At 45.9% G+C, this 144,179-nt stretch overlaps 1 long non-coding RNA gene across 1 annotated transcript; it reads right to left on the bottom strand.

Annotated features, from left to right (window-relative positions):
• Positions 1-1,001: 1,001 nt before the first annotated feature.
• Positions 1,002-79,025, bottom strand: LOC143963295 (uncharacterized). The gene is made up of 3 exons (XR_013270933.1): positions 78,853-79,025; positions 21,513-21,568; positions 1,002-1,871 (listed from the first exon to the last, which is right to left on the bottom strand). It is a non-coding gene; the product is annotated as an uncharacterized LOC143963295 (long non-coding RNA).
• Between the last annotated feature and the right edge of the window lie 65,154 nt (positions 79,026-144,179).

Here is a 144,179-nt window from a genome sequence, read left to right on the forward strand (position 1 = left end):
TTGTCCTTTTGGAATATTTCGTAACCACTGGGGGTGGTGACCACTAGACATGAGTAGATAACTATTTCGATCAGTATTTTTAAAAAATACCTTAGTTTCCAATTTATCCCCTTTTCTGTAAACCGTTACGTCTAAGAAATTTCCTCATTATTCCATTCAAAGGATAGACTGATGTTACGATCATTATTATTCAGTTTGTTGATGAACAGATTTAATTGTTCTACGTTTCCATCCCAAATAAGAAACAAGTCATCAATAAATCGTTTGTAAAAAATCAATTCAGATGGAGGATCACTAAAAATCACTTTGTCCTCCCATGTTGACATTACCCATTTTGACTCCCAAAAAAAAAAAAATGTTATATTAAGTAAAAAATAAAAAACCCACAAAAAAATTGAATGACATTTTAAAAAAACGCACGTTTGTATGTGTACACAGTAATAAAAAACAACAACAATGTGTGTGGCTTCTTCTTTCAATACTCAATACCAGTTTTGTAATTAATTTTGTGTTTTCAGTGACAAAGGGTCTTATTTACTAAAAGGTAATCCACTTGGCACTACAAGTGCACTAGGGAACTGTCAGGGCTGGCTTAGCCCTTCCTCCTCTGGGCTGGCCGGTCAGCTGTCGGCTAATTGCCAGCTCTCTTCTCTCTCTTCAGTTACCAGCTGTTCCCGATGATGCTCGTCTGGTCTGCCTATATAAAGTCTTCCAGCTCATTTTTCCTTTGCCTTCATGTTTGGTCACATCACTAGGAACCATCTCCTGCTGTTGTTTCAAGACTGGATTGCTAACATCCCTCCTGGCTTCCATCCTGCTTGCAGTTGCTCTCCGTGGATCCCTGACGTCTGGACTGGCTGATTAACTGATCTGGTTTATGAACTTTGGTCTGGCTGACTACCCAATCTGGCTACTGGACTCTGGCTTGCTTGACTACACTTTTTCCTATTTATCTTTTATTTTTATTAATAAACAAGTGTGATTAGATTGTACTTCTGTCTCTGTCTGTTTCATGGTTCCTGACAGGAACCTAGGAGACAGCCAAAAAGAAAAGCAAACAAGAAAAACTCGAGATTTTATCATAAAAAATGATTTTTTTATTAATGGAAATGTTAAATATGTTCTGGCATTGCAGTGGCCCCCCTACCATTATTATAATTGACATATCTGTCCTGCACTTGACGGGCAGTTTGGGGGGCCAAGCCAGTACAGCAAGTATCCAGGCCTTTGAGTACAGATTCTGCAAGTCCAGCCTCGGGCCCAACTGAAATAAGATATGTTTGAGAATGTTTGTGTAAAAAAAATCTGGAGTGTGCAATAGCATAGGATTATGTGATTGATTTTATAGTCCGCCATATTGATGGCTGAGAGAAACAAACGGAACCGGCTGGCCATTATGTCAAAGGTATTCTCCACAACTCTTCTCGCTCTGGCCAGCCAGTAGTTAAAAACCCTCCTCTTCGGGATGAGGGTCCTTTGAGGGAAGGGCTTCATCAGGTGCTCACCCAGAGCGAAGGCTTCATCTGCAATGAAAACAAAGGGGAGTCCCTCAACGTTCTCGGCATCAATATGGCAATCCTAGGCCACCAGTCTGGAGATGCTGGCAGAACTCCGTCTGGGTGAAGACTCCTCCATCCAATATCCGGCCGTTCTTCCCCACATCCATGTACATAAACTCAGATTGTGCTGACACCACTGCCATCAACACTACACTATGGAACCCCTTGTAATTGAAATAGTAAGACCCTGAATGGAGTGGTGGCACAATGCGAACATGCTTCCCGTCGATCGCCCCCTCCACAGTTGGGAAAGTCCCAACAGTCAGCGAACTGGGAGGCCACAGTCTGCCATTCCTGTGCCATGGAAGGAAACTGTGGAGTCAAACAAGAAAAAAATTTTTTATAAGTACTTTTAAACCAAGAAGATTACACCAAAACATTTTTGCACAACAGCAATATAACATTTTTAGAAGTAGTATTTAAAATATATATATAAGGCCCACTTATCAGATTCCGCACCCCCTCTGATGGCCCATTGAAAAAAATTATATGGGGGGGTGGGGGAGGGTTCTAAATGATTTTAAGACCACACATTACACTTGGAGACATTTGGGGGGGGGGGGGGTTGAAAAAAAGAAAAAAAATAATTTTTGAAAAAAAATGTTTTGAACACTTTTCACAGTTACTCCAGCCACTCCAACCACACAACAGTTACTCAAGCCACTCCTCCCAGTTACTCCGCCCACTCCAGTAGGTGGAGGCAAGAACACTTCACACAATTTTCCCAGAAATTGTAGCTTTTCTAGTTTCCCTTTCTTATGACAAAATTCAGAGCAAAGCATTGTGGGATGTGTAATTCAGAATGCTGTTTCAATGGCAGCAGGACTATTCTGAACTATAATTAACAGAATGCTGAGTGGACAGAACAGACTGCTGGGAAAGGTTATAAAAAGGACTGGCATGGCCTAGATCGGCATCTTGGGACGCCGTTTGACTCTGCCAGCAGGAGGTCTGTGTGACAGGGAGCTGCTGTTGATTTGGTCTGGAAGACCTTCGAGAGCAGTTGGCCAAATTGAAGAGGTCAGGGGTCATTCATGAGTCCAGAAGCCCCTATGCTTCCCCTATTGTGGTGGTGCAGAAGAAGAATGAGTCATTATGCATGTGTATTGACTACCGGACTTTGAATCACTGTACTATTCCTGATCAGTACACAACCCCTCACATTGAAGCTAAATGGTTCAGTGTATTCGACTTGAAGAGTGGGTACTACCAGATACCCATGCATCCGGAAGACAGAGAAAAAAAATGCATTTATCTGCCCTTTGGGGTTTTACGAGTTCAGTCGAATGCGTCAGGGATTGTCAGGGGCCCCGGCAACCTTCCAGCAATTGATGGAAAGAACGGTAAGATAGATGAACCTAAGAGAAGTATTAGTTTATTTGGATGACATTATTGTGTTTGGTAGAACATTAGAAGAACATGAAGCTCGGTTAGAGAATGTTTTTTTCTTGGCTCCATGAAGAAGGATTGAAACTGTCATTGAAGAAGAGTCAGTTTTACAGAACCTCTGTTACATATTTGGGTCATGTTGTCTCTGCAGGAGGGGTTGCCACGGACCCAAAGAAGTTGGTGGCTGTTACTACATGGCCTAGGCCAAGGACTGTGACTGAATTAAGATCCTTCCTTGGATTCTGCTCTTATTATCGCAGGTTTGTAGCAAATTTCACCAGGATTGGTCAGCCTCTTAATGAACTGTTACGGGGAAAGGAGAGAATTAATTCAAAGCAAAGAAGTCTGGTTGTAGTAAGAAGGGAGAATCAGTAAAAGATCAATGGAGTCATCAGTGTGAAAAGGCATTTTGGCATTTAAAGAAGAGTCTCACTAAAGTCTCGGTCTTGGCTTATGCTGACTCTGGCAAGCCTTATGAACTTCATGTGGACACCAGTAGAGATGGCTTTGGAGGAGTTCTCTATCAAGAACAAGACGGTGTTCTCAGACCAGTGGCCTATGTGAGTCGTGGCCTTACTCCATCAGAAAGAAACTACCCATCCACAAGCTAGAGTTCCTGGCTCTAAAATAGGAAGTAGAAGACAAACTGAATGATACTTGTATGGAGCCGAGTAGTAAAGACGGATAATAATACTTTGACCTACCTTCTGACTTCAGCCAAATTGGATGCGACAGGACACAGATGGCTGGATTCCAATTCAGCCTAAAGTACCGATCTGGGGGAAGGAAAGCGAGATGCAGATGCCTTATCTGGAAGGCCTCATAGAAGGGAGGAAGAGTCAGGGGATTGGGCCTATGTGATTACAGAAGGTGTGCAGGCCTTGTACCAAAGGCATGGCTCAGAAGATGAAGGGAGGTGTTGCAGCGAAATGTATTGGAGTTCACCCCTCTGGGATAACCAGACGCTACTGTGAGCTGACGCAAGTCTGAGGTGAGGGCCTTCCTCAGTTATCCAAAAGAGATCAAAGAAGGGATCAGGAACAAGCAGGATCCCATGCACAACCTGTGCCCCATGCCCTGATGTGCCATGTGCCCTGATGTGGCCCGTGCCCTGATGTGCCCCGATCGATGTGCCCTGATGTGCCCCGATATGCTATGTGCTCTGATATGCCCCTATGTGCCCTGATTTGCTATGTGCTCCATGCCCTGATGTTCCCCGTGCCCCAATGTGCCCTGATGTGCCATGTGCCCTGATGTGCCCCGATGTGCCCTGATGTCCCCCAATGTGCCCTGATGTGCCCCGATGTGCTATGTGCCCCGTGCCCTGATGTGCCCCTATGTGCCCTGATGTGCTATGTGCCCCGATGTGCCCCATGCCCTGATGTGCCTTTTGCCCCAATGTGCTGTGCCCCGATGTCCTGTGCCCTGTGCCCCGATGTGATGTGCCCTGTGCCCCGATGTGCTGTGTCCTGATGTCTTGTGCCATGATGTCCTGTGCCCCGGTGTGCAGTGTCTCAATGTCGTGTGCCCTGATTTACTGTGACCTGTACCTTGATGCGCTGCGCCCTGATGTACTGTCACCTGTGCCCTGATGTCCTGTGTCCTGATGTGCTATACCCTGATGTGCTGTGCCCTGTACCAGCGAACCACAAGCTGGCTGACCGATGACGACCGCAACCTTATGTTATTTGTACCAGGCTACCAGTCTACCAAATCAGACCTGAAGGAAAACAAGGGCCTTTGAAGATCTGGCATCAAAACCATCTGCTTCCATTGTCTGATGCGGTCGCGGTGCCTCAAGTACCCTTTTCACCTTCTCCAAATCTAACTCCACCCAGGACTCGTTCACATCGATGAACTTCAACTACCACTGTATTACCAGAGGAAGAAGAAGATAATTAGGGGGAAGAATATGTACCACGACAAGTTCATACTCCCACTGTATTACCAGAGGAAGATAAAGATGTGGAAATAGTGCCTTTCTGGATGTGGCTTACAGAAACTGAACCTGATGCAGGAACTATGAATGTGAAAGGAGGAGGAGTGCCGACTAAAGTGCCAACTAAATTACAGACTAAAGTGGCAATTAAAGTGCCACATAAAGTGACCGAAACAATATGAAGATCACTCAGTTCAGAACTGGAAATCCTACCATCATTCAGGGAAGCTGATAGGATCAAGGTTGAGAGTACAAGTCCAACCTCTGAGAAAGAAACGAGAGACTTAATCAATTTTGCTGTTGAATCTTTGCTTTTGCCTGAATCAGATTGTCCTGCAGAGGCTGAAGTTCCCTGTATGGGTGTGAAAAATGCAGAATGCCAGATACCCATCTCTATACTCCTTGAAGAGACTGATCTTTCCTCCCCACTGTCACGTTCTGAATCTGTAGCTATAGATCTCCCTATGGCAGGCATGTCCAAAGTCCGGCCCGCGGGCCAATTGCAGCCCGTGGCCCGGTTTTGAACGGCCCGCCTGGCTATCAGGGCTGTCAGATGAGCGATCCCCTGCCGAGCTGTACATCGGCACTGTGAGAAGCTCCTCAGCCCCAAAAGTGAAAGTAAAATGCAGAGGAGTGTGCCGTGCTCTCTGCTTCCCCCTACAGTGCAGTACCCAGCTGAATGCGGAAGCTGGAAAGGTACAGTACTGTGCTAGAAGCTAGATTAGTTTTAAAAGTGCTTTATTCATGTGTGTGGGCATGTGTCTGTATGCATGTACAGTGTGTCTGTGTGTCTGTGTGTGTGGGCATGTGTCTGTATGCGTGTGTCTGTGCGTGTCTGTGTGCATATGTTACTTTTAATCCGGACCCCCCCCCCCCCCATTCCTGTACCATCAGAACTGCTTTTGTAGGGCTTGTGTGTGATAGCAGCCAGGACTGCTGCTCCTCTGCAAAGCAATCCATGCACAGATCGCTTTTCAGAGGCATTTGAAAGGTGGTAAAGAGGCATCATGTTGCCTCTTCACCACCTGTTTTAAGCTCATAAATGCAGCATCACTATACCACAACTGTGCAATCCACACAGTTGCGTGGTAGTTGCAGTGCAGGCCCACCCTGGGTATACCTCCAGCTGCAGCCATATCATGTGTACACCCCCAGCTGCTCCCTCTGCAGCTAAAGGGGGAGAAGTTGGGGGTGGTAAAAACAGCTTAACCATGTGATTTTACTGACCCTCCAACTTGACATGTGAACAAGCCCTTGGTTTACATCTGTGTGGCTGCATGCTGCGTGTAGGGAAGCCCATTTATTCCAATGGGCTTCCCTACCCACAAAAATGCAGGGAAAGAAATCACCAATCTTTTTTTTTTTTTTTACTGAACTGCATCAAAAGCACCCCACGTTTTCCAATGTGTGGGGTACCATTAATGGTACCCCTAAAGAGCAGAGGCAAGAGAATTCTTGCTGGGCAGTGTATTAGTGCTTGAACGAACATGCAGACAGAATTTTAATGGTTCAATGGTCGGCCCTCGTGCATGTTCACTCCATCAAATCTGGCCCTCTTTGAAAAAAGTTTTGACAACCCTGCCCTATGGAGCCATGCAGTCCTGATCATGTCAGGAGCCCAAGAGAGAATCCTATACAATCCGCTGAGAAGTAATATTCCCCGGTTCAGTTGAAACTAAATATACATCCTCCAAAGAGACTCACTTATGACACTTTAGGAGAGAACTCTGAGGAACTGATTCATACTATTCAAAGGCAATTTCCCATGCCTAATCCCTCTACCGTCAATTGGGTAGTGGGTGACTCTGCTCTGACCTCTGACACCAATGGGTGGGACGCAGCAATTGCCCTGGCCTGTTCAAAAACTGATTTTGAATTGAAAAAAAAAGAAAAAAAATGTTGCGCTAAAGTGCTATTGTGCATATATCATCTTTTGAAAACCAACATTAAAGCTAAAACTTAAAATTTAAAATACAAAGATTCATCAAATACATCAATATAATTGCTCATAAAAATGTAAATAGAAAGAGTGGTAAGTATAGCTTATGGGTATAGACTATAAGATGGTGAATTGTCTAACCATAGATTTACTATAAATAATCCTATTACGGATGTGAAGTGAAGTGCCAAAGGATCAATAATCGTGAATGGTCCTATTAATGAAAAAGTGAACAAGTGCTTGTAAAAAGCAATTGAAACAATGCACACGTGTATGCAAAATAAAAAGTCCTTATAAAAAGTGAAGTCCTTAAAACAGTGAAAGAAAATTCTTGTGATCAGCCAGCGATACTGGAAAGTGCATTCAGTGAAATGGTGATATTCTGTTGGCATCAACGCCTATAGGAGTGAGGCTTACCGGAACTCACAGACTTGGGAAGGCGTACGCCTCGCAAGTGGTGATAGGCTTAATGGTAAAAGGTTGGCGATTCTCTATTCCACGGACTGTCTCCAAAGCTTCACTCGAAATGGCGTTACCACATATATAGAGGTTGGGCAGCGGATAAGGAATGGGCGTCAATACTCCACGTGTTCGAGCACATTCATATATGACAAACCGTGGCAGAAAAAAGGAACTTGCATAGTGTATTACCGTTAAAAAGACACTGGATTAAGAACACTCACATTTAAGAAGAAAGGTTCAGGCTTGTACCAAGGTATATAGTAGCGTAGTGCTGTTGCTGTGGTCCCCCCTGTATATAAATGGTTTCAGCAAAACCCAGAGGTGTGTCAATATCTGTTGAGTTTAGATTGTGGTTGATGTTATTATAAATTTGTTAGTAATCTTTTCTTCTCACAAAGTTCATTACGTTTAATGTCTCCAAATACCCTTGGTATTTGGGACCAAAGAATTCAAGTGGGGGTAGAATGTAGCCAGGAGGTGGCTATTATGTCAGAGACATTTTCGCTGTGTTTTTAATGTGGGGTTAGTGTTTGCTCGACTCTATATGTTATTTCCTTTTCTTATGACAAAATTCAGTACAAAGCAATTTGGGATGTGTAGTTCAAAATGCTGAAGTTTCAATGACAGCAGGACTGATCTTAACTACAGTTAACAGAATGCTGAGTGGACAGATAAGACTGCTGGGAAAGGATATAAAAAAGGCTGGCATGGCCTAGATCAGCCTCCTGGGACACTGTTTGACTCTGCCAGCAGGAGGTCTGTGTGACAGTTAGCTGCTGTTGATTTGCGGCCTACACAGCAGGGAACCGTTCAGCTATACCCAGAGGGATCTCTGCGGACAACATCGCTTCTTCCTTGCAGTGGACCGGAGGGTATTCCAGGTCATTCAGAGATGCCTGCACTTCAGATCCAAGTGGGCCGCAGCGTGGCGCGGCAGGCGCCATTTCCCAGCTCTTATGGGGGTACTGGTACATATATAATAATATATAAGAGTGCATCTGGTAGAGTCAGGCCCCTTTCACACAGGGTGTGCTCCATTGGAGTCCACTTGCTCAGGGGGCAATCTGTCCGCTTAGTAGGGGATAGCTGTTCCATTTCCACTTCACTTAGGCAGAGCGAACGGTGGTTCAGTTATCCTGACTGGATGTCATATGACGTCTTTTACAATAACTGCCGGCGTGTGCCCGTTGGGGTGTGCTGCTCAGCGATCGATGGTGCGGCGTGTCAGTCTGACACACCGATACACCGATCTTGGTAAAGAGCCTCTGACAAAGGCTCTTTACCACGTGATCAGGCATGTAAACAGGAAGAGCCATTTATCGGTTTTCCTCACTCGTGTCTAACAGACGTAAGTAGAGGAGAGCCGATCGGTGGCTCTCCTGACAGGGGCATCTTTGCTGATTGTTTATCAGCGCAGCCCCCCCCCCGTGGATGCCCACCCAGGACCACCAGGGATGGCCAACACACAGGATCACCAAGTATGCCACCCTAGACCAAAGATATTCCAATCAATGCCCAGGCAGCTGCCAATCAATGCTCAGGCAGCTGCCAATCAATGCTCAGGCAGCTGCCAATCAGTGCCCATTAAAAATGCCTGAAGGTGCCATCAGTGATGCCAATCAGTGCCAGACATCAGTGCCCAGCAGTGCCCCCTATCAGTGCCCAGCACAGCCGCCTATCAGTGCCACCCATAAGTACCTATCAGTGCAGCCTATCAGTGCCCACCAGTGTCACCCATGAGTGCCCATCAGTGCTGCATATCAGTGCCACCCATCAGTGCTGCCTATCAATGCCCATTGTCAGTGCCACCTTATCAGTGCCATCTCATTGTTGCCACCTCATCGGTGCCGCCTTATCAGTGCAGCTTATCAGTGCCCATCAGTGAAGGAGAAAACATACTTTTTTACAAAATGTTATAACAGAAACGAAGAAAAACTTTTTTTTTTCAAAATTTTCGGTCTTTTTTTATTTGTTTAGCAAAGGAGGTGATCAAATACCACCAAAAGAAAGCTCTATTTGTGGGAACAAAATGATAAAAATTTGTTTGGGTACAGTGTAGCACAGTGGTTCTCAACCGGGGTTCCGTGGATCCCTAGGGTTCTGCGGGAGGTCCCCAGGGGTTCCGCAGTGATCTGACTGTCAGTCGTAGGCAGCTGACATGAGGATCGCAGACACAGGCAGGGAAGCGGCTGGCACCCTATTGGCTGTAGCGCGCTGTTCCCCGCAGGCCCCTCCTCCCCTCCTGTCCTTCCCGAGTGCTTGTAAGTGACATCATCTGGGGTGTACAGGATAGGAGGAGGAGGAGGAGGAGGAGGGGCCGAGGGGGAACAGCACGCCACTGGAGAACATATGAAACAAGCTCTGAAGCCAGTAGACAAAAGCAAGTACTGAAGTGTGCCCAGTTGTGTCCCCGCACAATGTGCCCAACAGTCTGTCCCCTACCCCATGTAATGTCCTGTCGTGTGCTCTGCCCCATGTCATGTCCCCTGTCCCATGTCATGTCCCCTGTCCCATGTCATGTCCCATGTCATGTCCCATGTCATGTCCCATGTAATGTCCCATGTAATGTGCCCCGTCATGTGCTCTGCCCCATGTAATGTGCACTGTCCCATGTAATGTGCCCTGTCATGTGCTCTGCCCCATGTAATGTCCCCTGCCCCATGTCATGTGCCCTGTCATGTACCCTGTCCCATGTAATGCCCTGCCCCATGTAATGTCCCATATAATGTCCCCTGCCCCATGTAATGTCCCCTGTCCTATCCCCTGTCCCATGTAATGTGCCCTATCCCATGTAATGTGCCCTGCCCCATATAATGTGCACTGTCATGTGCTCTGCCCCATGTAATGTCCACTGTCATATCACCTGTCCCATGTCACGCCCCCTGTCATGTGCCCTGCCCCATGTAATGTCCCCTGTCCCATGTCACGCCCCCTGTCATTTGCCCTGCCCCATGTAATGTCCCCTGTCCCATGTAATGTCCCTTGTCATGTGCCCTGCACCAAGTAATGTCCCCTGTCATGTGCCCTTCCCCATGTAATGTCCCCTGTCGTTTGCTCTGCCCCATGCAATGTCCCCTGTCGTTTGCTCTGCCCCATGTAATGTCCCTTGTCGTTTGCTCTGCCCCATGTAATGTCCCCTGCCCCATGTAATGTCCCCTGCCCCATGTAATGTGCACTGTCATGTGCTCTGCCCCATGTAATGTCCACTGACATTTCCCTGTCCCATGTCATGTCCCCTGTCATGTGTCCTTTCCCATGTAATGTCCCTTGTCATGTGCCCTGTCCCAAGTAATATCCCCTGTCATGTGCCCTGCCCCATGTAATGTGCCCTGCCCCATGTAATGTGCCCTGCCCCATGTAATGTGCCCTGTCCTGTCCCCTGTCCCATGTAATGTGCCCCATGTAATGTGCCCCGTCCCATGTAATGTACCCTGTCATGTGCTCTGCCCCATGTAATATCCACTGTCATGCCCCCATCCCATGTCATGTCCCATGTAATGTCCCCTGGCATGTGCCCTGTCCCATGTAATGTCCCCTGTCCTATGTAATGTCCCTTGTCATGTGCCCTGCCCCATGTAATGTGCTTTGCCCTATGTAATGTCCCCTGTCATGTGCTCTGCCCCATGTAATGTCCTCTGCCCCATGTAATGTGCCCTGTCATGTGTTCTGCCCCATGTAATGTGCCCTGTCATGTGTTCTGCCCCATGTAATGTCCCCTGTCATGTGTTCTGCCCCATGTAATGTCCCCTGTCATGTGTTCTTCCCCATGTAATGTCCCCTGTCATGTGCTCTGCTCCATGTAATGTCCCCTGCCATGTGCTCTGCTCCATGTAATGTCCCCTGTCCCATCTAATGTAATGTCTCCTGTCATGTCCCCTGTCCCATGTAATGTCCTCTGTCCCATGCTCTGCCCCATGTAATGTCCTCTGAATGGATGAGCTCTGCAGGAAAAGAGAGCACAAGTTTCACATGAAATAGGTACATTTTAATATTTATTCTTTTATTTAATGCTTTTTGTACAAATAATTTTGTTATCAACAGCTCGCTGATCATACCAATGTTCCGTGAGCTGTAGATGTGAACATTTCAGGGGTTCCTCGAGATATCAAACTTATTGCCAGGGGTTCCTCCAAGGTAAAAAGGTTAAAGTGGTTGTAAACCCTTACAAACCACTTTGATCTACAGGTAAGCCTAGATTAAGGCTTACCTGTAGGTCCAAGAAATATCTCCTAAACCTATACGGTTTAGGAGATATTTGCCCGAAGACAGGCACCGCTGTCTACGGCGCATGCGCCGTAGACAGCGGCGCGCAGGCGCACTGAGCGTGGCATCGTCGATGACGAAGATGCCGCGCATCTCGGCTCCCGTGCACATGCGTGGGAGTGACGTCATCACGGCTTCGCCGAATGACAGCGGCGGAGCTGCGAGACCCCACCGAGAAGATGGATGCACCGGACTACAGGGGACAGCGGTGACTTCGCTGGCTCCTGTGTCAGGTAAGTGACACATAATGGGCTACTATGCGATGCATAGTAGTCCATTATGCTTTGCCTTTGCAGGGAATAAAAGAGAAAGTAAACTCATCAGGGTTTACTTCCTCTTTAAGAAACACTGGTGTAGTATGACCACGCAATTGCCATTTAAAAAGTGACAGCGCAGAAAGCTGAAAATTGGCTTGGGCAGGAAGGGTGGTAGGTGCCTGGTATTGAAGTGGTTAAAAACCGACAGGCAAACCCGATCGGTCCACCCGTATTTTTTAGTGTTTGCATGTAAACATGTTTCTTGTTTTGTTTGTTCATTCTCGCAGTGTCACATTACAAAATTACACAACATTTTAACTACCAATTGCTGGGAGGCCGCCCCTGGATGTCCTCCTGTTTACAACAAAAACACAGGAAATTTCCCCAGGGTTTTTTTTTTAGCAGCAAAGTGGACAATTGAATAAGATGGTGAAAGTGAAATGGATCAAGGTGCCAAACATGAGTGATATGACACTGAATGCTGTCTGCATAAAGTGAGAGAGTAGAATTATGATTATATTACTAAAAAATAATATTGTGTGGGTTAAGTAGTAATGTTAGTAAATGAATGGGTGTTTTGCATAAGTACAAGGATTACCCAGTCATAATCATTCCAAAAGCTGCACTTACCAAGCACTCCATCAGTCTTGTATTGGTGTATGACAGCACTACCATGGAACACCTCAGGATCTCCTGGGAGCTGTGGAATTTTAAAGTATCTGCATGATTTGTCCATTGTCTGCAGGTGTAGGACCCCACCCAATCCACCCTCCCACAGGTCTACAACGCCAAAAGGGCGTCGTCTGCATGGTCCCCTCGGCGTTCCGGAAGGCATAAGCCCTGGCCTAAGCCATCGCCTCCGACGCAAAGGTGCGACATCACTGACAGTCCGGTGGCGATCACGGAATGCCGCCGGCACGGAGAAAGCCCCCCACAGTGGCCCAAAAAGGACTCAACTCTAGGGAAACAAACATTGGGGAGAATCGCAGATAACATCTGCGTCTCCCCACCGTGCCGGGAAGCGGGGCGGAAAAGAGGCACCCCCCAGTGATGCGGGGCTGAACCGAGCAGTTTGCACCAAGGGGATGGAAAAAAAGATAGAACACTGCAAGCACCAGCTTTGGGGGCTCCCTTATTGTGTTATTTTTCCTTTTTACATATACCAATTGGGTGACTAAACATCCGCTTCTTTCCCCTTTTAACACATGTGAGCCCCAATACGAGCCAAGACATACTGCCAAATTTTGGAGAAATCTAAATGCAGGTATTTTCCCTTCAGCCACCCTCGAGGTGACAAAGGGACGCATACAAAGCGTAATAGCCTATAATGAAAGGCACCTGCATTTGAGCTCAGACAAGTGGAATCAAAATCAAAATCAAAAATATACCTATATTAACATATGATTATCTGTAAATCATTTTATTTGTACTACTTTGCATGCATTGCAGTGTTCTATCTTTTTTTCCATCCCCTTGGTGCAAACCGCTCTGTTCAGCCCCGCGTCACTGGGGGGGTGCCTCTTTTCCGCCCTGCTTCCCGGCACGGTGGGGAGACGCAGATGTTATCTGCGATTCTCCCCAATGTTTGTTTCCCTACAGTTGAGTCCTTTTTGGGCCACTGTGGGGGGCTTTCTCCGTGCCGGCGGCATTCCGTGATCGCCACCGGACTGTCAGTGACGTCGCGCCTTTGCGTCGGAGGCGATGGCTTAGGCCAGGGCTTATGCCTTCCGGAACGCCGAGGGGACCATGCGGACGACGCCCTTTTGGCATTGTAGACCTGTGCGAGGGTGGATTGGGTGGGGTCCTACACCTGCAGACAATGGACAAATCATGCAGATACTTTAAAATTCCACAGCTCCCAGGAGATCCTGAGGTGTTCCCTGGTAGTGCTGTCATACACCAATACAAGACTGATGGAGTGCTTGGTAAGTGCAGCTTTTGGAATGATTATGACTGGGTAATCCTTGTACTTATGGGACACCCATTCATTTACTAACATTACTACTTAACCCACACAATATTATTTTTTAGTAATATAATCATAATTCTACTCTCTCACTTTATGCAGACAGCATTCAGTGTCATATCACTCATGTTTGGCACCTTGATCCATTTCACTTTCACCATCTTATTCAATTGTCCACTTTTTTTTTTTTCCCCCTCTCACACACACATACACGCATTCATTATTCTTTTCACACTTCCAATTTTGTTGTTTCAGTTTCTTTTTCAGTAGTTTGGTTTTGTTTTCACTTTCACACCCCTCTTCCCCCGTCATCAGTGTACCTCACATCATGCATTTTCACTTCACCCATCACATCTCCACACCCTATCCCTCACCCACTTTTTCTCACTGTCAGCTAATCCCTCTTATAATTAATATAACTAATGAAAAAACTACGCTATGCTATATATAACTAGTTTAATTCTTTTACAATATGAATTCATTAATTACCAAGTAATAAGCCTATAACTGCCAAGCACTTCTATATACTCCCTTTAATATTTAATATTATTTAATGATGATTTACAAAACGTTTTTTGCATGTCCATCTGCAGGTGTTTTACCCCCCCCATCCTCCTCTCTGGGTCCCAAAACGTGGCCCCCTGTAAGCTCAGTGGACTATGCACCCACCCAGAGGGCACGGGGGGAACATATGGCGGCGAAGGGATCACTGGATGGCTATAATCCTGCAATGCCGGTTCATGCGACACGTCCTCATACACCCATTGAATATAAATCCCCCCTGAAGAGACCAGAAATCGCAAGGGTTGAAATGCATCGGGATTTTTCATGTGGATACATATGTTACGAATACAATTGGCAAACCATGCTTGTACATAGAGTTTTTTGCTATGAGTGATGTTCCATGTCTGTATTTGTCGTACTACCTATATGGATGATGTATTATTGTTCATTTGGAATTACTATTGTCTGTCAAATAAATTATTTTTTTACATCAACTATTTTCACACCAACTCTCTGCTGCTAAAAAACCCCTGGGGAAATTTCCTGTGTTTTTTGTTGTATGTTTATGGGATATGCAGCTTTGGGGGCTCCCTTTATTGTGTTATTTTTCCTTTTTACGTCCTCCTGTTTACTTCCACGTTGCGCGCTCCCGCGAGCGCGCATCGGGGAAGTTCTGTGCTGGCCGTGTCCCCTGGACGCAGCCAGTCACAGATCGCTGTAAACGGCCAATCACAACGGCCGTTTAGCGTGCGATCGGCGTGCCCAATGAGAGATGATCTCATATGTAAACATATGAGATCATCTCTCATCACCGGCTTTCCCTCCTCACACAGACCGCGTGTGAGGAGGGAGAGATGAACGGCTGCAGCGGCCGTTAGTAGGTAAAAAAAAAAAAAAACATAAAATAAAGGTCCCACAATGTTACTGCCACGTGTCATGTGCCATCTGTTATCAGTGTCATCAATGCCACATATCAGTGTCATCTGTCATCCGTGTCACATGTCAGTACCACGTATTAGTGGCATCTGACATCAGTGTCACGTGTCATAAATGCCACACATCAGTGCCGTCTGTAATCAGTGCCACGTATCATTGTCCTGGTGCTCCAGGGCCTTCAAAAATGTAATAGTTGGTCAACAAGTTAGATGTGTAATTTATGCTGCTAGAACACCTGATGGCACTCCCTGCATGTTGGGCCTCTGAGTGGCTAGGCTGTGGAAAAGTCTCACACATGTGGTATCGTAATACTCAGGAGGAGTAGCAGAATTTGTTTTTGGGCATCATCTGTGGTATACACATGGCACGTGAGAGAAATAACCTATTACAATGACAATTTTGTGAAAACAAAAATCTTAATTTTGCAAAGAATTGTGGGAAAAAAATGACAACATCAAAAAGCTCATTATTCCTCTTACTAAATACCTTGGAATGTCTAATTTCAAAAAATGGGTAATTTGGGGGGGTATTCGTACTTTCCTGGCTTGTTCGGGTCGCAAGAAATGAGATAGGCCACCAGTACATCAGGTGTGATCAATTTTGTATGATTTGCACCACAGCTTGTGGACTCTCTAACTTTCACAAAAAACAAATAATATCCACTAATTTGGGTTATTTTTACCAAAGATATGTAGCAGTATAAATTGTGGCCAAAATTTATGAAGACAAATTAATAATTTGCTAAATTTTATCACAGAAACAAAGAAATGTGTTATTTTTTTCAAAATTCTCTGTCTTTTTTTTCATTTATAGAGCAAAAAATAAAAAACCCAGAGGTGATCAAATCCTACCAAAAGAAAGCTCTATCTGTATGAAAAAAAGGACAAAAAAATAATTTGGGTACAGTGTTACATGACTGAGTAATTGTCATTCAAAGTGTGAGAACACCGAAAGCTGAAAATTGGTCTGGTCACGAGGGGAGTTTAAGTGCTCAGTTGTCGAGTGGTTAATAAAGGTCTTTAGTTCATTTGTAAATAACTTTGCTGTGCTCCATACCAGAAATTTCTTTTTTTAGAGTTCTTATAAACAATACAAATTGCAGTTTGTATACATATCATAAAGTTAGATTGTATCTAAACCCAAACATTGATACAAAGTATGTTGCTCACTTGTTCCTGTATTTTTTATTTTTTTTCCCCCCCTTCTTTCAGTGAAATCATGCCTGACAATCCTTCCAGCAGGGGATGTCCACAAGCACCTCTTGTTCTGGGGTGACAATACTAAATGAGCAAAGTATCAGATTCTCTTTAAGGGCTCATTTACACTGATGACTTGGAGTGGTAAAAAAAATAGTTTTACCACCCTTCAACTGTCTAGTCATGTTAGCATAACCCCCCCTCCCCCCCCCAGGCCTGGAAGTCACTGCTCTACTGCCCTCTAAAAAGCAATCCACCTTGGATCATTTTTCAGAAGGGCAGCACAGAGTGGTGATCATGTAAGCGATCCCTTAAAGTGTTTGTTCCCTGGCAGTGATCTCCAGATTAGGGGTCACCCTATGACTATTCAGTAGGTACCAGAACTCGGACACCCTCCTGCTCTTTGAATTACAGGAGCAACACTTGATTGTGAGACAGTGAGAAACTGTGTCATCCTGTTATATCACCTGAACGTGGCTGTGTGTCACTTGGAGCAAAGACTTGTTCATGAAGCAAATCAAAGGCTGGAGTTATCTCAGACATATAATGAATCCCCATTGGACAATTTCCCCTCTAGGAAGCTCCATACATAATGGTGTTAAAAAGAAGTTCAGGAGATTTATGCATTTTTTTTTTCTGCAAGAAAGCTCCAATCAGAAATGCAAACCGGAAGGCAAAACACAAAACTCCTTTAGTAGCAGCAATTTTTAAGCCAGTGTGCATGGAGCGTGTCTGTTCTGGGGACAACCCAAAATTTGCTAGTTTCTTTCAATTTCCATGGTTACAGTAAAGATGATAAATAGAGAAGGCGAATCTCCCTATTGGGGACACAGACAGCAATAAAAGCCTGACAGGTGTGCTAATCCCTCTCCACTAGGGTGACCACATTTCCAAACTGCCATTCAGGGACAATTTTTCTAAGGACGGGGGGGTTGTGTTGAATGTAGTTTCGGGGTTGGCGGGATTTCCGCGGCGAGTGATCTGTTGGGTGAATGGCTGGTTTTAGCACTTATATCATCCCAATACCATGCCTGAAATGTATTTCTATTATTACATTGTAATAATAGACCCCCCTCCCTTTGTAGAGACCCCATTTCCTCAGTATAGACCCCCCCCTCTACTTACTATAGACCCCCTCCCTCAGTCCGGCCCCCTCTCTAAGCCCCCTCCCTCAGTACGGACCCCCTCCAATAACTATAGGCCCCCTCCCTCAGTACAGACCCCCCTCTCCACTAAGTATATACCCCCTCAGTAAAGACCTTCCTCCACCAAGTATAGACTCCCCTCCCTCAGTACAGACCCCCCCCCCCCCACTAAATACAGACCCCCTTCTCCCTCAGTATAGAACCCCCTGACTAAGTATAGACCCCCCTCCCTCAGTATAGACCCCCTTCAGTACTGACCCCCCTCTCTCATTATAGACCCCCCTAAGTACAGAACCCCCCACAGTACAGACCCCCCTTCCACTTGTGCTAGTGGAGAGGTGGGTGTCAGAAATGTGCTGGGAGGGTACTTCTTACCCTTTTCCTGATCACTATCCCTGTCCATCTACATACACATAATATAAGCTTAGAACAGACATCAGATCAGCAACAGGAATGCACAGTGGTGTCCCTCTCTCCTCTCCGTGTAATTGTAACTAGCCGAGGAGGGGGAGGCGGTATCAGTCTGAGACAGGGAGACATCCAGGGGCAGAGCTGCGGAGATGGTAACCCTGACGGACTGCAGTGCTGGTGACTGAGCGTATTTGAGGCTGCCCCCGCTGACAGCTTCGTCCGGCATGGTGGAGAGCGTTAGGTGCGGAGGAGGAGAAAATTAACTTCTCCTCCGCTTTGCATGCTGGGCAGAGTGGGTCTCGCCTATGAGGTCACTGGTTGCTAGCCGCTAGGCGGCTATAGCAACCAGTGACCAGAGTCTCGGGTGGCGCTGGAGGGAGAGCAAGCTCTATCGTGGGGTTTGCTCGCTCTGTCAATTCCATTCCAGGACACTGTATTGTCTCAGAATGAAGTTGCCTGGGCCCCGGGACAGACCAGCCAATTGCGGAAATGTCCCGGGCAATCCGGGACACATGGGCACCCTATTCCAGCCGTGCCCACATCATTTATACATCCCCAGCTGCTGCCTTTGCAGCTAAAGAGGGAGTAGTTGGAGTGGTAAAATCAGCTCAACTGCGTGTTTTTACTGCCTCCAACCTCACATGTGAACAAGCCCTTGGTTCACAACTTTGTGGCTGGACTTAGCACATGTAGGGCAGTCCATGCATTTCAATATAAATCCACACCAGTGAATTCAAAAATATTAAAAATGATAGACCCAGTCCAGTGAACATGAATTACTAAATGTTACTACACTGTGCAAGCCCTGCCCCGAGCATACAGAAAATAGAGAAAATTAATTAACACAAATTATTATATAGTGCATATCACCAGATGAATAGTGATAACAAATATATACGATCTGTTGAAAAAAATATCCGGTGACTAAATATTATTCAACACTAAAAAGTAAATAAACAAGTAACGAGAATCAAATGAATTGTTTCAAGTTCTATCAAACAATGTCCACTTCCTAAAAAAATTGTTACCAACACCACTGTGAAAAGCTCCTGAGAATATAATGTATCCCAGTAAAATCATAGTCCATACGTTGAATCTTCAGATCATAATCCAAATAATGGAATAGTGAAAAAAACGTTTAACCAGTGTCTCTTGAATAAACAGCAGATTACATCTACACTCCTCCACCACACCGCTCTAGATGTGACTCCTCTCCCCTTATGTGAATACACTCACCCGCTGTATATGCCTCACACTTTCGTGTTTGGCTGGATGTGCTTTTTCCCTTTACAGGGTTTAAATGGGGTATCCAGGTTTCCACTCCAGAATGCAGGGCTAGTACCATGGCTGTTCTCATAGATGCCACGGATGTTTCCATAGGTGTCACGGCTGTTCCCATAGATACTCTCATGCAACAAAGAAAAGATTTGCTTCCATAGCGTGATACAGTATAAAACTTTTTAATCACACATAAAAATCTCTCACATTGCACTCACATCAAAGGATGAATAAACACGCCAAATATAAAAATTCACAGCACTCTTGAGTAACCCATACTGAAGCATAGGTGGTCACGGCGGACCCAGGATATGCGGGAATAATGGATAGTCTCTCACCGCTCCTTAACTGTACCGCCGCTTTACAGGGATCAATGTAAGATGTTCAGCATCCTATATGTATCTCTCTCATTCGCCTAGTAGCCAAAATCCGACATGTTTCATCATAAAATTGACTTAATCATGGTCCATGATTAAGTCAATTTTATGATGAAACATGTCGGATTTTGGCTACTAGGCGAATGAGAGAGATACATATAGGATGCTGAACATCTTACATTGATCCCTGTAAAGCGGCGGTACAGTTAAGGAGCGGTGAGAGACTATCCATTATTCCCGCATATCCTGGGTCCGCCGTGACCACCTATGCTTCAGTATGGGTTACTCAAGAGTGCTGTGAATTTTTATATTTGGCGTGTTTATCCATCCTTTGATGTGAGTGCAATGTGAGAGATTTTTATGTGTGATTAAAAAGTTTTATACTGTATCACACTATGGAAGCAAATCTTTTCTTTGTTGCATGAGAGTATCTATGGGAACAGCCGTGACACCTATGGAAACATCCGTGGCGTCTATGAGAACAGCCATGGTACTAGCCCTGCATTCTGGAGTGGAAACCTGGATACCCCATTTAAACCCTGTAAAGGGAAAAAGCACATCCAGCCAAACACGAAAGTGTGAGGCATATACAGCGGGTGAGTGTATTCACATAAGGGGAGAGGAGTCACATCTAGAGCGGTGTGGTGGAGGAGTGTAGATGTAATCTGCTGTTTATTCAAGAGACACTGGTTAAACGTTTTTTTCACTATTCCATTATTTGGATTATGATCTGAAGATTCAACGTATGGACTATGATTTTACTGGGATACATTATATTCTCAGGAGCTTTTCACAGTGGTGTTGGTAACAATGTTTTTAGGAAGTGGACATTGTTTGATAGAACTTGAAACAATTCATTTGATTCTCGTTACTTGTTTATTTACTTTTTAGTGTTGAATAATATTTAGTCACCGGATATTTTTTTCAACAGATCGTATATATTTGTTATCACTATTCATCTGGTGATATGCACTATATAATAATTTGTGTTAATTAATTTTCTCTATTTTCTGTATGCTCGGGGCAGGGCTTGCACAGTGTAGTAACATTTAGTAATTCATGTTCACTGGACTGGGTCTATCATTTTTAATATTTTTGAATTCACTGGTGTGGATTTATATTCAGCGCTGCTTTTTCTATTGTTTAGATAAGGAATATTGTACACATTTTGTTTTTTTAAAGTGGCGGCTTAGTTTAGAGTGTTTTGTTTAGCGCAGTGGTGATACACAATAGATGGAGGGAAAGAGTAAGTGTGTCCTTGTTTTACATGCATTTCAATAGGTTGCCCTATCTGCAGAAATGCAGGGAAAGAAGCTCCTAACCCATTGTTTCTCAATTGCGCTGCACCAAGAACACCCCGTGTTTGCCAATGTGTAATGGTGCCCTATTAAAAATTAATGGCAACCTTAAGCACTTCAGCCCCGGGGAAAGTTTCACCCCCCCCCCATGACCAGGCCATTTTTTTTGCGATACAGCACTGCATTGCTTTAACTGACAATTGCGCGGTCGTACAAAGCTGTATCCAAATAAAAATAAAAAATTGATGTTGTTTCTTTCCCACAAATAGAGCATTCTTTTGGTGGCATTTGATCACCTCTGCAGTGTTTCTTTTTTTGTGCTGGAGGCACACATGTGCGCCCCCCCCCCCCCCCCAGACCCCGAGGTGGAAGCAAAATACAAGTACTTTGTTTCACGCAGTCGAGCTGCCCTGCCGCAGTAAATGTGCGGTGGGGCATCCAGAAGCAGTTAGAGAGCAGAGCATTTGTTTGTGGGGTGTCTTGAGGCTGAAAATACTTTTTAAGCGTGCCCCTGTTTTAAAACACTGGTCTAAAGAACTTCTAAACCCGATTCTCCATTTAATATTATTGAAAATAACGGTGTCACCTCTCACCTCTTCAGACTTGTCCTCATTCTCCTGGAATCCCACTGGCGCCTCCCACTGAGTCTCTAGGATACAAAGAAAAAAAAGAAAAACAGCTTTGGGGTGAAGGGGGCAGATGGGGGGGTGGGGGGAGATGTAAACCTAAATTACATTTTAAGTGTGGTGTATCAAATAATTATGTAATACAGTGCGACGCCAGAAAAAAAACATATTACGCCACCCAAAGCGTAAATTCTGTATATATCTGATATGAATGTCCACATTAATTACATCTGCAATACTGTCCCTACTGTTACTAAAAGGCTACCAGTCTCGGTTTTTGTTTTTTCATTTTAAATAGCTTAAACCTTGTCAGTTTGTTTCCCCCATCTGTGTCCCATTGAGGACACTTCTCTTCACTTCCTGTTCCATATCCAAAACAAGAAGTGAGAGAAAACCTCTCCAAAGTGAGGAAATCCCTGGGTGTTACCAGAACTCGTGTCCCCATTGGAAGATTTCCCCTCCATTCCTGTTCTGGTCACAACCCAACATTTGGGATTTTCTTTCACTTTCACTGTCGAAATGAATAGTAAAAAGGACAAATAGAGAGAGGGAATCTACCCAACGGGGGCGCAGATAGTAAAAAAACTGACAGAGGGTCTAATTTCTCTCCACACTATCCAAAACTAAACGGTTTGCCCTTAGCTGTACTTTAACTGCTTGCCGCCCCCCTGCTGTCATATGATGGCCAGGCGGCGCGGCTCTCGTTCTGGGAGGGCGCCATATGACGGCCTCCCATTTAAACAGGGAATGCGTGCGCATCCCTGTTCCTTCGGTGGCAGCCTGTCACAGAGACACCACTCGCCACCGAGGGGGGTGAACAGCCATTTGGCATGGCTGTTTACTACATGATCGGCCACGATGAAGTCACGGGCGATCACAGATGGTACCACCCCACTTTTTTTTTTCACATGCGTGCGATCGGAAGCGCATTGCCCATGCACGTCGATGGCGGCATGTTCCCGGGAACACTGCTGGTAAACAGCCATTGGCCAGCGGCAGTTTACCACGTGATCGGCTGTGATCCTTTCACAGCCGATCACTAAATGTAAACAAACCGCGGTAACGAGATGTTACCGGGTTCTCCTCCTCACACACTGATCGTGTGTGAGAAGGAGATTGCAGTAACATCTCGTTACCGCCTACAGTGTACACAAATCACACTGCCCCCCCTATAAAGAGTACCTGTCACAACCCATCAAAGTACATGTCACAGTTCATCTGAGTACCTGTCACAGTCCATCAGAGTACCCGAGTACCTATCACAATCCATCAGAATACCCGAGCACCTGTCACAATCCATCAGAGTACCCGAGTACATGTCACAATCTATCAGAGTACCCGAGTACCTGTCACAGTCCATCAGAGTACCCAAGTATCTGTCACAGTCTATGAGAGTACCCGAATACCTGTCACAGTCCATCAGAGTACCCAAGTACCTGTCAGTCCATCTGAGTACCCGAATACCTGTCACAGTTCATCTGAGTACCTGAGTACCTGTCACAGTCCATATGAGTACTGAGTACCTGAGTACCTGTCACCGCCCTTCATAGTACCCGAGTACCAGTCACCAGCCCATCAGAGTACCCGAGTACCTATCTGTAGCCCATCAGAGTACCCGAGTACCTGTCACCAGGCCATCAGAGTACCCGAGTACCTGTCACCAGGCCATCAGAGTAACCGAGTACCTGTCACCAGCCCATCAGAGTACCCGAGTACCTGTCACCAGCCCATCAGAGTACCCGAGTACCTGTCACCAGCCCATCAGAGTACCCGAGTACCTGTCACCAGCCCATCAGAGTACCCGAGTACCTTTCACCAGCCCATCAGAGTACCCGAGTACCTGTCACCAGCCCATCAGAGTACCCGAGTACCTGTCTGCGGCTCATCAAGTTCTCTTTATTTATTTATTTTTTCCATCATACAAAAAATGTCGTAGTATAAAAAACAGATTATATACAGAACAATAAACTTTGTCAGTCATTCACGCTTTCTGTTTTAGTTTATCCCGCATTCTGTTACCTCCTCCCCTTCTCCCACCCCATCCCTCCCCCCTTGCCCCAACCTCCTCCCCCTCCCTCCCTCCCCTAAATTCCTTCTTTCTGGGTTGATCATTATTATTTCTGAGCTAACTTCCAAACCTGTACTCCATAGTTTTTAAGTTACCTTATCCTTTATTTACTACTTTTTTTTCCCTCTACTACTATTGCTGATCTGGTGGATACCCTATTTCATTCAGCCATGGCCTCCATATTTTCTCAAATCCTATAAGGTTTCCTCTACGTATGTATACAGTCTTCTCCTTCCAAATTAAATCATTGATAACCTGGGTCTAACATTACAGGATATTTTTCACAAAATTTGTATTTTCACCCCCTTCTTTGCTTTATTGTTACCCTATGCTGAATAATGCAGGATAAAATACTTAATGTTGCCTCTTGGAATATAAGAGGCCTGGGGAGCCCGATTAAACGAGCAACAGTTTTCTCTATGTTGGAGAGGCATGGGATCGGTCTGGCCTGTCTGCAGGAGACACATTTAACAAAATTAACCATACCCCAACTTAAAAGCAGGAGGTACCAAAATCAGTACCACTCCACCCACACATCCTACTCGAGGGGAGTGTGCGTGATGATAGGAACAGGGGTGAGGTTCGTCTGCAGACAGGCCAGTATTGACGAATTGGGTCGTTATATCTTTCTATATTGTGTTCTGGAGGATAAATCATATGTCCTGGCGTGTGTCTATGTACCGCCCCCGTTTAAGATGGAGGTGGTGTATAGACTAATGGATTTTTTGGCAGATAAGGAGGATGTACCGGTTATAATTTTGGGGGATTTTAATGAAGTGCTTGATAGAGGGGTTGATAGATTCCCCATTAAACTCCAACTGGGAGAGACGGGGTCAACAAGACTAAGTCACTTCCTGAAGGAAGTAGGATTGTTGGATATGTGGAGAGTGAGGAATGTGAATGTTAAGCAATATTCTTGTTTCTCAAGCTCGCATTCAACACTCTCCAGAATACACCTGGCCCTGGGTAATAAGGAAGCGCTGCAAGATGTAAGGAATATAGAGTATTTGCCTAGAGGGATATCGGACCACTCATTTTTGAAAATAGTACTGAGTACAGGGGAAAAAAAAAATACCGGGGGGATGGAGAATAAGTCCATTCTGGCTTGAACTAATGAAGGATGTAGAAGAAATCCCAAAAAGACTAAAAGAGTTTTTAGTATTTAATATAGATACCGCTTCAACTAATATAACATGGGATACATTAAAAGCATATATGAGAGGTATTCTGATCCACCAGGTGGCTAAAATTAAACAGAAATCTAGGAGCTGGGAGGAAAAAATCAGGAAGGAAGTAATAGAGGCAGAAGAGAATTATGTTCAGGATCCCACCTATGAAAAACAAAGAATATGGCTAAATAAACAGCATGGGTATAGATCGGTAATTATCAAAAGGGAAGAAAATAAGCGGCTATTTCAGAAGCAATGCCATTTTGGGGAGGGAGAGAGTGTTGGGAGAATACTGGCCCAGTTAGTAAAAACTAATTCTCCCTCAGCTATAATCCCATTGATCAAGTCTATGAATGGGACAGTTCTTACAAGCGGGAAGGAGATTGTAGAAACCTTTAGGGCTTTCTATGAGGAACTATATAGAACTCGAGGCCAGAGAAATGAAGAAGATATGGGCGTATTCTTGGAGAAAGTGAAACTCCCAACCCTCACTCAAGAGGAGAGGGAGGACTTGGAAGCCCCCATAACCCTGAGTGAGTCCGCGAGACCCCCGGAGCTGTGCAATAAACTATTTTAACCCTTGTGTGTTGTGGTTTTTTTGTACATTTTTTTTTTCACAGGTGAATGGGTAGGGGTACATTGTACCCCAAACTCATTCACATAGGGTGGGGGGCTGGGATCTGGGGGCCCCCTTATTAAAGGGGGCTCCCAGAATCCGATAAGCCCCCCGCCCGCAGACCCTGACAACCAACGGCCAGGGTTGTCGGGAAGAGGCCCTTGTCCTCATCAACATGGGGACAAGGTGCTTTGGGGTGGGGGGGCCGCACGGCCTCCCCTTCCCTAAGGTACCCCTTCATGTTGAGGGCACGCGGCCTGGTACGGCTCACCCCCTTTCCTGGCCGGCCGGGTAGCGTGCTCAGATAAGGGTCTGGTATGGATCTGGGGGGGACCCCCACGCCGTTTTTTCGGCATAGGGGGTTCCCCTTAGAATCCATACCAGACCTAAGGGCCTGGTATGCTCTCGGAGGGGGAACCCATGCCATTTTTTTTTTAATTTGGCGTGGAGTTCCCCCTTCAGAGCTCATTGATTGGCCACGGCAAAAGTCACCTGGCCTGGGGCGACTTAAAGTCGTGTTGTAAGTCGCCCCAAGCCGTGCCCAAGTCGTGTTCAAGTCATGTCCAAGTTGCCTCCAAAAGTCGTGTTGAAAGTCGTGTCGCCCCTGTGTGAACCGGCTCTTAGTGTCTCAAGAAATGAGATACACCTGATGTACTGAAGGCCTAATCAGATGTGATCAGTTTTCAGTGATTGACACCATAGTTTGTAGACTCTATAACTTTCCCAAAGACCAAATAATATACACTAATTTGGGTTATTTTACCAAAGATATGTAGTAGTTTAAGAAAAATTACTAATTAGCAAAATTTTATGAGAGAAACAGAAAAAATCATTTTTTTCACAAAATTTACGGTCTATTTTTATTTATAGCACAAAAAATAAAAAACCCACTAGTGATTAAATACCACCAAAAGAAAGCTCTATTTGTGTGAAAAAAAGGACGCAAGTTTCATATGGATACAGTGTTGTATGACTGAGTAATTGTCATTTAAACTGTAAGAGCGCTGAAAGCTGAAAATTGGTCTGGGCAGGAAGGGGGTGTAAGTGCCCTCTATTGAGGTGGTTAAGTGAAGAAATTCACTTTGAACTCCACCTTATTTCCATCACTCCCTTTATGTATTGCATGTGTAGAAAATAAGATGAGAGCACATGGAATATCTATGGAAATGAGCTAGAGTTTAAAGCGAACTATACTATTGCCAGCAGGGATCAGCATTTGGGGGCTTCATGCAGTGAAGAGCTGTGATACCCCCTCCTCATTGCCTGTCCAATGACTCTGAAACGTGACCTGAGAAAGAGAGGCCCGGAATGGAAAGGACTGCAAGGATGGATAGTGTAGGGCAGGGCATGATAGTGTGTCTAAGGGAGACACATATGGGGTTAATGTGGAAAGATGTAAGGGGAGTGGCAGAAAAGGGGAAGGTAGGAGAGAAGTTTTGCTAAAGGGGGAGTGGTTATATTTATAGGGGGGGTGGAGCATGTGGTCAGTGCTCCTCCACAATGGCGGACATTGATGTGTCACTGGCAAGGCTGAAGAGGGCTGCTGCAGTAAAAGGACCGGAATGGCTTCAGAGACAGGTTGCGGACCTTGTGGACGATGAGGCGGGGGAATCCGCGTCAGGTAAGGTGACCCAACGCACGCGGAGGTTGCGGCCTCTTGCGTGCTTTTCGCCAGGGCCTGCACCTCAGCCTGCTCGCCTCACTAGGAGCTGGAAGACCGATCGGTTCCTATGGTGAAACGATCATAACAGGCTACAGTAGGCCCTGGCAGTCCACACACCGCTGGCCTAAATTGGGGGGCAGGGCCAAGGGCCAGCATGGCGCCGATTCCCCGCCCGGGAATCGTGCGAAAGAATGCAGGGCGGCATTGCCATCTGAGTGCAGCGATCCCAGGGTGGAGACAAGGAGGGAAGGAGAGCCGGCCAGAGTCACAGAATCGGCAACAAGAAAGGCCGGGAAGACCGCAAGGGGGCGGGGCCTATCGAAGAAGGGTTCGGCGGTACAAGATGGCGGAGGAGGGCAAAACCAAGTCAGCCAAGGGCATGTCAGATCTGGTCTGCGATGCCAGTCTGAAGGAAGTGGAGTTTCGGTGAAGAAGCAAGTCCCACAACGGCAAAGTACCACGGCCTCCAGGGCTTGCAACACTACCCATCCGGGAACAGGACGAGAAGTCGGAAGGGGAGGTGTGAGAGGAGGAAGAACTACAAGTGCCAGCGAGAGAGCAGCGCGGCGGCTGTTGGGAGAGCTCCTGGTCAGCCCGGTAAGTTCACTGATAATTTGTCATTGTCTGATGCATTGCAGGATTTGTTAGGGGTGGTCAAAGCGGGGACAGCAGCTCCTTTGGCGCAGGCAAGGGTGGAAGTGTCAGACCAGCAAATGGCAGGTAATAGGCCTGCCATTGCAGGGCCCGGTACACAGATGAGGGATCTGCTGGAGGGCCTGCAGGCTTTAGTAGGTAGATTTGAAGGGGGGCAAGGGCAGTCCCCTCAGGTGGCCCCATGGACAACTCTGGCGAGTGGGTCAGCAAATGGGTGAACTGGAGGAGCCGGGGCAGTGGCGCCCCCGGCAACCCCACCACCCGGGCAGTCAGGGTTGGGAAGTGTCACTGAAAAGGCAGGGGAAAAGGGGGCCGCAGAGACAGCGGGGAGGACAGATGTGGTCAGGATTCCGGACGCGGCAAAGAGTGAGGTGTATGTGTGCTTCGAGGGCCCGCTGGGAGCACACCTAAAACAGGAGGTCTGGGGTAAGATTTACAAGGGTGAGTATGTGGAGATTTTCTTGCTACTGCCATTGGAAAAATGTAACTTGGATAGGGTGAAACCTGATGACTCCAAGAAGGAGGACGAGGAAAAAAAGGTGGTACAGACTGATCCCACTTACATTTCTTGGCTGCAAGCGTTTGCCATCATGGCGAGCGTCATTGGCGAGAAGAACCCCGAGCACTGCTCAGCGTTGTTCTCCTACATGGATGCTATTGGAGAGGCACATAGGGTGTACGGGGGAGTGGCTTGGCTGAGATATGACGAGCAATTTAGGCAGCGCAGATCGGTTCGCCCGTCTCTGCTCTGGGACCACAAAGACATTAGCCTTTGGATGAGGCTCATGTCTTCGCGAGGGCCCCGCTTCAGTTTCTTCAGGGGGGGGCCGGGGGTACACATTCCTCAGGACTGCCGGACAGAAAAAAGTGGGGAGTGTGCTGGCAGTACAATGAGGGCTCCTGCAAATTTGGGGGGGCATGCAAGTTCAAGCATGAGTGCTCAGGGTGTGGGGGAGCCCACATGTTGTCTAGGTGTTTCAAGAGAGGGAAGCATGCCTGCTCACAAAAGGGATGATGAGGGTGGAAAGGATGCAGCCTAAGCCTTTTCTAAGTAAGTATCCGGACAGGGAAGCGACAAGGCTTCGGGGTTTCAGGATGGTTTTAGGATATCGTGTTCACTGGCGGTGATTCCGCCAGTGGCGAGGAATCTAAAATTGGCATTACAGCATCCAGGGGTGGCGGAGGAAAAATTGGGAAAAGAAGTGGCCATGGGGTACATGGGGGGGGGGCTGTTCGCAGAAAGGCCTTGGCAGGATTTAGTGTCACCATTGGGGGTGGTCCCCAAGAAGGAACCAAACAAGTTCCGCTTGATCCATCACTTATCCTTTCCAAAAGTGGGTTCTATCAATGACTTCATTGACCCAGAAGCGTGCACAGTGTCCTACACTTCATTTGACGCAGCAGTCAGGTGCATGAGGCGCTATGGACAGGGGGCACTTATGGCAAAGGCAGATATAGAATCTGTGTTCCGCTTGCTTCCAGTGTATCCGGATAGGTTCCGGCTGCTGGGATGCCACTGGCGAGAGCAGTTTTATGTGGACAAGTGTTTGCCCACGGGTTGCTCCATTTCCTGTACCATGTTTGAGGCATTTAGCTTGTTTTTAGAGTGGGTGGTTAGAGATGTTTCGGGCCTAGATTCAGTCATACATTATTTGGATGACTTTTTGTGTGTAGACCCCCCTGCTTCTGCTGTGTGTGAGATTCTTATTTCTACATTGCAGCTCATCGCAGGCAGGTTTGGAGTGCCATTGGCAGCTGAAAAAACAGAGGGCCCAACATCGGAACTTAGTTTTTTGGGGATAGTGATAGACTCAGTGGCAATGGAGTGCTGGTTGCCCAGAGGTAAGCTGGAGGCCTTACAAATGGAAATTTGGGAAATCCACAGACTGCGGAAAGTACAGTTGAGGACTTTGCAGTTGGTGCTGGGTACGCTGAATTTCACCTGCAGGATCATCCCCATGGGGTGAGTTTTTGCCGACTGCTGTCAGCAGCCACAGCAGGGGTAAAAGCCCTGACTCACTTTATTCGCCTGACCAAGAAACATAGGGAGGACTTAAAGGTATGGTATGAGTTTCTAGCCACATACAATGGCAGATCAGTGTGGATGTCTGGCCCGGTGAGCAACTTTGATGTGGAATTGGTCACAGATGCTGCAGGCTCCATGGGCTATGGCGCATTTTTTCAGGGGCAGTGGAGCGCGGAACCCTGGCCACAGTCTTGGGAGGATTCTTCAGGAACTTGGTGCTGCTGGAACTTTTTCCGGTGGTGCTGTCCATGGAACTATGGGGGGAAGCATGCCAAAATCTGAAATTGAGAATAAACTGTGACAACATGGGAGTGGTACAGGTCGTCAATCGCATGTCAGCTTCATCACAACCGGTTATACGGCTGTTGAGACAGCTGGTGCTTGCGATTGAACATTTTTATTTATGCTGTTCACACACAATTCGCTGGCTGACTCCCTGTCTCGATTTCAGTGGGACACCGGGCGCAGAGAAGGCATGAGTTCCTTGCCCAGAGTGGATTTGGGAGCTGTCCTTGGAGTCACCGGGGGATGGGGATGGCAGTCAGTAAGTGAGTCCACTTGGACAGACTACACGAAGGTATGGAAAGAGTGGTTGGGTCTGGTGCAGGAGGCAGGTGTTGGAAAAAAGGGGTCGGAAGTACGGTTATTGGTTACGGTTGTTGGTGTTGTATTTCATGGCTAGGAACATGGAAAGTGGGTTGTCGGTCTCTTCTATTGATCGCAAATTGGCAGGCTTATCATTCCTTTTTAAATTCATGGGGGGGAGGATTGGACAAAAGATTTTTAGATGAGGCAAGCGATAAAAGGCTATCGGAAATGCACAAAAAAAAGGATGTGAGACGGCCAGTCACGTTTGTGAACCTAAGGTCCATATGTGCGATGCTGGGTTCAATATGTACATCGCGTTAAGAGGCTCTGCTGTTTACAGCAGCGTTCTCGTAGGCATTTTGGATAGGGGAGTTGGTCATCCCATCAAAGTGTCTGGCGGAGGGGCTGTTGGAGCAAGACGTGCGGGCAGGGGCGTAACTATAGGGGGTGCAACAGTTGCGACCGCAACCGGGCCCTGTGATGCAGGGGGCCCATGCAGCCCCCTCTACATATGGCTGCTCTTTAGTTGTGCATTCCCCGCATGACCTGTGACCTCAGCCGGCTCCTCAGAGTACCCCTCTCCTGCTCCATGCATTGCTGCTCAGTCCGATGTCTGTTCTCCCCAGCCAGAGTCCCGCCCACCCCGAGTCCGGCCCACTCTGCACTGCAAACTTTTCCCGGGTAAACAAACTTTAAGCACACAGATGCAGTGCAGCCCTATGAGAGCCGGCTCCCCGGAGGACACTGCAGGCTTGTCTGCCAGCCCCCCCTCCTCCCTGTCATACATAGATGATGAAAGGTCTTTCTGGGAGATAAGCTGATCGCCCGTGCAGCACACTGGATGGAGCCCAGGCTAACATGGATGAGTGCATGGCCTACAGCTTGGTCATGGTGAGTGAGAGGACCCCATCCCCCACACACCATTACATACCCCCTCCATCTCCCCCTGGGGACAGGGACCCCTTCTCACGTGGGGACAGGGACCCCCACTTCCCCTGGGGACAGGGACCCCTTCTCACCTGGGGGCAGTAACTTCATCTGCCCTGGAGAAAAGGACCTCATCTCTTCTGGGGACGGGGACCCCATCCTGCCTAGGGACAGTCGCCCAATGGGGCACCTAAAAATAAATAAAAATACTGATACCAGTGGTGGAACTACAGGGCTCACAAAGGTCATACCTGTGACCATGCCCTGGAGTTCCACCGCCGGACTCGGAGGGAAGGGCCCTGGCTGGGGTTCAGGGGGGCCCTTCATGGTTTCTTTCATTGGGGCCCTGAAGGTTCTAGTTACGCCACTGCGTGCGGGTGGAGGTTGATAGGGTGTGTCTGTGGCTGCGGAGGTCAAAAACTAACCAGCAGGGTAGGGGGGTGGATGTGTCACTGTTTGCACTGCCATGGTCCAGGGTGTGCCTAGTGGAAGCAGTGCGTGAATTTCGGAAGGTTAGAACTGAGGGGGCAGGGCCATTTCTGAGGCATGAGGATGGGTCCTACCTGTCGAAGTTTCAGTTTGTGTCAGTTTTTAGGAAATGTCTAAAAGAGGCTGGGTTGGACGGGGCGGAATACGCTTCACACTACTTCTGTATCTGGGCGGCTACAGTTAACACCTTTTTTTTTACATTATGATTAGAACATCAAGGCCAGCTATGTCCAACTCACCTCACACAGTGTGACCTGAGCCTTACACACAGTCTATTCCATTGACAAATTGTTACAATGTTTATACTTAAAGAGGAAGTAAACCCTGATGGGTTTCCTTCCTCTTTGTTTCCCTGCAAAGGCAAAGCATAATGGGCTACTATGCATCGCATAGTATCCTATTATTTGGCACTTACCTGACACAGGAGCCAGCAATGTCCCTGATTTCCTCGCCAGCTGGAAGCGTCCATCTTCCTTCCGGGGTCACGGACTCTAGCTCTGTGACTGGCCGGAGTTGCGTGACGTCACTCCCGCCAGTCATGGCATGTCGTTTAATGAAAATGGCACGCTGTAACCCGTCTAAAGTGCGCATGCGCCGTTATATTGATGACATTTTGTTACTATGGACTGGCCCCGTGGACCTATTACACCAAATTTTAAAATTTTTGAATTCCACTTATACACTTAACTTACGCTTTACTATGTCGTATGATTTGTTCACTATATCCTTTCTGGATCTAACCATTATTAAGGATAACCATGGCTCTTTGCAGAGCAAATTATTCCGAAAGCCAACTGCTGGCAATACTATTCTCTCAGCAGATAGCTTTCATCCTAAACCATTATTGCAATCCATCCCATTTGCGCAATATTTGCGAGCACAACGAAATTGCTCCACCAAAATTTTTTTTGAACAGGAAGCTGCCTTGCTGAGAAGTAGACTCCTAGCTAGGGGCTATTCCAACAAAACACTCAAAATTGCATACAAAAAGGCCAAGGCCAGATCTAGAAGTGATCTCTTTTTAAAAACACAGGTTAAACCCCATTCCCCTCTATGCATTATTACCATGTACTGTTCACAGCATCATCAGATTAAACATATTCTGTCCAAATACTGGCAGATACTCACCACAGATTACTCCTTTGCACCTTTTGTACCCCCACGGCCACTTCTTACATATAGGCGAGCCCCCTCTTTACGCGATAAACTTGTGCATAGTGAATATTCCAGGAATACTCTTAACGCCACTAAATTCAGTGGCACCTTCCAATGCGGCAACTGTGGATACTATAAATACATGAATACTGAGGAACAGGTCACCCTACCCAGTGGGCACCCCTTCTATCCACAACACTATGTTAATTGTCGCACGATAGGTGTAGTATACCTCCTATCGTGCGAATGTGGCTGCTACTATGTAGGAAAAATCAAGTTACTGTTTTGGAAGCGAATTTATCGTCACATCACTAGTATTCACACTAAAGATCTGACATTGCCGCCTAGTCCACCCTGATCATAATCCCAAAACATGGTTTCTTGCTTTGGATCATATCCCCCCTAACCCGAGAGGTGGTGACTACAACAAACTGCTGCTACAAAGTGAATTGAGGTGGATTTTCCACTTCAACGCTACCGTACCTCCCAGCCTCAATGAGTCATTTAAAGGGATTGTAAAGTGATTTAAAAAAATAAAAATAACAAACATGTTATACTTACCTCCACTGTGCAGCTCGTTTTGCACAGAGTGGCCCCGAACCTGCTCTTCTGGGGTCCCTCGGCGGCTGTCTCGGCTTCCTCCTGCAGGTGCTTCTCACGTTCATGCGAGCTCCCTCACATGGTGAGAAGCATCTGCGGGCGCGCTCCCGTGATACAGCCGGCGGCTGTAGCCGCTCGCTGTATCACACGGCCCCACCACCCGTCGCTCCACGTCAGTGGATGTGATTGACAGCAGCGCGAGTCAATGGCTGCGCTGCTTTCCATCCATCCACTCCAGCCAATCAGCGGCCAGGCTAAACGGTGGAAAGGACGTCGGGGGACGAGCGCGGGAATTTCGAGGGGTGAGGTAAGTAAAATGGGGGGACTGGGGGGCGCTGGGACTGTCAGATGTTTTTTCACCTTAATGCATTCTATTCCCAGAAGGTCGCCAAAGATGGGCACTCCCAGAACATGTGTAGAAATGTGCAGAGACACGTTCTACAATGGGGGCAGTAAGGGTCCCTGTCCGCGTACATCCTAGACAGTCTGACTGGAGTAAGATACACTCTATGAAGAAATTTAATCTGCATCAGCTTGTCACCCACTGCTATCATCACCCTGGGACCATGATGTAGGCAGTGCTCCCAATCTTCCCGAGTAAGTGCCGGGATATCACCATGCCATGCCTCCCACAACCTAGTCATCCTGGGAATATCTTTTGGCAATAGAGTACTATACAGGGCAGAGAGGGGCTTTCGTAATTCACCATCAGATAGAAGATCCTCCACTGGATCCAACTGGAGCAAGGGGGGAACCGGAAATTGGGCCCTGGCTGCATGACATAGTTGTATGTAGCGGAAATACATCCAACCTGGGAGAGCATGTTTCCCAGTCAGCTGCGTAAATGTCAGTAGGGTGCCATTAGGCATAATATCCTTAAGTGTCATTATCCCGTACCTAGCCCACACCCGGTGGTCCGGAACCGTACGGAAGTGGTGCAAATTGGGGTTACCCCAGAGTGGCTGGGCGGGAGACCACCGCCCGGCACTTGAGAAGCTACGCCTAGCCACAACCCACGCCTTCAGTGTAGTCTTTGTCGGCATAGGGAGATCAGAGTGAGCCCTCACCCCCCTATACACCAGATCCTGGAGATCCCGTCTTGTACCCACCCGCACTACCTCCACATGCACCGCAGCATTAGATCGACTCCCGTCCAACCACCAGTACGCTGTAACCAACATTGCCGCCCAATAATAGGCCCGCACATCGGGGAGGGCAAGTCCCCCCGAATGTGTAGGAAGGCGCAATGTAGTCCTAGCCAAACGTGGAGTCGTACCGTTCCACAAAAAGGAGGTAAGGTGTCCATCCAATTCACGAAAAAGGGAGGCCTGAACACACACCGGACTATTTCTAAAAATGTAGTTAAGTTTGGGCAGCAACACCATCTTAAATATACTGATACGACCCAAAAGGTTTAGTGGCAACCCAGCCCATGACCGAAACCGGTCCTTGACAAAGCGGAGTAAGGGGCATATATTAAGTCTGTAGTATTGAGCGGGATCTCTAGATACCAGCACCCCCAAATACTTAAATGACGACACCCATTCCAGGGGGCCGGAGTCCAAGCCGTCACCCACCCCTCCATCCAGGGGAAGTAAACTAGACTTTGACCAGTTAATACGGATACCGGAGTGGGCTCCGAACTGATCGAAGATCCGTAAGGCGGCTGCTAACGAAGGGCCAGCATCCCTCAGATAGAGCAGGGCATCATCCGCATACAGCGAAATCTTTTCTTCTACTCCGCCCACCACCAGCCCCTGAACTCCCGGGGACTCCCTAATATAAATCGCCAAGGGCTCCACAGCCAAGGCAAATAACCCCCGGGGATAAAGGACACCCCTGACGCGTGCCTCTGTGGAGTGGAAACAGTTCCGAGAGCCGATCGTTGGTGCGCACCCTAGCCCGGGGCGCCCTATAGAGCGATTGCAACCAACGCAAAAAACCAGAGCCAAACCCAAAACAGCGAAGCACCTCCCAAAGGTATCCCCACTCCACAGAGTCAAACGCCTTTTCTGCATCAAGTGACACCACTACCCGGGAGCCACTATTGTCATGTGTGATAGAGAGATTAAGGAAAAGACGACGTATATTGATGTCCGTGCCTTTACCTGGCATAAAGCCAGTCTGGTCGGCATGGATCAACTTTGAAATGACTGACGTGAGTCGAGTGCCCAGAACTTTTGCTAGTATTTTGGCATCTACGTTTAGTAGAGATATGGGTCTGTAGGAGGAACACTCCTGCGGATCCTTACCTGGCTTGGGGATAAGGACAATGACCGCCTCTTCCATGGACTCAGGAAGGGCGTCTGCTGTCCCAAGTCCTAAGAACAAAGCAGTGAGTTTAGGGGCAAGGAGCTCCATATTTTGCACATAGAATTCAGAGGGTAGCCCATCCATACCCGGGGCCTTACCCGGCTGAAGAGCCCCAATCGCCGCCTGTACCTCCTCCAAGGTAATGTCACCATCCAGCATATCCCTGTCCGTCTGAGATAGCATAGGGAAGGGGATCTGCTGCAGATAATTCCACGTCTCTGCTGAATCAGGCCCAGCGCGAGAAGTATAGACCCCCTTAAAAAATTCAAGGAACCGAAGATTAATGGCAGCAGGGGAAGACAGCAGCTCCCCAGTGACATCCCGAATCTGAGCTATATGCGTGGATCCAAGCTGCCCCTTTGCCAACCAGGCCAGCAGCCGCCCGTTCCTATCTCCGAATTCAAAAACCCGCTGCCTAGCGTGCAGCATGGATTTCTTAGTCCGTTCCACCCTACACAGCGAGAGCTCCCGCAGCGCACCCTGCCACCGTAGGTAGTTAGAGCCGCTGGGATCTAAAATGTAGGCCGCCTCTCGCCTCCCAGCCTCCCCCTCCCGCTCCCGTATGGTCCGCTCAGCCTCCCTCTGCACAGGGGAGATATGGGAAATGAAAGCCCCTCTCGTCCAAGCCTTAAAGGGATCCCAGGCAGTCGGCACAGATGTCGGTTCCCCATTATCAATCCAAAACTGACAGAGCGCTTCAGTCATTGGTCCCAGCACCCTGTCATCCGTCGCCCAGAAGCCCGACAAACGCCAGAGTCTCAGTCCAGGGGGTCTATCTAGAGATAAGGTTAGGTGCAGTGGGGAGTGGTCTGAAATACCCCTGGGCAAATGGCGGACCTCCTGCGTCCACACGAGCGCCCCGGAAGAAGCATAGACTAAGTCAATTCTGGAGAGAGCTCTGTGCGAAGCCGAGTGGCATGTGTACTCCCGATCATGCAGGTGGTAATGCCGCCACACATCAGTTAAGGTAAAGGTAGTGGCCCACTGCTGTAAGTCGGAGGAGGATCTGTGTCCGAGGTGCAGTCTATCAAGATCGTCCCTAGGAGTCAAGTTAAAGTCACCAAATATAAGGACCTCCTGTGTAGAATAGCCCAGCACCACCCGCATGATATCATAGAGAACTGTCGAATCGGCCGGTGGGGGAAGATATAGTCCCACTAAAACCAGATTTCTCCCACAAATAGTCATGTGTAGGATCACATACCTTCCCCCAGGGTCAGTACGGACATCCAGAATCTGGGACGGGAGAGATCTCCGGATCAGTATACTGACCCCCCTCGCGTAGCTCGAATAGGTAGAGTGATAATGTGTACCAACCCACGCCCTCCGAAGACCCAAGATCCGCTGGCCAAGCATATGCGTCTCTTGGAGAATACACACGTGGGGGGCATACCTCTGCAAGTATTTAAACACCAGCGACCTCTTAATGGCAGAGTTCAGCCCCCGCACGTTCCAAGATAAGATGGATACACTAGCCATACTGTGCATCACAAAGCCAGCGAACCACAGCCCGCCCACCCCCCCCCCCCCCCAGCCACCAATCCCCAGAGACCACACCACATTGCACTATGTTAACATACTTCCACATTACCCATGTATAGATATATACCCCTGCAGGGTAGCTTACTCCTTGTAATATAATAGCAACTCCTAACAACAGAAAAAACACATAACACATAACACAACCCCACCGTCTGAAACACAATCCCAAACCAAAAACCCCCCACCACGCACCCCCCTAAAACTGGCGATGCATTGGTTCCCATACCCAATTACAAAAACGTAACAATGAGAGTTATCAAAGGGACGTTAGCTGACAGCAAAACTCTCCACCCTACAAGACAGTAGAGATGCTGGAATGCTAACGCAGTAGTATTCTCCTGAGCATGCTCAGGGGCACTCAACTTAGGTAAAGACATATAAACAGACACTGCCTCCCATTTCCCCCCAAAAAAAGAAAAAGGGGGGAGATTCCCCAGGTACACAGCATCATATACATACATTCCCCCCCACCTCCCCCCCCCCGCACACCCGCTATGAAGTCACCCCCCCCCATAGGCCCAAGCGTCCAGCTGCGGAGGCTTGTATATCCCCAGTCAATACTCAGGCATGACCACGGTCAGACATCCAGAACCGCAAGAGAAGGGGGGGGAACCCCCCCACGTGGTGATCCTGCGTTCACTGCCGGCAAGGCCCAGGAGAGCATAGGGGGAGCATGCCACCCCTACCCAGGACCAACAAACGAAACCATGTCCAACACCCAGGCAGAGCGACATGTCCACAAAGGGGGAAAGGCCCCCGTGCCTCAGTAGTAGTTAGGACAGTACCTCATCCAATGAGATTGGCCAGCAGCCACAAAAGGCACCATCTGCAGTGTACTAGAAAAAGGAGGAATGAGGAATGCAGCCAAAGTACACAATGGAACAAGGGAGTAGAGAAAAAGGTGGGTCAAGATAGAAGCTTGCACTCTTCACCCCCGGGGGGGCAAGGTCTCCAGCCAGGCGGCCGCATCCCGCGGCGAGGTAAAAAATTGCACAGTCTCACCATCCTGGACGCGTAGCTTGGCAGGGAACAGGACACTGTACTTTATGTTCCTTGCCCGCAAACCCGCCTTCACCTGGTCAAACGCACGGCGCAGCTTCTGCGTCTCCATGGAGTAGTCCGGGAAGAAGAGAAGATTGGCATTGTGATACGACAGGTCTCCCTCTCTCCTGGCGGTCCGTAGTGCTTCATCCCGGTCCCTGAAGTTCAGCATGCGGAAGATTAATGTCCGCGGACGAGCTCTGGGCGGCGCGGGAGCAGGGGGCACCCGGTGCGCCCGCTCCACGGTGTAATATGGGGAAAATTGCGCGTTCGGTAGTAGGGACCTCAGCAACTCCTCCATGAACACCGTCGGGTTCTTCCTCTCCTCACCCTCCGGCAGACCCACAAGGCGGAGGTTATTCCTCCTATTCCTGTTCTCGGCGTCGTCCACTTTATACTCCAGGGCGCGAACCCGAGTCCGAAGGGAACGAATGGAGGCCGTGTGCTCCGCCACCGTGTCCTCTGTCAGGCCAGACCTGTGTTCAACCTCCGTCACCCGAGACCGCAGCTTGTCCAAGTCCTGCCTGATGAGCCCAACATCCAGCTGCACCGCTTCTATCTTATTGGTGAGAGCCGCCTGACAGGTGGCGATCGCCGCCATCACTTCTTGAAAGCCAAGCTGCCTCTCCTCCGCCGAGCCCGCCATCTCCGTCTGTGAGGCCATGTTATGCAGACACCTCGAGGAGGCCGCCGCGCGCGGAACCTCTTGCGGCCCGGGATTCTTGATAGGCAGCGGGAAATGGAGTCTCTTGCCCCTGTGCCTCGTTTTAGAGGACATCTGCTTCAAGATAGGCAGTGTATACGGCCCACAGGCTGTCCGGAGTCAGGATAAAGACAAGATATCCAGCAGATCTCTAAATCTTGCTGCCTCCTAGATCGCCATCTTGGCCACGCCCCCAAATTTAATTCTTTACAGTTTGTAGGTATCTTGTTGCCTATATATATATATATATATATATATAAAATACATATTTTTTATTCTACATTCTGTTGCCATACATTGTCATGCCTGTTATATTACTTATATGTATTTATTTGTAACCATGCATTATGTATTTTGTTACCTCCATTATCTCCTGTGATTGCCTGCCTCTACACAGAGATATAGTACTTACATTGCCAGTCTGCACAGCCTCAGTTCACCACCAGGGGGTAACTGTAACAGGCTGCCTGATGGCACCTGTCTACAGCTGACTCTCATTATGGCTGACTATATTAGGCCTGCAACCATGGCTAAGAGCATGCCGTGTGTTGCATACTGCCCAAGCACAACTTACTATCACTCTGTGTGTTCAGGTCAATACTTTTATTCTGCGCAGTAACTTTGTCATTGCATATTTTCACTCAGGCTTTATTTCATTGCCGCATTTTTTTATACTCCATTTTGTTCTCTTGGCAGACTCTTTTCTCTGTGCACACTGATGCCATTGATTTGCTGTTTGGGCCTCTATTACCAGACAGCTGAGCTCCTGAAGCCACAATCGACTTGGAGCTTGCACATCTATATCTGCCTGGCCATCAATAGGCCTATATATCACATCTACACCGGCAATACTTTGCCCTGTTGGCAGCTGTTTAAATTTCTTTTGAACACTTGATCCTTTGCCGCTGAATACTGATGCTGTGCTAGACCTGTAAGTAATACTAATCTATATCAGTTTTATTACCATGATTAAAATGTGGTCATTGTCTCATATTTTAGTATTTTCGTTTATACTTAGGCCGCGTACACACGGGCGGACTGTCTGCCCAACTTAGTCCGCTGAACAGTGTTTCAGCGCACAATCCGCTCGTGTGTGGGCTTCAGCGGACTTTTTCAGCGGACAGTCTGACGAACAAAGTCTTACGGAATTTCCGTAAGACAGTCCGTTCAAACTTGGTTTTGTCCGTCCAAACTTGGTTTCAGCGGACAGTCCGCTCGTGTGTAGGCAAGTTGGACGGACTAAGTATGGTGCATGCTCAGAAAGGGTTTACACGGCCGAAGGTTGCATTGCAGTGTATAGGACGTCGTTTTTCTAGTCCCGTCGTACGTGCTGTACACGTCATCACGCATGCTTTCAGCGGACTGTCTGCTCATCGTGTGTGGTCAAGTCCGTTCATGCAAATTTTGAACGGACTGTCTGTCGGATTGTCTGCTGAACTTAGTTGGGCAGACAATCCGCCCGTATGTACGCGGCCTTACTCTTTTTGTATATTTACATTCTGGAATGTATTTTTTTTGCAATTATGCATCATGTATTTTGTTACCTCCGTCATCTCATTTGACTGCCTGCCTTTACACAGAGATATAGTACTTACACTGCCGGCCTGCACAGCCTCAGTTCACCACCAGGGGGTACTTTATTTAAAACACAGTACACAGGCATAATCCTTTTTTGTTCTTGGCTATGTACTTATAATTATTGTACTATTTTTGTGTTCCGGTCGTCTTGGTGTCTGCCCAGCGCGAGTAAGACTCCACAGGCCCCCACAAAATTGTAGGGGAGCCTGCGGGTCACTTGCCCGTTCCTCCAGGTTTTCCCTGCGCTCTTCCTGTTTGCGCTCCAGTTTGGAGCGCGGGCGGCCGGGCGTTGCGTGTGTCCGTGATGTCACGACGTGGGACGGAGCTCCACCCACAACGTGGGCATGGCCCCGCCCCACGCCATCCCGTCAGGGAGCTCGTCGGACGGACCTGATGCTGTCATTGGCGCTCAGGTCCGCCCCCAATGGCCACAGCTATAGCGGGCTGCCTGATGGCGCCTGTCTACAGCTGACTCTCATTATGGCTGACTATAGTAGGCCTGCAACCATGGCCAAGAGCATGCCGTATGTTGCATACTGCCTAAGTAGAACTTACCATCATTCTGTGCACTCAGGTCAGTACTTTTTTCTGCGCAGCAATTCTGCCATTGCACATTTTTACTCAGGCTCTAATTCATTGCCGCATTGTATTATACTCTATTTTGTTCTCTTGGCAGACTCTTTTCTCTGTGCTCACTGATGCCATTGACTTGCTGTTTGGGCTTCTATTACCAGACAGCTGAGCTCCTGCAGCCACAATCGACCTGGAGCTTGCACATTTATATCTGCCTGACCATCAACAGGCCTGTATATTAGATCTACACCGGCAACACCCTGTTGGCAGTTTTTAAATCTATTTTGAACACTTGACCCTCTGCTGCTGAATACCGATGCTGTGCTAGACCTGTAAGTAATACTAATCCATATTAGTTTTATTACCATGGTTAAAATGTGGTCATAGCCTTATATTTTTGTTCTTTTGTTTATACTTACTCTCTTTGTGAATGAATGAATGAATGAAATACTTGTATAGTGCACAATGCGAACTGAATCGCCTCAAGGCGCTGTGGCGAGCTTTGATCATCAGCTAGAAGAGGAAGGTCTTGAGTTTTTTCCTAAAAGCCAGGTGATTTTCATCCAGGCGGATGTTGATTGGTAGAGCATTCCATAGCCGAGGACCTTGGACAGCGAATCTCTGATCCCCCTTGGATTTATACCGGGCTTTGGGCACGACGAGGAGGTTTTTGTTGGCTTATCGAAGACTGCGGTTTGGTGTGTAATGATTTATTTTCTCCATTAGGTATTGCGGAGCTTCTCTATGCACGCATTTGTGGGTGAGGCAAAGGGGCTTGAACGTGATCCGATTTTTTACCGTTAGCCAATGTAAGCTCCTCAGCGAAGGAGCAATGGATTTCCAGGGTTTTTTCCCTGTTATCAGTCTTGCCGCCGTGTTTTGGATCAGTTGTAATCGCGCAAGTTAATATTGTGGTAATCCTATGTAAAGCGAGTTTGCGTAGCCCAGTCGTGAATTAATGATTGTTCCAACTACCACTGCTTTGTCATTCTTTGGGATAAAAGGGATGAGTCTGCGAAGCATGAGTAGCTGATGGTGAGATCCAGTCCACTGACTACAGATCCTATTTGCGCATCCATTGACAATTGTGCATCTAAAATAACCCAGAGACTCTTGGCCTTGGTCTTTGGGGAGATAGTCTGCCCAAAGACAGTGGGTGGATACCAGGAGGTTTTGGTTGCGGGCTTATGATTTGGGTGTAAGATAAGAAGCTCTGTCTTTGATTGGTTGAGTTGGAGGGAGTTAGTGGTCATCCAGTCCTCTATTGATTTTAGGCAGTTTTCAAGTTGTTGTTGGTGATCTTTTTTTCCATTGATCCGGAAATAAAGTTGCGTATCGTCAGCGTAAGAGTGGAAGCAGAGGTCTGAGCGTCTGATGATTTGGAGGAGTGGGCGGATGTAAATGTTGAAGAGAACCGGTGACAATGGAGAGCCTTGAGGGACTCCGCAGGTGACTTTCCGGGATTCAGAGAGGAATTTTCCTAGTTTCACTGTCTGTGACCGATTTCCTAGGAAGGACGCGAACCAATAGAGATCTCCTTCTTGGACTCCGGCTACTTCTGTGAGGCGGACGAGTAGAGTATTGTGGTCTACTGTATCAAACGCTGCGCTTAGGTCTAACAGTACGAGGAGACACGGCTCTCCGTCATCCACTGCTTCGAGGGCGTCGTCCCAAATCTTAAATCTTTGTACATTTACATTCTAGATTATGTATTTGAGACGCTAATTTTGCCTCAGAAAGAGGACGGAAAGTCTGAAACATGTCGGCAATATTCTCTACTGTACATATTCTCTAAAGCCTGCCCCATATCAAGCATTGTCAAGTACCTTGTTTATATGCTACATGCATTACCTACCTATGTATCTTGTAAACTAATAAAAAGTATATATATTTTAACTACTGCTTCGTCTATTGGATCTAAATCCCTAGGGGTACTAGCTGTGCTTTCAAGCACTAGGCTTCCATATTTTTGTTGTATTTTTTTCTGTGATTCTGATAGACCAGCACCTGACTCACCACCATTCTGCACATATATTTCTTGTTAAAAACCATAACCTACTATCCATGCGTTTTTGATGTAGAAAAAAAAAGGCACTGGACTGAATGTGGTGTGATATAGAAAGAAAGAAGATGTGAAGGGGCGAGTGACGCTACCTATCTGTCAAATAGTGCTCTACCAAATCACTCTATAGTGACTAAGTGTTAAAAGACACAGGGGTTTATTTACTAAAGGCAAATCCATTTTGCACTGCAAGTGCACTTGGAAGTGCAGTCACTTTAAATCCAAGGGGGACATGCAAGGAAATTAAAAAACAGCATTTTTGCTTGCACATGATTGGATGATAAAATCAGCAGAGATTGCCCTAATTTCAGATCTTCCCCTCAGATTTACAGCGACTGCACTTGCAAGTGCACTTGTAATGCAAAGTGGACTTGCCTTTAGTAAATAAACCACACAGTGTTATTGTGGAATAAATTATAACAAAACAGTTACCATAAAGGTGATAGTGTAATAGTTATCACACCTCACCTACCCCAGTAGGTGAGTACTAAAACCCTCTAGGTGTGGACACCAATCCTACACAGGAGAGGTTATCACCAAAAATATAATGGCTTCAAATTAGTGTATAAAACATCCAGACATGAATATAGTGATCCTCTGCTTTTAACAGTACGTATAGTGTCCAAACCCAAAATACAGAATGTGATTGAACCCAAAGACCAAATCCAAATAAAAATGCAAAGAATCGCACCAAAAAACAAAAAAGATAAAAAAATCGTACCAAAGTTTCACCAGAATGTAATTATCGCACCATATACAAAAACATATACGTATATATATATATATATTTATATAGTGTCCCAATCATAAAATCAAGGTGTATATAAAGCCAAAATGCAAAAAAAAAAAAAAACACCAAAATACAGAAAAATTCAAAAATCACACCAAAATTAAAAATTACACCAAGATGCAGTTTATCGCACCGTGTACAGAAAACACATTGGTGCATTCATCCCAATGAAGGTGACTGTTCGTGTTTAGAGGAGTTGTAGCAGGTGACTTTAGTGATCACATAATCTTGACAGGTGACTTGGGTGATCCCCCTCAAGGGCCCCCACTCACCAGATCCTACTACCCCTACAGTAGCTCCTTAGGTTAGCAGGTAACCACTGGTGTCAGCCTTTGCAGTTCCTCGAGATGCCTTGGGATATCTGGGTTGTGATAGATGTAATTTTCATAATCCTCATAAAAAAGAGAAATTGGCTCCCATAGTGCAGTATAACCAAAGCTTCCATTTATTAAAAGATTATTTTAAAAAATTTATAAAAGCAAACAGGCAAAAAAAGTTCATGCAGCTTAATGCCTAGCCCCATAAGGGCTACACTTGCTGGTATAAAGCATAGGCAACCGAGCTATAGGTGGACAACATGCACTCTGGTTGTGTCCCACCCACTCATTTAGCTTCCTTGAAGTCACGTGATATGCGTAGTGATGGCACACGTGTTTCATCATAGCCATCTGCAGAAGCAATTTTTTTTATATAACTTTTTTGTTTTTTGGTGCGATTCTTTTCATTTTTATTTGGATTTGGTCTTTGGGTTCACTCACATTCTGTATTTTGGATTTAGACACTATACGCACTGTTAAAAGCAGAGGATCACTATATGCATGTCTGGATGTTTTATGCACTAATTTGAAGGCATTATATTTTTGGCGATAATCTCTCCTGTGTATGATTGGTGTCCACACCTAGAGGGTTTTAGTACTAACCTACTGGGGAAGGTGAGGTGTGATATCTATTACACTATCACCTTCACGGTAACAGTTTTGTTATAATTTATTCCACAATAACATTGTTTCTTTTAACACTTAGTCACTATAGAGTGATTTGGTAGAGCACTATTTGACATATAGGTAGCGCCACTACCCCCTTCATATCTTCTTTCTTTCTATATCCTAGAGCCCTCTTATGGGTTTTTTTTTTGGGGGAGGCTGCAACCTTCACATACGTCCTAAGCGCAGACCTCCTAATTAATTTATGTGGTGTGAACTGGCCCAGTGGAAGTAAACCCTCCAATCATTTTCAGCCAAGGAAGCTGCCATCTTGGCTTCTGTGTAATCTTCAACTGCCACGATGCTCAGTTATGACACCAGCCATTGGATGGTTTGACAGTTTGTTGAGAGCACAGCCAATGTGACAGCATTTTCGGCATGTCGAGAATGTAACTGTTTTTTGAAACTATTAAATCAATGGGTTTACTTCCGGCTCACATCTCCTGTTCCACAGAATTAAGAATGAACTCATTACATTTAAATGAATTATTACATTATTGTGAAGATTGTGTCAATAAAAAGAAGAGGCTGTGTTTTGCTTTCTAAAAGAAATGAAAAGTGTTCGGACTTTGCAGACAATATTTGGATTAATTCACAAAGATTCAACATCAAGCAGGCAGTGCCTTACTCCCTGTCATGTGACAGTTTGAAAAAAAACAAGCTTGTAAGCCCCGCCCACACTTGCCTTCACTGATCTGATCTGGTGTACAGGTAAGTTGTGTCTCCCATCACTCCTAATTCTCCTATTTATTATGATCTCCTATTAGTCTCAACTGATGTAAAACAAAGTCCATCCATATCTGTGATCATCCTAGATTATTATTAATGGAGTTTATTGATTTTTTTTAATATAAGATAATTGATAGATGATTGATGGATACTTAGGCTTCATGTACACGGAACATTTTTACAACCTCTCCTGAACGATTTAACTTGACAGATGTACATGTACACATAAAATAACATTGAATGAGTTCAGGGGCCGTTGAAAAAAGTGTCCAAATGTCTCTATATACAACTAGAAAAGCTAAAATTTCTGGGGAAATTGTGTGAAGTGTTCTTGCCTCCACTTATGATTTTTTTTTTAAAGGATTTTGTTTTTCAGAAATGTTTTTTTTTCAAAAATGACTTTTTTTTAAAAAAAATGTGTTTTTTATTTTTATTTTTTTCATGGGATGATCATAATGTTTTGGCTGATCATGGGGTGGTCATAATGTTCATGGGGTTGTCAGCATTTGTCACCTCCCACTCTAGTTTTGAACATTTCGCCATTCATTCCTACAGGACCAATTTTGCTGCAAAAACAATGGTATTTCGTGAACCATTTGGAGAAACGTTCAACAAAGCAATAGCACACCAATCAGGAACAATCCACACTTTTCGATTATATTTATATATATATATATATATATATATACTGTCTATGTAGTGTAAAAGCTGTGGGAGGAGTTCCGGTGGTAAATTTGGCTATAATAATAATAACTAGAAAATGCATTTCCTGGAAAAAATGCGTGGGAATGCTGAATAGCATCAAAACTGCCCCATCATATTACTCTATTATAAATCAGTACATGGTGTGTCTGTGCTCTCCCCCACTGCCCATCACTGTGTATAAGAAGCATTGGTAATCATGGAAACAAAACAACAAAAGCCTGGATGCTTTTTCACAAAAACTGTAAAAGATATCAAACTGAAAATATATAGCCAGATAGCTGAATATTTTGTGAACATTTTAAAGTTTGTTTGGCATCTGTAGGTGAAAGTATGAAGGAGCTGAAACTTTTGGCAGCGGAAGAAGAATTTAAGGATTTTAAGCATGCTCTCATTGAAGCTTAATATTTTAAAAAGTATAAACAATAGAAAAAAAAGTGGAAGAAGACACACATCAGCTGAAAGAGCTGAACATTTTAAAAGTTGAATGGCTTTAATAGCTGAAAGTATGCAGAAGTTACGCACAGCCAAAAAAAGTATGGAATAATAAGATGATGATGATTAATAAATAAAAAAACGAATAACAATAGTGGGACTGCTAAAGCATTCCCACTAATAATATATATGTGAGATAACAGTAAGTGGCCTTGCTATGCAGTCTTGCTTTACTAAGACTGGAGCAGTTGTTTACACCAACCAATCATTTAATTTTCAAAGCTTAGCCAAACAAGCTGAAGCTGGATGCTGGTTGGCTAATCTGTAGAGCTGTTGCAGATTTTGTCTGCTCCAGTATTGGTGAATCCCTCCAATCAGTAGATGTGTTCAATATGATGATACTCCCATTGACATTAGTTGTAGCTATTTTGTGTGATATATAAAGTGGTTGTAAAGCCTCTCGTATACCCAGTGAAGTGACTGGTCTCAGGTGATACACGAGAGGAAACACCAACATAAGTTGTATATATTTATCTGCAGTCCTCTCTTCTCTATATCCATTCAAAGTGCAAATATTAGATAAAATACGTCTTCATCTGTCAGTAGCAGAAAACAGGGCGTGGGAGCTGCAGGTAGAGGTCTTGTACATTGTGTGAGAGCTGATTGAAGGAAAGCGACCCCCCCCCCCCCCTTCTACTGCACACAGCACACAGGAACCATGCAGAGCTGTGCTGTGAATACACAGGCTGTGTGCTGAGCTCTCCTCCCCCGTCACCATTTTATCTCTGGTGTCAGGAGAGCATGCCAGATATGATTCATACTGATAACAAAGGAACAAAGCCCCAGAGAGAAATAACACCCAGAGCTTTGGAGAGGACCAAGTAAACACCAGAGAAATATGTGCCATGTTCACATTTCGTGGCTGAGCTTTACAACCACTTTAAGGAAAGAAAAACCATAAAGTAATCATTTTTCTCTTCTCATTGCAGATTGTTGATTGTTTCTGAAATACTTTCATAGTTTTCTGAGATTTTCATCCAAGTGACTCCTGAATACTATTCGTTTTCAGGCTTATTGCTGAGTGCGTTCATTGCTGTATACATGGTGTGGAAATTCTTATTTCCTCATGCACAAATCGTAAAGATGCTGTTACTTACTGCTTTAGTAAGAGAAGTGGCGACCAGAGTTTGAAATTACTTCATAAGTATCTTCTTTTATTTACTTTTGTATTGTGTGTAGCTCTTTCTCCACAAGGGCTGCTGATTTTAACCGGTTTCCGACCCAATAAGTTCAGAGGCTGCTTGTCCACACAAGCTACACTCCATTCACACTGGCTCCAGTAAACGGTCTGAGGATGTCTTTTTAAAGTGGTTATAAAGGAAGATGCGTCAAGATACAGGAACTAAATTATAAAGTATTAATGCGTTGGTATTATACTCCATCACGAATGCATACCTTTTCTCCAGAAACATCAGATAGATGTTGGAGATGTGGTAAGGAGAGAGGCACTATTGTCCATATTTTATGGCATTGCCCAGTGATTACATAGTTCTGGGAAGAGGTTCGGGAAATCTCTCAACTGTTTACTGAATATCATCTTGAGGAAGATCCAGCCTTTTTCCTATTACAATGTACACATATCCCATTAGAGAGATATAAGAATTCAATGTTATGCCATCTGGTGAATGCAGCTAAAAGCTGCATAACCATTTGTTAGAAGGAAATGGGGGCACCGCGAATTTCGCAATGGTTAAACAAAGTAAGGAAAATTGGGATCATGGAGAATTTGATCCCTATGCCTCATGAGGAAAGGGAAGCTATAGCGCAAATCTGGGCCCCATGGGAAACTTTTTTACAGTCAGAGGAGGGGAATAGGTTGATTGGAGAAGAAACGGAGGATTAGATGAACTGGTTCAGTGATGTAAACCACACCCTCTGTTGGGTGGGATCGGCTTTCACCCCTTTTTTTTTTTTTGAGTAGGGGGAAGACCGCTATGGGGAATGGATAGTGTATTATAGTGTATTAGGATATCATATTGATACTGTTTTGTTTTGTTTATAAAAATGGCAGGAATATATTATGTTGTACTTTATTGATGATGTTTAATGGAATATCTGGTTACTGGAAGGTGTTTCTTATATGTGATTGTTACTGGTAACTTGTGTTTTGTATTCTTGCAAAGAAATAAAGAATAAAAAAAAAAAAAAGGAAGGTTTTCTTTTTTACCTTAATGCATTCTGAACATTCAAAAACCTTTTGCATGTAGTTCCCCCCCCCCCCCTATACCTACCTGAGCCTAATCTCGATCCAGCGATGTGCACGAGATTAGAGGCTTTCTCCCCTCTCTCTTTCTCCTCATTGGCTCAATCACAACCCGTGACGAGGCAGCGGGCCAAGTCCCACTGTCTGTGTCAATCGCAGGCATCAAGGCTTGGGAGCGAGCCTGTACAAGTGTCTCCATAGAAAGTGGCTTGTTATGGGAGCACTCGGTAGGGGGGAGGAGCCATGAGAACAGGCTGGGGACCCAAGAAGAGGAAGATTGCGGCTGCTCTGTGCAAAACAATTGTACAGAGCAGGAAACAATGGCATGTTTTGTTATTGGAAGAAGAAAAAATGTACGTTTAGAATCACTTTAGACCCCTTTCACATGGGCACCTCTGTTTTACGTGGTGTCCACTCACTCTGCTGATCCCCACTGAGCAGGCAGATGACAGATCCATCTCCGCTTACTAAGCAGAGTGAAAATGGACCCAGTCCCACTCTCCTGTATGGGCATATCAGATAAAGACCATCTGTCCGTTTCTATCCGATCATATCCGATCCGCCAGACGGATAGAAATTGGACCTCCATCCATCTGGACTTTGCGGACAGGATTGGATATGGGCAAATGTCAGCGGAGATGTGTTTGCTGACTTCCGCCGCTCCATAGGGTTGAATGGAGGGTCCAATTGGGTCCATCTGAGACACTGACAGACGGACCGGATCGGACAGCCCTTAAGGTTCAGGCTGGAACTCAATAAATATTCAGGCTTGAATCTCCCACCCCAAGATCTGGAAGCTTCATTCAGAGACTGGGAGGAAACAAACTCCCAGCCTGTGAGACCCTGAACAGGCCAAACCAATCAATCACTGTCCCCCTGATTACGGAAGGAGCCAAAGCTACATTTTCTTACCACCCTACACTAGGAGGGTGCTACATACAGGACTACATACAATTGCGTTATTGATTCATTTAGTAAATAGCCATGTTTTAAGTGTTGTTTCACTTTAAATTCTGTACTTTCACTTATCTTTTTTTTTTCTTTTTAGGCTAAAATACTTCCTGGCCAAATGACAGAGGAGAAGGAGAGAAAGAATCAGATTGAAGAGAACAACAGAAGAGGCTGGAAGAGTGCACACAGAAGAGGAAAGAGCAGGACAGAAAGAAGATGAAGAAAGACGAGAAGAAAAAAGATGAAGCAAGAGGACAAAAAGAAGGAGGAGGAGATAAATTAAAAAGATGGAAGAGGACCGAACGAAGAAGCTGGAGGAGCGCCAGCAGAGGAAGGAGGAGCACAGAAATAAGAGGGTGGAGAAGAGCAGAAAGAACAGGGAGGAGGTGCTAAGTGTGCATGGAGGAATGCACACAGTGGAAGGAAGAGAACAGAAAAAAGAGGGAGGAGCACAGAAAGAAGAAGTGAGGAGTGAAGGAGAACAGAAACAACTAAAAAGGAGGTTAAGAGTGGGGAGCCAGCAGCAGATACATTGTCACTGCTTCCCACCACCCCTTACCCTGCATCAAATGCGCTGCCCCCCCACACCACTTCCAGCAGATGTTTTGTTGGACTATATTATTCATGTATATTTATACAGCTACAAAAAGTCTGAGGAACCCTCCCAGGAACCAGGTACGTCTGTACAGACACAGGATCCTACACTGGTGGCGGCTGCCACTCCAGTAACTGGAGGGTCTTCCCATCAGCCCTCTATTTCCCTTTCTGCAGCTTCTGAATCAACAATTATCAAAGTAGTTGGACAAAGAAGACAATTGTTTTTTTCCTAGAATAAGACTCAACAAAAAGTCTGAGGAACCCTCCTAGGGACCAGATACGGCTATACCAACACAGGTCCCTACACTGGTGGCAGCTGCCACTCCAGTAACCTGAGGGTCTTTTCACCAGCCCTCCATATTCGTTTTTGTAGCTTCTGAATCACCAACTACCAATGTAGCTGAACAAATAAGACAATTGTTTTTTTCCTAGAAGAAGACTCAACAAAAAGTTTAAGGGACCCCCCCAGGGACCAGGTACGGCTGTACCAACACAGGTCCCTACCCTGGTGGCAGCTGCCACTCCAGTAACCGGAGGGTCTTCTCATCAGCCCTCTATTTATCTCTCTGCAGCTTCTGCAGAAGCTTTAGACAATACATCACCCAAACATAATCACCTGTAAAAAAATACCTGAGATGTTGGTGGTAAACAGCCTGCTAGGCACGGGGGGAACCAAACCAAGTCCTCCAAAATCTACCTCATATCCAAAAGTTGCGTGTGAATGTAACTTTGAGTGTAACTGTAGACATTAAGGTCAAAAATATCACATTCTAAAGGGAAAGGTAGAACAAGGGGGAGTATGGAAGTGGGAGAGAGGGAGGAAAAAGGGGGAAAGGAAAGTTGGAGGTAGAAGGGGTTGAGGGTTGGGGGGAACCCCCACACCCCTTCCTTACCCCCAACCCCCCTCCTTTTCTCCCTCTCTCCCTCTTGCATACTCTGCCTCCCCCTAGTTATACCTTTCCCTTTAGAATGATATTTTTGATTAATCTTAAAGCTTAAGGTCTACATTTACACTCTTGCCAACTTTTGGATATGAGGTATCATTTGGAGGACTTGGTTCGGTTCCCCCTGAGCCTGTTGGACTGGCTATGAGAGAAGGTTGGAGGCCAATATGTTTTTGAGGCGTGTGTTGGGCTGGCTATGAGGGGAGGTTGGAGGCTGGTATGTTTTTGAGGCATGTGTTGGACCGGCTATGAGGGGAGGTTGGAGGAAGTATTTTTTGATGCCTGTGTTGGGCCAGCTATGAGGGGAGGTTGGAGGCTGGTATGTTTTTGAAGGTGTGTGTTGGACCAACTATGAGGGGAGGTTGGAGGCTGGTATGTTTTTGAGGCGTGTGTTGGACCGGCTATGAGGGGAGGTTGGAGGCTGGTACGTTTTTGAAGGCATGTGTTGGACCGGCTATGAGGGGAGGTTGGAGGTGGTATGTTTTTGAAGGCATGTGTTGGACCAGCTATGAGGGGAGGTTGGAGGCTGGTATGTTTTTGAAGGCATGTGTTGGACCGGCTATGAGGGGAGGTTGGAGGCCGTATGTTTTTGGGGCGTGTGTTGGACCGGCTATGAGGGGAGGTTGGAGGCGGTATGTTTTTGAAGGCGCGTGTTGGACCGGCTATGAAGGGAGGTTGGAGGCTGGTATGTTGGACCAGCTATGAGGACTTGGTTCGGTTCCCCCCGGGCCTAGCAGGCTGTTTACCACCAACATCTCAGGCACCTTTTTACAGGTGATAATGTTGATCGACAACACATTGTTCAAACATAAAGTAATTGGTTATGTTGTGAAGGTTGGAGGCCAGTATGTTTTTGGGGCGTGTGTTGGACCGGCTATGAGGGGAGGTTGGAGACCGGTATGTTTTTGAAGGCATGTGTTGGACTGGCTATGAGTAAAGGTTGGAGGCCGGTATGTTTTTGAGGCGTATGTTGGACTGGCTATGAGGGATGGTTGAAGGCTGATATGTTTTTGAGGCGTGTGTTGGACTGGCTATGAGGGGAGGTTGAAGGCGGTTGTGTTTTTGAGATGTGTGTTGGACTGGCTATGAGGGGAAGTTTAAGACCGGTATCTTTTTGAGGCATGTGTTGGACCGGCTATGAGGGGAGGTTGGAGGAAGTATTTTTTGATGCCTGTGTTGGGCCAGCTATGAGGGGAGGTTGGAGGCTGGTATGTTTTTGAAGGTGTGTGTTGGACCAACTATGAGGGGAGGTTGGAGGCTGGTATGTTTTTGAGGCGTGTGTTGGACCGGCTATGAGGGGAGGTTGGAGGCTGGTACGTTTTTGAAGGCATGTGTTGGACCGGCTATGAGGGGAGGTTGGAGGTGGTATGTTTTTGAAGGCATGTGTTGGACCAGCTATGAGGGGAGGTTGGAGGCTGGTATGTTTTTGAAGGCATGTGTTGGACCGGCTATGAGGGGAGGTTGGAGGCCGTATGTTTTTGGGGCGTGTGTTGGACCGGCTATGAGGGGAGGTTGGAGGCGGTATGTTTTTGAAGGCGCGTGTTGGACCGGCTATGAAGGGAGGTTGGAGGCTGGTATGTTGGACCAGCTATGAGGACTTGGTTCGGTTCCCCCCGGGCCTAGCAGGCTGTTTACCACCAACATCTCAGGCACCTTTTTACAGGTGATAATGTTGATCGACAACACATTGTTCAAACATAAAGTAATTGGTTATGTTGTGAAGGTTGGAGGCCGGTATGTTTTTGGGGCGTGTGTTGGACCGGCTATGAGGGGAGGTTGGAGACCGGTATGTTTTTGAAGGCATGTGTTGGACTGGCTATGAGTAAAGGTTGGAGGCCGGTATGTTTTTGAGGCGTATGTTGGACTGGCTATGAGGGATGGTTGAAGGCTGATATGTTTTTGAGGCGTGTGTTGGACTGGCTATGAGGGGAGGTTGAAGGCGGTTGTGTTTTTGAGATGTGTGTTGGACTGGCTATGAGGGGAAGTTTAAGACCGGTATCTTTTTGAGGCGTGTGTTGGACCGGCTATGAGGGGAGGTTGGAACTCTTTTTGTCTTCAGAGGTGGGAGGAGTCTTTCGAACACCCATGCAATTCAGGTGCGGGGAAGAAAAAGGGTCCTGCACCATTTTGTTGTGGATGCAATGTGATATGAGTCATACAAAATGTATGGCTCAAACTGCACCACACAGACATCGCATGTGATGTGCACAAGAATGCGGTACGATTCCTGTGTGAATCACATGCGGTATCTGGATCGTACAAGTGTGAACCCAGGCTAAAAGGTAAGTGCAAAAAAAAAATCACAGACTGGCGTAGAACAGTTATAGAGATGTAAAAAAAACTCAAAAAGTTATAAGAACTGTATCTATTTATTATAAAGGTGTTATAGGGAGAAGTGACATTTTTTGAGACACAGGTGGCCTCCCTTCAGAGACGTAACATAGGGGTCGCAGAAGTCAGAATTGCAAGCCAGCCCCATGCTTCAGAGGGAATGTGCAGCTCCCCTGTCATATCTGGTTCTACAGCTGGATAGAAGGGGTGGCATATAGAGGAATGGATGCCCACCATTTTCCTCCTGCAGCCACTAAAAGACAGCTTCTCCTCCTCTCCCTCCTCCCGGCATTCAGTGGCTGCAGGAGGAAAATGGAGGGCATTGGTTCCTCTATATGCAGTGCCCAGCGCCCCTCCCCTCCAAGTTAATTGTTTCCTGCTGCTCCCCTGCCCCTGTGTGGTGTCCGCCTGCCCCCGCAGTGCTGCCAGCTTCTCAGGGGGGATTTTTTCAGGATGTAAAGCAGGGGAAGGGGACAGAAAATATATATACTTTCTTTTTTGAATGAACACAGTGAGTGATCGGTACCAATTACTACTGTGTCTATTCATAACTGAAGCATAGTAAACTGTGTTTCTGTACAAAAAATGGGTGTGCTTTAGGAGCATATTAAATATGGGTATTAGCCAGTGCATCCCAAAGGGTAATACATTTAAAAGACTTAATAAAAGCCCTGGGTGGCTTAACGCCAACATAAAAATTCATATAAAAGCAAAGTAGAAGGCCTTCAAAAAATATAAGGCTGAGGGATCATCATCAGCATTCCAACTATACAAAGAATGCAATCAGAAATGTATGGGTGTAATCAGGGCAGCTAAGAGAGAACATGAAAGACACATAGCGGAGAAGAGTAATAAAAATCCAAAGAAATTCTGTAAGTACAAAATACGGTAGCAAAAGAGGGAGGACAGATCACATTGGCCCCATAAAGAATGTTGAAGGGATTCTGGTTACAAAGGATGGTAAGATGACAAAGGTTTTGTTGTATTCTGCTCAGTCTTCATGAGGGAAACGAGGATCTTCAGTAACCAAACCTACAATGTTTATCTTCATGACACGTCATAGGAAGCACCCTCATAGTTAACAGAGGATAAAATCAGAAACAGACTTGAAAAATGTAACATAAATAAGTCACCAGGATCAGGTGGCCTGCACCCGAGGGTTCTTAAGGAACTCAGTCAAGTAATTTCCAGACCGTAATTTTTACAAACACTCTACTGACTGGTATGGTACCAGCTGATTGGAGAAAAGCCAATGTAGTACCAATCTTTAAAAAAGGACCAAGATATATCCATAGGAACTACAGACCAGGAACTACAGACCAGTTAGCCTAACATCAATAGAATGCAAGCTCTTGGAGCGGATGATAAGGGACTATATACAAGATTTTAGTAATGAAAACTGCATCATTAACAGTAATCAGCATGGATTCATGAAAAATCGTTCTTGCCAAACAAATTTATTAACCTTCTATGAGGAGGGGAGCTGCCATCTAGATGAAGGAAGGTCCGTAGACGTGGTGTATCTGGACTTTGCAAATGCATTCGATACAGCTCCCCACAAACGTTTACTGTACAAGCTAAGGTTTGTTGGCATTGACCAAAGGGTGAATACTTGGATCGAAAACTGGCTACAGGAGCCAGATCGGAGAGTAATGATAAATAGGGAGTACTCGGAATGGTCCAGTGTGGAAAGTGGGGTCCCTCAGTGTTCTGTGCTGGGACCAGTCCTATTTAATTTATTCATAAATGACCCGGAGAATGGGATAAACAGCTCAATCTCAGTATTTGTGGACAATACTATGCTAAGCAGGGAAATAGCTTCTCCATAGGATGTGGAAACCTTGCAAGAAGATCTGAACATATTAACCTCCTTGGCGGTATTCCTGAGCATGACTTGGGGTTGATTTTCTATGCCAGGAACGGTAAACCCTAGTAACGCTCGGGGTAACATTGCAGAGCTGCCAGCGGAGCCCCTTACCTTCTCCTGGCGATCCAGCAACGTCCTCCACTGTGATTGCGAAATCACCGGCATCTGACTTCCTGGTTTCATTCCTTGTGAGCAGCAGCTGCGCATGGGAGCGGAACTGGGCAGGAAATTTAAAATGTGAATTACATTGTAATCTGAGAGGATTACACTTTATCATCTCAGATCTGACACTTGATCACTGTACAGTGCCCCTTGCCTCCATTTTACTATAATTTGTGGCCATAAAATTTTTCTAATATGGCATCAAAAAAGCGCCACTTTGCTACAAAAGCTCTTTTGGACCAGTTGAGTGACAGCGACAGCGACAGCGACACAGAGTTGCTCGCAGAACTGAGCGATAGTGAGTCTTGGGGAGATTTGTCATCTGACACTGATCTGGCAAGTGACAATGGTGATGATCCTGCACCTGACCTCAGCGATGTGCGCACTTGGCACCCTATTGACTGCGATACGGACCAGGTAGCGCCCCCAAGATTCTCCTTCACTGGATCAACTGGGATGAAGGTAGATGTTGAGCGTGAGAACCCTCTGGCATACCTGCAATTATTCTTCACTGAGGAGGTAATTGAAAAAATTGTCACAGAGACAAATCGCTACCAAGAGCAGCAATCCGCTATGCTGCATGCTAAGTTTTCCAGAAGCAGAAAGTGGGAACTGGTGACCATAGAGGACATCTGGCAGTTTCTGGGACTCATCATTCTTCAGGGGGTGGTGGGGAAACCGCTCCAGAAATGGTACTGGATCACCAATAAGTTAATGGCCAATCCATTTTTTGACACCGTGATGTCAGAATACCGGTTTTCCCTCATCATGAAGTATTTCTACTTCATGAACAATGAAGAATTTGATGAAGCCACACATCCTGTGCCCAAACTAAAAAAAATCTGGGAGGCATGCCAAATTATTGTGACCAATTTCCAGCGGACCTACGTGCCAGAAAGGGACGTCAGCGTGGATGAAAGTTTGTTGGCCTACAAGGGACGCCTAAGCTGCATACAGTTTATTGCATCCAAAAGAGCGAGGTTTGGCATCAAATCCTACATGCTCTGCGAGTCATCCACTGAGTACATCTGGATTTTGGTCATTTACACTGTGAAAGCATGAAGTTCAACCCCCAGGTACAGCGTCTATGGGATGGCCACATCATCTGTCCTTACACTGCTGGAGCCATTGCTGAACCAGGGATATTGTGTGACCATGGACAATTTCTACACGTCTCCGGAACTGTTTGAGGTTTTGCTACAAAACAAGACTGATGCCTATGGTACCGTTAGGCTTAACTGATGTGACATGCCATCTATGTTTGCCGAGAAAAAAAGAAAAACCAGAGAAAGGGTTGCCTGGCAGAAGGGTAAGATGACGGTAATGCGATGGCGAGACAAGAAGAACGTGTGTCTCATGAGTACCGGCCTATAATACAAATTTCCATGCAAAACATTGTACCGCTTTTGGTACAAAATTCCTGACATAATCATACCGCTAGGGAGGTTAATGGGGTGGGCAACTACATGGCAAATGAGGTTTAATGTGGAAAAATGTAAAATAATGCATTTAGGTGGCACAAATATGAATGCAATCTACTCACTAGGGGGAGAACCTCTGGGGAAATCTAGGATGTAAAGGGACCTGGGGGTCCTAGTAGATGATAGGCTCAGCAACGACATGCAATGCCAAGCTGCTGCAAGCAGAGCCAATAGAATATTGGCATGCATTAAAAAGGGGATTAACCCCAGAGATAAAACAATTCTCCCACTCTACAAGACTCTGGCCTCACCTGGAGTATGCTGTCCAGTTCTGGGCTCCAGTCCTCAGGAAGGATTTACAGGACATGGAGAGAGTACAAAGAAGGGCTACAAAGCTAATAAAGGGTCTGGAGGATATTAGTTATGAAGAAAGGCTGCGGGCACTGAACTTATTCCCTCTGGAGAAGAGACGCTTGAGAGGGGATATGATTTCAATTTACAAATACCATACTGGTGACTAGGGATGGCCTTGCGGTTCGCCCGGCGGTCAGTTAGCGGTGAATTTTGCGTGTTTGCGATTCGCCAAACCGGCGGACTTCTGCCGCTGATCGCACAGTGGACATATGCGTTTACATTGTGAAAGAACTTTGACCCATGATGACACATCCATCATGGGGTACAGGACAGCCAATTGAAACATTTCAGCACATGGACAATTGGACATTCCCCCTACCTTATAAGTAGACCTCATCTGGCAGCCATTTTACATTCTGTCTTTTGTCAGTGTAGGGAGAGGTTGCTGTGTGGAGCAGGGACAGACTGTAGTGACACAAATCACTAGCTATTAGGTCCACAAAAGTTCTTTTAAGGACTGGTATAGGTGTACAGTATATAGGGTTCTGGTGCACTGCTGCTGACTGCTGTGCTGCTGATTGCTGAGTGCATTGCTGACCGATTCTGCAGCTGTCTTTTGTCAGTGTAGGGACAGGACGCTGTGTGGAGCAGGGACAGTCAGTTTAATCATTAGCTATTACTATTAGGTCCACAAAGGTCCTGGTATAGGTGTACAGTATATAGGGTTGCACACGTATAATATACTTTCAAATATAGAAAGTCTATTATACTTGACTGATGACCGATTCTGCAGCTGTCTTTTATCAGTGTAGGGACTGAGGGACAGTCTGCAAATCACTAGCTACTAAGTCCACAAAGGTACTTTTAAGGACTGGTATAGGTGTACTATTTGGTGTGCAGTATATAGAGGTGTAATACACGTATAAGATACTTGCACATATAGAAAGCATAGTATAGTGCATTTCTACTGTGCAGCATTGTGACTGCTCAGTGGTTCTGCAGTGATACTACAAAGAGTGACAAATGCAATTTAAAAAAAAGTATTATAACTGGTGTGATAGACCAGTGGCCCCCAAAAACGACAGATTGAAGCGGGGTGTTATATACCTTCTTCCACATACATACTGCACTTCTCTAGAGACTTTTGTCACAGGGTTATTTAAAAAATTACACGCAGAGGAAGAGGAAGGCCCTTCCACAGGGGTGGTAGGGATAGGGCAGGAGCAACAGACTTGAGCCAAAGTGGCGAATTTCAGAAGGTGCGTGCGATTACGTCAAAGGACGCACCAGACTTGGTTGAGTGGCTCACTCAGCCTTACTCTTCTGCACCCTCCTCATCCTCTCGATCTGCACCCTCTTCTTCACTCTCTGCTGTGTGCACCCCCAAAGACACTACCACCAACACCACCACCACCATATACCTTCCGCTTGAGTCACAGGAATTATTTTCCGATCCATCACAAGACATTTTCGATGCGCAGCCACTCTTGGTATTGGATCAGGAATAGGAGGTAGCAACAACCGCCACTCAGCAGTCTGACAACAGTACCCAGATCAGCCCAAGGAGGTTGGACCCCGGTGTTTCTGCCTACTCCGAGACCTCTAATTATAGCGGTGGGGAAGGTGACGTCGATGATGACGTGTCTAGTGATGTCACGTAGGTGCCCACAAGGGAGGAAGAGGAGGGGAGTTCAGAGGGAGATATGGACCATGGACCAGCAGATAGGGAGGAGAAGCAGGCGGAACTTAGATTGCACAGGAGGGACAAAGCAGACAGCTAATATATCAGGAGCGAGGCATCAACCATGTACGGTCAAATCTGTTGCTCCCAGGATGCCGGCACATGGCTCCGCAGTGTGGGCTTTTTTTAACGTGTCCGCTGCTGACAATAGTGTTGCCATCTGCAATCTTTGCAGTCAACGCATAAGTCGCAGTAAGCCCAACACTCACCTAGGGACGACTGCCTTAAGAAGGCACATGAGCTGCCATCACCGAGCCCAGTGGGAGCTATGGAACCCACAAAGCCACACTCCAGGCTCTCACCGTCCAGCCTCGTCTTCTACTTCTCCTTCTCCTCTCTCCTCACAATTGTCCTCCACTCCACCTTCCATCATGCCGTCCTCACGTTTTTCTGCAAAAAGGCAGGCTTCCGTGGGCCAAATGTTTGAGCGTAAAAAAATAATGACGCCGGATAACCCTCTTGCCCAATGGTTGATGGCTGGCTTGTCAGAACTGATAGCCCGCCAACTACTGCCATATAAACTGGTGGACTCGGAGGCCTTTCGAAAATCTGTGGCCATTGGAACACCACAATGGAAGGTCCCAGGAAGGAAGTATTTCACACAGAAGGGCATCCCAGAGTTATATGGCCATGTTCAGCGGCAAGTGAATGTATCTCTGGCACACAGTGTCCGTGCCAAGATACATCTGACCACAGACACGTGGTCTAGCAAACATGGGCAGGGAAGGTATATAACTTTTATTGCCCACTGGTGAACCTTCTGATGGCTGTCAAGCATGTAACCCGTGGCACCCGTGTAGATTTGGTTTTACCGCCATGGATTGCATGCAGGCCTGCCTCTTCTTCTCCTCCTCCTACTCCATCCTCCTCCCTCTCCTCCTCGGTTGACTCCTCCTTTTACGCTGCTAGCGTCTCTTCCGCTGCGCCGCCCAAGCTCCCCAGAACCTATTCGACATGCCAGGTGAGACGTTGCCATGCTGTGCTGCGTCTGTTGTGCCTGGAAGCCAAGAGCCACACTGGCCCTGCACTCCTTTCAGCTTTGCGTTCACAGGCAGATCAGTGGCTAACACCGCTCAATTTGACAGTTGGTAAAGTGGTGTGTGACAACGGTGCCAATCTGCTTAGCGCATTGAAACAGGGCAAAATTACACAAGTGCCATGCATGGCACACGTCTTAAACTTGGTCGTGCAGCGATTCGTTGTCCAATACCCTGGGGTCCAGGACATCTTGCGGCAGGCGGGGAAAATCCCGGCCCATTTCAGAAGATCTTACACGGCCATGGCTCACCTTGCTGACATTCAGCGGCAACACAATCTGCTGGTCAGACGTCTTATTTGCGATTGCCCGACGCAATGGAACTAAACCTTCTATATGCTTGATAGGCTGCTTCAGCAGAAACGTGCAGTTAACGACTACCTGTACGAACTCTGCGGCAGAACAGGTTCTGGGGAGCTTAGTTTTTTTCACTGCACCAGTGGCTGCTCATGCGTGACGCATGCAGACTTCTGCAGCCATTTGATGAGCTCACCAAACTGGTCAGTCGCGGGCCATGGCGCCATCAGTGACATGGTACCTTATGCCTTCTTTATGGAGCGTGCATTGCGTCGTGTCATTGATCAAGCCGTGGAAGAGCAGGAAGTCACAATGCAGGATGAATTCCCGGGGGGGCTACTCTATCTGAGACAAGTCAACAACAGGAGTCTGAAGAGGAGTCAGAGGAGGATGGTGCCGGGGAGGATGAGGAGGAGCAAGAGGAGCATGCTTTAAACCTTTCTGGGATCCCTGTTGTTGTGCGTGGATGGGGAGAGGAGAACGAGGAAGACGACATTATCCTGGATGATGAGCAGGAGCCAGGCCACCACACCGCTTCCAGTTTAGTGCAAATGGGGGCCTTCATGCTCCAGTGTTTTAACAGGGACCCCCGTATAAAAAGCATAAGGGTCAAGGACCAGTACTGGGTGGCAACGTACTTAGACCCCCGGTACAAGCACAAAATGGTGGAAAGAGAATGGCCAGAGCTTGCCCAATTTGCAATGGAACTGTCGGGTTGCTCCTTGTCCAGTGTCCTGTCCGAAAGGATGTTCAGTGCAGCAGGGGGGACCGTGACTGATAAGTGCACCCGCCTAGCTCACGACAGTGTTGACTACCTCACATTTATAAAAATGAATGAGGCATGGATCTCGGAGGAATTCAACACATGTGACCAGTAGACCATGTATATGCATAACTCTATAAACAATTTATTTAATCGAGCACACGGACCTTTTTTCTGTATTATAACCGTATTATATGCCCGTACCCTCCTGTTTGAAGAGGTTGAGCGGTGTCATATTTTTGGGTCCCGCAGTGAGTTGCTGGTATCAGTGCTGCTGTCAGTGCTCTCTATATCGGTGCTGTTGTCAGTACTCTCTCTCTATCATGGTGCTGGTGTCAGTGCTCTCTATCATGGTGCTTGTGTGGTGTCAGTGCTCTCTATCTCGGTGCTGGTGTGGTCTCAGTGCTCCCTATCATGGTGCTGGTGTCAGTGCTCCCTATCACGATGCTGGTGTGGTGTCAGTGCCCTCTATCTCGGTGCTGGTGTGGTCTCAGTGCTCTCTATCACGGTGCTGGTGTGGTGTCAGTGCTCTCTATCTCGATGCTGGTGTGGTGTCAGTGCTCTCTATCTCGGTGCTGGTGTGGTGTCAGTGCTCTCTATCTCGGTGCTGGTGTCAGTGCTCTTTATCACGGTGCTGGTGTCAGTGCTCTCTATCACGGTGCTGGTGTGGTGTCAGTGCTCTCTATCTCGGTGCTGGTGTCAGTGCTCTCTATCACGGTGCTGGTGTCAGTGCTCTCTATCCCGGTGCTGGTGTGGTGTCAGTGCTCTCTATCTCGGTGCTAGTGTGGTCCCAGTGCTTTCTATCTCGGTGCTGGTGTCAGTGCTCTCTATCTCAGTGCTGGTGTCAGTGCTCAGTCTCTATCGCGGTGCTGGTGTCAGTGCTCTCTATCACGGTGCTGGTGTCAGTGCTCTCTATCACGGTGCTGGTGTCAGTGCTCTCTATCCCGGTGCTGGTGTGGTGTCAGTGCTCTCTATCTCGGTGCTAGTGTGGTCCCAGTGCTTTCTATCTCGGTGCTGGTGTCAGTGCTCTCTATCTCAGTGCTGGTGTCAGTGCTCAGTCTCTATCGCGGTGCTGGTGTCAGTGCTCTCTATCACGGTGCTGGTGTCAGTGCTCAGTCTCTATCACAGTGCTGGTTTCAGACAGTGAGGGAAATATCAGCAGAGAAGCCAATCAGCAGGCAGTGCCAGCACCATGGCTGAGGATCAGCACTGGACTGGCACCTCCGGACCACCGCAGTGGAGCCCTGCATAAGTGGGGGTAAGGGCCGGGCAGAGGGAGGGGCTTTAAGCACAGGTTGGCACACTGGGCCTATGGCACAGGACTGCGCTGCCCTGACTGTGGCACTGATCATCTCCTGCACCCCCTTCATAGCCTGCCCTGACCTTGCCATGGCCTTTGTGCGCTCCTGAATTGTCAAAATTTCAAAGATAAAAAAAAAAATGCTTGTCGTTGTCGATCCCAGATTCACGTAATACTTTTGTTATGTCAGTGTCCATGTGGTGGGACTATGTGCGCACAGCTAGTAAGTATTTTGTGGCTGAAAATATGACCTGTAGGTTTTTAAGGTTCGCCTGCCATTAAAGTCAATGGGATCCGCCACAAACTTTGCGGTTCGCAAACTTTTGGCCGCGTTCGTGTTCGCGTTCGCAAAAGGTCCCATCGGAAGTTCGTCCATCACTACTGGTGACCCCACAATAGGGAAAAAACTTTTCAGCGAAATGGCATTTAAAAAGACTCAAGGCCCTTCATTAAAATAGAGGAAAAGCGATTAAACCGAAAACTGCGTAGAGGGTTCTTTATGGTAAGAAAGAAAAGAATGTGGAATTCTCTTCCACAAGCAGTGGTTTCAGCATAGATCATTTCAACAAACTATTAGATAGGCACCTAAACGACCACAACATACAGGGATATACAATGTAATCTTGACATAAAAACGCGCACACACACAGTGAATGTGTTGAATGTAATTTCAGGGTTGGCGGGATTTTGGCGGCGAGTGATTTGTCGGGTGAATGGCTGGTTTTAGCACTTACCGTATATCACCCAATACCATGTTTGAAATGTATTTCTATTATTACATTGTAATGATAGACCCCCTCCCTTAGTACAGAACCCCTTTCCTCAGTATAGACCCCCCTCCCCAGTTCCGGCCCCCTCTATAAGCCCCCTCCCTCAGTACTGCCCCCCTCCACTAACTATAGGCCCCCTCCCTCAGTACGGACCCCCCCCCCCACTAACTATAGACCCCCCTCCCTCATTATAGACCCCCCTCTCTCATTATAAACCTCCCTAAATACAGAACCTCTACTAAGTAGAGAACCCCTCACAGTACAGATCCCTCACTAAGTAGAGAACCCCCCACAGTACAGACCCTCTTCCACTTGTGCTAGTGGAGAGGTGGGTGTCAGAAATGTGCTGGGGGGCACTTTTTACCCTTTTCCTAATCACTATGCCTGTCCATCTACATACACATAATATAAGCTTAGAACAGACCTCAGATCAGCACCAGGAATGCACAGGGGTGTCCCTCTTCCCTCTCTGTGTACTTGTAATTAGCTGAGGAGGGGGAGGCGGCTTTTGTCTGAGGCAGGGAGACATCCATGGGCAGAGCTGCGGAGATGGTAACCCTGACTGACTGCAGTGCTGGTGATTAAGTGTATTTGAGGCTGCCCCCCGCTGACAGCTTTGTCCGGCATGGTGGAGAGTGTTAGGCGCAGAGGAGGAGAAAGTTAACTTCTCCTCCGCTTTGCATGCTGGGCAGAGTGACCAGAGTCTCGGGTGGGGCTGGAGGCAGAGCGAGCACCAGCGCCATTGCAGGGTTTGCTCGCTCTGTCAATTCCATTCCGGGACACTGTATTGTCCTGGAATGAAGGTGCCCGGGACCCGAAATAGACCTGCCAATTGTGGGAATGTCCCGGGCAATCCAGGACGCATGGGCACCCTACTCTCCACTCTATCCAAAACGAGAAAAAAAAAGTTTTGCCTTTAGTTATACTTTAACTAACTTTCTGAAATGATAAAGAGGATGCATTTTAGCACACAGTATGTAGGCAAAGGACATGTCCCTGCCCTGGCCCTGGTTACAGGGACCACAAAGATCTAATATAGCCCCGGTCCGCAATGCTAGCAATTTCATTGTTTCTGCTGCTTGTTCCTGCTCATGTTTACAGAGAGACAGGCACAGTTATAATCAGGGCCGTCTTTAAGGCAGGGCAAAAGGGGCAGCTGCCCTGGGCCCTGTCATTGTTTTGGGGCCCAAAACAGCTGCCTCATACTTGCCAACTATCCAGGTTTAAATTCCCTTGTCCCTTGAAGTTTTATTCCTGTGCTGTGTCCCAATATCTCAGTGTGAAGTGCTGGTACTAATGCTGCCCAGCTCTGCCCTATTGTTGTGTGCAGATGACTCACCTGCAGACCCTGTGTTTACATGTAAATAACTGGCATTAGTATGTAAATAGGGGCAACAATACTAAGTAAATAGCTGCGGCTGGCGGCATTGATATGTAAATAATTCCTATGTATATCATGCTCCCCTGCTGTGAGGAGTTGATGTGCTGTAACCTCTAGCAACTAATCAGTGAGCCGTAATGTGTGCTGTAACCTCTAGCAACCAGTCAGTAAGCAGTAATAATATACTGTAACTGCTGACAACCAATTGCAATTGCTGCCTGATCTGATACAGGAAACTGATTTTAAGTCTAGCTGCTATTTATTGTATGTCTCAGAGTAGGTGGAGAGGGAAATTGCATGGGGGGGGGGGGGCCAAGAAAAATTTTGCCCAGGGTCCAATCTATATTAAAGACGGCCCTGGTTATAATTGGAGACTGTTATTACAAAGCTTTGTATAGCCTGTTAAGTCTGCCCATCACAAAGAGGAAGAGGATGTGAACTAGTGATTGTAAAGGTTTTTTTATAACAAACATACTTACTTGCTCTGTGCAGTGGTTTTGTACAGAAAAGCCCCAACCCTGCTCTTTTGGGGTCCCCCACTGGTGCTCCTGGCTCATCCCCCTTCTGAGTGCCCCAAAGCAAGCCACTTGCTATGGGGGCACTTGTGTTAGATTGATCCCAAACTGTGTTCTGTGTGTCTATTGAAACAAACACAGTCTGACACGCCGCATCTCTGTTCGTGGTAAGAAGCCTCTCATCACGTGATCAGCTGTGACCAATCACAGCTGATCATTGCGTGAACCAGGAAGTGCCGGTAAATGGCATTCCTCAGTTCTCGCTGACAGGGAGAGCCGATTGGTGGCTCTCCCTGTCGGGGGGGGGGGTTGGGTCTGTGCCGATAATCAACACATTGATTATCAGCATAGCCCCACCAGATGTGCCACCACAGCTGCTAAAAAGTGCCCATAAGCTACCAGTCAGTGCCCCATAAAAAAAGACATGATGACAGTGCCCATCACAATGCCAATCAGTGACCATATCAATGACAATTAGTGCCCATCACAGTGCCAGTCAGTGCCCACCACAGTGCCAATCAGTGCCCAGCAGTAAAACCTGTCAGTACCTCATCCTCAGTGCTGCCCATCAGTGCCACCTGTTAGTGCCAATCAGTACCGCCTGTCAGTGCTCATCACAGCTGCCTGTCAGTGCCCATCACAGCCGCCAGTCAGTGCCCATTAGTGCGACCTATCAGTGCCCATCGGTGCTGCCTATCAGTGCCCATCAGTGCTGCATATCAATGCCGCCTATTGGCGCCTATCAATGCTGCATGTCAGTGCCACCTATCAGTGCTCAGCAATTCTACATATTAGTGCCTCCTCATCAGTGCCTATCAGTGTCCATCAGTGCTGCCTCATTAGTGCCCATCAGTGCCCCTCAGTGAAGGAGAAAACTAAATTTTATAACTGAAACGAAGAAAAATGTTTATTTTTTCCAAAAACTTCGGTCTGTTTCAATTTGTTTAGCAAAAAATAAAAACTGCAAAGGTGATCAAATACCACCAAAAGAAAGCTCTATTTGTGGGAACAAAATTCTAAAAAAATTGTTTGGGTACAGTGTAGCATGACCGCGCAATTGTCATTCAAAGTGCAACAGAGCTGAAAGCTGAAAATTGTCCTCGGAGTGAAGTGGTTAAAGTGGGCTTAATTCTTTTTTTTTTTTTAAAGAACCATCATACAAATGAGAGAATATTCAGCGCTGACATAAAAAACTAAACACACTGCAAGCTAGCACTCCAGGTCAATTCAAAAAATCCCCAAGAAATAGATAAATAGTATAATGTATAGTTCAGCGTAATTTAGAAATTAACTATAAAAGTTAAATATCAGATTGGAAAGGAAGTCCTCTAAAAATAAGAAAGCTGGGCACCACACAGGAAGACCTCACACTACAGACATGAGGTCTCAAGGATCAAGTGAAACCGCATGAAAGTGATCATTATTATTCTGAATCCTGGGACGGTGATTTGAGAAGGTGTATTGCCCGAGGATCTGCATACCGCTTTATGACCTGTTGCAGGTCGATTCCATGAGGTGAGAGGCCATTTTTACCTGTGGTGGAAGGATCATTATCACCGGATCTTCTATATTTTTTCACCACATGCAATTGGATTTGTGCTGCTGTTCACATGCACCTATTCAGATTTCCTACTATTTAGAGGACTTTTCTTATTTTTTAGAGGACTTCCTTTCCAACCTGATATTGAACTTTTATAGTTAATTCATGAATTGTCCTGCACTATTATACTATTTATGAAAGAACCATCATGGCATACTTACCTGCTTTGTGCAGGTTCTAGGGACCCCGTCGGCGCTCCTGGCTCCCCCCCCCCCCCGCCGAATGCCCCCATAGTAAGCCACTTAATACGAGGGCACTCATGCATGCTTGCTCCCAAGCCCCTGCTCTGTGTGTCCATAAGTCAGCCCCACCCACCAGTCTATCGTCACTTTCTGTAATTGACAACAGCGGGAGCCAAAAGCTCCTTTCTTGCACATTGGTAAATCATGATCAGGCTGAGGTATGTATTTAGGAGGGCTGCAGTGGAAGCTGCATACTGAAGGTTTTTTACCTTCATGCATAGAACACATGAAAGTAAAAAGCCTTCAGCCTTTACAACCACTTTAATGCAGAGACTGCATTCAATTAAAAAACCTTCTGCCTTTACAACTACTTTAAAATGCTATAAAAGCTGGGCAGAAATAAAGATTGTGGAAAAAAAATGCAGTGCTACCCCCACTGGATAAAGTGGGTCCCGTGTTCTCTGTCTGCCCCTTCTGAAAAATCTCAGCCCCGCTGGGTTTGTGAGCAAGGTGCAGTGTTGTTTGGTGGGCAGTAAACACACAGAGTCTAATGCCACGTACACACAATCGGAATTTTGGTGGGAAAAAGCTCTGATGGTTTTCCTGATGGAATTCCGATGGGATATCGCTCAACCTGCCTTGCATACACACGGTCACACCAAATTCCGGCCGTCAAGAACGCCGTCACTTTAATAGCCAGTAGCCAATAGCTTCCATCTCATAGTTGAATCTGCACATGCGTGAGTTTTTGCATGTCGGAATTGCATACACACAAACAGATTTTCGGATAGGAACTTTCTCCAACTGAAAAATTGAGAACATGCTCTCAATCTTTTGCTGGCTGAAATTTGGCCAGCAAAAGTCAGATGGAGCATACACACAATCGCATTTTCCCACAAAAAGCTCTCATCGGTCTTTTTCTGGCCGAATTTCCAATGGTGTGTAGGCGGCAATAAAATTATATTATAGAAAGGTTCAACACAACTTATTCAGGCCTGGTAGGTGGGCACATGCATCCAGAGCTTCTTACAAACTACTATAACATACCTGAAGATGCGACTGCATCTGCAACGAGCAGTGGAATGTGGCCTGGTCCACAACCAAAGAGGAGGCTTCCCGAAGAGAAATGTATGTAGTCCTTGTACTATCCTTACTCCTCTGGAACCTTTCTCTACCTCTTAGCACTGTCCCTGTCAGATGAGGAACCTGTCCCTAAGCTAGCCACCTACATAAAGCATGCCAAACCCAGGAGCCAGAGTCTAAAATAGACTCTACCTCACCCAAGATGTCTGCTAGGCTAGAGCCACATAGGATGTCAATGTCCAATTGGACAGCTGTCTCCTTGTGACCACAGGAAGTCATAGAGGATTTATGCAACAACACAAACCAAACTTACTGGGGGTGGCACTTGGCAATCAACAGTGACACCTCGTCAAATGAATGGGCATTAAGTAATTCAGTAAAAGAAAACTTAGTATATGATAACAAAGTAAGCATAAGGTTGAGTCAACAATGTTAGTAACACTTTCAAAATACAAAATGATGAGTGGTAAGGACTAAGTATAAAAATGTGTAGCGCCAGCTCCTGAAGAGCACGCGCTATGTTTTTGTAATGCAACGTTATACCTGAACTGCAGTTTGGTTTGGGTATAATTATTTTAAATTTTGACCTCAGCATCAGTCTGACTCGACTATAGGGTGTTCGGCCTGGCCATAGGTGGCGCTGTCTCTTCTGGCAGGCATGGAAAAACAGTCTGGTTGGGTGCTTTAAGGTTACTTTCTCTCTGAGCCAGCCCATGGGAGTGTCACTCTTGCTGTGCTTTCTGGGAGAAGGTACTTAAGATGCGGATGTCACGTGGTTTGGGGTTCCGGTCCAGAAGTATTTTCTAAATCCGTGGTCCTGGTTCTCCTGACCAGCCCCCAGGAGGCCTATGGCCTGGGGTGCGGATCCACCCAACTTTACGTCTCGGGGCTGGCTAGCCCGAGGCGGGGAAACGAAGGAAGGGATTCGGAAGTGGTCCGGTGCCATCTAAAGTTGTGGAGAGGCCCAGCAACTTCGTAGTTATCCAGGGGAGGACTCTTCAGAAGAAGGCCACGCAAGGGTTGGCTTCTTAGCAAGAGCCTGGTAAAGCTGAAGGACCTAAGTGAATCCAATCTCGTGCGGTATCGCTGGACCGCCTGCAAGATACTGGTGCCACGCCAGTGTTCTACAACCTTTCTAGTTTCCTTGTTCATGTTCTACAAAAAGGTCTGTGGCAGGGTCTTGCTCTTGACTCAAACACCCTGTTGGCTGCTAGGCCTTGTGAGAGAGGGACTATCCATCTAGAGTGAACATCCAGCTGTGAATGGCTATTCTCTGAATTTATCCAAAGTAAGAAAGTCCATTATTACTGACTTTGACACTAAGAGCACCTGGATTTTTCACCTAACCCTCTGATCCTATACTGAGAGACTGTTGTTAACTACGTTTTTGCAAATAAAAATCCCTTTAAGCGGATCTGTCGTCAGTCTCTAAAGTTTCTGGGCCATCTACCACGGGAAAACCCTAGACACGAGGAGCGAGCGGAAGAAGGTAACGGTAAGCCCATTAAAACCAGCCACTCCTTCGGGGGTCAGTGCTACAAATTACATGTAGTTTCCAGGTCAGCATTAACAGTAGCAATGCCACCTTAGGTAGAGAAGTGGGCAATAATGAAACTCAAGCTAACAAATACCAAAATATACTGCCGGAGTGCAATAAAGACGGTTTTGCAAGGCCTAGACTGACTAGTATACACCATCTGTGGGAAAATGGTAGTAGTAAAAAAGGGGCGTATATTGTAATTCAAGGGGAAGGGTAGTCTTTCAAACTATTCCTTTGCTGGCTATCATTGGGGCCCTATAAGAAGTGCTGGTGCACTTGTCAGCAGTCCTAACAATCCTGCATGCAGCATGGGGGTGGTAGAGATGCAATAGATGTGGCACAGAGGCACTATCCAAGGGGGAAGGGATATAATTGCAGAGAAGGTAAGGCACAGGTGCAGTGTGATATGCTTAATGTCCTGCTTCAAATAACTCAGATCCTACTTAACAGTACGTATGTTGGGTAATGAGCTCTCTCACTGATATCTGCGATGCAGCTGAATGCTCATTGAAGAACGGGTACGTTGGTCTCTCTTTCTCCCTGAAGTCCAAAGTCTTGCTTGGGAAGCAGTGGGTGAGAGGACACTCCAGTCTCTCTGCAGCAATGGGGAAACTCAATCACTGTTGTCTGTATTCTGCAGCGAGAATGTCACGCTCTTTGAACTTCCTGATCAATCTCACGTGGCTTGGCCTGGCAGCAACAGTCCAACCCTGGCTACAGATCTACACTCCCTAAGTCTGTGGTGCCAAGAGAAAGTTTTCCTGGCCACTCCAATAAAAGCCGCCTCGCTCCTGAGCCTACTCTTTAGTGCTTTTTGGAACTGTAGTATAAAGAGTCCACTGGCCCCATTGTATGGCTGCCATTTTGAACTACAACTCCCATAATTCACAAGTGCTCTACATGGAAGCCTATGGGCTGGCTTGGCTTTGCTCTCCCTATGTTAGTTTTAGGGGATAAGCAGCAAACGGCATTATCCCCTTCTCCATGTTGCTGTAGCTGTATTTTATACAGACTAAGCTTGCTTTGTTGATTGAGCAGAGCAACTACAGATCCCAGAGTCATTAGAGTTTTGAGGAGAAGAAAAGGAGGAAGCTTGTTCCCAGGTATAGAGAGATGCAAAGAGGACATTAAGGGAGAGAGTGTGTGCATCTGGTCACTGATGAGACATCAGGCATCTGAGTGACAAGCAGACAGAAGGGGATCCTGGACAGGAAGGGGTGATCAGTGCAGTGGGAGCAGCATTTAAAGGAACCAGTCCCCTTCAGCAGCTGAAAGCCAGCTCTCCTCTTCCTCCTGCCTGCTTTCAGCTTCTGCCAGGGGGGACTACAGAGGATCGGTTCCTGTACTTGCCCATCAGGTCACAGATCACCTCCTCTTGTCCAGGTTCCCCTTCCTTCTGCCCACACTCCCCTAGTCCCCCCCTCCACACGGGATCGTTTCAGAATGTGTAGAGTGTGGTGGGGCCAGTCAATATGTCACATTGACTGACCCCTATGTTTTAAATAATCACAGTGAGTGATCAGTACCAATCACTCACTGTGTTCATTCATATCTGAAGCATAGTAAACAGTGTTTATTTTGTACTTGGTGTTCATTTATTCTGTGTAGCTGAGGCTGCAGAGAGAGATTGAGGCCCTTAATTTAGTGTCTTCAAGCACTTTGTCTGCAAAGTAAAACATCAGGGGTCTGATTAGACCCCTGACATTCAGTGACCCTTGTGGGGGTAGCACTACAGTTATAACACCTGTCAGTTTTAATGGTGATAATGGTAAACAGGACAAATAGTGAAGGTAAATCTACCTAATGGGGGCACAGACAGAAAAAAAAACTGACAGGTCTTCTAAACTCTCTGAACCCCATACAAAACTTTAAAAAGTTTTGCCTTTGGGCGCTTTCACACTGGCTGTCCGATCAGGTCCGCCTGTCAGTTTTTCAGGCGGACCTGATCAGAAACTGCATTGTCCTCTATAGGGCAGTGGATGTCAGCGGACATATGTCCGCTGACCTCGGCCACCATCCGATCCAATCCTGTCCACCAACAGCAGATCGATGGTGGTCCTATTTTCCATCCGTCTGGGGGATCGGATGGAAACGGACAGGCGGTCCGTTTTCATCCAATTTCCCCATAGAGGAGAGCGAGAGCAATCACCCGCTGAGCAAGCGGATTCCATTAATTGGAGGCACCCGCGTGAAAGGGGCCTAAAATTATATTTTAACATCAAGAATGTAACAGATTTCAGGTCCACTTTAATTAAATAATGTGCCTGCTGGAAATATATAAATCCAGGGTACCAGATCAGAGGATGTGCTAACATGGAAGTGGTGTCTAGCCATACTGTAAAGTTACATAAGTGTAAAACAATAGCGCATTCATGTTTTATCTAAGAAGCTGCCAAAATAATAACAGGAATGTGAGGCTTCATTATATGATGGTTTATGATACAAAATAAAGCAGAACATTTCCCGTTTACATTCTTACATTCTTGTGGTGGTGTCTACCACCCCCTGCCCCCCAAAAAGTTATCTGCAGTGGATCGTTTTTCAGAAGATGATGTGAAAGGAGGGTTGCAGGCATTCTGATGCTTTTTTTTTTGTTTTTGTTTTGATGCTGAATAGAAAGTTTGCATTGTGGGAATATGCTGTTACTCAGGCCAAGTTTTTGTCTCACGGTTGTGGTGTGGCATTATTTACTTTCATGGGAGAGTTCGACAGGCGGTAAAACTTGGCAAGTAGCAATGAAATTGCCGCAATGTGATTCAAAGCATTGCAGCCTTAACAATTTTTCAAGTCATTCATGTGGTACTATATATGCTTATAGGTGGTCGGTCGGGGGAGGGGGGAATAGTAAAACTGCTGATAAACTGTCACTTTTACACCCACTGACCACAAGCATGAAAGAGCCTTAGGTACTGCCTATTCACATTCAGTAAAGTGTCACATTGTTTAGTTTGCAGAATGCCTCTTCCCCCTCAAAATCTATATATTTTTTCCCCCCCAAATTTCAATTACTTGTTCACTAAGGCCTCATTTGCAATTGCTGTGTGTGTGTGTGTGTGTGGGGGGGGGGGGGTGTGTTGTAAAAAAAGCCGCATGTTTACCACCCCAACTGGCCCTTAGGGTTAAAGCAGTTGAAAGTGCACAAGGTTTTTTACCTTTATACATTCTATGCATGAAGGTAAAAAACCTCCTGTGTGCAGCTCCCCCCTCAGCCCCCCTAATACTTACCTGAGCCCCCTCTTGATCCAGTGATGTGCACAAGAGCTTTGCCTCTCCGGGGGCTTGCACTCCTGATTGGCTTTTGGCAGCTGCAGAAGCTGTTGACTCCTGTTGCTGTCAGTCACAGCTAGTGAGCCAATCAGAAGACAGAGGGGGCGACGCTGAGCCACGGCTCAGAGTGTGAATAGACACAGAGCCGCAGCTCGGGAGCACGCCTGTTTGGGTCCCCTTACAGCAAGCTGCTTGCTGTGGGGGCACCTGTCAGGAGGGAGGAGCCAGGAGCGCTGGTGTGGGACCCAAGAAGAGGAGGATATGGGCTGCTCTGTGCAAAACCACTGCACAGAGCAGGTAAGTATGACTCATGTTTGTCATAAAAAAAAAGCAAGGCTTTACTCTCGCTTTAACCCTAACCCTAAGCAGCAGTATGAGGGTATACACATGCCATGGCAGCACAGCAACAACTATCTTCTACATCAAATTCAGTGGGCAGTACCACCTGCCGAACATGACCCATTTAAGTGAATTAGGCCATGTCACAACTGTCCCACAACCCCATGCAGTGCACTCAATTGGGGCACGATGGTGTTATGAGGGGTTAAAACAGGCAGTAAGCAAGTGACATAACTCGTCACCGCTTGTCAAATGATCTCTGAAAAGTTATCCGCTGTGGATCGCATTTCAGAGAGCTAAAACAGGTCCTACTACCTAAGTATAATTTTTTACAATGCTTCACAGTAGTAAAATTGCTTTGACTTAAGTATTTCCTGTTCATCTTTTTATCAGAAAGCCCTGGCTCACACTAACTTCGGGAATTAAATCGTGCAAGTTCAGCTGCTAGTATAATTGGTGTATATAACCTCTAACAAACTTCTTTTATTTGCTCTCTTTTGGTCTGTTACTGTAAATATGTAATTGAAAGTAATGAGAAGAAAAGGAGTTTTGGGACTTTAACCACTTGACCACTGGGCACTTAAACACCCTTAATAACCAGACCAATTTTCAGCTTTCGGTGCTCTCGCATTTTGAATGACAATTACTCAGTCATGCAACACTGGACCTATATGAAATTTTTGTCCTTTTTTTCACACAAATAGAGCTTTCTTTTGGTGGTATTTAATCACCGCTGGGTTTTTTATTTTTTGTGCTATAAAAGAAAAAATACCGAAAATTCTGTAAAAAAACAAATTTTTCTTTGTTTCTGTTAGAAAATTTAGCAGATTAGTAATTTTTTCTTCATAAATTTTGGCCAAAATTTATACCACTACATATCTTTGGTAAAAATAAGTACAAATTGGTGGATATTATTTGGTCTTTGTGAAAGTTATAGAGTCCACAAGCTATGGTGCCAATATCTGAAAATTGATCACACCTGAAGGACTGACGGCCTATTTCAATTCTTGAGACCCTAACATGCCAGAAAAGTACAAATACCCCCCAAATGACCCCTTTTTGGAAAGAAGACATTCCAAGGTATTTAGTAAGAGGCATGATGAGTTTTTTGAAGTTGTCATTTTTTCCCACAATTCTTTGCAAAATCAAGATTCTTTTTACTTTTTTTTTTTTTTTCACAAAATTGTCATATTATCAGGTTATTTCTCACACACAGCATATGCATACCACAAATTACACCCCAAAACACATTCTGCTATTACTCCCGAGTATGGTGATACCACATGTGTGAGACTTTTACACAGCGTGGCCACATACAGAGGCCCAACATGCATGGAGCGCCATCAGGTGTTCTGGAGCACCCAGGACAATTCTGACATTTCTCTCCTACATGTAAAAATCATCATTTATTTGCTAGAAAATTACATAGAACTCCAAAACATTATATATGTTTTTTTAGCAAACACCCTGGAGAATACAATGGTGGTCTTTGCAACTTTTTATCTCGCACGGTATTTGCGCAGTAATTTTTCGAATGCTTTTTTTTTGGAAAAAAAACAGTTTTGTGCTTAAAAAAAAAAAAGTTAGCCCAATTTTTGCATAATGCGAAAGATGAAGTTACGCTGAGTAAATAGATACCTAATATGTCACTCTTCAAAATTGCACACGCTCGTGGAATGGCGGCAAACGTCGCTACTTAAAAATCCCCATAGGCGACGATTTACATTTTTTTTACTGGTTATATGTTTTGAGTTACAGAGGAGGTCTAGGGCTAGAATTATTTCTCTCGCTCTAACGTTCGCAGCGATACCTCACATGTGTGGTTTGAACACCGTTTTCATATGTGGGCGGGACTTACGCATGCGTTCGCTTCTGCATGCGAGCACATGGGGACAGGGGCGCTTTTAAAAAAACATTTTTTTTTATTGTTCATTTTACTTTATTTATTTTAGTTTGACATTTTTTTCCCCAAAAATAATTTTTTTGATCACTTTTATTCCTATTACAAGGAATGTAAACATCCCTTGTAATAGGAATATGGCATGACAGGTCCTCTTTACAGTGAGATGTGGAGTCAATAAGACCCACATCTCACCTCTAAGCTGGGAAGCCTGAAAAAAAAAAAAGATTCTGGCTTTGATCGTATTAGCGATTCGGTAGAAGCACCGGAGGGCGGAGGGCGGCGGGAGATGTCTATGGCTGGGTATTGCAGGGTATCACCGACTATGGCTGGGTATCTCAGAGCATGGTGTTGCAGAGTACTGCGTTGCAGAGCATTGCAGGGTATTGGCGGGTGTTGCAGAGCATTGCAGAGTGTTGCAGGGTATTGGCGGGTGTTGCAGAGCATTGCAGAGTGTTGCAGGGTATCGGCGGGGGTTGCAGAGCATTGCAGAGTGTTGCAGGGTATCGGCGGGGGTTGCAGAGCATTGCAGAGTGTTGCAGGGTATCGGCGGGGGTTGCAGAGCATTGCAGAGTGTTGCAGGGTATTGGCGGGTGTTGCAGAGTGTTGCAGGGTATTGCAGAGCGTTGCGGAGTGTTGCAGGGCATTGCAGAGTGTTGCAGGGCATTGCGGAGTGTTGCAGGGCATTGCAGAGTGTTGCAGGGCATTGCAGAGTGTTGCAGGGCAATGCAGAGTGTTGCAGGGCAATGCAGAGTGTTGCAGGGCATTGCAGAGTATTTGCAGGGCATTGCAGAGTATTTGCAGGGAATTGCAGAGTAATGCAGAGTATTTGCAGGGAATTGCAGAGTAATGCAGAGTATTTGCAGGGAATTGCAGAGTAATGCAGAGTATTTGCAGGGAATTGCAGAGTAATGCAGAGTATTTGCAGGGAATTGCAGAGTAATGCAGAGTATTTGCAGGGAATTGAGGGGTTAATTTTCGGTGAGCAGCGATGTGGGCACTGCAGATGCAGCCCACATCGCTGCTGACACCGATCTCTTCCCCCTCCGCTGTACCGATCGGTACAGAGAGGGGAGGGAGGAACCGGCGTCATAACATGACGCCGGCTTGTTTACAAGTGATCACTCCGTCATTTGACGGAGCGATCACGTGGTAAACGGCCACGATGAGCGGCCGTTTACCGTGATTCGTGATGCGCCGGGTCCACTGGACCCAGCGGTCACGGATGCTCTCGTGTGCGCGCCCCAGGGGGCGCGCGAGAGCAGAATTCTGGGAGGCCGTTAATTAACGGCCTCTCAGAGTTAAACAACCGCCCTGAAGCCGTTAATCGGCAATGGGCGGTTGTTAAGTGGTTAAAGGAGGCAGAAACCAAAGGGATAACTGCCTCCATCCCTATCATTGATTAAAATTGAGAGCAAGTGGTGGGACTTTATATGAAGCACACAGCAGCACAAAACAAAGTCAAGTGACTGGGAAATACTGTTTATTCATGTTGTATAATCTAACATACAACTAAACGGGTATATAACCTCCAAAAGCATTTAATCATTTACAACATAAGTTACATAGTGTCCGCAATCATTGAAACAGTTGTAGAACAGACAATGGATACATTTTTATAAACATAGGTAATTTAAAAACAAAACTAAATATGACAAAAAAAATTATAAGAGGGGAGAAAAATAAATAAAAATAAAAATGAATAAGCATAATTAATATACTGAATGATTATAGACATGAATAAAACTGTAGAGACTATAATTTGGTACAAGGTAGTAAAATGTACAGCCGCGTACACACGAGAGGACTGTCCGTCCAACTTAGTCCGCCGAAACACATTTCAGCGGACAGTCCGCTCGTGTGTGGGCTTCAGCAGACTTTTTCAGCGTGCAGTCTGGCGGACTAAGTATTTCGGAATTTCCGTAATATTGTCCGTCCAACTTTGGTTTCAGCGGACAGTACGCTCGTGAGTAGGCTAGTTGGACGGACTAAGTATGGCGCATGCTCAGAAAGGATTTACACGGCGAAAGGTTGCATTGCTGTGTATTGGACTTCCGATTTCTAGTCCCGTCGTACGTGCTGTACACGTCATCGTGCAAGCTTTCAACGGACTGTTTGTTCATCGTGTGTGGTCAAGTCCGTTCATTCGAAAGTAGGACGGACTGTCTGTCGGATTGTCTGACGGACTAAGTTGGCCATACAGTCCGCCCGTGTGTACGCGGCCTAAGGCTTAACACGTTTCGCAGCTTTATAACCACTCATCAGAAGCATAAACCATGGAAAATATCTAAAAACAAAAAAAATATTAATTCTAAATGGTCAAAAGGATAATTGATTTTAGTTAGGCAACTAAATGAAACAATTGTATATAAAGGTTTGTTACCAGGTTGCACATTGAACCTACATCTGCATCTGCGCAGCATAAAAAGTCGCCAAAAAAACTACAACCCCCGAGCACTGTGGTCGCCGAAAGGGCGATAGCAACCAACACAGACAATTCGTGGGCCATGTGTGTGTAAATAGACAACTCTATGAAAGGAAAGAGTAATGAGCCTGATGGAAAACCTAAAATGCAAGATAAATGCATGAGAAAGAAAGGTGATTAATGTAGAATGTAAAATGATTATAAAAGGTGAAAATAATGAGTGAGGTGAGCAATAAAGGGTGTAAAGGAAAAAGAAAATAGAAGGGAAAAAATATATATAGAATGAACTTTATAAGTTATAACAAAATGAAAACAGAAACACAGGGGATGATAGTGAATGAATACCTATGAATTACAGATGAAAAGCATGATCAATGTAAATTGAAATCATCCAGGATGTGTGGAGTGAGAGATGTGCCTGTGAACTGACAACGAAGGTGCCTATGTAGCACTATTTATTTTTTCTCCCCTCTTATATATTTTTTTGACATATTTAGTTTTGTTTTTAATTTACCTATGTTTATAAAAATGTATCCATTGTCTGTTCTACAGCTGTTTCAATGATTGCGGACTACTATGTAACTTATGTTGTAAATTATCAAATGATTTTGCAGGTTATATACCCATTTAGTTGTATGTTAGATTATACAACATGAATAAACAGTATTTCCCAGTCACACCCGAAGCGGCCACTGAGGATATATATCCAGGTCTCCCACAGTAGTACAGAGGCTGCCAGTCACAAAGCAAAGTCCCAAACACACTGAATTTAGGCACAGTCTAGGGGATGTCTTTTAAGTACCGTATTTATCGGCGTATAACACGCACTTTCATTTTAAGAGGAAAGTTTCAGGAAAAAAAATTAAACTTACACTGGTGTGACACAACACTCGTCCTACTTTGGATCCGACTTTGCCCTGCAACTTGAAGTCAGAGAAGCGTCCGACTTCCGGGGATCTGACTGGGATCCCTGCCAATACCAGGCACTGTATTTGCTATGAATCTTGAGGGGGAACTCCACGCCAAATAAATACATACACTAAATAAAAAAAAGCACGGGCTCCCCCTCCAAGAGCATACCAGGCACTGGTATGGATTTTAAGGGGAACCCCCTACGCCGAAAAAATGGCATGGGGGTCCCCCCAAAATCCATACCGGACCCCTATCCGAGCACGCAGCCTGGCCAGTCAGGAAGGGGGGTGGGGACGGGTGAGTGCCCACCTCCTGAACCGTACCAGGCCGCATGCCCTCAATATGGGGGGGTGGGTGCTTTGGGGCATGGGGGTGCCCTGTGGCCCCCCCACCCAAAAGCACCTTGTCCCCATGTTGATGAGGACAAGGGTCTCTTCCCGACAACCCTGGCTGTTGGTTGTCGGGGTCTGCGGGCGGGGGCTTATCGGAATCAGGGGGCCCCAGATCCCAGCCCCCCACCCTATGTGAATGCATATTTTCCTGGGGAAACGCGTCAATAACAAAAAACACACTAGACCGGTTTTTAAAGTAATTTATTAGGCAGCTCCGGGGGTCTCTTCCGACATGGGGGGGTTCTCTTACAACTTCTCCATGCTCTCTGGCCTCTTCTGTCGGTCTCCGGTTCTTCTCTGGCTCGTCGGTGTCTTCTGCTGGGCTCCTCCGCTATCTTCTGTACTTTTGCCCGCTCTTTTGCTAGCGTTGGCCTGGTCTTCTCTGTCATCTTCCCTCTGGTCTTATTCCGATGTTGACACAACGCTCTCTCCCGCTGTAATGCCATGTGCGCAGTGCGCAACGACTTATGTAGGCATGGGGCATGGTCACCAGGTGATGTCATCCGGTGACCCCACCCCTTATGATGTCACTGCCCCATCATGCCCCAGGCGGTGCCGTCATAAGGGGTGGGGTCACTGGATGACATCACCCGGTGACCACACCCCATGCCTATATAAGACATTGCGCACACAGCATTACAGCGGGAGAGAGTGTTGTGTCAACATCGGAAGAAGATGACGGAGAAGACCAGGCCAACGCTAGCAAAAGAGCAGAAGATAGCGGAGGAGCCCGGCAGAAGACACCGGAGAGCGGGAGAAGAGGCCGGAGAGTGCGGAGAAGTCAGAAGAAACCCCCTAATAAATTACTTTAAAAAGTGGTCTAGTGTGTTTTTTATTGATGATTTTTTTTCCCCCCCAAGTGAATGGATATGGTATGATGTACCCCATACTCATTCACATAGGGTGGGGGCCCGGATCTTGGGCCCCATTATTAATGGGGGCTCCCGGATTCCGATAAGGCCCCCACCGCAGACTCCGACAACCAACGGCCAGGGTTGTCAGGAAGAGGCCCTTGTCCTCATCAACATGGGGACAAAGTGCTTTGGGGTGTGTAGGGCTGCAGGGAGCCCCCCTGCCCCAAAGCACCCACCCCCCATGTTGAGGGAATGTGGCCTGGTACGGTTCAGGAAAGAGGGGGCCGCCCACACGTCCCCACCCCCTTTCCTGACCTTGGCTGCATGCTCGGATAAGAGTCTGGTATGAATTTTGGGGGGAGCCCCACGCCTTTTTTTGGCGTAGGGGGTTTCCCTTAAAATCCATATCATACCAGGCCTGGTATACTCTTGGAGAGGGAACCCATGATGGTTTTGTTATTTAAAACTTGGCTTGGAGTTCCCCCTCAAGATCATCAAAGCACAAGTCGCTTGCCAAAGTCGAATCAGGCAAGATGGCGATCTGACTTTGATCCGACTTCAATGCTATTCAATGGATTGAGGTAGGATCAAAGTCAGACCAAAGTAGTACAGGGAGCATTTTCAAAGCCAGACCGACTTGTGTCAGACCAGTTAAGATGACTCCAATAGGGAAACATTGATTTTCACACGTCATGCGACATGAGCTTCCAATGTCGGAGCTTTTGTCGCACCAGTGTAAACGCAGCCTTACCATCAATGCAGCCTGATCAGTGCCCATCTGCAGCCTCACAAGTGCCATCAATGCAGCAGCATCACCATTGCCATCAATGCAGCAGCCTCACCTTTGCCATCAATGCAACAGCTTCACCAATGCCATCAATGCAACAGCTTCACCAATGCCATCAATGCAACAGCTTCACCATTGCCATCAATGCAGCAGCCTCACCTTTGCCATCAATGCAACAGCTTCACCAATGCCATCAATGCAACAGCTTCACCATTGTCATCAATGCAGCAGCCTCACCATTGTCATCAATGCAGCAACCTCCCCATTGCCATCAATGCAGCAGCCTCACCATTGCCATCAGTGCAGCCTGATCGATGCCCATCTGCCGGTGTAGAGGGGACAGGGAGGGGGGAGGGACGTGTGCAGACAGATTACATACAGTGAGAATTTCCTATGATAGACAGAACAGTGGTCCAATGGCGGCCCAGGAGATGGGACTTCCTATTACAGAGGCCACCAAGTAAACAGGAGATTCTCGCTGTATGTCATCTGACAGCACTCGTCCTGTCCCCCTGCTTCCTGCCCCCTCTGAGGCAGTTAAAATTGAAGTATTGGGGTATAACACGCACTTGCCATCTGCACCCGATTTTCAGAGTGAAAAAGTGCGTGTTATACCCCAATAAATACAGTATTTCTTGCTGAAGGGTTTAGGGTCACAGGTTACTCCAAAACAGTCAATAGCAAAAATAGGAGGACAACCTTTTCACTAATCTTCTTGTAGCAGCTTTTCCTGGAGAGATCAAGGAAAGGCCAGTATATCTAGGACCCTAAAACAGCAGTCCATATAGCCATATTCCCTTATGGGACTAATTGTTCACCGCAGGGTCTTTACTCACAGTGCCCCAGGAGCTGTCTGCCACCCAGCATCCACAGGTAGATCATCAGTGAGGGAGATAACAAGATCCTCCTCCAGACCAAGACTTCTTTGAAGTGCCACCAGAAAACATCCAATGTCAATCTTTTTCAGCCTTTGAGCCCAGCAGCTTCTGAAGTCCAGACTGTAAGCCCTTGTCTCAGTAAAGCTGCCACCGGGGGCAGCAGCCCCATTAAAACTAGAACCCTCTTTTGAAGGGAAGGAACACTCTGGAAAGGCATCCCAAACATGTATTCCCTCCCCAGACACTTTCTGGGCACCTCCTTCCAGAGATTGGCTGGGGCATAATAAAAATTCACACTGTTTAGTTGAATCTCCCTACCCTATACTCTGGAAACTTCTTTCAGAGGCAGGTGGGAAGAAGCAAACTTTCAGCTCCAGAAACCCTGAACGGACCAAAACAATGAATCGCTGCTCCACTCACAACAGTGAAGCCCAAAATGTAATTAAAAGTGATTGTAAATGCTCTATACAAAAAAGAAAAAACAGGTTTATACTTACCTGCTCTGTATTGCACAGAGTGGCCCCAAACCTCCTCTTCTGCGTTCCCCCGCTGGTGCTTCTGGCTCCTCCTTTCTGGCGAGTGGCCCCAAGGAAAGCCGCTTTTCAGGGGGGCACACCTGCAGGTTCGCTCCCAAGCCTCATTGTCTGTGTCTATAGATACAGACAGCGGGACACAGCCCCACCCCCCTTCACTGGTTTTGATTGACAGCTGTGAAAGACTCCCACTGCTGCAGCAAAGCCTGGGAGACCAGAAACTGAGGGGAGAGAAGAGCTGCAGAGGGGCACAGTGCTGGATCAAATGAGGGCTCAGGTAAGTAAAAGGGGATGAGGGGGTGATAATGATGTCTAAACATTTTTATTCTAATGCAAGGATTGCATAAGATAAAAAAAATGTTAGGCTTTATAACTGCTGGTTTAACTTAGCAGGCTAACTAGAAGAGGGCGCACATCTAATACAGGCCATGTTTGTGTAACAAATGGTCACTGGGCCAAAAAAAGAGGGGGCTTCTCCCTATTGAGGACACCTAAAAGAATAAAACTAGTCTACACACTATCCAAAACTTCTGTGAATTCAGAACTTTGTGGACCGTTTGCACCAAATTCGTGTGGCACGAACGGCCCACAATGTACTACGCCATTGCAGTGCATTGCTGGCTCATGATTGGCCAAGCATGCACTGTGACCCCGCATGCTTGGCCAATCACAGCGCCGGCAGTGAGGAGAGCCATAATTGGCCACAGGCAGGATGCCTGTGGCCAATTATAGCTCAGGGGGTTTAGTACACGCCCCACACTATATAAGGCCGCCAGCATGGCGGACTTGTGTAGTGTGTTGGCGTGCAGGGAAAGAGCTAGATAGGCAGAGACAGTATGTTCTTTTCTCAGCCATCTGCAGGAGTTAGTGGGTGTTGTCGTGTGCCTCCAGCACAGTATACACCTATATCTACCCTTTATTGCTATTGTTCTCTAATACAGCCATCTGCAGGAGTTAGTGGGTGTTGTGTGCCTCCAGTGCAGTATACACCTGTATCTACCCTTTATTACTGGTGTTCTCTAATACAGGCATCTGCAGGAGTTAAAGTGGGTGTTGTGTGCCTCCAGCACAGTATACACCCGAAGATACTCCTTATTGCTGGTGTTGTCTGTTGCATAGCTTGCATATTAGCCTTAAAAATTAGCACTTTTGATTTTGAACGTTCGAGTCCCATAGACTTTAATAGGGTTCTAAAGTTCGTACGAGTTTTTAGTCCATTCGTATGTTCTGGTGCGATCTGAACCAGGGTGTGTTCGGCTCATCCCTACTCACCAGGGCCGAAGTGCTGAGAGTGGCTTCCCTTGCAGCTGGGTGCACAGTACCCCTGAGGGTGGAACAGTGGGTACAGGGCACGGAGGGGCACGGGTTGCCAGCAGGTGTATGCAGTAGGTCTTCTGATGGAAGAGGTACCCGTGCAGGATGGCCTGGACTTAATAGGAGAGAGCGCCCCGGCTGGGGTTCTAACACCTGGAGTAGAGCAGCGGGAGGCTGCTCTTCAAACATCAGGAAGAGAGATCTGAGTCCGAGAGTAAGCCAGGTCATACACAGAAAGTCAGTCCGTGGATCCAACCATTAAGCACATGGAAGAGGCTGAGACAAGTCCAGGAGGCAGGCGGAGGGTCAAACACAGGAACAGCAGAGAACGAGATCCGAGAAGCAAGCCAAAGGTCAATCGCAGGAGAGGTCCAAGAGTAGTCAGGTACAATCCGAGTGACAATGGGTGGGCTCAGGAGACAAGGCACAGAAACACAGGAACACAGGAGCTGAGAAGACAAACCAGCAAAGACACAGAGCACATTGATGCCTTTTATAGGCCTGTCAGGTCAATCAGGTGGTGTGCATAGGCATGTGCATGCGCGCACGGCGTTGTACTGTATCGCGCATATGCGTGCGCCAAGCCGTGGAACTGTGTGCGTGCACCCATATGCGTACCCCCACCACAACGTGCACCCGTGTGGGTCGTTGCACCATTCTTCCCCGCAGGCACACGGTGAAGCACTGACGTTGAAGTCTGGTGATTCTCTCACAACCTGCCATGTTATAATGGATACTAATATTGCACAATTGTGTTGATATGGCTATTTTAGTTATTTTTACAGAATAGATATATGGAATAAAATTTTTAAGACCACGTATTGTTATTAAAAGCTAGACTTCACCTATTTATAAGCTAATTAACTTATTGGACTAGTTCATGAAGCTCAGGCAACAGGAAATTATGTTTGCAGGAAGCAGGGGGAAGAAAAAAGACTTGAAATACAGCCATGTGCTGGACACAATGGTAGTAGTTTTTGCAGGACTCCAAGCTGCAAGAAGCAGTCTGGAAGATCCTGGATCTTGGAAGACAGCTTTATCAAAAAGAAAGACTGAAAGTAGGAATGTTACCTGGGGATAACAATAAATCTACAGCCCAAGTTAAGTAATTTTGATTCCTCTTGCATTTGTATTCCTCTTGCATAAGTTATCCATGCTAATTTGCTGGGAAGGATAGATAGTTTGTGCATGTGTATAGTCCATGCATATTTTGTGATACTTTGTATGCCATGAATTGTTTTTTTGAGTGCAACATTTTTGTTTGATAAAGCAGACCAATACACATTGCAGTTTCCATGTTTCCTTGCTTTTACTGCAAAGTAACTTTTAAAGACAAAGTAACAATTGGATTTTTATATACAGCTTACCTGTAAAATCCTTTTCTTGAGAGTACATCACGGGACACAGGAGCTTCATTACATAGTGGGTTATATAGGCACCTCTGGTGATTGGACACTGGTTGACCTCAATTAAGGAGAATTCCTCCCCTATATAACCCCTCCCATATGGGAGGCACCTCAGTTTTGTAGCAAAGCAATAAGAAACCACGTAAAAACCCAAGAGGGGCGGGAGCCCTGTGTCCCGTGATGTACTCTCAAGAAAAGGATTTTACAGGTAAGCTGTATATAAAAATCCAATTTTCTTGATCATACATCACGGGACACAGGAGCTTCATTACATAGTGGGATGCCCCAAAGCAATGCTCAGATTGAGGGGAGGGAGACACGGATCATAATTATAGACCGCCAGGGACCGGAGGACCTAAACTGCAGCCTGCAGTACACTGCGCCCGAAGGCGATATCCTCTTGCCCTCTGACATCCACCTGATAGAATCTGGTGAATGTGTGGACTGATGACCAAGTTGCAGCCTTACAAATCTGAGCCAGGGAGGCCTGGTGATGCACTGCCCAAGAAGCACTTACAGCCCTCGTTGAGTGCGCTTTCACTTGAAAAGGAGGAATCTTCCCTTTTACACTATAGGCCTGAGAAATAACCTGTCTAATCCATCTTGAGAGAGTGGATTTTGACGCCGTCTGGCCCTTCCTAGGGCCTTCTGGCAAAACAAACAAGCAATCAGTTTTCCTTATCTGAGCAGTTGCTTGAAGATATATACTGATTGCTCTAACCACATCCAAAGTGTGCAAAGATTCTTCTTCTGCGGACTGTGGGTCCGGAAAAAAGGACGGTAGCATTACGTCTTGATTCAAATGGAATCCCGAAACCACCTTAGGTAGAAAGGACCTGTTGGGGCGCATGACCACCCTGTCCTTATGAATAATTAGATACGGCTCCTTGCTGGAGAGAGCTGCTAGCTCTGATACTCTTCTAGCCATGGATATGGCTACCAAGAAGACCAATTTTTTAGTCAGGAGAAGCCGAGAGAACCAAATTCAGATCCCATGGGCATACCGGAGGTTTGACTGGCGGCCTTAACCGCATGGCCCCCTGGATGAAAGCCCGCACCAGGGAATGCGATGCAAGTGGCTTCTGAAAAAACACTGACAGGGCCGAAATCTGCACCTTGATAGTGCTTATGGCCAAATTCATTTCTAGGCCTGACTGGAGAAAGGCCAAGATCCTGCTAATGACATACCTTCCAGGATGCCATTTCCTGAGTTCACACCAGGAAACATATGCCCTCCAGATTTTGTAATAAATAAGCCTGGAGGCCGGCTTTCTGGCATTGACCAGAGTAGAAAGGACTGGCCCCGAAAGGCCAAGGTTGCTCAGAATGTGGGTCTCAGCAACCAGACCGTCAAATTCAGACTGCGTAAAGCAGGATGGTAAATTGGACCCTGTGAGAGCAGATCTGGCCGGAGAGGGAGGGTCCATGGCCTGCCTACTGCCAACTTCATGATTTCTGCTTACCATGGTCGCCTGGGCCAAGCCGGGGCCACCAAAAGGACCGATTTTGTCTCCCTCTTGACTCTTCCCAGGAACCGCGACAGAAGCGGGCTCGGGGGGAAGGCATAGATCAGATTGTACTGATCCCAGGGAACTGTCAAAGCATCTGACCCCTGAGCAAGTGCATCTCTTGTCCTTGACACAAAATTGTCCAGTTTCCTGTTGAACCTGGATGCAAACAGATCTACGTCTGGAGTACCCCACCTGCGACATATGTTCCGAAACACGTTGGGGTGTAGAGCCCATTCTCCTGGGCACAACTGCTGGCGGCTCAGAAAATCCGCCTGCCAATTTTCCACTCCTGGAATGAAGACTGCAGAAAGACACGGAACATGCTTTTCTGCCCAGACAAGTATGCGATTCACCTCTTTTTGGTCCACCAGACTCCTGGTACCGCCCTGGTGATTGATATAAGCCACTGCTGTGGCATTGTCAGACTGAACCCGAACAGGGAGACCTTGTAGCCTGTAAGACCACCTTATGAGAGCCATATAAACTGCCCGGATCTCCAAGACATTTATGGGCAATAGCCTCTCGATCGCAGACCATTTCCCCTGCAAGCACGTCTCCTCCAACACTGCTCCCCAGCCCGTCAGGCTGGCATCTGTCGTGATAATCTTCCATGGAAGAGTAAGAAAAGTTTTGCCCTTCAGCAAATTCTTGGTTTGTAACTGCCATACGAGACTCTTGCGTGTCCCTGGGGATAGACGCATAGGAAGATCCAAGGATTGGGGCTTCCTGTTCCAAGCCACAAGGATGCATCTTTGCAGAGGCCTTGAGTGGAACTGAGCGAATGGGACGGCCTCGAAGGAGGCGACCATTTTCCCTAACAGTCTCATGCATAATCGAATGGGGGATGATCTCCTGCCCAGAATTAGACGGACCAGATCCCTAATGGCCAAGGCTTTTGGTCTTGGAAGAAACACATTGCCCTGAGCGGTGTCAATGATCATACCCAGGTATTCCAACCTGGTGGCAGGCTGTAGGGACGACTTTTCTAGGTTTATAATCCAACCTAGGCGTTCCAGGTGTTTTAGCTTTCTGGTAACGCTGCGGTTCAGGAACGCTACTGTTTTCTCCATGAGAAGTAAATCGTCTAGATAAGCCATGACGGCTATACCCTGAGCTCTTAGGTTTGCCAAGAGAGGGTCCAGAATCTTCGTAAAGACTCGTGGGGCCGTAGCAAGCCCGAACAGCAACGCCACAAATTGAAAATGTCGCTTCCCTACCGCGAACCTTAGAAATCTTTGGTATGCAGGAAAAATTGGCACATGGAGATATGCATCTTTGATGTCTATTGATGCCAAAAATTCTCCCCCTTGCAGGGAGGAAACTACAGTGCGGATTGACTGCATTCGGAAGGACCGGACGCTTAAAAACCGGTTCAGATCCTTCAGATCTAGGATAGGTCTGACACTTCCATTTGGCTTCGGAACGGTGAAGAGATTTGAGTAAAATCCTGAACCCTGTTCTTTTGGGTCCACTTCTACTATCACCCCCTGCCTGGGATAGTAAGTGATCCAAGGCCAGAAATAGCGGTTTTTGCTTTACTGGATCCCTGGGGATCCTTGACCTTAGGAAACGAGAAGGTGGAATCTTCTGAAACTCTAGCCTGTAGCCCAGAGATACCGAAGAGATCACCCACTTGTCCCGGATCTCTTCCCGCCAGGCTCCTGCAAACTGTAGGAGCCTTCCCCCCACTCGGCCGAGCGGGGGCACCCCTTCACAAGGAAGTTTTTGGGCTCTGCTTGGCAGGCTTTTGCCCCCAAGTCTTTTTCTTCCCCTGGGCTTGGCCCTGAGCCTTTCCTGTAGAGGAGGGCTGAGAAGGCCATCGCCACTGCTTAGAGCTTGATGCTCCGGGAGAGAGAGCGTGCCTGAATGAAGGACGCCTGCTCCTTTTGACTGGAAGGAGAGTAGATTTACCTCCTGAGATTTTTTGGACGAATTTATCTAATTCTTCTCCAAACAAACGTTCCCCTTTGAACGGGAATCCAATCAAATGCTTCTTGCATGACAGCTCAGCTGCCCAATTCTTTAGCCATAGGGCCCTTCGCATGTGAACCAACATGAGAGACAAACGTGATGCTTGTTGGACAGAATCCAAAATAGCATCAATCATGAAACACAGAATGTGAGGCAATTCTGCATATGTTTCTACTTCCTCACTGGGAAGGAGCCCAAGCATCTGCTTAACCTGTTCCTTGAGGAACTGACACAACCCCATGGCTGCGACTGTAGGTTGCACCACAGTGCTAGCCATGGAAAAGGAGGCTTTTAATAAGGTTTCCAGCTTTTTATCAGTTGGATCTTTAAATACCTGCGCATTATCCAACGGACAAGTCAGGTTTTTATTTACGCAAGAAACAGCCGCATCGACAGATGGGACCCCCCACTTCTTGGTGAAACTTTCCTCCAGAGGATAATGCACAGAAAACCTTTTAGGAGGAGCAAACAGTTTATTGGGATGTCCCCAATCCTCATACATCAATTTATCCATTAAGGGATGAATTGGGAAGGAATAGGAAGTCTGTGGGGCTTTCCTGACTCCCAGGGAAGAAACAGAGGATGTAGCGACTTCAGCAGCAGGCATTCTGAATGTGGTACGCACCAATTCAGTATAATATTGCACCTGTTTTCTGAGTGCCTGGGAGGAGGGGACTCTCTCCTCTTCCTCTGATTTATCCGACTGCTCATGATCCCTATTCCAAGATAGGGATCTCTCCTCATTTTCAGAAGAATCATCTGAGAGAGGGATTTCAGCAGAGGGAGGGAAACTACCCCTTTTCCTGCTATCTTTCAGGGAAGCAGAAATAAAATTCATGATTCTCCCTTCAAAACCCTCCAATGTAGCCTTAAGGGAGTTCTCAGTGACATAAACCGGGGCTGAGACATTAGGAGAGGCTGCAAAACCTGACAGGGGCACTGACTCGTCTTGAGAGGCTGGCTCCAGTCTTGCAGGGGGGGATGGTAACTTACAGGCACTTTTAGAACCCATGGACCTAGGCGGTGATTTACCAGTGCCTTTGCTACCTCCCCCTGAGACCCTCTTACAAGGAGACATAGTCCTAAGCTACAAAGCAGAGGTACTAGTACAAGTGCAATCACTGTTGTGCTTAAAGTCTCACAATAAATATAAATGCTTAAACTGCACAACCTGATGCTGAGTAGGTGTCTAAGGTTTGCCTGGATCCAATCCCCACGGATGCTTACTGCCCACAGCTCCTTTGTCTCCAATTACCGCCCCCTGACGCTCTGGGCTTTTTAAAACTGCCGCCTGGTGCCTGCGCAGTACAGCGCCGTGCACACCAACGTGCATGGCTCACAACCACACTCCCCCCTCCTCCATTAGGCCGGGAATGCGCCCGGCGCGCATTCACGAGGACCGCGGGATCCAGGGGGGGAAAGGAGAACTCCACTACGTGGGACCCCTGTGTTACCTTGTTGTGGCAGGGATTTCTGTGGAGACGTGAGACAGCTGGAGAACCAGGCTTCATTGAGCAAGTGTACTGAAAGGCATGTAAGTATGCATCAGGCTGCTCTTACTCCCTCTAGTGGTGGAAACCAGGTAAGACATACAACTACTCACAATGAAGAAATCCATCATATAATAACATATATAGGATTAACTTCCCTTACCTGTCCCCACTGCAGGAATTGCTGAACCAGACAAATTCCAGCCTTCACCCATCACGGCGGGCAGTGTTAGCCAACCTTCAGGTTTATCTGGGGCTCTTTCTCGGAAGAGCCTCCTACCTGGACCATGTAAAGACTCTGCCAGAAACTTTTGTGCGCTCTGTGTAAACAGTACACCAAGTCTGGTTTTCCCAGAGCCCAGTCTTCCAATGGAGAGGACTTACAGGCCAAACCTCGTTTCTTCGGCTGACGAGGCCTGGGTACCATACCATCTTGGGAGTCAAATATCGGCCCGAGGTATGGATCCGGTTTGTTGTAGCCCTTAGGCCCCTGCAGGGACCTGCACAGAGCTAAAGTTTTACGTGACCAACCACCATAGACACTGGCTAAAAAACTGAGGTGCCTCCCATATGGGAGGGGTTATATAGGGGAGGAATTCTCCTTAATTGGGGTCAACCAGTGTCCAGTCACCAGAGGTGCCTATATAACCCACTATGTAATGAAGCTCCTGTGTTCCGTGATGTATGATCAAGAAATAACAATAAGTCATACAAGTGTGTTCTAAGGTTGTAAAACTGCAAAGCTGATTCTCGCAACATCTCAATGTGGAGAACTATCAGATTAATTGTCCTTGCTGAATGCAGGTACTGAGAACTTCTCAGGTACTGAGAACTTTTCAACACAGAACACAGGATCTTGACCATAAAAACAGACACTCACATGGGCTCTTCCATAACACACATTTAAAGAATAACCAATAAGCACCCATAACCTTATATTAGGTTGGAATCATCCTTTATTGTGGATGTAGACACGGTCACAGTCAAGTCTCTTTAGTGAGCCTTTCTGCTCCCACAACAAAGTCCAGTCCAATCTTGTTCTGAATGAGCCGGGGAGAAATGTTTCAATTAACTTTATCTGGTTCATTAATAGCGGATCAGGCTGGCAACAGATTGTGCTTAATCCGGTCAATCGGGTTAACCTGCTCCTGGACGCTTAATTGCTGCTTGCTTGGAGCTGCGTCACACTGGTGTGGAGGAGTGGTTCTGAATCAATGTCAGAGATGGCAGCACATAGGAGCAATGGTTTAACTTCTTTATAATTTTGAAAAGTTCCACATTTCTATTCCAGGATAGACTTTCAGTATTCTGAAGAATTAAAGATAACCTGTGGTGAGGGCAATATGGGGCAGCAGCTTCTGACCATTGAAAGTGCTTATTGCCGGGAATGAAGCCAGATTGATAAAATTTAAGCCAGGTAACTAGCATTTTAAGAAGAAGAGATCAGCATTAGCAGCATGGCACTGCATGGTGAAAGGAAAGGGAAAGTCACATGCTGCCATGTACATGTAATTAAAAGATATTTCAGTAACATCTAACAAAGGATAGGTGAATTAAAGCTAAGTGGGGGTATGCATAGTCAGTGGACCTTTGGCTTTGCTCTGCACAAGTACACTGTATGATTCACAGGCCCAGGCACTACAAGGAGTAATGGGGGTTATTTACTAAAGGCAAATCCACTTTGCACTACAAGTGCAAACTACAAGTGCAAAGTGCACTTGAAATTGCACTTGGAAGTGCATTCGTGACTAAGTGTTAAAAGACACAGGGGTTTATTTACTAAAGGCAAATCCACTTTGCACTGCAAGTGCACTTGGAAGTGCAGTCACTATAAATCCGAGGGTGAGATGCAAGGAAAATAAAAAACAGCATTTTAGCTTGCACATGATTGAATAATAAAATTAACAGAGCTTCTCCTCATTTCAGATCTACCCCTCAGATTTACAGCGACCGCACTTTCAGTGCAATTTCAAGTATGCTTTGCACTTGTAGTTTGCACTTGTAGTGCAAAGTAGATTTGCCTTTCATAAATAACCCCTAAAGAGCCTTAAAAAGCCCACAAAACAGTTTATATTTAATCTTAGTTCCTAACATATGGAGGAATTCTTACAGGACTCATACAACCACCCTCATGTACTTTCCCATTGGTCAGTCAGGGTATTGTTGCCTGTCCTTATTGTTTTGTGAATGGCAACTGAAGTAATGAATTTAAAGCTTTGAGGAAAACTTGATAGGATGGTCAAAGACAGACTGACATTTTGCTGAGAGCCTTGTATTCTGTGGAACTTTGCCAATGTTTATGGTTGAACACATGAAGCATTTGTTTCCATCTCTTACCATCAAAGGTAAAGGTAAGGATTTGGACCCATCAGGTAGATCCTACAACAGGAAGAGAGAACTTTGTGTACATTAGCACGATTAAAGAGATGAGTCTATTAGGCTGAAATGGGGACTAAAATTTCTATCTGCCTGTGATATCTGAGGAATAAGAACTATGGCAGCTTAAGTTTCTACTACTCATTGCTATATGTGCAAGTGTTTAACTGGTTAAGGTTATTAAATTTATAAATATAAAATATTTTTATTCGTCAGGGAATTGACTAAAAGAGCATCTGGTTTTGAACATATGCAGATTGGGGCTGGGGGGGCGGGGGATATTTTGTTTGTGAAAAATACACTTGATACTGATGAATCGATAATCGTACACTGAATTTCCTATGTACTACATTTTTAATGTATCCTTTATGTGATAAAGAGTAATAAAAAAAAACATTTAAAAAAAAGAAAATAGATATAGATATGTATTATTTTGTATGAACGCAATAGCAGTTGCTACCCAGTCTATCAGTCTGAAGGTCATGTATTTATGTGATTGCAGAAACTTTTCAATAAAAAAATTTCTGGTTTCACCTGGCCCGATCCCATCGTACATTGGAATTATTGACCATACTTTCAGTATATGTGCAACAAAATTTGGCGCCCAACGTGGGTTTTGAACATATGCAGATTGGAGCTGGGGGGGGGGGGGGGGATATTCTGTTTGTGAAAAATACACTTGATACTGATGAATCGATAATTGTACACTGAATTTCCTATGTACTATGTTTCTAATGTGTCCTTTATGTGATAAAGATTAATTAAAAAAAACTGTTTAAAAGAAGAAAATAGATATAGATATGTATTATTTTGTATGAACACAATAGCAGTTGCTGCCCAGTCTATCAGTCTGAAGGTCATGTGTTTGTGTCATTGCAGAAACTTTTAAATAAAAACACTGGTTTCACCTGGCCCGATCCCTTCGTACATTGGAATTATTGACCATATTTTCAGCATATGTGCAACAAAACTGGAAGCTGTGGTAAAAGCCATTAGTTCCGGCCTAAGTCTCAGAGGTATGCTGGAAATGAAGAATGGATTAACCCTATTGCAACTTAGGAAAATCCTAAAAAGCCATTACAAGGAGGAGAATGCTTCTGAACTGTACCAGCAACTGTTAAACATCTCACAGAGTAGTAAGGAAACTCCTCAGAATTTTCTGTTCAGAGCTACTGAGTTGAAGGACCGCCTGTTGTTTGACTCACAAGGAGAAAGCTCGGAAGAACACTTCAGGACTGAGCTGATACAAAAGAAATTCTTAAGGTCAGTGGGTACTGGACTGAGAAGTGACCACATCAAGTTTCAATTAAAGCAGTATTTAGACGATCCTTCCATTCCAGATGAGGTGCTCATAGAGAAAACAAACTAGGCCATTAATATGGAGATGAAAAGGGTACAGAAGCAAAAGAAAGCTCAGCCCAGCAATTCCATGAAAGGAAAAGAGTGTCAGTCCAATGTTTTACAGTGTCCTCAGTGACCAGATGTCCTGACAACAACGGCCAATACCATATCTTGGTCCCCACCACAAGCAAGTAGCCCAACCATCCAACAGCTGTCAAAGAGTAACTCGGAACTGGAAAAGCTGATGCTCTAGATGCAAAAATAGATGATAGAGATGAAAACACTCCTACAAGGTTTGAGAACTCGAAGAGATCATGAATTCAGAGGACCTCAGGTAACAGTGGGCAGGAGCAATGGATGTTGTCAATCTTGTAAAAGAACTGATCAGAGAACGGTCTGTAACCATTGCTTCAACTGTGGTCAATCTGGACACTTAGCAAGATACTGCAAAATTACCAGACCCAACCAGTTAAACGGGAGAGGATTACTATCAAGGGACCCACTCTAACCTGTGCTATAACCAACCTTGTTTCCCAAAGTGCAACTCTTGTTGGTAGCAAATCAACAAGCTCTCAAACCACCACCAGTGCCACATCTGGAAGGGTGAATCCAGATCCCTTTCAATGATACCCAACCGCCATAACCAAAGGTCCTACCAGGTGGCCGAGGAAGTGCCAACTCACGTAGATGGAGTTACCATGAGACAAAACAGCAAGTTACTCGTTGGAAGAAGGTGCCTTGTGAACTGTAAAATAGACGATACTCCTGTGCAGGTCCTATGGGAAACTGGCTGTCAGGTTAGCTGGAGGCAGCGGGTTCTGCCACATACAGTACTCCGATCTTTCGAAGAATTGCTTGGGCCAGGAGTCCTCCTAGGAAAAGCAGCTAATGAGACTGAGATTCCCTTCTCTGGGTGGATTGAGGCCGGTTTTTAGCTAACAGTGGGAAGTAACACCACCCGACAGCTAATGGTGCCCCTTGTGATATCAGAGGATGAGAAAGTAGCTGAAAAGCCCATCATCGGGTATAATGTCATTATAACTCTTCAAGGATACAGTTGCCAAGGCAAAGGAAGCCATTCCAGGTTATGTGGACGAACTAGGGACAGCACTGGAACTGTCGACCACCAAAATAGAGATCCTTGTAAATCTACTACAAGCAAATCACAGAGAATCCGGTGGTACTACAATAAAGACTGGTACTAAGAGCCAAATAATCCCAGCAAACACTGTGACAGATCTCAGGTGTAGGGCTCATGCCAAACCAGCATTGCAAGATGAAACATTTTTGTTTACACCTGATGAGGCCTATCATTTTCCTGATGGACGCCATATCGGTGGGACATAAATCACTCCAAAAGGGACAATTTTCCAAACTATCCATCCCGCTTTGGAACACAACTAAGCGGGGCACTATTTTACCAGGTCAGACTAGGATGGGGTGCCTCGAGCCTATAAAGGCAACATACCCAGATCAGGTGAAATTGAAACAATCAGTGAATGTGGCCACTCACTCTGTAACTCGGATACAGACATCCAGACCAGGACCGGAAGGTCGAGTGGATAACCTAAACACCGTTTAGGTTATACTGGTAAGTAATGCTAATCGGCAACACTGGGATCCACCAGTGCCTATCGCACACCTACCGGAAGAGGAACAACAGGTGGTCAAGACAATGTTAAGGGAGGAATGCAATGCTTTCGCCAAAGATGACTCTGAGGTAGGATGTATTCCTTCACTACATTCCTCACCCATTGTGTGCGTAAGAAAGAAGTCCATCCCTGACCTCCATCCAATACCTAGGATTCAAGACATGCTGGATAGCCTAGGAGGAAGTTCATGGTTTTCTGTGCTAGACCAAGGGAAAGCCTACCATCAAGGATTTGTTGAAGAATCCAGTCGACCACTGACTGCCTTCATCTCACCTTGGGGTCTGTATGAGTGGATCCGAATACCCTTTGGCCTTAGATGTCAAAACCATGTACCCCATAAAAAAGGATTATAGTTTTGTCATGGAGAAAGTAAAACTCATGACATTTCTATTAAATCCCCAGCAGATGGCAGCATAGAATGAAAATCTCTGAGCATGCTGCTACTAACGGCGATATGCCATTAGTGGCAGCTCCTATGCGCATGCGCGGGGAGGAATGTCATACCCGGAAAGAAGATGGATGCTCAGTGGAAGAGGGGACAGTGGTGACATCGCTGGCTCCTGTGTCAGGTAAGTGATACATAATGGGCTACTATGCACCGCATAGTAGCCCATTATGCTTTACCTTTGCAGGGAAACAAAGAGGAAGTAAACCCATCAGTGTTTTTATTGAAACATTTCTGCAATGACACAAACACATGATCTTCAGACTGATAGACTGGGTAGCAAATGCTATTGTGTTCATACAAAATAATACATATCTATATCTATAATAATAACATCCACATATACTGGAATAATGTCCTCATAGAAAATAATAACCAATTGTTCATATGTTAATTAATCACACAGCAGCCTTTACTGATCACATGGATGTAAATGAAATCACTTCCACCCTGTTTATAGCCTTAAATATATTCCCTCCTACCTGCAATGACACAACCATATGACCTTCAAGAGGAAGTAAACCCTGATGGTTTCACCCGGCCAGCTCCCTTTGCACATTGGAATTATTGACCATACTTTCATCATATGTGCAACAAAATTGTAATAGACTTCAATGGACCTGCATCCAAAATGCAAGTAGTGCATTTTTACCACGATTTTGAGACGATTTTGCCAATACAGTATAAAGTTTTTGACAAGTCTTTTATTAAAAATATCTTCTTCTACCCTGCTTCTTCCTCTGGTCTTCCTCCATCTTCTCCCATCTTCTCCCACATCTTCCTCCTCCAGGCTTCTTCTTCTCCCACTGCTTCTTCTTCCACTCTTCTTCTTTCTCCTGTCTTCTTTGTCCGGTGTTCTTCTTCCTCTGCCGCAGCTGACCCTCCTCCGATGCTGCATTCCGCTACCGGCTGATGACCCTCCTCTGATGCTGCGTCCCGCTGATCTGTCCACACCAATGTCAAGCATATCTTAGATAATGATCTGGAGGCCCAGCCCCTTGTGATGTCACCGCCTGGGGAATGATGGGTCTGTGAAGTCACAAAGCACCCACCCCCATGTTGAGGGCATGTGGCCTGGTATGGTTCAGTATGGTTCCCCTCCCTTTCCTGACCTGCCAGGCTGCTTGCTCGCATAAGGGTCTGGTATAAATTTTTGGGGGGATCTACGTAATTCTTTTTACAATGTTGGCATTGGGGGCCCCGTCCGAATCCATACTAGACCCAAAGGCCTGGTATGGACCAGGAGTTGTGACACGCTTTTTTTCACAATTTTTTTTAACCTGCAATTCTTTTCTTTACATTCGCGGAGAAGCCCGCCGACAGCTGATGACATCGGTTGTTAAGGACGCGACGGCTGGCTTCCTGGCCCCCTCCTTAGCAGCTAGCTATATACCGTGTAACAAAAAAAAAGCAAATTGCGGTAAAATCATGGTAAAAACACGGCAAGCACCGCAAAAAGCTCTGCAGAAACGCTCAAAAGCAACATGCATAGATGTGAATCAAGCCTTAAACCATATCCTATTCTATCTAAAACTAAAAAATGCATCCTCCTATCTTGTGTCCTACCTTATCATACTCGCTTGCTGTTTGAGATAGCAGGGAGCTACAAGGCCCTGAAAGACATATCAGTATGGATGTCACACCACTTTCTTAAACTCCATCTTTCTAAAACTGAGCTTTTAATATTCCCTCCTCCCCCTTAGCTCCAGTGTTCGACAACCCATAGTTTGAGCCGGAGATGTAATCGCGTTGGTTTTCATGGACAAATAAAGGTTTCCTAAGAATTGATGTGCATTACTTTATTCAATAAATATTTTAGCCTAAGATTTTACGCTGTGTGGCGGTTTTTCCTTCTATGACCCTTTTTCTGATGATGGACGTTCTTGGATGTCAGATTCGTGTTGCCGTACACCCCGGTATTCTGGTTCCTAGGATAATCAAGTCTCTCCAGTGTCTTTGCGAGTTTGGCATCTTGCCGCTGGTAGAGTGCCCACAGTATTTGGTAAGAGTACCCAATTATTCTATGTGGTGGTTGCTACACATTGGTTGGTGTATCCTGTCATTGGTGGTTGTCCTCTCCAAGGGGTACTGCAAACCTCGTCTATGGTTGTTTATCCTTATAAAGTCGGAACATTACTGTCTATGAACTTTTTCTTTCCTGAAGTCACTTTTCTTACTTTTTGTGGACTCATTTACTTTTTTTGAAGCTTTTTGATGGACATTGTGATTTATATGGTTTACATATGTTGTTAGTTATTAGATGCCCATCATTGGCCTGAACCTATTTTTTGCACTCACTTTATATTGTTTGCACAATTATATATTTTGTAACATTTTATATGCCATAGGTGCCAGTCATTGGCTTTATTGCATTTTTGCACTGTCACTTTAATTGTGTATTCATTTGCACGTATTCAGCGCTGAACTTTATTATTATTTTTTAGGACTTATATAGCGCCAACAGTTTGCGCAGGGTTTTACAGGGTTTTACAATTTAGAGGGGGGGGGGGGGGGACAGCACAATTAAAATAGCGTTCAATACAATAGGGAAAGGAGGGGCCTGCTCTTGGAGCTCACAAGGGAGGGGGAAGTGGTACGAAATGTAGTAGCTGCGAGGGATGGTCTGATGGGATTGGCTCTGGTACACCCACAGGTGGGTGTGGGGTAGGCTTCCCTGAATAAATGAGTTCAGGGATCTCCTAAAGGTGGACAGGGTAGGGGCTGACCAGACAGACTGGGGCAGGGAGTTCCAGAGGATGAGAGCGGCTCTAGAGCAATCCTGGAGGTGAGCATGGGAGGTGGTAACAAGTGAGCTAAGGAGCAGGAGGCCTTGAGAGGAGGATTTGGATGTTATCTGCAGATGAGGTTGGTGATGTAGCTGGGGCTATGTTGTGGTTAGTATTCTGAATTTTATATGTTGGGGTAGTGGAAGCCAGTGAAGGGATTGGCAGAGAGGAGCAGCAGTCACAGATCAGTTAGTGAGGTGTATGAGTCTAGCAGCAGCATTCATAATAGACTGAAGGGGGGATAGCCTGTGTAAGGCGATTGAGGAGAGAGTTGCAGTAGTAGAGGCGGGAAATAACCAAGGAGTGAATAAGTTGTTTGAGGTGTCATTAGAAGGGGTGAATTCTGGAGATGTTGTGGAGGTTAAGGTGGCAAGATTTAGCCAGTGATTGGATGTGGAGGCTGAAGGAGAGGTCAGAGTCTAGGATTACACCCAGCACCCTGGCATGTATGGAGGGACCAATGGTTGTGCCAATGATCTTAATGATAAAGTCATGGTGTGTTGATCGGGAAGGAGGAAATATTAAAAGCTAATTTTTAGAAAGATTGAGTTTAAGAAAGTGGTGTGACATCCATACTGATATGTCTTTCAGTAAGTTTGTGATCTGTGAGGAGATGGAGGGGGTGGGTTGAGGAGTGGAGAGATAGATCTGGGTGTCATTGGCATAGAGGTGGTATTGGAAGCCATGGGAGATTATCAATTGGCCCAGGGAAGAGGTATAGAGAGAGAATAGGAGGGGTCCAAGGACGGAGACTTGGGGTACCCTAACAGAAAGAGAGGGTTTTGATGAGAGTGTTGTAGTAGGTTTGTTTAGCAGTGTGAAGGCAGGAGTTGTATTTGAGAAGGGCAGATTTGTAGAGGGTAAAGTCTTGCAGGAATTTAGATTTACACCACACTCTTGAGACTTCTGGTGTCGTCTGTTTGCCAGGGTTGTAGCAGACGAGGCCTGGTTCTGTGTGTATATAGAGGAGAAAGTGCGTCCAAGGAGGATGACAGTGAGTTGTTGTAGATGGAAGTGGTCAGGTCTGGGAAGTAATTTTAATTTAAAGGCCATCACTAGCAGAACAAAGAAGGGAAGGGTTGAGGTGGTGAAGGTTCCTGCGGGAAGTGGTTTGCAGTAGGAGACAGGGAGAGTGTGAAACGGATGAGGTTGTGATCGGAGAGAGGAAAGGGAGTGTTAGAGAGGTTGCAGGGAGTGAAGAGATAGGAGAATACAAGGTCAAGACTGTTGCCATTATATCTTTTATATGAACAAAACTTCACTCTTTAACCACTTGCCGACCGCCGCACGACGATGTACGTCGACAGAATGGCACGGGCAGGCATATGGGCGTACCTCTACGTCCCTGCCTTCCCGCGGGTGGGGGGCCCGAGCGGGCCCCCCCCCGGTGCCAGCGGCGGTCGGTATCCGTGCAGGAGCGATCCGGGATGAGGGGGCGGCCATTCATTCATGGCCACCCCCTCGCGATCGCTCCTGAGAGTGATGGGAGTGAAGCATTGCATCACTTCCTCTCCTGTAATGTAAACACAGGAGAGGAAGTGATGTAATCTCTCCTCCGTGTCGGTATTTTTCGTTCCGGCACCGAGGAGAGAGGATCGGTGAGTTGCACCAACACGACACTTCACAGTAGAACATGCCAGGCACACTCACACCCCCCCTTTACCCCCCGATCACCCCCCAATTACCCCTGCCCCCCCAGTCACAGTGACACCAATTGCATTTTTTTTTTGCATTGGTGTCATTTGTGACTGTAATAACTGTTAGGGCAGTTAGGGTTAGCCCCCTTTAGTTCTAATGTACCCCCCTAACCCCCCCAATAAAGGTTTAACCCCGTGATCACCCCCCGTCGCCAGTGTCACTAAGGCTGGGTTCACATTGCAGCGGTTTATGAGAACGGATGTGATTCGCACCGCACTGCAGTGCAAATCACATCCGATCTCTGTGCGATTCGAGTTCAGCCATTCGCCGCACCCGCCGCAAATTCGCACGGGACCCTTTTTTTGGTCCGCAGCAGAATCGGATCGCATGGGTGTTCACACCATGCGATCCGAGTTTGCAGATCGCACTGCGATATGCGAACTGATCTGGGGGTGTCATTAACATTTCACTGACACTCCCAGCAGTTCGCAAAGGGCAGTGTGAACTGCCGCCGGGAGGCATGCGATGCGGGAACCCGCCGCGGATTCGTGGCGTTCCTGCATCGCTCCAGTGTGAACCCAGCCTAATAAGCGATCATTTTTCTGATCGCTGTATTAGTGTCACAGGTGACGCTAGTTAGGCAGGTAGGTATTTAGGTTCGCCGCAGCTTTTTATAGCGCCAGGGACCCCCATACACTACCGCATAAAGCCCCCTGATTGAACCCTAGTTAACCCTTTCACCAGTGATCACCATATAACTGTTACAGGTGACGCTGGTTGGTTAGTTATTTTTTTATAGTTTCAGGGCACCCGCCATTTATTACCTAATAAAGGTTTAACCCCCTGATCACCCGACGGGTGTCATTTGTGACTGTAATAACTGTTAGGGCAGTTAGGGTTAGCCCCCTTTAGTTCTAAGGTACCCCCCTAACCCCCCCAATAAAGGTTTAACCCCGTGATCACCCCCCGTCGCCAGTGTCACTAAGGCTGGGTTCACATTGCAGCGGTTTATGAGAACGGATGTGATTCGCACCGCACTGCAGTGCAAATCACATCCGACCTCTGTGCGACTCGAGTTCAGCCATACAGATAGTATGGCTGAATTTGCGTCGCACCCGCCGCAAATTCGCACGGGACCCTTTTTTTGGTCCGCAGCAGAATCGGATCGCATGGGTGTTCACACCATGCAATCCGAGTTTGCAGATCGCACTGCGATATGCGAACTGATCTGGGGGTGTCATTAACATTTCACTGACACTCCCAGCAGTTCGCATAGGGCAGTGTGAACTGCCGCCGGGAGGCATGCAATGCGGGAACCCGCCGCGGATTTGTGGCGTTCCCGCATCGCTCCAGTGTGAACCCAGCCTAATAAGCGATCGTTTTTCTGATCGCTGTATTAGTGTCACAGGTGACGCTAGTTAGGCAGGTAGGTATTTAGGTTCGCCGCAGCTTTTTATAGCGGCAGGGACCCCCATATACTACCGCATAAAGCCCCCTGATTGCCCCCTAGTTAACCCTTTCACCAGTGATCACCATATAACTGTTACAGGTGACGCTGGTTGGTTAGTTATTTTTTTATAGTTTCAGGGCACCCGCCATTTATTACCTAGTCTCACTAGTGTACCCCTAAATTTAGGGGTGTCTACTTTCCAAAATGGGGTCATTTGGGGGGGTTTGTGCCATCTTGGCATTTTATGGCCTTCAAAACTGTAACGCCCTTAGAAAGCCTGAAGGCGGTGCTTGGTTTTCGGGGCCGCGTACGCGGTTAGGCTCCCAAAAAGTCCCACATATGTAGTATCCCCGTACTCAGGAGAAGCAGCAGAATTTATTTTGGGGTGTCATTTCACATATGCCCATGGCATGCGTGAGCAATATATCATTTAGTGACAACTTTGTGAAAAAAAAAAATTAAAAAAAAAAGTTTGTAATTTTCCCGCAATTTGTGGCAAAATATAAAATATTCCATGGACTCAACATGCCTCTCAGCAAATAGCTTGGGGTGTCTACTTTCTAAAATGGGGTCATTTGTGGGGGTTTTGTGCCATCTTGGCATTTTATGGCCTTCAAAACTGTAATAGGTAGTGAGAAGTGAAATCAAAAATTTACGCCCTTAGAAAGCCTGATGGCAGTGCTTGGTTTTCGGGGCCCCGTACGCGGCTAGGCTCCCAAAAAGTACCACATATGTGGTATCCCCGTACTCAGGAGAAGCAGCAGAATTTATTTTGGGGTGTCATTTCACATATGCCCATAGCATGTGTGAGCAATATATCATTTAGTGATAACTTTGTGTAAAAAAAAAAAAAAAAAAAAAGTTTGTAATTTTCCCGCAATTTGTGGCAAAATATAAAATATTCCATGGACTCAACATGCCTCTCAGCAAATAGCTTGGGGTGTCTACTTTCTAAAATGGGGTCATTTGTGGGGGTTTTGTGCCATCTTGGCATTTTATGGCCTTCAAAACTGTAATAGGTAGTGAGAAGTGAAATCAAAAATTTACGCCCTTAGAAAGCCTGATGGCAGTGCTTGGTTTTCGGGGCCCCGTACGCGGCTAGGCTCCCAAAAAGTCCCACATATGTGGTATCCCCGTACTCAGGAGAAGCAGCAGAATTTATTTTGGGGTGTCATTTCACATATGCCCATAGCATGTGTGAGCAATATATCATTTAGTGACAACTTTGTGTAAAAAAAAAAAAAAAAAAAAAAGTTTGTAATTTTCCCGCAACTTCTGGCAAAATATAAAATATTCCATGGACTCAACATGCCTCTCAGCAAATAGCTTGGAGTGTTTACTTTCTAAAATGGGGTCATTTGTGGGGGTTTTGTGCCATCTTGGCATTTTATGGCCTTCAAAACTGTAATAGGTAGTGAGAAGTGAAATCAAAAATTTACGCCCTTAGAAAGCCTGAAGGTGGTGCTTGGTTTTCGGGGCCCCGTACGCGGCTAGGCTCCCAAAAAGTACCACATATGTGGTATCCCCGTACTCAGGAGAAGCAGCAGAATTTATTTTGGGGTGTCATTTCACATATGCCCATAGCATGTGTGAGCAATATATCATTTAGTGACAACTTTGTGTAAAAAAAAAAAAAAAAAAATTTTTTTGTCATTATTCAATCGCTTGAGGCAAAAAAATTAAATATTCAATGGGCTCAACATGCCACTTATCAATTTCCTTAGGGGGTCTACTTTCCAAAATGGGGTCATTTGGGGGGGTTTTGTACTGCCCTGCCATTTTAGCACCTCAAGAAATGAGATAGGCAGTCGTAAACTAAAAGCTGCGTAAATTCTAGAAAACGTACCTTAGTTTGTAGATGTGACAACTTTTGCGCAAACCAATAAATATACAGTTATTGACTTTTTTTTTTACCAAAGACATGTGGCTGAATACATTTTGGCCTAAATGTATGACTAAAATTGAGTTTATTGGATTTTTCTAATAACAAAAAGTAGAAAATATCATTTTTTTTCAAAATTTGCGGTCTTTTTACGTTTATATCGCAAAAAATAAAAATCGCAGAGGCAATCAAATACCATCAAAAGAAAGCTCTATTTGTGGGAAGAAAAGGACGCAAATTTTGTTTGGGTACAACATTGCATGACCGCGCAATTACCAGTTAAAGCAGCGCAGTGCCAAATTGTAAAAAGACCTCTGGTCATTGACCAGCAAAATGGTCCGGTCTGAAAGTGGTTAACCAGACCTCCGACATTAACAACATTTGAACTGTGCTGCAGATCTAAAGATTGATCCAAGGGTTGTATTTTTACTGTTTATATCCCATTAAGAGATCTCAGTTGTAGGCTGTGGGAAAGAGATCTGTAGATTTCTGAACTTGTTGGATTGGCAGGACATTGCTAACAATTTGTCCACAATTTATATCAATACAATCTTGATAGAATCTAATGATAAAGCTGTTTTACGCTGGTACCTGGTGCCTACTAGAATAGCGACAATGCATCTGTCCATCTCTCCGAACTGTTCCTGACAATGTGGACAACTGGGAACTATGTACCATGTGTACATGGTAAATGTACACATGGTACATAGTTCCCAGTTGTCCATAAGGAGTCTAGATTTTGGATAAGACAATTTTAATCCTATTCGCTCTGTATCGAACAGATTTATACTGGCGCCAGCCAAGCGTTTTTATGTCCAAGTTGCTCTTGCTATAAGCGTAAGGGCTGTTATTGCCAATTCTGAATCTTACCTTTTTCTTATTCTTTTTGTGATGACCACTTCTGTTGTGTCTAAAGGACAGTTTTTATTCTATTACTAAGAAGTGACCTTTTTCTTTTGTGCTGCTCACAAAACTCATTAAGCCGCGTACACACGGGCGGACTGTATGGCCTACTTAGTCCGTCATACAATCCGACGGACAGTTCGTCCTACTTTCGAATGAACGGACTTGACCACACACGGATGCACAAACAGTCCGTCGAAAGCTTGCGCGATGACGTGTACAGCACGTACGACGGGACTAGAAATAGGAAGTCCAATACACAGCAATGCAACCTTTCGCCGTGTAAATCCTTTCTGAGCATGCGCCATTCTTAGTCCGTCGAAATAGCCTACTGACGAGCGGATTGTCCGCTGAAACCAAAGTATGACGGACAGTATTTCGAAAAATCCGAAATACTTAGTACGCCAGACTGCACGCTGAAAAAGTCCGCTGAAGCCCACACACGAGCGGACTGTCCGCTGAAATGTGTTTCGACGGACTAAGTAGACCATACAGTCCGCCCGTGTGTACGCGGCCTTAAACAGTTTAAAATAAAAATGTAAAACTAAAAAATGTTTTTGCTTTAGACCAGGGGTATGCAATCATTTTGAGAACAGTGTGCCGAAAAATGTTTTCAAAGAAATTGAGAGTGCCCGTTTTATAAAAAAAATATCAACTTCACACTCAGTCACAAAAATTGCATTTTTGTAATCAAATGCTGTAAACTACTTAAGTAATAGTGAGAAATTCACGCCTCAGATCAGCCCCAACTCCTGCAACTCCACACCTCAGATCAGTACCAATTCATGCACCTTTACACCTCAAATCACTGTTCCCCTTGCAAATCTGTTCCACCCCTGTAACCCCCTGCTCATCTGTCCCACCACTTTAACCGCCTGTTCATCTGTCCCACCACTTTACCCCCTTGATCGCCTGTCCCACCACTTTAACCGCCTGTTCATCTGTCCCACCACTGTACTCCCCTGCTCATCTGTTCCACCCCTGTAACCCCCTGCTCATCTGTCCCACCACTGTACCCCCCTGCTCATGTGTCCCACCACTGTACCCCCCTGCTCATGTGTCCCACCACTGTACCCCCCCTGCTCATGTGTCCCACCACTGTAACCCCCTGCACATCTGTCCCACCACTGTAACCCCCTGCACATCTGTCAGACCACTGTACCCCCTGATCACTTGTCCCGCCACTGTACCCCCCTGCTCATCTGTCCCACCACTGTACCCCCCTGTTCATCTGTCCCACCACTGTAACCCCCTGTTCATCTGTCCCACCACTGTACCCCCCTGATCACCTGTCCCACCACTGTACCCCCCTGTTCATCTGTCCCACCACTGTACCCCCCGCTCATCTACCCCCCCATTGTACCCACCCTACACATCTGCCCCACCACTGTAACCCTCTGCACATCTGCCCCACCAATGTACCCGCTTTCTCAACTTCACACTTTAGATCAGCCTAAAGTCCTGCACCTCCAGTCTTCAGATCAGCCCCAATTCATGCACCTTCACACCTCAGATCCCTGTACCCCCCTTCTCATCTGTCCCAACACTGAACCCTGCTGCTCATCTGTTCAACCATTGTAAACCCTTGTTCTTCTGCCTCACCGCTGAACCCCCCACTCATTTGTCCTAACCCTGAACCCAGCTGATTCATCTGTCCTACCACTATAACCCCCTTTCTCATCTGCTCCACCACTGTACCTCCTGCACATCTACTCCACCACTGTACCTCCTGCACATCTGCCCCACCAATGTACCTCCTGAACATTTGCCCCACCACTGTATTTCCTGCACATCTGCCCCACCTCTGTAACCACTTGCTCTTCTGCGCCACAACTGTAACTCCCTGTTCATCTGTCCCACCAATATACCTTCTTTTTCCTCTGCCCCACCACTGTACCCCCCCCCCCCCACACATCTGCACCACCACTGTAACCCCTTGCTAATCTGTCCTATCAATGTACTTAATTTCTCATCAACCCCACCATTGTACCCCCCTGCACATCTGCCCACCGCTGTATCCCCTGCTTTTCTGTCCCATTACTTTAACCCCCGCTCATCTGTCCCACCAATGTACCTCCTATCTCATCTGACCAACACTTTACTCCTTGCATGCCTGCCCCACCTCTGTACTCCCTGCATGTCTGCCCCACCACTGTAACCCTTGCTCATCTGTCCCACCAATGTACCTCCTTTCTCATCTGTCCCACCACTATACCCCCCTGCACATCTGCCCCACTGCTGAATCCCCTTCTCATCTGTCCCAATATTGAACCCCCCCCGCTCATCTGTCCCACCATTGTACCCCTGTGCTCTTCTGTCCCCCCGCTGAACCCCCTGCACATCTGCCCCACTACTGTACCCCCTTGCTCTTCTGTCCCACTGCTGAACTCCCTTCTCATCTGTCCCAACACTGAACCCCCCTGATCTTCTGTCTCATTGCTGAACCCCCTTCTCATCTGTCCCACTGCTGAAGCCCCTTCTCATTTGCCCCAACACTGAACCCCTGATCTTCTGTCCCATTGCTGAACCCCCTTCTTATCTATCCCAACATTGAGCCCCCCCTACTCATCTGCCCCACAGCTGTACCATTCTGCTCATCTGTTCCACAGCCGTACCCCTCTGATCATATGCCCCACAGCTGTACCCCCTTCTGATCTGATATGCAGAGTGGTGCAGGGAAGCAGAGATGAGACACAGCTACCTGTTCTGTCACACTCATTCCTGCTGATCCACCTCTCGCATCCAGCCCAGATGCTTGTATGTGATGTCATATACAAGCATCTGGAATGGATGTGCAGTGATGAGCTTAGGTCAGGGGCATTTTTTGAAAGTAGTGGGCCTGTGTGCAAGATCATAAGTTGGACCCTCCCAGCTGAGAAAAATGCGCCGCACCATACATTGGTTGTGACGTTAGTTGTGATAAATACTGGCTTTGGGTTAAAGGCCCGCAGAGTGCTGGGGTTAGGAATAAATGAAAAAAGAAAGAGTAAAGGGGACAGGGATTGTAAAAAAAAGTGGGATATGACAAACAATAAGTCATTTTAAAATGTCAGCAAGATAAATTTCTCATAGACGAGGATGTGGCAAAGGTTTACCACGTGTCCTCTCCACCCAAAATTAATATGGACAGCATGGTAGGAGAACAGCAGCAAATGAAAACACGCAGGTAGCTAACTATTTAACCACTTCAGCCCTGGAAGGATTTCCCCCCTTAATGACCATGCCATTTTTTTGCAATACGGCTCTGCATTGATTTAACTGACAATTGTGCGGCTGTGCGATGTTGTATCCAAACAAAATTGACATTTTTCCCCACAAATAGAGCTTTCTTTTGGTGGTATTGGATTACCTTTGTGTTTTTTATTTTTAGCGCTATAAACAAACAAAGAGCGACAATTAAAAAAATTAAAATGATTTGTTACTTTCTGCTATAATACATTTCCCCAAAAATATATAGATGTAGCACCCTGATGTTTAGGCAGGGTTGCTATTAAATTTATTTGTCAAGTGATAGTTGCCTTGACCAACTGTTAAGAGGTCAATTGATTTTGCCCTAATTCTAGAATTACTGCACTTCTCTCTTCTGTCACTAGATGGCCAGATGTCTGGTGACATTAGATAAAACAAGGGCATTGCAAGGACAGATTAGGAATAAATGAGGTGTCTCAGCCAATGGGCAGGAATTTTCTTAGGTCCCTTGCTGGGAGAACCTCTTTATTTGGGTTGAGTCAGGTGATCTGGGTTCTGTGCCACCTGGACGGCTGTCTGGGTGTACATATGTCGTGTTGCCCCGGGCTGCTAGGCCAGAAAACTAAGGCCTATCTCAGGGACATCTGGCTGCTAGGCTATCTGAGAGCCTATCCAGAAGTAGTGCAGGGTTGGGACTGCGGGCTTGTAGTCCAACTAAAAGTACCGGTTCATCCACCTGGGGAACCAGTCATGGTCGGGGGTAGAGGGGAAGCTGTCGCCACAAAGAGACCATCCACCTTGCAACCAATGACCACAGTGAGTGAGCTGAGGCCAGTACCAAAGCAGACTTCTCGCCAGCTGGGGATGGTGAAGAAGTGGGAAAGCATCAGCAAGTGCCAAGTCAGGGACCCAGTGGGACAGCAGAGGTGACACTTGTGGAGTGCCAATCCAGGGACCTAACATGTCAGCAGGGGTTAAGCTTGAGGAGTATCTGTGAGTGCCAAGCCAGGGACAATTCTAGAATTACTGCACTTCTCTCTTCTGTCACTAGATGGCCAGATGTCTGGTGACATTAGATAAAACAAGGGCATTGCAAGGACAGATTAGGTGAGGTGTCTCAGCCAATGGGCAGGAATTTTCTTAGGTCCCTTGCTGGGAGAACCTCTTTATTTGGGTTGAGTCAGGTGATCTGGGTTCTGTGCCACCTGGACGGCTGCCGCGCGGCCCCCCCCACCCCAAAGCACCTTGTCCCCATGTTGATGAGGACAAGGGCCTCTTCCCGACAACCCTGGCCGTTGGTTGTCGGGGTCTGCGGGCGGAGGGCTTATCGGAATCCGGGAGCCCCCTTTAATAAGGGGGCCCCCGGATACCGGCCCCCCACCCTATGTGAATGAGTATGGGGTACAATGTACCCCTACCCATTCACCTGTAAAATAAAAGTACCAAAAAAAACACAACACACGAGATAAAATACTTTATTGCACAGCTCCGGGGTCTTCCGTCTTCGGGGGTCTTCTCGCCGGACTCCTCCGCTATCTTCTTGTAGCTCTTTTGCTAGCGGAGGAGTCCGGCTTTCTTCCTCGCTGCCGGCCTCTTCTCCCGACTTCGGGGGTCTTGTCCCCCTCTTCGGTTCTTCTGCCGGGCCACCGCGCCTTCTTATAGCTCTTTTACAGGCGGTGGCCCGGTCTTCTGTCGCCGCCGTCGCCTTCCATTCTTCTTCTTCTTCTTCTTCTTCTTCTTCTCCAGGAGATGTTGCCTCGACGATCTCTCCGGCCAGAATGCCAGGGACGCACTGCGCGGCCACTTATATAGGGACAAGGGGCGGTGTCACATGGCTTTATGTCACATGGGTTGGTCACATGGGTTGATGTCACATGGGGACTATGACATCGTAAGGGGGCGGGGTCACCATGTGACACCAACCCATGTGACATAAAGCCATGTGACACCGCCCCTTGTCCCTATATAAGTGGCCGCGCAGTGCGTCCCTGGCATTCCGGCCGGAGAGATCGTCGAGGCAACATCTCCTGGAGAAGAAGAAGAAGAAGAAGAAGAAGAAGAAGAAGAAGAACGGAAGGCGGTGGCGACGGCGGCGACAGAAGACCGGGCCACCGCCTGTAAAAGAGCTATAAGAAGCGCGGTGGCCCGGCAGAAGAACCGAAGAGGGGGACAAGACCCCCGAAGTCGGGAGAAGAGGCCGGCGGCGAGGAAGAAAGCCGGACTCCTCCGCTAGCAAAAGAGCTACAAGAAGATAGCGGAGGAGTCCGGCGAGAAGACCCCCGAAGACGGAAGACCACCGGAGCTGTGCAATAAAGTATTTTATCTTGTGTGTTGTGTTTTTTTGGTACTTTTATTTTACAGGTGAATGGGTAGGGGTACATTGTACCCCATACTCATTCACATAGGGTGGGGGGCCGGTATCCGGGGGCCCCCTTAGTAAAGGGGGCTCCCGGATTCCGATAAGCCCCCCGCCCGCAGACCCCGACAACCAACGGCCAGGGTTGTCGGGAAGAGGCCCTTGTCCTCATCAACATGGGGACAAGGTGCTTTGGGGTGGGGGGGCCACGCGGCCCCCCCTTCCCCAAGGCACCCCCCCATGTTGAGGGCACGCGGCCTGGTACGGCTCAGGAGGGGGGGCGCTCGCTCGCCCCCCTTTCCTGGCCGGCCGGGTAGCGTGCTCGGACAAGGGTCTGTTGTGGACTTGGGGGGACCCCCACACCGATTTTTTTCGGCGTTGGGGTTCCCCTTTAAGTCCATACCAGGCGGCGGGGCCAGCGACGTCTCCTTCGCGGGCCCCGCCTACCTGGATACCCGCTCGAAATGAGCGGACTTTTCTCCGGGCGGGAAAAGTCCGCTCATTTCAAAAGTACGGCGGACTGGCACACACACGGGCGGATTGTCCGCCGAAATGCGAGTCCGACGGACAGTATTACGGAAATTCCGAAATACTTAGTCCGCCAGACTGCACGCTGAAAAAGTCCGCTGAAGCCCACACACGAGCGGACTGTCCGCTGAAATGTGTTTCGGCGGACTAAGTAGGCCAGACAGTCCTCCCGTGTGTACGCGGCTTTAGAATTAAAGGCCTACAGTATAAAACGACAAATTTTCATGCAAAACAATTGTACCACTTTCAGCATCAAAAATCTGACTTAATCATACCACCAGGGAGGGTAACTGTGTTCCCTAGGTGTGTTCTAACTGTAAGGGGGATGGGCTGCCAAGGACATGACAGAGATCACTGTTCCTGATCACTGGGAACAGTATATCCTTGTCATGTCCCCTGTCAGAATGAGGAATCGCCTCATTTACAAAGGCAATTCCCTGTTCTGCCTCTGTAATAGGTGATCGTAGGTCGCCAGTGGACATTAAGTCCGCTGGCACGCTCACACAGCGTGAAACGGCGTGAGAGCGAGCCGTTGTACAGTAGGGTGATTCACGCAGAACAGCCGACCTGCTGTCGTATAATAAGGGTGGCTGGTCGGCAAGCGGTTAAACACAGTTCCCAGAAGCTCAACAGTAATTACACACACTGTCACCTGATTGTGGTTTTCTCAATCACAGTGAAATCCCTTTTTCTGAGATTGGTAGTGGCAACCAAGCGAGTCATCTTCCTCCAGATGGTTGTCATTTTTACCATTTTGACACTTTTTTTGCAAAATGGTAGGGGTACATTTGTACCCCGTTACCATTTCACACAGGGGGGGAGGCTGGGATCTGGGGGTCCTCTTGTTAAAGGGTGCTTCCAGATTCCGATAAGCCCCCCCTCCCACAGACCCCCACAACCACCAGGTACAAAATTTAAAGGAATATTTCACTTTTATTGTTTCACTTTAAACATTATTAAAATCACTGCTCCCGAAAATATGGCTGTTTTTAAAACTTTTTTTTTAATTGATAAATGTCCCCTGGGGCAGGACCCAGGTCCCCAAACACTTTTTATGACAATACCATGCATATAAGCCTTTAAAATTAGCATTTTTTATTTCTCCCATAGACTTTTAAAGGGTGTTCTGTGGCTTTCAAATTTGCTGCGAACACCCCAAATTGTTCGCTATTTGGCGAACAAGCGAACACCCGATGTTCGAGTCGAACTTAAGTTTGACTCGAACATCGGGCTCATCCCTATTGTAAAGAAACCAAACAATAAGCAGTGCTCTCTTGTAATAAGTGTCCATTAAGTGAAATGGAAGGGAAAAAACTGCGATCAAATCATCATGAATCCTAAAGTGTCTATATAAACTATGTATGTTACTTGAATAAGTGTTGAAGCATTTTTTCTCTTTTAGGTATTTTTTCCAACTCCATGATTTTATGACAGATATATCAGTCATATGATATGATGATCCAATGCCTGTGTAGCATATAGTCGATTGAACCGAACTGGCTGTGGCGATCCTTTGGTGTCTCCAGTGGTGGTTGGTGAGACTCCATTATGTGCTCCCCACATATACCATTATGTACTGCCAGATTACCCAGCAGTTAACTTCTAGATGTTTGTGAAAGTGTAATACTGCTTATGCACTTTTAAAATGTGTTGTGTTGTCTTTTGATTTTATACCTTATAACAGGCGTAGGCAGCCTTTTGAGCACAGTGTGCCGAAAAATGTTTTCAAAGAAATTGAGTGTGCCGATTTTATAACAAAAAATTGTCAACTTCACACTCTCAATCACGAAAAGGATTTTTTATAAAGTAAATGCTGTAAACTTCTTTAGTAGTGAGAAATTAACATTTTGTACTCACGCCTCAGATCAGCCCCATTTTCTGCAACTCCACAGCTCAGATTACTGTCCTCCCTGCTCATCTGTCCCACCACTGTAACCACCTGCACATCTGCCCCACCACTGTATCCCCCTGCACATATGCCCCACCACTGTACCCCCCTGCTCATCTGCCCCACCACTGTACCCCCTGCACATCTGTCCTACCACTGCACCCCCTGCTCTTCTGCCCCACCACTGTACTACCCTGCACTTCTGCCCCACCACTGTAACCCCCTGCTCATCTGACCCCCCACTGTAAGCCCCTGTTCATCTGCCCCACCACTGTAACCCCTCTGCACATCTGCCCCACCACTGTAACCCCCCTGCACATCTGCCCCACCAGGGTAACCCCCTGCTCATTTGCCCCACCACTGTAACCCCCTGCTGATCTGTCCCAGCACTGTAACCCCCTGCACATTTGGCCCAACACTGGACCCCCCTGCTCATCTGTCCCACTGCTGTACCCCCCTGCTCATCTGCTCCACTGATGTACCCTCTTCTTATCTATGATATGCGTGATATGCAGAGTGGTGAAAGGAAGCAGAGATGAGACATGTCCTGGCACACACATCCTGCTGATCCACCTCTCGCATCCAGCGCATTTGCTTGTATGTGATGTATGTGATGTATGGGATGTATGTGATGCATGTGATGCATGGGATGTATGGAATGTATGTGATGTCACATACAAGCATCTGGAATGAATGCACAATGATGAACTCAGGTCAGGGGCATTTTCTGATAGCAGCGGGCCTGTGTGCAGAATCATAAGTTGGGCCCCCACAGCTGAGAAAGTGCGGTGCTCTGCGCCATAGGAAAAGTTGGGTGTGATTTTCATTGTGCTGAATACTGTCTGTGGCTTAAAGGGACACAGAGTGACGGGGTTCAGTAGTAAGTAACGCAAAGGTTCAGGAATAATTTCAACAAAGTTCCCAGAAGCTCAACAGTAATTCCAAAAACTGTCACGTGATTATGGTTTTCTCAATCATAGTGAAATCCCTTCTCTCTGAGATTGGTAGTGGGAACAAAGTGAGTAATTTTCCTTCAGAAGGTGGATGGGGCTAGCAGGACTTTGATTGGCTTTAGCAGTGGCCAATGACAGTCCTCCTCCTCCTGGAAAAAGGGCCACCCCCCCCCCCCCCCCCAAGCATAACTGCACCCAATCTGTTTCTCATCACAAAATCTGGCAATCTCAGCTGCAGCAAAGTTTGAGAACCAAAAAAATGTTTCCCATATTTTACAATGTATGAGGGCACAGTGCCTCCCCTCAGTGCAGGTGTGGTGTGGTGAATTTGGAAATTGGAATGCATTAGTGTCTCACTGACACTTCCCTGCGCTGCTCTGCTGATTGGGAGGTAGTGGAAAAAAGAGGCTTTGTGCCAGAAAAAGAGGCTTTGTGTGCTGCTTGCAACACCCATGGCAGGGATTGCCTACCCCTGCCTTATAAACATACATACTGTATGTTTCTACTCTATGAGAAACTTTTTCTCTTTCTGGGTATATGGTCAAACTTGGATTACATCAGTCTTATGACAGGAGGATCCAACAGTCGGGTCATATATAGTCAACTGGACCGATTGGAGGATATATACAGTGCTTTGAAAAAGTATTCATATCCCTTAAAGTTTTCCACATTTTGTCATGTTACAACCAAAAATGTAAGTGTATTTTATTGGGATTGTATATGATAGACCAACACAAAGTGGCACATAATTGTGAAATGGAAAGAAAACAATAAATGGTTTTTAAGATGTTTTACATATAAATATCTGAAAAGTGTGGTGTACATTTGTATTCAGCCCCCTTTACTCTGATACCCCTAACTAAAATCTAGTGGAACCAATTGGCTTTAGAAGTCACCTAATTAGTAAATAGAGTGCACCTGTGTGTAATTTTAAAGTGGTTGTACACCCTGTACAACCACTTTTACCTACAGGTAAGCCTATATTAAAGGTTACCTGTAGGTTCTGGAAATATAAAACCGTGGAGATTTAGGTGGTATTTACAAAAAAAACATGCGCCGATGACCACAGCGCATGCACCGATGTCTATGGCACATGCACACTTTAGAAAGGGCACATCGTGCTATTTCTAATAGGGGTCATGCCGTGACTGGCGGCTATTCTGTGAAGCTCTCAGAGGTTTCTTAGAGAAACTTAGTGAACAAACAGCATCATGAAGGCCAAGGAGCACACCAAAAAAGTCAAGGATAATGTTGTGGAGAAGTTTAAAGCAGGGTTAGGTTATAAAAAAAGCTTTGAAGATTTCACGGAGCACTGGTAAATCTATCATCCAAAAATAGAAAGAGTATGGCAAAACTGCAAACCTACCAAGACATGGCCGTCCACCTAAACTGACAGGCCGGGCAAGGAGAGCATCAATCAGAGAAGCAGCCAAGAGGCCCATGGTAACTCTGGGGGAGCTACAGAGATCCGCAGTTCAGGTGGGAGAATCTGTCCACAGGACAACTAGTAGTAGTGCAACGGATCGTCACCAATCCATGATCCGAATGGGTCAACCTGTTTAGATCGGCACACCGATCCGCTGCCTCAGCCTTAGGAAAGGCTTTGGCTTCAACCTAGCTCCGGAATGGCGGCCATCTTGGCACACCCGTCATCACTCCTCAACTACTCTTGGATCTGATCTAGCCGGTGTAATGACATATTCGGCGACCCATCGCAGTTTGCTACGGAAGTGACGTTCCGTCGCCGCCATCTTGCTACAACCCACACTCGTCCATAGTAAGGATACACTAAGAAGGGGTAAAGCGACATGTTGTTACGCCCACCGGAGTTTTGCATTTTAAACATATTTATAACAGTAAAGTGCGTTTATATAGTGAAATACAGGACTTAGAACTCCCTCTGACTACTTAGATCTTGAATTTTAAAAGCAGCTGCAACCCTGCTCATCTCACAGGTTTGCAAATCTGACAGAAGTTCGCTGCTTTAAAAATTCAACATCTAATGCCGCATACACACAATCGGAATTCCGGCCAGAAAAAGACAGATGACAGCTTTTCATCGGAAAATGCAACCGTGTGTATGCTCCATCGGAAATTAGCTGTCCAAATTTCCGCAAGCCAAAAATTGATAGCATGTTCTCAATTTTCCCAACAAAAAAACTGTCTATCGGAAATTCCGATCGTGTGTATGCAATTCCGACACGCCAAAAATCACGCATGCTCAGATTCAACTACGAAAAGGAAGCTATTGGCTACTGGCTATTGAATTTCCTTTTTCTAGTCCTGTTGTACGTGTTGTACGTCACAGCGTTCTAAACGATCAGAATTTGGTGTGACCGTGTGTAGGCAAGACAGTTTGAGCAGGATTCCGCCAGAATTCTGTCGGGAAAACCATCAGAGCTTTTTCCGACGAGAATTCCGATCATGTGTACGCGGCATAAGTAGTCAGATGGAATTGTAAGTACTGTATTTCACTACATAAACTAACTTTGCTGTTATAAATATGTCTAAAATGCAAAACTCCGGTGGGTGTAACAACATGTCTGCTTTACCCCTTCTTAGTATAACCTTACTGTGGACGAGTGTGGGGTATAGAAAGATGGCGGCGACAGAACGTCACTTCCGTAGTAAACGGATGGGTCGCTGAATATGTCGTTACACCGTCTTCTGTTCTGGTAAGGTAAGACTGAACACTAGTCTTCCTATACTGTATACAGTGGGGAGGGAGATGTCTGTGGCTATTAGAGTGGGGGAGATGTCTGTGAATATTAGAGTGGGGGAGATGTCTGTGGATATACAGTGCGGGAGATGTCTGTGGATATTACAGTGAGTGGGGGAGATGTCTATTACAGTGGGGAAGATGACCATTACAGTGGGGGAGATGTCTATTACAGTGGGGGAGATGACGTGGATATTACAGTGGGGGAGATGACGTGGATATTACAGTCGAGAGATTGTGGATATTACAGTGGGGAGATTGTGTATATTACACTGGGGGAGATGACGTGAATATTACAGTGGGGGAATGTAATTTTAAAAGTGTTAATAAACAAAAAGACAAAACTTATGTTTATTTGTCTTGTCTTTTTTTTTTATTTGCTGATCTGAAAAATGATCCGATCCGTGACTCTGATCCGAGGAATGATTCGAACCGCAAGTTTTTTGATCCGTTGCACTAACAACTAGTAGTCTTGCACTCCACAAATCTGGCCTTTATGGAAGAGTGGCAAGAAGAAAGCCATTGTTAAAAGAAAGCCATAAGAAGTCCCGTTTGCAGTTTGTTAGAAACCATGTGGGGGGACACAGCAAATGTGGAAGAAGGTGCCCTGGTCAGATGGGACCAAAATTGAACTTTTTGGACTAAAAGCAAAACACTATGCGTGTCTAAAAACTAACACTGCACATAATCCTGAACACACCATCCCCACTGTGAAACATGGTGGTGACAGCATCAAGCTCGTCAGAGTTTATAGGAATATGGATGGAGTCAAACTCAGGGCACTCTTGGAAGAAAACCTGTTAGAGTCTGCAAAAGACTTGAGACTGGGGCTGAGCTTCACCTTTCAGCAAGGCAACGACCCTAAACATACAGCCAGAGCTGCAATGGAATGTTTAGATCAAAGCACAGTCATGTGTTAGAATGGTCCAATCAAAGTCCAGACCTAAATCCAATTGACAATCTGTGGCAAAACTTGCTGTTCGCAGATGCTCTCCATCAAATCTGGCACAGCTTAAGCTATTTTACAAGGAAGAATGGGCTTAAATGTCACTCTCTAGATGTGCAAAGCTGGTACAGACATACCCAAAAAGACTTGTATCTCCAATTGCAGAGAAAGGGGGTTCTACAAAGTATTGACTCAGGGGGGCTGAATACCAATACACTACACTTTTGACATATTTACTTGTAAACAAATTTGGAAAACCATTTATCATTTTCCTTCCACTTCACAATTATGTGCCACTTTGTGTTGGTCTATCACATAAAATCCCAATATAATACATTTAAGTTTTTGGTTGTAACATGACAAAATGTAGAAAATTTTACGAGCTATGGATACTTTTTCAAGGCACTGTATGAATCGGCATAAGTCTAGACATTATCACATGCGTTTACTGACTGTCTATAACTTGGAGGTCATGCTTTCTGGTGAGTGTGATTCTAATCAGGGTGGCAGCACATATGTTGATTATTACTTAAAGAAGAAACTGAGTTCTTCAAGTCACATACACAATCCATATGTATACTTTATAATGTATGAGGATTTTTTTTTTATTCGCGTTTTTTCTTCCTTTCCATTTCACTTGATGGACACTTATTACAAGGAAGCGCTTCTTGTATATAATAAGTATAATAGAATACTTTCTTCCTCTTCTGGTTTGCTTTGGCCCTGACTGACGGATCTGTCTGTCCTGGGTCCAGGAGACAGATCCCATGGCTCCAAAGAAACATTCTGGGTGAGCTGACCACACTCACTTTCCTCTAAAAAGAAGCAATACACCATTCATTAACCAGTTCCCGACCGGCTCACATCTATATACGGGGGCAGAATGGCTCCCCTGTGCAAAACCCCATGCAGGGCTCCTTTAAGAGCCACCAGAGGACGCGCGCGCACCTGCTGCGCGGCGGGGGACCCTTTGCACGTAGCTGGCCGTCGACCAGGCACAATTGCGTGCACAAGTCCCAGCATGGGGAATTGTGAGTGTAAACACACAAATCCCTGTGATGTCAGAGGAGAGGAACAGAGGAACTTTGTAGGAACAGCGATATGTCTCCTCTCCTACTCAGTCCTATCGCCATACAGTTAAAACAAACTGAGGAAACACACATTTAATCCCTTGATCTCCCCTAGTGTGAAAAATAAAGCTCTATTTGTGGGGAAAAAAGGACGCTGCATGACTGAGCGAGGGTAGCCTCCCTTCGTCCCTTGCAGTGGCTTGGATGGAGCATCCTTTTTTTGTGCCTCCCTGTTGAAAGAAAAAAAATAAAAGTACAAAAAAAATGAATGTCCAAAAACACAACCAAATAAGAAAGTTCATATATGCTTTATATTTACCTTCATCTTTGGAATCCCAAGTCATACAAAGATTTTATAAAAGCTTATATAGAATTCTCTAGAGCTAATTGGAGAAAGAACATATACAGACAGCTAATTTACACATATACGCATTGTTTAGATCAAAATATTGCTTACTTTTTTCTATGATCTCATGTATGTATTCCATCTGGTCTTGTTCTCTGTGTTTTAGATCAGGCCATCGTTTTCAGATTTGGTCCTTTGATCGGTCCACCGAAACTTCTCTCTGCAAAACGGCATGACCTTCTCCAAAATTCTGTGCATTTGGCTGTTGGGCCTTTCATAATTGCAAGGCTTGCAGCTGTAATGTTGCTTCTCTAGGATGTGCACCTCCACCCTCTCACTCTTGCTCATAGGGGTTGCTTTGTGCCTCCTATGAGCTCCACCACTGCGGGGCTGGCTGCAGTCCGCTGAATCTGCCATGTTGTTCCTCCTGAATGTTCCGCCATGTGTGTTGCATGAAGAAGAGAGATGGTCACGCCCCAGTGTCATGACGCACTGAGAGCGAAGTTTGACGCATGCGCAGTGTTGTCAGAAATCGCCAGACTTCAACGTCGGCGCTTCCCCGTGCACCTGCGGGTAAGAGCGGCGCAATGGCACACGCGGGTGTGCGATGCCGCAGATTTGCGCATACGGGCGCGCAAATTAGCGGGTCCACGCACACACAGTTCCATGGCTTGGTGCACGCATATGTGCGGTACAGTACGACGTTCACGCATGTGCACGGCTATGCGCATGGCTATGCGCACCACCTGATTGACCTGACAGGCCTATTAAAGTCTCAGCTCCTGTGTTCCTGTGTTCCTCTGCCTTGTCTCCTGAGCCCACCTGTTGTGACCCAGATTGTACCTGACTACTCTTGGACCTCTCCTGCGATTGACCTATGGCTTGCTTCTCGGATCTTCTTCTCTGCTGTTCCTCTGTTTGACCCTCGGCCTGCCTCCTGGTCTCTGCCTCTTCCCTGTGTTTGATGCTTGGATCCATGGACTGACTTTCTGTGTATGACCTGGCTTACTCTCGGACTCTGATTTCTCTTCCTGGTGTTTGACCCCCAGCCTCCCGCTGCTCTACTCCAGGTGTTAGAACTCCAGCCGGGTGCTCTCTCCTATCAAGTCCAGGCCATCCTGCACGGGTACTGCTTCCATCAGAAGACCTACTGCATATACCTGCTGGCAACCCGTGCCCCTCCTTGCCCTGTACCCGCTGTTCCACCCTTGGGGTACTGTGCACCCAGCTGCAAGGGAAGCCACTCTCAGCACTTCGGCCCTGTTGAGTACTTGACAAGTGTGCATAAAGCCAAAACGCATGGTCGATGGAATGGCCGTATGAACAATCTTGGACTGGAGGATGAACGATCGCCAACACACAAAAGGATCAGAAATCAAAGGAAAAGTTGGAAATTGGGGCATAGGTGGTTAGTGGCTTATACTGCTTAGATTGAGGCCTATATTGGGACCAGCTTATGGGTTAAGCCAGATATTATGGTTTGTCTTGTGTTCTGTCTTGCAGGCATCATATCATCATGACCGATAAATTCACTTTGCCAGAATTTGTCCCCCATTTCATTGACATGTACTCGGAGCTGACCTGTCTCTGGGGGATGAAGTGAAATGAGTTGTGAAAACCTGTGTACCCTAGGGCAGACACCAACTATGTCAAGCAAAAGATAGGCAACCTTTGGAGTACATTTAAAAGGGAGCTGAACAAGGTCCTGGATTCTGAGAGATCTGGAGCAGCAGCAGATGACCTATATGTCCCAGGCTGTGTTATTACAACAGCTTGCAGTTTTTGACAGACCATACAGAACCCAGGACATTGCTGTCTACACTCCCTTTGACGTCTGTTGAGGCCACAGCTCCTGAGGTCCACACAGGTCCTGAGGTCTGCACAGGTTCGGACGCACAGGATGAAGATGTGAAGGAGCTCAGCTTGACCAAGGTATAGCATTGTTGAACATATTTGTATCCAGTGGCATTACAAGGTGGTGTCACCTGGTGTGGCAAAACATGGTGTCACCTCCCCAGCGGGTAAAATGCCACATTATACCACACCGCTGCAGCTCTAACTTCCTAGCCTGCCACGGTGCTCTGTTCTGTCGCTGTGGAGTGACAGCAGAAGCAGGACAGAGCAGTAGACACTTGGCAGGCTAGCGCATAGGGCTCTCTCCTGTCTAGCCTGCCACAGTGCACTTAATGGTGTCACCCGAGGCTTAACCACACCCCCCACAACCTCCCTACAGGGGGAGAGCACACCACATTAAAGGGTAGGTGTGGCCAAATTGCATTAACAATGGGAGGACCATACAAAGGCATTGTTAAATACCATGAGTGCATTATTCACAGGGTTCAGAAGTACACTACATACAGAGTGCGGCATTTAGGAATGTAATACAAACAGGGTGCAGAAGTTTGCTATGTACAGGGTGCAGGGCTCAGAAGTTTGCTATGTACAGGGTGCTGGGCTCAGAAATTTGCTATGTAGGGGGTGCAAGGATCGCTATGTACAGCCAGAGTGCAAGATTTGCTATGTACAGGGTGCAAGGATTGCTATGTACAGCCAGGGTGCAAGGATTGCTATGTACAGCCAGGGTGCAAGGATTACTATGTACAGCCAGGGTGCAAGGATTGCTATGTCCACTGTGCAAGGTTTGCCATATAAGTCCAGGGTGCAAGGATCGCTATGTACAGCCAGGGTGCAAGGATTGCTATGTACATCCAGGGTGCAAGGATTGCTATGTACAGCCAGGGTGCAAGGATTGCTATGTACAGCCAGGGTGCAAGGATTACTATGTACAGCCAGGGTGCAAGGATTGCTATGTCCACTGTGCAAGGTTTGCCATGTAAGTCCAGGGTGCAAGGATCGCTATGTACAGCCAGGGTGCAAGGATTGCTATGTACAGGGTGCAAGGCTCAAGAGTTCTCTATGTATAGGGTGCAAAGTTAAGTACTACATGCTTCAAAGGACAGAAGAGTGGACAGAGGGGCTGCTGTCAAAGAGCAGCTTCAACGTACAGAGGGTGTGCAGTCTTTACACATGGGCTGTAAAAGGACCTTCCAGGCTGGCATAGTGGAGCAGCTACTGGTTGGGATAGTGGGGCCGCTGCGGGGATGGTAGAGCTGCTGTGCACATCATCCCCCCACCCCCTCCCCCTTTCATAGAGATACTGCTGGGCAGCGAGGACAGTGCACACTGCCGGAGCGCTGTCACCTGTTCTGCGCTAAAGTGGAAGCAGTGAGCGCATTTAAGAGGCTATCGCCGGAGGTGGACGCTGGGCAAAAAAAGCTCTGGTGTCACCCCGGTGCAGGCCGCACCCCCTGCACTGTTTGTATCCAAAAATACAATGATAACTAGACTTTATTGGGAAAATATTTATGCCTTAACAAACTGGTTTCCATATCAATAGACAGTAGGGACCAAGAATGATTTGAACAAGAATTAAAAATGCTGGGGTCAGAATGACAGTCTTTTCTATTTCTCCACATTCAAATTGCAACAGTGAGGAGATCAAAATTGTGTGATGAAGATTCTATTTATGTCCCATTTTCATACACAGGAAAATGTCAGTCTGGAGGAGCCAAAGGCCAGCAGCCAGACAGAGTACCAGATCCCTCCCCTACACCCTCCTGCTAAAAGGGCCAGGAAGAGCAGGGATATGGAGGATGCCACAGCTGCCTTCCTCGGCCAGGCCCCTACTGCCATCTGGACAGACCCAGATAAGTGCGAGGGATTTGGTGTGTGACGTTCAATAGGTTAAGGGGGATGGCCGGTGACCAGAGGAGAAGGTAAGAGGATCTCATCCTGCAGCTCCTCAACAGGGGGCGATGGGCGAGATCTTTTTTTAATTTTCTTTATTTATACCAATCAAAAAGAAGGAAGAGAACAATATCCACAGAGAGAGTAAATACGCAATAACACAAAGAGGTAGACATTACAACTTATATCCAAAATAATATACATCATTCTTCTCTTATATTGTTACAAATTAAACTGATTTATTTTCCCTCCAGATACAGTATAACCTTTGCCTTCTGTATATTTGCTTCTTGTCCACCCCATTAGTCTCTCTCTTTTCACCTCTCTCTATTTACATCCCTATTTTCCCTTCCCATAGAGCCAAATATATTGTAACCCTTCCTTCTACTTTATCTTTATCTTTATAATCCCCAAACCCCCCCAATTATTCTAAACCCCCAAACCAGCGTAGCCACGAGGGAAAAAAAAAAACTCCCCCCTTCCCCAACCCCTCCCTCTCCTCCTAATTCCCCCCCGACGTGGAGGGTAAGCCCCCCCCCCCCCCCCATTAGTAAGATATGGGACCCAAAACTTTTCCGGTGATTCAAAACATTCAAAGATGTTCGACACACTCAGAGATATTCAAGGTACTCGGAGAGGCACTCAGAGAGATGCTCAGAGATGGGCGGACTTATTCCTCTGCTGTTTCCTCCCTTCTTCTGAGAATACAAATAAATTCCATATTGTCCAAGTTTGAATATATTGCTCCTTTCTATTTTGTGCTGAGAGGACTAAGTCCTCTAGAGCACGAACATTTTTAACTCTATTAAGCCACATAGCAATTGAAGGTGGCCTAGGGTCTTTCCAGCAGGGAACGCAACTCCTGCCTTAGCTGCATTCACTAGATGGCATATTACAGATTTCTTATATGTCTGCAGAGGAATTTCTGAATAGTGAAGCAAGAAAAAAGCGGGGTCATCTGGTAATGGGAATGCTGTGAATTTTTGGGCAATCTTTTGTACCTCCAGCCAATATTGTCTGATCTTAGGGCATGACCAAAATATATGAATCAAAGTCCCCCATTCCCTATTGCACCGCCGACAGCGGTCTGATGCATCTGAGAAGAACTTACGAAGTCTTGACGGAGCATAGTAACATTGTGTCAATACCTTATAATTAGACTCCTGGGTCCATGAGCATATCGATGAATTCAATGCAAGGTGTATTATCTTCTGCCATTGTATAGGTGTGAAGACCTTTCCAAGATCTCCCTCCCACTTCCCAATCCCTGGTATCCTAAAATCTTCTGGGGCAATCAGCATTGCATATATCTTAGAGATCGTCCGAGGGAGAGGTTCCTTCTCCTCGCAATATAATTCAAACTTAGTCAGTTGTCGTTGATAGTTTATCGCTAGCCCTAGTGAGTTAAAAAAGTGGCGCAACTGTAATACCTGCCAAAAGTTTATTTTGTACCAACCCCCCAGTTGCATCAATAAGGCAACCGTGGGCCAAGTTTCTGATTGCAGGAAGTGTGATGCCTGAGTGTAACCCTGATCTATAAGTCCCTGGTAGGTGAGATCTATGCCACCACCCACCTGTGTGATTTTGTGGGCCCACATATACCACCTCCACAGCCATCCCACCCACCACAGCAAACGTACTCATCACAGCCACCACAGCCACCCCACCCACCACAGCAGCATGACGGTCAGTGGCAATACCAGCCACAAGAACCCCAACAATCCCGCTGGTCTGGGGATTTTCACACCTTCCCCACTTACTAATTTCTATTATTTTGTGTTTTTTGGAATAATATTTGTTTTTTTGTTGTTATATTTTCGATATTTTTGTATGCATGGAATGCACTTTTTTTCTAATTTAATTTGTATTATTTTTTTTCTGCTCAATAAAAAAATGGTGTAGAATAATACTTAAAGCGGGGTTCCACCCTAAAGTGGAACTTCCGCTGATCGGAACCCTCCCCCCTCCGGTGTCACAATTGGCACCTTACAGGGGGAGGGGGGTGGAGATACCTGTCAAATACAGGTATTTACGCCCACTTCCGGGCATAGACTCCTGTGGGAGTCTATGTCATTTCCTGTCCTGCCGCGCTGTCTGCTGGGACACACACGGGTCCCAGTGACAGCGCGGACAATTCCTATTGCGCTGCGCGACTCGCGCATGCGCAGTAGGGAACCGGGAAGTGAAGCCGATTCGCTTCACTTCCTGATTCCCTCACCTAGAATGGTGACGGCAGCAGCCGAGAGCCAAGCGATCGATCGGCCTTTCGGCTGCCGGCATCGCTGGAACCCGGGACAGGTGAGTGTCCATTTATTAAAAGTCAGCAGCTGTAGTATTTATAGCTGCTGGCTTTTAATATTTTTTTTTTTAGGTGGAATCCCTCTTTAAACACAAAAATAATTTCTCCTGCGCTATGGTGTCTATTTCCTCAATGCATGGTCTGGTGTGAGCAGGTTCATATAGTAATGCCTGACATCTTGTAGCCCTCCTCTGAATAATGGGTATTCATACACTAAAGGAAAAAAGTGGAAGCAGTGAGCGCATGTAAGAGGCTATCGCCGGAGGTGGACGCTGGGCAAAAAAATAATTTCTCCTGCGCTATGGTGTCTATTTCCTCAATGCATGGTCTGGTGTGAGCAGGTTCATATAGTAATGCCTGACATCTTGTAGCCCTCCTCTGAATAATGGGTATTCATACACTAAAGGAAAAAAAGAAAAGAAGGAGGGCGCACCATTACCACTAGTAAAGCTTTATTCAATTAAAAAATAGCAAAGTGTATACTCACAAACGAGTATTGATAGAAGGCATAATCAATAAAGTAAAATCCACTTTTCTGAACATCAACAAGCCAGGACCTGACGTTGAGTGGATCAAACGATACCTCAAGATGGCTGACGCGTTTCAGGGGAGAACCCCTTTCTTCAGAGCCTACACAGGCTTTACTAGGGGTAATGCACTAGGTTGGTGCACCCTCCTTCTTTTCTTTTTTTCCTGTAGAATAATACTTGGCTATGTGTTTTACTTCAAATTACAGTTTGAGAGTAGGCAGTTACATAAAAAAATAAAAAAAAGACAATGTAAAATTAACAAGGGACACCAAGATAGTTGTATCTTTGCTCTTAAAAATTCAGGGATAATTGTGTTATATTATTCTTGATATCAGATATTTAAAATGCCTTTTAAAATACATTTGGCATAATTCGATCAGTATCACCAGCAAAGCAGCTGCATTATTATCCCATTGAGGAAGAAGAGAATGTGCGCTGCATTTCGACATTTCATAATTTGCCTGTCAAACGACAATCCCCTTCTAATTTTTGTACCATGTGTACGAGGCTTAAGAAACACCTCCCAGGGAACACATTTAACCCCTTGATCGCCCCCCTAGTGTTAACCCCTTCTTTGAAAGTGTAATTTATACAGTAATCAGTGCATTTTTATAGCATTGATCACTGTATAAATGTCACTGGTCCCAAAAAAGTGTCCGATCTGTCTGCTGCAACGTTGCAGTCCCACTAAAAATCGCTGATCACCGCCAGTGATCTAGTAAACTAGTAAAATAAAAAAAAATAATAAAAATGCCATAAATCTATTCCCTATTTTGTAGACACTATAACTTTTATGCAAACCAATCAATATATGCTTATTGGGATTTTGTTTACCAAAAATATGTAGAAGAATACATATTGGCCTAAATTGATGGAGAATTTTTTTTTTCAATTTTTTTCCTGCATATGTGTTATAGCAGAAAGTAAAAAAAAAAATTATTTTTTAAAATTTTCTGCCTTTTTTTTGGTGCAAAAAATAAAAACCGCAGAAGTGATCAAATACCACCAAAATAAAGCTCTGTTTGTGGGAAAAAAGGACATCAATTTTATTTGGGTACAGCTTTGCACGACCGCGACGCAGTGCCATATCTCAAAAAATGGCCTGGTCAAGAAGTGGGTAAAACCTTACAGGGCTGAAGTGGTTAAAGAAACCACACATGGCCCAATCCTCATCTAATTGCATAACTCAGATTAGGTTGTGATTTGGTTTACTCTTGAAGATATTTTGTTGTGCTAATATTATTTGTCCAGTATCATTCATAAATATAGTGATAACTACACCCTTCCTTTCTCCACACCAGCTCTCTAAATTCCCAGCACAATCAGCATGCAGCAAATTGGCTGTGTAGGGTGGTATAAACTCTATAAACCCAGAAAAATACATACAGTATAGCTATAATTTATTTGGGGTCATTGCAACATACCATTTACACCTCCCATAATTACATGTAAGCATTATTTAAGCTAACTAAGTTTACATAGTTACATAATTTGTAAGGATAAAAAAAGACAGTCCACCCAGTTCAACCTAAATGCATGTGTGCGTGTTTATGTCACTGTCATTTTCGCTGTACATTGTATTTGCTTCAAAACACATCCAAACGTTTTTTGAATATATCTACCCCCCCCCCCCCCCCCCCATGATACCACCAACTATGGGAGGGATTTCCACATCCTTGGTGCTCTAACAATAAAGAAACCTCCTTGCACAGGTTAAGATTGAACCACCTCTCCTCCAACTTCATTGTGTGGCCATGTGCCTTCTTTGGAGACCTTAGGTTAATTAGTTTCTTCCCAATGCTAGAGTCATCATTTAAAGATTTGTATATTGTGATCATATCCCCTTTTCTTCAAAGAGAATTATAGTTTTACCTCTTGAGTGAATACCCTTTTTAATGCATGCTAGGAGTCTGCAAGCCTTTCTTGTTGCAGCTTGGCATTGCATGCGATTGCTGCATCTGTGATCTACTAGGACCCCCAGAACCCTTTGCCACCTCCATTCCCCCAGATGTACTCCCCCTAGCAAGTAACTTGCATTTGTATTTTTAGCTCCCAAGTGCAATACTTTACACTTTTCTTTTTTTATATAAATTTTTATTATTGTAAGTACAGAGAGTAGTGAAGGACATTCATATGTTTAGAGCAAAGTATACTTTACATTTTTCAACATTAAAGCAGTAGTAAACAGGGGCGGACTGACAACTCATGGGGCCCCCGGGCAATAGGAGATTATGGGGCCCCCAGGCAATCACAGATTATGGGGCCACACAGTATACACAAACACAGTATACAATCACACAGTACACGCAGACATGTTTCTATTGGCTGAGAAGGTACTGGAGAGGTGGGGCAGCTATAATCTCAGCATTTTTAGACCAAAAGGATGTCGGTAAGGAACAATTGAAAGACAGATGTAAAAAAAAAACACAAATTTTTTACATACTGTCCCTGCTTTTAATGAGGCTCGAAACCCTGATGGGGCCCCCTAGTGGCATGGGACCCTCGGGCAGTGCCCGAGTAGCCCAATGGTCAGTCCGCCCCTGGTAGTAAACCCTCATTTTGATTTTTATTTAAAGGTTAGGTTATAATAATGCAAATAAATGTCTCTTAAATGTGCACCGTTTAGGAGATATTCTAGCGAGCAGCAGCTGGTCACGTCATGCATGCGGTGCATACTATCACATGACTGGTGTATGCTGATGTATGGATTCTCACCTGTTAACCACCCCACTCTTGTATTACTAATGCCGCGTACACGCGAGCGGATTGTCCATCAGAAAAAGTCAGACAGGAGCTTTTTATTGTATATTCCGACGTACTTTTTACGTCAAATTCTGACAGATCTAGAAAGAAAATATGCTCTATATTTTTCCGACTGAACCAATTCCTATCGGGAAAACGTCTGAATGCTGTTCCAACGTACCAAAACCGACGCATGCTCTGAAGCAAGTACAAGGCAGAAGTGTTTGTTGTGGTAAAACTAGCATTCGTAATGGTGATAACACATTCCTCATGCAGCAAATTCTGTGATCTTTTAATGCAGCGCTTTCTTTTGTTCTTTATAATGCTAGAATAAGGAAGTTGTTTTGCTGCTTATATTCACACAGAGTTCTCACAAAATAATTTCTTGATTATTTCGTGTGATCTCATGAATAATCTTTTCATTTTTAAAAGCCCGATCTCCATAATAACGTTTAGAATTATTTTTTATAGTCTTTTTTTTTTAATTTCAAGATCTCCTTTTTTTTTTGGATGATGGAAAAATTTTTTTCTAGTGATCTCATTATATAATTTTATTGTTTGTGTGTCAAGTTACCACAATAACATTATTATCTTGTATTTTTTATTAACCACGAGCAGGTTGGTGTCCCTTGTTAATTTGACATTGTCTTTTAGAAATGTACCTGCCTACTCACAAACAATCTGTCCTTTTTGTAGAAAAACACATAGACAAGTATTTTCAGAAAATAAAATCTCCATTTATTCTGGGTAACAAAAAAAAGAGGAAGGCAACACTGGAGAAACTTTTGAAATTTGCAAAGCCTTTTGGCCCCCAGGGCACACATCAAGTCTGTGGAAATTAAAATTGTTAGCTTGAGGAATCCATATAATTTGGAGCCCAATCTGTTCCAGGACTCCCAGAGATCAGGACCAGCAGCAGATGACAGGCTACAGTACTACACCAGCCTGCATCTTCTGTCAGACCAGACTGAACCCAGGTCATCACTTTCTTCGCTTCACTGCAGCCTTCCCTCCACACTTCCCTGCAGCCTTCCTTGGAGGCTGTGGCACCGGTGGTGGACTTGTGGCAGGAGGAGAAGGGTGGACGAGCTTATATATATGGCTGTTCTCAGTCAGCTGGCTCCTCAACCCCTTCTGAACCCTTCTGAAGGGTCTCACCACAAATTCCCTCACAGAGGAAGCGTTGGCCCTCCTCCAATTTCATAAATCTAGTGGCTAGATAGCAGCCATAGGCCTCCTTAGCGTCAGGGGGGCTTCTGTGGACATCACTTGCTTCCCTAATGAGGCCCAGTGCTGCCTCCTCCATCATCCGCCCTTCCTGGGCCTTTTTGTTGTAAGGCGGAGGGGAGGCACCTGGAATTGGGTGAGGCACCTACTGGACCCAGCCACCTCCTGGCTTACACTGGGCCCGCCCACCTCCTGGCTAACACTGGGCCCGCCCACCTCCTGGCTGACACTGGGCATGGCTTCCTCCTGGCTGACACTTTCCAGACCCTCCTCCCTGCTGCGCTGATCCTGTGTATAAAAAAGGTACATAGTTTTAGTTTTTGCTTAATCAATCAAACACAATTTTTAGCTCATGACTTGCAAATTGAATGTTAATAAATGTTAATAAATAGAAAAGACTATCATTCTGGCCCCAGCATTTTTCATTCTTGTCCCAAACATTTTTGGCCACTACTGTCTATTGATATGTAAATCTCTTTGTTTTAAATCATTAATTTGCTATTAATTATAACATCTAGTTAACATCATTAATATTAGAACAATAAATATGTCTAAAAATAATATACCTGGCTCCAGCTGGGCGCATCCACTTCTTCCAGGATGGAAGGCCCAGGTTGTTCCTCGAAAGCCTCTGCTGGGGTTGAGGGAAGGGTGGAGGGAAGGCTGCAGGGAAGGGTAGAAAGTGATTCCCTGCCTTTAGTCTGGTCATCCAGAAACCGCAGTTTGTTGAAGTACCACAGCCTGGGTACATACACTTGCACTGCTGCTGCTCCTGATCTGAGTGATTTCTGGATCTTATTATGCTCCTTCTTATACAAGATCCTAATTTTCTTTTCCAAGAACATGATGGTTGCATCAGGGACCCGAGTTTCCAGTGTTGACCTCCTAGCTTGTTTATTATAATATAAGCTGTGTTTCACCTCCCACAAATTCCTCATGCCCCTGTATTTGTCTATGAAACTGGCCATGAATTCTAGGTCCTTAAAGTGATTCATATTTGCAGTAAGACAATACACAAGACAAAAACACTAATGTCAGCCTAAACTCTTATAATCTTATCCCAATATAGGCATCAATCTTGAATCAGTATAGGCCACTAATGGCCCAAGTTCAAATTTTACCTTTGTTTAAGATGCTCGCCACTTCCGTTCCTCCTTCCTCTGCACACAGATCGTACGTACGACACATGCGTGTTAGCTTGATATACACTGTGAATGCAGTACACTCTGCCCGCGTCGCCCGCACCTGATGTTCTTTCTAGAATATTCCCCACCCCTTCTCGTTTGGCACGCAGTAGGAGTGACATGGTGGAGACAGAGCAGGTGTGCGATAACAGCAGTAACGAGGAGGAGGAAAGGCCGGAGGCAGAAATTTCCCGACCCCGGAGGCGAAGATTTAAGGCCTCAAATATGGCCTTTATAGAGATGGTGGAGATGGTGGACATCTTGAGGAGGACCGATTATGATGGGAAGCATGGACCATACACCAACCCGAATGTGAGAAAGGCCAAAAGCATGCCGAAAGTTGTGAAGAGTCTGCACAGAAATTTTGGGGTACGACGATCCAAGGAGCAATTGCGGAAACGCTGGTCAGACCTGAAACTGAGGGAGCAGGATCAGTATAGAAGAATCAAGAAAGTGCTTCTAAAAAGTAAGTAGTTATATGTGTTCTGATTATTATTATTACTTGCATGCTGTGCCATGTGATTTTCGTTACTGTTGTACAGTTCAAAATGGCGACTTTCATGTTCGTGGGCACATTAATCGATATTAGAAAACATTGTTCGCTCATTAAATACGATATTTTGGGCAGATACAGGTTAAATACATATGGTCATGCCTATTTGTCTAAAAATACATTTTGTACATTGATGTCTAGATGTGTTTGTAACTAGAATGATATTCAAGCTTGATTCAGTGTAATGTAAGGAGAGGATACTCAGCAGCTGTTTACACATCTAGACTCAGGAGCACTAGTGTGGGACACAAGAACAAACTTTTAAGCCCCATACACACTATCAGATTTTCTGCTGAGTTTTTCCTTCAGATTTACCAAAACCATGTAATAGAAGGGCCTGCCTGATTGCATACAAATTGAAACTCCTAAGGTTTGACCTCATATTATATGGTTTTGGTAAATCTGAAGGAAAAACTCAGAAGAAAGTCTGATAGTGTGTATGGGGCTTTAAAGGTGTCCCACACAGGTGCTCCAGTGGATACTTGGGATGTCTCCATATGTGAAAATTGACTGAATAAGGTAAGTATTCCAGCTTGGGTAAGGTAAAAAAACATGTCAGCTTGGAACGCTGCCCAAAACAGACAATTGTACCTCACTTCCTAGCAATGTTTCATATTCCTATTTCTGGACTCAATTATCTGTGTGCAAAGTATACCTTTTGTTTCATTCTCATAGGGGAGAAAAGACTCGGAGGACAACACTCAGAGGACACCAGGAACCCCCCACCTGAGAAAGAAGGGGAACTCAGAACAAAAACACACCCTGAGCATCCGGAGGAAGGAGGAAGTCTGTGAGATTGTCACCACAATAGGTGAGTGTCTGACACCCCAGCTTCAGGTAATATATGTATGCCTGCATATTTATAATACATGTTTTTACTCACATTTTTAGGTGTTGTGCTGGTTGTTGAAGAGCAAGCTGAACATTTCCCAAGTGACAGTGCACAAAGGCTAATCAACAACATCATGGTATGGAATGGTGAAATTGACATCATAAGGAAGAAACTCAATGTTATGGAACAACAAATGATGTACACGATTGATGTGCTGGGTAGAATCTGAATTTCTTCCAAATGCCACAATTTTTACATTTGTTGGACTTTCCAAAACTTTTTTTTTGACATTTTAAAAGCCAAATTTTGAAGATGCACACAGTGTGTCAACATGTGCTATCTGCCATCAGGGGATATCAATGTACGTGTTTTGCGGGTGCAACCCCTTCCTCATAACTCTAGTACATGAGAGGAAGGGGATGCACCCCCAAAACACGTCCATTGATCCCCCCCACGATGGGAGATAGCACATGTTGACATTAGGCATGGGATCAGGAGGGAAATACCCATTTTGACTCCCAAATTGTGTGCATCTTCAAAATTTGGTTTTAAAAGGGGTGACATCACCCCATCTGATGAAGGCAATATCAAGAAATTTTTGGCACTATAATGTCTGATATTGCCTTCAGTTTTTCTACATTGAACTTTGTAAGTTACAGAGTTTTGAATGTTATGTTTAGAAACATGCGTGTTTATACCAAAAAAAAAAAAAAACTATTGTAAAAAACTTGAGAAGAAAAAAAAAATTACATGAAAATTTTATAACGCACATGTGAATGTGCACAGAGTAAAAACTTTGATAATCAACAATGTGTGGGTTCTTCTTTCAATGCTCAATACCAGTTTTTGAAGTAATTTAGTGTTTACAATGACAATAGGGCTTGTTTACTAAAGGAAAATCCATTTGGCACAACAAGTGCACTAAGAGAACCTAGGAGACAGCCAAAAACAAACACAAGCAATAAAGAAAATTCAAGATTTTATCAGATCTTTTTTTTAATTAAAAAAATGTACATATTGACTGGCATAGCAAGGGCCCCCCTACCCGTAAAATAATTTACATATTTCTGCCAAACTTCAGGGGTGCTTTGGGGTGCCAAGCCAGGACAGCCAGTATCCAAGAACATCAGGGGATTCTCAGGAAGTCCGGCCTCAGGCCCAACTGAGGCAATATAATTTTGGGCATTTTTCCTTCAAAAATTGTGCAATATGCAGCAGGAGAAGATGATGGTTGATTTTGTAGTCCAGCATATGGATTGCTGTCAGAAACAGAAGCAGAACCGGCTGGCCATTATCTCCAAGGTATTCTCAACAACTCATCTTGCTCTGGCCTCTGGGGGAATGACCTCATCTGGTGCCCGCCCAGACCGAACGCTTCATCAGCAATAAAGACGAATGGGAGTCCTTCAACATTGTCTACATCAGGTGGCAATGCCAGGCCACTAGTCTGGAGACGTTGATAAAACTCCATCTGGACGAAAACTCCTCCATCCGGCCATTCTTCCCCACATCCACATAGAGGATCTCATATTGTGCCGACACCACTGCCATTAACACTATACTATTAAACCCCTTATAGTTATAATAGTAAGACCCCGAATGGGGTGGTGGCACGATGTGGACGTGCTTCCCATGTATAGCCCCTCCACAGTAAGGAAAGTCCCAACAATCGGCAAAATGGGATGCCACAGTCTGCCATTTCTGTGGCATTAAAGGAAACTGTGGAGTCAAAGCAGAAAAAAAAATATTAGTACTGCACATAACATTGCAAGCAGATTAGACACAAACATTCTTGGACGACATCAGTATAACATTTATTTTAAGGAGTATTTCAAGACAAAGATATAAGGTCCACTTATCAGATTCCTCACCCCCTCTGATGGCCCATTGCAAAAATTTTAGGGGGGGGGCGAGATGAGTTTGGGACCCAAAAAAAAAGCCTATGGCACTCTGCTTGAATTTAAGGACACACATAACATTTGTACACATTTTAGGGGGTTTTTAAGGTAAAGCACTACTATGGAGCTGACAAAATACATTGTTAAGTGACTAGGCTAGGTGTATATGTGCCCAGGATAGCATGCTGGGGAGGTTAGTGAAGGCAAATATGCATATAGTCCACAAAAGGAGTATTAAAAGCTTACAGCATGCATGAGGACAAAGGGGGCATTCACAGCATATTCCAATCATGGTAATTAGGGAATGATGAAAGAAATACAATACATTAGCAAACATTAAATACATAGAATGTGATGTTAAAGGAGAAAACGTACCCTAATATAGTCTTTCTGCAGGACCTGAATGATGGCAGAACAGGTCTCTGGGGGGAGATGTCTGTCGAGAACTTGAGGTCCTGCAGACTTCTCCCAGTTGCCAAGTACCGTAGTGTGGCGACTAGCCTCTGCTCGGGAGTGATGGTTTGCCTTATGCAGGTGTCCTGCTCACTTTGTGGTAGTGACAGCAATGGAGCCAAAGGTGGTGAAGAGATGGCTATCCCGCTTCCGTGGGGGCTGTGGACAGAGGGGGCTGCAGACCAAAAATGGGAAGCCTGAAAAAAAACTTTCCAAAAGCTAGGAGCGGTGACCATAACCAAAGTGCCGGGCTACATCAGGGAGGGGAGAGAGGCTGGGCACAGATCCAGGAGGCACAGTCACTATGCGACCAGAGTGGATGATGGCAGAGCTGTTGTTGTGGCTGGTAAAGCAAAGGTGGAAGCTGGAGAGGCAACGGGAACGAGGGTGAGCTGCAAAGTGTCTGAACACCACAGGACTCCTCCCCGGCCAAATCGCATATGCCGGCCACGAGCAGGCCTCGGCAAAGCCTGATGGATCAGACGGATCAGAGCAGGGGATGTGAATGGTGTCACAGCAGGTGGCGGAGCTTGGGCGGTATAGGATGACATGTTTTGAGGTTTAACTGCTTCCTCATATAACTGTCAGGGCTGGGCTCAGCCCTTCCTTCTCTCAGCAGTCGGCTAACTGCCAGCTCCCATCTCTCTCCACAGTTACCCAGCTGTTGATGATCCTGCTTTTCAGTCCTGCCTACTTAAGCCATCCAGTCCGGAGGAGCTCTGCCTTCGCCTTGGTCACATCACAAGAAACTATCTCCTGCATCCCTGTTTAAAGACTGGCTTTGCTGACATCCCTTCTGGCTCCAGATCCTGCTTGCTGTTCCACTACTTTGATCCCTGACTTCTGCTTGGCTGACTATCCATTCCGGTTACTGTATTTGGCTATGTTTTGACTATGTTTGTTCTTTTTACTTTTATTATTAAACAAGTGTGATTTAACTGTACTTCTGTCTTAGTCTGATTTCATGGTTTCTGACAGTAGGGGAAAGCCATGAATTCAGAAGATACAGTCAATCCACTTGTTGGTAATATTTTTTCCAGATCAGATGAGCAAGATCACCACATGGATCAGTTTGCCAAAGCGTTACAAACTCCAAGTCGCACAGCTCACCTGGTATCTCCCACTGTGGCTGCTCTGGTACAACCTGAGTTGCAGGCCGTCCCTGCTGCTACGCCAGTCACTGTGCAAGCACCTGCCTCGGGTATTACCTCTATAAGAGGTATGTCTGCTTCCGATCTGCTTCCCCAGAGATTGGGGGTGATCCAGTTCAATGCAAAAGGTTTATCAACCAGGTTGAGATATACTTTGAGGTGCTGCTCCAGGTGTTTCCCATGGACAGAAGCAAAGTAGGTTTTAAGATATCTTTGCTTTCTGAGAGAGTGTTCCCGCACGCTCTGCTTCTGCTGCCAAGTGCCTCATGTCCATCAGAGTACAAGAACTGTTGCTGACTACGTCATTGAATTCCGTACTCTGGCAGCAGAGGTCTTTTAGAACAATGAGGCCCTTGTGGCTGCTTTTTCTCATGGTCTCTCGAATTCCATCAAGGATGAGATAGCAGCCCGAAATATACCTACTGAGCTGGAGAAGTTGATCACATTTGCCATCCTCATTGACTCCAGACTCAGAGAAAGACTCTCTTTTAAGGAGAGCTTGTGGAAGCCTCCTGTACATTTGCCTCCAAGCTTTGCAGTCCCACCTGTGCCTCCCTCACCTTCCATGCCTCCTGGTACCGAGTCGGTCAGTGAAGATGAACCCATGCACTTGGCCTTCACGCGTCTCTCTGCGGATGAGAGAACCTTTAGGAGGAGTGAGAGATTGTGCCTTTATTGTGGCCAGGCAGGTCATTTTTTGAAGTCTTGTCCTACCCGTCCAAACCTTGAGGTCCTGTCATAGACAGACCTTAGGTGGTGTTGTTTCATCACCAGTTATCCAGAAGGATAAGCCCCTGGTTTCGGTCACCCTTTCTTGGGCTGAGTCGTCCATTGAGATACAGGCTCTAATCGACTCTGGGGCTGCAGGCCTGTTCATTGATGCTGCCTTTTTATCGAAGCACTCAATTCCACTGCAGCTGCTGACACTCCACTTGCCATTGAGGCTCTTGACAGGAGACCTCTACAGCCTGCCAATGTGACTTATGAGACGGTTGCCCATGGCTGTAGGGGCTCTTTACCATGAGATAATCCAATTCCAAGTTATTTCCTCATCTAAGTTTCCGCTGGTTATTGGTTATCCTTGGTTACAGAGGCACAACCCCTCTTTTGATTAGCTCTGTGCTGAGATTCTGTCCTGGTCACCACAATCCAGTGAGACATGCTTCCAGAAGGTAGCCAAGGTCCTGTACACCTCTTCACTCTCCTCCCTGCCGAAGAAGTACCGCGATTTTAGTGATGTCTTTGACAAAGGTCAAGCCTTTAGTCTGAATCCACACCGGCCGTATGATTGCTCAATTGACCTTCAACCTGGTGTCATACCCCCTCGTGGCTGGGTTTACCCTTTGTCAGTCTCGGAGGATAAGGCCATGGAGGAGTATGTTGCAGACACACTTTCTCGAGGTTTCATCCGCAAATTCTTGTATCCTGCTGGTGCTGGTTTCTTCTTTGTGAAGAAGAAGAGCAGTGAACTGAGACCTTGTATTGATTATATGGGTCTCAATCGTTTTACGATTAAGATTGCCTATCCAATTCCGTTGATTACAGAGTTGCGTGACCGCCTCAAGGGAGCAACAGTTTTCATGAAGCTTGATTTAAGAGGGGCATACGATCTTGTGAGGATTAAGGAGGGCGACGAGTGGGAAAATTGCATTTAATACCACACACAGATGTCTGTCGTGTGCTTCAGAAACTAAGAGAACAATCTCTATTGTAAACTAGAGAAGTGTGAGTTCCATCATGAACAGGTTAAATTCCTGGGCTATGTCATTTCCACTGCTGGTTTTTCGATAGACCCAGAATAACTTTTGGCAGTCCTACAGTGGTCCAGACCCATGGGTTTACATCCTCTGCAGCGGCTCCTGGGCTTTGCTAACTATTATCGGAAGTTTATTCATAACTTCTCGTCTCTGGTCAAACCCCTGACTGATATGACCAGAAAGGAAGGTAACCCACAGAGTTGGTGGTCTCCGGAGTCCATTAAGGCCTATTGAGAGTCTCAAGGCTGCCTTTGTTTCTGCTCCTGTGTTGGCACATCCTGATCCTACGTTACCTTTTATGCTTAAGGTTGATGCTTCTGAGACTGGTGTTGGCGTTCTTCTGTCTCAATGTCCTAATTCTGAGAGCTCTATGCATCCTTGTGGCTACTTTTCCATGAAATTGTCACCTGCAGAGTGCAAATACGAGATTGGTGACATTTTAGCCCTGAAAGAATGGAGACATCTTCTTGAAGGTACCACTGTGCTGGTTCTCATTCTTGCTGACCATAAGAATCTCACATTCTTGTCCGAGGCTAAAAGCCTCTCTCCCAGAAGGGCGCGATGGGCTTTTTTCTTTTCAAGTTTCAATTACATTGTCTCATTCTTACCTGGTACTAAGAATATAAGGGCTGACGCCTTGTCACTGCAATTTTCTTCCACTTCCGTGTCCACTTCCATGTTCCATTTTCATACACAGGAATGTGTCAGTCTGGAGGAGCCAGCGGCAAGCAGCCAGACAGAGTCCCAGATCCCTCCCCTACGTCCTCCTGCTAAAAGGGCCAGGGAGAGCAGAAATCTGGAGGAGGCCACAGCTGCTTTCCTCAGTCAGGCCACTACTGCCATCTGGACAGACCCAGATGAGTGGGAGGGATTTGGCATGGTGATGGCCAATAGGTTAAGGGGGATGGGCGGTGACCAGAGGAGAAGGTGCAAGGATCTCATCCTGTAGCTCCTCAACAAGGGGGTGATGGGCGAGATCTATGCCACCACCCACCTGTGTGATTTTGTGGGCTCACATACACACCTCCACAGTCAACCCACCCACCACAGCAGCATGGCAGTCAGTGGCAATACCAGCCACAAGAATCCCAACAACCCCACTGGTCTGGGGATTTTCACCTCTTCCCCACTTACTAATTTCTATTATTTTGTGTTTTTTGGAATAATGTTTTTTTTTGTTATATTTTCTATATTTTTGTATGCATGGAATGCACTTTTTTGTTAAGTTCTTTGTATTTGGATAGCAGATAGCATCTCTAATTTCATTTGTGTTATTTCTTTTCTGCACAATAAAAAATGTGTAGAAAAATACTTGGCTATGTGTTTTACTTCAAATGACAGTTTGGGAGTAGGCAGTTACATTAAAAATAAATACAATGTAATCAATGTAAGATTAACAGGGGACACCAAGATAGTTGTGCCTTTTGATCTTAAAAACGCAGGGATAATGGTGTTGTGGTTCCTTGCCCAAAAAAATCAAACAACAAGCATAATTATAATATTCTTGATATCACTAGAAAAGAAATGCCTTTTAAAATACGCTTGGCATAACTCGATCATTATTACTAGCAAAGCAGCTTCATTATCATCCCATTAAAGAAGAAGAAAATGTGCGCTGCATTTCGACATTTCATAATTTGTCGCCTCACGAATGTTAAATCTCCATTACGAATGCTAGTTTAGAGCGCTTCCGACTCATTCCTTGGTTCCGATCATGCGTGTTTGTACTTTTTTGTGTACTGACCATCCGAAAATCGGACGTGGAGCCGTCGTCCGCCAAAAATTTACTAGCCTATCATTCAACATTTGTTGTCCGAAAATTGGAAAACAATTGTCTAAAGGAGTAGGAATTTAGGACAACAGTCTGTCAGATGACAATCCCCTTCTGATTTTCGTTCCATGTGTACGAGGCTTAAGAAACCTCCCAGGGAACAGATTTAATCCCCTGATTGCCCCCCTAGTGTTAACTTCTTCTCTGAAAGGATCATTTATACAGTATGCATTTTTATAGCACTGATCTCTGTATAAATGTCACTGTTAGCAAAATAATGTCCAATCTGTCCACCACAATGTCACGGTCCTGCTAAAAATCGCTGATCTCTGCCAGTGATCTAGTAAATTAGTAAAATAAAAAAATAAAAATGCCATAAATCTATACCCTATTTTGTAGACACTATAATATGTAGAAGAATACAATATTGGCCTAAATTGATGGAGAAATTAGTTTAAAAAAGTCTATATATGTATTATAGCAGAAAGTAAAAAATATTGTTTCTTTTTGTCTGTCTTTTTTCTTTTAAATACCGCAGAGGTGATCAAATACCACCAAAAGAAAGCTCTATTTGTGAGAAAAAAGGACATACATTTTATTTGGGTACAGCATCACACGACATGGCCCAATCCTTATCCAATTGCGTAACTCAGATTAGGTTGTGATTTGGTTTACTTCTTGAAGATATTTTGTTGTGCTAATATTATTTGTCCTGTATCAGTCATAAATATAGTGATAACTACACCCTTCCTTTCTCCACACCAGCTCTCTAAATTCTCAGCACAATCAGCATGCAGCAAATTGGCTGTGTAGGGTGGAATAAACTCTACAAACCCAGAAATAAACACATACAGTATAGCTATAATTTATTTGGGGCCATTGCAAGATACCATTTACACCTCCCATAATTACATGGAAGCATTAATTAAGCTAAGTTTACATATTTACATAATTTGTAAGGATAAATAAAAACAACAATCCACCCAGTTCAACCTAAATGCATGTGTGCCTGTGTGTGTGTGTGTTTATGTCACTGCCATTTTCTCTGTACATTGTATTTGCTTCAAAACACATCTAAAAGTTTTCTGAATATATCTACCCCTCCCCATGACACAACTAACTGTGGAAGGGAATTTCACAATTGGAAAAAAAAATCTTGCACAAGTTAAGATTGAACCCCCTCTCCTCCAACTTCATTGTGTGGTCATGTGTCTTCTTTAGAGACCTTAGGTTAATTAGTTTCCTCCCAGCGCTAGAGTCATCATTTAAAGATTTGTATATTGTGATCATATCCCCTTTTCTTCAGGGAGAATTATAGTTTTGCCTCTTGAGTGAATATCCTTTTTAATGCATGCTATGAGTCTGCAAGCCTTGCTTGTAGCAGTTTGGCATTGCATTGCTGCATCTGTGATCTACTAGGACCCCCAGAACCTTCTCCCACCTTCATTCCCCCAGATGTACTCCCCCTAGCAAGTAACTTGCACAAATAACTTGCACTTATATTTTTAGCTCCTAAGTGCAATACTTTACACTTTTATTATTTTATATGCATTTTTATTAATGTTGTAAGAATAAGTACAGAGAATAACAAAGGACATTCATATGTTTATGATATATATATATATATATATATATATATATATATATATATATATATATGATATATATGATAATAGGCCTCTAGCTGACATACTGGCTCGGAGACAACCAACTGACTGCAGTGCACACGTTAACCAAATTCCAGCTAAACCACGGTTAGCTGGAATACCATCACCGATGGGTCCTGAACTCTACTTATCCAAGGTTTCTTCATTCACCCGCAAAGACCAACACCTGCAAGCTGCCACGACATTCTGAGTACACACCAATCTGTATAAAAAATACCTATTTAACAAAGAAAACAAACAGGGGGGGGGGGAGGGAAGCTTGTTCCTGTACGCTGCACTGATGCTGGGTGAGGAGCCAGCTCCTTTTTACTCTCCTGTCCCCTCCTCCCAAAGCTCCTCCAATCAGGTAAGACCTCTCATTTCTATCTGTACCCCATTTCCCCTGTCATGCCAGCCCTCTGCTATTTCTTAATTTTATTTCTTTTTCGCTCCAGGCTTTCCTTGATGTGTCTTCAGTTTTCTTTGTGGCTACTTTGACTTTTTCTTTTGTGAATAGCTCTAGCTTTCGTTGTTCAGCTTTCCTTACAGAACAGTTCTTTTTTAAGTGACCGGTCTTCTTACAGCAACAACAGGCTCTGCTTTCTTTGTTGTGCATTATGCCTTTGTACATCTTAAAGTGGTTGTAAACCCTTACAGACCACATTGACCTACAGGTAAGCCTAGATTAAGGCTTACCTGTAGGTCCAAGAAATATTTGCAAATGACAAGCACTGCTGTCTACGGCGCATGTGCCGTAGCCTGCGGCTTGCAGGTGCACTAAGCAAACATCAATCATGCTAAACGTCAGTTATGCAATCATGCTGTTAGTGGTGGCTCCCACGTGCATGTGCGTGGGTGACATCCTCCCGGCTCCAGCCAGTTACAGCGTCGGAGCAGTGATAACCGGAAGGCACTCTGGGTATCATGGCGGCATTGGAGGAGGACGAGGAGGGTCGCTTCGGGGGCTTTCATCTCAGGTAAGTTATTCATAATGAGCTAGTATGCTATGCATACTAGCTCATTATGCCTTTGCCTTGCAGGGTCTATTTTTATTTGTATTAAGGCTTTACTTCCTCTTTAAGAGCTTTGTCATCATGGTGCATATTTTCTTTCCTTCTGTCATACTCATAAATTAATTTCCCTTTGACATATTCCAGTGTCAGCTTCTGCTCGGGTGTCACGTACCTGACGGTAGAGCCTGATATGCAACGGACCACCTCTGACTCAAGGCCCCCTGATAGAGCAGACAGGAGGTGCAGGAGTGCAGAGTCGCACGAGTGCCTGATGGATCGCAGACTGTGGAATCAGGAGCAGCTGTAGGATGAACGGCAGTACAGCAGGATTCTCCAGGCAGAAGAGAGGGTAGGTACAGGCGAGCCATGTCATACACTGGTGGACATATCAGGAGCAGGTGCGTAGGCAGAAGAGTAGTCAGGATACAAGCCAGGTGAGTGATGGGCTGGCAGCGAGGTAGCAGAAGGAGCAGGCAGATACGGTGGTCAAACAAGCCGGGTGGGGTGCAGGCAGATAGCAGGAATCGTAAGAGGCAAGCCGGGTCGGGTAACAGGAACAGATCTCAGATACGGGCAACAGGAATGCTGTAGAGCAGACAGCACCGAGTCTGTGCACTGGCAGGGTTCAAATAGCTTGTTGGGTGCCAAAAGCTGTCACAGGGTGTTGTTATGGGCAAAAGTGCACGCAGGTGCACTGGCGGCAGTCTGGCTGAGGAAACAGGCTGTCTTGGGTTCCCATCTTGAGCACTGGCATGCCCTTCCTGATACTGCACATGTGTGCACGCATATGCGCGCGTTCGCACACCTGCACGCACAGGCGCGTGCAGGTGCACCAGAGGTGTTCTGGCTGAGGTCACAGTCTTCATCTGACGCTATCTTGGGTACTGGCTAGCCCTTCCGGGTCTGGTTTTTAAAGCATTAATGAGAGCTGTATATGTTTCTGGAAGTCTGCAGAGAAGCAGGGAAACAATATGGTTATCTTTGATGTCCTTTCCGATGGCACGCAGCTAGCTGCTCTCTAGCATAGTTTTCATGTGGTCTCACATTAGCTGGCCTTCTTCTAGTCTCATCTTATAAAGATTTCTAAGTAGAAACAGCTTATTGTTTAGGCTTAAACGCTCATGCCGTTTCTGTAAAGATGTCCACATACCGTTGGCTGTTTTCTATGTTCTTATGTGGATAAGCTGGTCATCTTCCACTAGTAAGCTTATAATTGATTTTGCCTGCTTATCTTTCCTATCCCAGTCCTCTGTCTCTCCATCTGTGGGCCTGTCTGTATTCAGCACTTGCCACAGGTCATCCTTGGTAAGAAACACTTCCAGTTGAAACTTTTGCAGATGGTAATTAGCATTGTTCACCTTTGCAATTGCAAACTTTACATCTGAACCACTTGCCATCCTTCAGTAGCTTGCATTCAGTACTCACTGTACTCACTGTAGAATTCTTTCCAGTGCCTGGGGTTGTAGTATCCTCTCCAATGCTTCTGGGTGCTGCTGAGTGCTTGGGACCCATAACCTATTAGCTGAGTATTGAAATCATGCTTTGGAAGTGTCTTGGATACAGCAAAGGCATTACATGCCTTTTAGCATCATGGAGACAGACAGGAAGGGAACACAAACAAGTGCACACTTAGATACAGAGGGTACTTCCTCTCATATCATAGAATACATGAACTATACACTATAATACTACAGCGCCACGTGCTGGCATAGAGAGGTGTAATGCATTTGTATATACCGTATACATTTATGTGTGTGTGTATATATATATATATATATATATATATATATGTATAAAATGTCAGTTTATAAGAAACTTTGCTGTTGTACTTTTCCAACACTTATCATGTCACCAAGAAAAATTGAAGCACTGGACCTGGCAGCTTTTGTCGGATGACAGCAGGGCAGTGTTATTTCAGCTTAACCCAGCAAACTGAGTAAGGCCGCGTACACACGCGCGGACTGTTCGCCCAACTTTGTCCGTCCAACAGTTTCGGCAAACAGTCCGCTCAAACTTAGGACATGGCCACACACGACGGACGAACAGTTTGCTGAAACCGTGCGCGATGACGTGAACGGCACGTACGACGGGACGAAAAATACGACGTCCTATACACTGCATTATAGCTTTCGGCGTGAAAATCCTTTCTGAGCATGCGCGCAACTTTGTTTGACGAACAAGCCTACACACGGGCGGACTGTTCGCTCAAACAAGGTTTGAGCGGACAGTTTTTCGGAAATTCCGAAAAACCTTGTCCGTCCAACTGTCCGCTGAAACTGTCCGCTGAAAGCCCACACACGAGCGGACTGTCCGCCCAAACACTGTTCAGCGGACAAAGTTGGGCGAACAGTCCGCGCGTGTGTACGCGGCCTAATAAGGGAATGCATGAAGTTAAAAAACCTTGAGCCTTTACAACCATTGTAATGTTAATTGAGAGAGGGAAGTCCTCCTTTAATCCCAAAGGAATTTCTATGACTATGAATTTCTATTTTCATGCTCTGGGGCAGTCTGATAGACGCCAACTACTCACACTCGAATATCAATGTAGTAAAATTAAAATATTATGTGATAATATTATCCGCATTAGACCTATCCATCTGTATATCTGGGTATTTTACTAATGTAAACCAAATTCTAGTGAATTTTTTGAGCATCCACAAGCCTTATAATTCATTCTATATAAGGAACGACAACATTGATACATTTTTTTCTAAAAGCCAAATGCTAAAGGCACAATACGTATCCACTGTATTGCTATCAATTTCCATACATAAAAGAAGAATTTCTTAGCAACCAGATTCCCTTTTTAATAGTATTGGGCCTCATGCACACTGGATATTATAAAAAAGACAGCTTTAGCTGTAGAAAGCTATAGCTGTA

Source organism: Lithobates pipiens, unplaced genomic scaffold, assembly GCF_037356315.1.
Source record: "Lithobates pipiens isolate NorthernLeopardFrog02 unplaced genomic scaffold, aLitPip1_a1.2 Scaffold_8, whole genome shotgun sequence".
NCBI classification, from domain to species: Eukaryota; Metazoa; Chordata; class Amphibia; order Anura; family Ranidae; genus Lithobates; species Lithobates pipiens.